The sequence below is a fragment of the Neolamprologus brichardi genome, chromosome 20 (assembly GCF_056152115.1).
Source record: "Neolamprologus brichardi isolate AB-2024 chromosome 20, ASM5615211v1, whole genome shotgun sequence".
Lineage (NCBI taxonomy): Eukaryota > Metazoa > Chordata > Actinopteri > Cichliformes > Cichlidae > Neolamprologus > Neolamprologus brichardi.
The window spans coordinates 29,490,162-29,634,340 of NC_142123.1; the positions used below are offsets into that span (position 1 = coordinate 29,490,162).

Sequence of the window (144,179 nt, forward strand, 5' to 3'; positions counted from 1 at the left end):
CGGGAATGTGGTGGCCTATTGTTCATCCCATAGTGTGAGCTCACAAGGGAGGCCTGTGCGGTTGGAAGTCGAGATTTGTGAAGATAGAGCGAGGGCAGGCCTACGCCATCTCCGGAGCACAATGGCTGTCACAATGGCAGCGCATGTACTGTATGTGCTCTGTCAGGGACCTCTGTGGGCCTCAGTTAGCTTACCATAAAGGCCTATGTCTGCATTCATGAAAGGCTTCTGTTTTATCCAAATAATTATTTTTCTGTCTCATCAACTGTATCCCCCTGGCACTTTGCTTTTCACACTGCTTAACCGCCACATACATAGTGCTCCACAATGCTTACACAGTTCACATTTAAAGATTATGATTTTTTTTCTCTTGTGTTTTTATGTGGATCACGGCACAAAAAATAAGACGGTTCATTTTTATTCCTCTGTTGCACAGGTGACCCCTACTAAAACGTCCAAAAAGGAAACGGCTACTCCCGATGCCGCTAAAGATAAGGTGAACAGAGGTTCATTTTAACCTATCACTCTCTGCTGCTTTTATCAAACCATATCTCTGATTGTCTAATACAGAAGCTATACAATGAGCTGTCACACCCTCATCTGTTTTGTTTCTGTTGCTTGAACTAAGGATGCTCTTGAATTTAAAAAGTAACATTTATTTTTAAAAGGTGGTTTATTTTTGCAGAATTTGTGCATAAAGCTTTTTTTTTTTTTTGCATCCTTTGTTTGCTTCAGTTTAACCTTTTTTTTTTTTTTACAAATGCTTTCTTTTCTGTTGCAAAATAGTCCCAGAAGGAGACCCAACCAGCGGCAACCACTACTGTGAGCATATAACCCATAAGTTTTGATTCCCATAACCATAATCTTGCACTTCACATTAAATGTATATATTTACTACACACGGTGGGTTTATTTAATTTCCAGATATGATGTCTTATTTGCTCATTTTACATAGCAATGCATTTTTATTGGGTGAAACTGAAAGGAAATACAGTTGCTGATATCATATCTGACAAAACTGCTACATCAAAAATGTCTTTCCAGTTTAAGAGGGCTGTGTAAACCATTGCTTTAACAGCCCCTCTCTTACTTCAATAGGTTGCACAAATATCTGAACCGCCTGCAGCACCCAAAGGAATGTCTGTCCCACCACCCCCACCTCCAGAGCCGCCGAAAATGGAAATCAAAGGAGAGCCAACTGCCAAACCTGTAAAGGCCTCGGTGAAAGAAGAACCTAAAGCTGCTGGAAAGGCTCCTGTGTCCTCGAAAGGAAAATCAGCCAAAGATACTCTGAGCAAATTTTTCCGCCAGAAGGTAAACAAACAGCTTTAACTGCAGATTACAAGATCCAATCACTATTTTAAGGAATAGCTATTCATGTAGACACTCACTGCATGTTCAATGAGAACACAGTGTGAAACATACCGTATGTCAGTTTGAGGTATTGCTAGGAGTCAAGACCTCCAAAAGCAATGGCGCTTCAGCAAGTGGAGCCAAAGCCCCGGGCAAGACTGCAGCAGTGGTACAGTAAATGATCATATTCTCAAACTGACCATGGCTCATCAGTTACTAACCGAACAAGAGCTCATTTGTCCAGAGGCACCAGAAATTTGCAATTTACTGTTTCCTAATCGGAGCTATAGTTTTGTGAAGTAACATTAGTCCTGTGCTGAAACCTTTTCTCTTGGGAGAATCAGGTTTTCTTATTTGTTGAGAATAAGATAAGAAGAATGACGTCGTCCTTACGTTTTTGCATAATACATAAAGACAAAAATAAAAGATCGTAGCTTTAGCATAAGGAGCAGAAGCAGGGACAAAGGGCTAACAAGGCTCATTAGCACCCACCACCACCACAAATGCTCACCCACAACACTGCATCTCCTTTCTTTTAACCGCACTGACCGTTAAGTCACATTTGCATCACTGTGAGCTCAACGAGAAGCCATTACATTTAGCTGCTGCCCAGAGAAGGTGTTATAGGGCATAACTACAAGTTTCTGTAGAGCCAAAATAAACAACACGTGTATTTCAAAATAAAAAAGGCTTTAATTTACAAGATCAAATCGTTATGTTGTTACATTTTTGAGCATCCGTGTTTTGTTTTGTTTTTTTCTTGCTGGATTTTGTCCCATATTTAAACACAGATCAACCAATTCAACCCAACACCTTTCATTTACATACTGAAGATGTACAAGCTGCCAAGACAGCAATAAACAAAAAATAAATAAATAAAAAGTTAAAATGAACAGACAAACAACATGAAGAGGGTAGAATTTCCAACATACATGCGCTAACAGTAAGTGGAGGAAAAAGTTAATTGCTATCTGAAATAATTAAAAAGACAAAATGTCATGAAAAAGAATCACATTTACAACAATCAAACTATACATAAGTGAGTAAAATAGATTACAACACACACAAAAAACAACAACAACAAACTTTTACTTAGTAAAATAAACTAAAACAAGTAATATCCCTGATGAATATTTTAAGATTCTCCCAGATTCGATCAATCTATAAACTGGTTTTGTCCTGCACTTTGGACCTTCTGCAGTAAGTGACTCATGCCAGAGGGGCTGTGGGGCTGTGCCATGGGCGTAACTATGTGCTGAACATTGGGGGGGTCAAGATCTCTGTCTAAATAAATAAATAAATCTGGGTAAATTCCCAGATGATTAAACATGCAACTATTTTGCTGGGAATAACGGAAATGAGTAAAGAGAATCAACAGCCTTAACAGAGTTATTTTGGCTGGGTCTGATTATTGGGAGGCGGAGGGGGGGGGGGGGGGGGGGGTCATAACCTCCCTAACCCCCCTGGAAATTACACCCCTGGGTTGTGCTGACATTACAGTGTGGAGCTCTTTCTGACTCTTCTAATGCATTTGAACTTCCTTAACCGGTTGATACAAGTCACCATTCATTGTCATGTTAACATAGTGAGTCCATAAATACAACTTTTCATCTGTTTTGAGGTTCTGAACTCCTTTTGCATTTCGCTGTCCTGCAGACAATCATTCATGTGCAACAGTCAGCTTGTAGGAGTAGAGGTACAGCCAGGTGTAAACTTACATGTGAACTCGAGCCTGCTTAATCTTCCCAGCTGTATTCAGGGAATGTTACATTAATGTATTGAGATGTGAACATGAATCTACCGCACACAAGCCTTGCTGGAGACGACTGGATAATTGCAAACCATCTTGCCTGAGTTACATAACAAACATGCTTTATGGTTAATTACAGGGTTTGAAATGTTCATCGCAATTTGCATTTGTGCAGAATAAAATAACAGTTTTGCTCTACAGGAGACACCAGTGGAGGTGCCAGCGCCTGTTGTAGAAGTGCAGGTAAATGAAAGGCAACTTCTCACTCTTGGGGCTTTGTACTCTTTTAGGGAGTGGAATGGTCTTTTGAGCCTCTGATTACACCACGTACCCTCTTCCAAAGCTGTTTTTGTATGTAAAGATTCATTTCTATTTGCTTAGATTCAAAATGAGGTTGAACCTCAGGAGGCAGCAGCAGTGGGGGAAGAGCCTGTTGTAGAAGTGCAGGTAAATGAGCAAGAAGTGCTCAGGAATATTAATTCCTGATTTTCTTCACTCTGCAGGCACCTCTGCAATAATGTTGCCACACTTATATGGTACCATAACATTTCCCACATTTACTCTTTGTAATTCATCCATTTTTTAAATAATTGTATCGCATCACATCCCAAACTGTGCAGATTAAACAACCCCCATCATGGCACAAAATGAGTAAGATATAAGATTTAATGACTATCACTGTTTACGCTCTTCCAATTCAGGATATAACAAATAACTCTCCCTTTTCTGTAGATAAAGGAAGAGGTACCACAACCAGTGGTAGAAACTGAGGTAAATTAGTGGTGTTTAATGTTCTGGGAAAGCTTTTTTTCTTTTCTTATGTTTCTTTTAATAGTTAGGGGAGATGAGTGGCTATAGAATAACCATAAGAGCCACATTGATAATCACGCTATGTGTGAGGCCAAAGTACCAAGATGGCTGACTGAGCTTGAGCAGAAAGACTACAAGACGAGGAAGCAGCCTTGCAGCCTTGCACTGTTCAACCGTGACACAATCAACCTAGATATCTGGGGTTATGTGACTCTTCTTTTCTTACTTTTGTAAAGAATTAAAGTTTTCCCAAAATGTTTAACTAGTTGTTTCTTTAAAAGTGGACATCCTTGAAATGTAAAGTGAATATTGATGGGCTTTACCTTTTTCCTCTTTCTTCCTCTTTACAGATTTTGGCTTTTGCGCTTGACAATGTGGACTTCCTCACTAGTTCTTATCTTGATCTGATTATATGCTGTCTCTCTACTCTGATCACAGATATCTTTTTACTGCTTCACCTCCTCTTTCATGTCACAGATGGAAGCGCCTACTCTCACTCTGTCACCTAAATTGATGAGCATCCCTTTGATTTTTTTCCCTTTTTTTTTTTTAGTAAATATTCATGATACATATTTTTCTTTTTCCTGCTTTGGTTAAAGACGGTGGATTCCTCAAAAGCTGGCACCCAGGAGGCTGCTGCAAAACCAGAGCCGCCACCACCTGCTCAGGAAGAAAAGAAAAGCGCCTCAAAATCCCCGTTCCTTTCTTTCTTCAAGCCCCAAGTAAGAACCTATTCCCATAAACATTTATAAGATCTCTGAAAAAAACAACTCTGAAATACATTAGGTATGAATTGTGGTGAAATTACAGAATGGTAAGTAACAGGTTAATGTGAATTTGAGGTACTATTAGATCACATGACCACAAAAGTCCAGGCAGCCTCCACAAGTGGAGTTCGGCTCCTCAGGAAAACTACTGGACTGGTAAATACATGGAATACGTTGCCTCTTGCAAACAGATGCATTATTAACCAGAGTAATTTCATCAATTACGTCTGGTATTAAAACATGCTCTAAACAACTTCTTTGCTAGAAGCCTTTTTCTCCATTTGCTGTTATCTTTGAGCATATGTCATCATCCCTCGTGATGTTGCGCATGATGTCGTGTCCTAACAGCAGATGTACATTTTAATCCCACTTAATGTGCCACCTCAAAGTCCATCTGCACTTAACGAGTGAAGTGTATGAGCCACCGGTGTGTGAATCTCCAGCCCGTCAAGGACTGAAATAATTGAATGCTTCATTATGTGCCGCGACACTTTTAGGCTGCTGAGCCCAAGAAGGTGACCCCAACCCCACCTGCAGCGGCGGAGGCAGCTCAAGCAGTTAAAGCCAAGGAGGAACCTAAAGTGGCAGCCAAGTCTTCAGAGCAAGCTGCAGATAACAAACCAGCTTCCGTGCCTTCCCAAGCTGGCGATGATGCAGCCTGTGTGCCCAAAAAACTGGAAAAGAGGAACTCCATTCAGCTATTCTTTAAAAATCTGGTAAGAAGAACATTACTTTCCCCAGATATTAACATTAGAAACATGCACAACATCCTTATAAAATATTATCACTGCATAGTGCAAAGTATTTTTGTATTATCCCCACTAGATGGCAGCAGACACTTAAGGTGTAGGCTCCACATTACTGAAAACAAAGCGGACTGATATAACACATCTGGAAATGCAGTTTAGTTATAGGACAGTTACCGTTACTTAAATGTAACAAATTTAGTCAGAGTCCAGTTTAATACATTTGATGCCTGTGAAAGAAATTAATAAAGTTTTTGTTTAACTAAAAAACAATTAAAGCTTATAAAAGACAAAAATTAAATAAAAATAGATATTGAACAAGTTGCATTTTCCTCTGACACTGCAACAAAATGTGCCATCTTCTCCCTGCAAACTGTAGACTCAGAAACGTCCTTCTACAGACGCCGGAGTCCAGACAGAGCCACTGACCGCTGCTCAAGGAGCTGAGAAAGCCAAATGAGACCAGAAGCAACCCTTACGTTTTCCTGTACAGTCTCCTTCTCACTTGTACTCAGTCCTTCTTTTTCTCTCTTATCACCTTCTTGAATCCCCTGAGTTACTTTGATTACTTTGTTTTTTAATTGTTACTGCTTAAAAGTCACCATAGCAAAGGTAAGGTTTTGGAAGAATAAAGGAAAGTGGACAGAACAGTTAGCAGGGAGTTGAACTTGTGGAGATTTAAAATGGTCAGAGGTTGTTTGGACATATTTTTTGTCACATAAATGTGATGTGATAAAACGTTTTCTACAGACGTTCAAAATGACTTTTCTCTGTTTTGCAATCTAACATACTGGGCTTATGCAATATATAGTGCCATGCTTTGCCTTGAACAACTATTTTGTGTTAAATCGATAAAACTCAATGTCATATAGGTTCTATTTTTACACTTCACACCAGAGAATTCACGCAGTTAAGGTAATGCAGTGGTTAACATGAAGGACGTAGGTATGAGTCATAGAAATGCTCTTAATGGAGCTGGTCTAAGGAGTATTAAAGTTTATATAGCAGAGTGTGCTTACCAATTTTTGAACTCTATGCAAGTTATATGTGGACTAAAACAAAAAGGTACATGCCAGAACAGCTATCTTTTAGCTTATATGGGACATCACAATCTCTACTGATCTTTGGGGAGCTGATTGTAAATACTCAACAAATGCTTAAAAATGCATGCGAGGTATTGAAACGGTGTCTTTGTGCAAATGTGTCCTTGTGGTACGCTCTGCGTTACTCATAAATCACAACCGAGAAGCTTTTTATTTTGATTTTAGCACTTTGTCTCGCGTCAACTAACAAAAGTTTTCCGGCGTAAGTAAACTGTGTCAGGCGTATGTGCAATTAATGTGACGCTGTAGTTTGTCGTTATGTAGTGTGCATGTGAAACTCGAGCTATCCTGAAGACAATAAATGCAAATAAATATACCACATGCCTGTTTTGCTTCAGAGTTTTCATTTTTAATGTAAGCTATAAAAGCATGAGGAGCGTTATCGAGAATAATTGGATGTTCCAGCAATTTAAAAAAACAAAGAAGAAGATGACCAGGCAAGTCTGGCCAAAAAATAAATAAATAAAAGATGCCTCTATTGCGTGAGCAGTGTCATAGCAACCATTTTTATGCATATAAGAGTGCAGCAAAGGTGTAGCGTATCACTCTACTCCCAATCTGGGTGTTAAGCCAAATACTGTAAGTCTGACTCATGTTCGTAAAGATGTCTGACAAATCAAAGGAAAAACCTGATCCATTGACCCCTTTGGTGAGAGGATGTGTTGGTTGCATGGCAACATTTTTATATAGGGCAGAGACGGTGCAAATCATTATAAGATTATGGGGAGCCATCTCAACCCTTTATTATGATGAAATGCTTCTGCTGGGAGTGGCCTCTTCCAAGATGGCACCTCGAGCCACAAGTATGTACAAGAATTCAAATCGCATTCTGTGGCCTTCGCTGTCAACAGATCGGTTTCCATTTGAATGAGTGGTCTAACATGCTAGACAGCTGGCTAACGCGCCGCCATGGTCAAAAAAACAAGTTAGGGAGTGTGTTTTGGAAATGGTTTCCCTTTTTTGTTTGTTTTTCCTTTAATTTGTCACACACTTGTATATATTTGTAATGCCAACAAATAAATGTTTGTTAACTGGAGAAAAAGCAAATTAACCAGAGTAGAGGTCATATTTTTATTTTCGACAGACAGATGGCTGTTGGACATTACTGCTGAGTTTTAGTGTCTGTGAGGCGTACCTTGGAGATAGAAATTGTAAAATAAGATCTAAGGAATTTGATATTTCAGGTAAAGGAAGACCTCAAATCATCTTCTCCTTTTATGATGTAATTTCTATGATTGATGGCGCAGTGTGCAGTCTCTGGAAGGATGTGTTTTAGATAGAAGTGTCTGAGAACCACTATTCACCCACCATTAAGTGATGAGTCGCAGCCCCCGAAGGCATAACTCACACTGCTCCTTTGTTATCAATGAGGCACACTATTCTTGTATTACTGTCTATAATAGGTGTGATCATTTTAAATTGTGCATCAAAGTAATTGCCACGGCACTGAGGGAGAAAAAGTGAGGTACTGCTGCTTGCACAGCTTAAGACACGTGCTCCATTGTCTCTCCTTTCCCTGGAGGAATGTCTCAATTAAGATACACTGTGACGACTTTGCCAGCAGTTTTGTTTATGTGTGAAGAGCTCGTTTTCATTAGCAAACAGAGTATAGTGTTGATGAATCTGGGAGGGAGGAGTTCTGACTGAGTTTTAATGAGACGGAAGTGAAGAAGAAAGCAAAACTACTCGCACATCTCGCTTAGATTACTAAAACTAATTGGAAGAGTGACTAAAAAGATGCCCTTACACAACACTTTAACTGGAAATCATAAGCAACTTTGTGGCCTTGCTCACAGTTCCAGATGTTTTAAACTTCCTTGTGCAGTTATTTAGAAATTTGCTCAGCCTTTTCTGTATTTAGCGACTTGGCAAATAACAGTGAAGATGATGATAACAGCTGCATGCCCCTACATGCAGCGTTCTGGGAGTGAGAGTTAAAGGAACTCTTTTTGCATACAGTTGGGAAAGTGATTGCGCGTCACAAGGACTAGTCGCTCCCTTTTTTTTTTTCTTTGTTTTTTTGCACAATCACATACGATAATGACCTAAAAAGGCTTATTAATAAAGAGATAGTTCCCAAGTATGGATTTAACAATGCATGGACTGTACACAGTGCAGCAGATTTTCTCAGCCACCATGTTGCTGCAGTTCATCCTAGGACAATGCATGTGACTGTGTGAGTGCACTGAGCTCAGAGGGGGTGAAACAGGGGAATAGTGGGAGGAGAGGCCTGATAGGAGGCCTCCTGTCAGCACTAATGTGCATCATGGCAGTGCTTGCTAGTAATATGGAATATCAGAGGTTAAAACTATTCTGGGTACTAATGAAAAGAAAAAAGGAAACCGTCATAACCGGTTTTGATCCCTTCACAAACTGATGGAATTTTTTTTTTACTTATAAGGAAAAAGCAAGCTAAATATCTCAATGTGTTTCCCCCTGCAGTGCTAACGGGGACAACACATGCATGTGCGTGTCTGTTAGGGAAGTTTTGTAACGCGGATGCTAGCAACTGTGTCTTTACATTTTTTGTTTGTTTGTTTTAGTCTTTTGAGGGGAAAATTAGATTATACTGCTGTAGGGATGCAAATGAGTGACGTAATCATGATCTGCCTTCAACTGAAAGATAAGTGTTCATCTTAAGAACAAGTTTACAGGCATACATTTAGACAAAAACACTTTAGCTTCTGTTTTTACACTTGGATACATCAAACTTTGTTCTAAGTTGGTAGAATGTGAGCACATTGTTACAGCTTTGGGATCATTTTGAGAGTAGAGATAATAAAAGATGCTCTTTGCATGTTATTATGTGTGCTTAACTTGCTAGAAAGTTGGGAATGCGCGCAAATACCACAGCTGTTGTGTGTCCAGGCTGCTAAGCTGGTTTTGCTTAGTTTTGTAAACAGAACAAATCAGTTTCAGTTTTAGGTGTGGTGCTCATAACGTATAATTTTATAGACGAGATGAAGCATTGCAGTCTGAATGACAAGAGACTGACGTGACTGACATCATTATAACAAATAACAAGAGAGTGTTACGTTTGCAAATACATACGTCACTATTACCATAATTTAAAAAGATTAAATTCTTTGCTTTTTTTATCATTTGCATATATTTAATCAACAAATAATGTATATCCTTTGTGTCTTTTTTATGTGTAACTGTCATTTATGCACTTCACTGAGAGGTCATAGTGAAACAAAGAAAGGTCAGGAAAAAAAAAAGTCGTCAAAAGAGGTCACGCAGACAGCGGGGCACTAGCAGCAGGACAAAGAGACACTTCCTTCACCCAGTTTCTACAGTTTCTACACAGAAAAGACGGGTACTGTTTTCAGTATGAACTGTGAGAATTTCTGTTTGGCCACTGATACTTCTATGATCAACAGAACACAACAGCTGGTAGAACTGAATAAACGTTCGGGGTGATAAAGAAGCTTACGTATTATCAGTGTCTTTCAGAAGCGACACCAGGATTATGAAAGAACTCAGGCTGTGAATCTGAAGGAGAACAATGCGGTCAGCTGCTCCTGACACGTCAAGACAAAAAACAAGCCATCACAGCCGTCCCCAAGTCGCTGATCCAATTCCTGTTAGGATGTCTGCCCGCAGAATACATAATAATTCTCTAAAGTACTGCGCTTTTTTCTTACAGATACCCCTTCTTTAATTAGATTTAACTGCTTTTAGCTAAATGTTTTAATAAAGAAACTATCTGAGATAATGACTTCAAAAAAAATCTATTAGCATAATGTCAAACAATAGCACAGAGTTAATTAAATCAGTTAAAAGTAAACAATGCTCGGCCACTTGTTGCTGTCATTGCCACTACAGATGATGAATGCTATTTAAATTATCATAGTAAATCAATGATAAAAGTTCCAGCCAGCTAAAGATATATTTGTAGGATTAGACACAAACAACCACTGCCTTAAGATAAAAGGCATTTCCCGTAATGGGCTACAACATCTTTTGGCAATTTCATCATCCTGAGGAATGATACTGCTGCTTCAGACTGATAGCTTTTCACAGAGGCTTTGTGGTTGCTGAACAATAGGAAATGACCGGGAGGCCTCGATGTGTCACATGTGGTGCCTTTGATTAACATACTAGCCTTGTTTGCATCAGGATCTCGGGGGAAGGCACGAGTACCTATAACTGAATCGTAGCACTGTGAGGGGAGAAAGTGTTTTTAGTTTAGGGTAAGCTACATATGTGAGTCTTACTAAAGAAAAAAATATGTTTGTTTTTTTTTTAATCAGTGAGCTGAGTTATTTATTAAGACAAAATAGAAATAAAAATAAGTTCATTGATATCCTTGGAATGAGTGCAATTATCAAATCCACTGTTCAAACCAAACATTTTTATTAAGCATGTTTGCTAGGCTGGAAAACCACATGTTTATTTCATTATGAGAACAATATTCCCATATGGAAAAGATATATATAAATCTTATCAAGTTTTTATCTGTCTTGTATGAAACTTGTATGAAAAGCATACAAGAGTGAAAACACATATAAGATCCCTTGAAAAATTATATAATGAAACTTGTATGTTTTGTATACTTACTAAAAAAATATATGAAAGTAATGAGAAAGTGGCCACTTTCATGAGTAAATCATATATGTTTTTACTATTTCTTTTCCATATGGGTTGGTTCAACCTGTTTGGTGACAGCAAGTGCTTGACAACAGCTTGTAATATAGGCAAAAGAGCAGGCTGCTTACAGCCAGTCCTTGGCTCATGTAAGAGCCATAGCTTAAGCAAATCGAGCACTGCAGTCTTTGTTCACTGTTTTTCAACTGGGAGTGGTTACTGATAAAGTTTTGTTTTCTTCCAGACATTGCTGCCATTGGGGGTGGGGGGGTCGTTGAGTGGGTCTGCATAATGAGTGTACACTGAAGTCAGCTGAATATCTTCATTGACTGATTAAGAGCTCATCAGTGTCTCTGCTTTTAAGAGTGGAGGAGGGGTTGATTTTACATAGGAGGGTGTGGAGGCTACTGTAGGTGAAGGTCTTTATCTCACAAGCACCAGTCTATTAATCTTAGGTGATTACACAATCCAACAGTAAATGTGTGCTGATTCTCTATTATTATTAACAGCAATATAGTATGTAACTAAAGGTTAAGGGTTTTCCTTCCATTTTTCTGTAAGATCAAATGTGTTTACATGCACCATCTCATGACTTTGTCAAAGGTATCTTTTGGGTGGCAACAACTCATATGGGATATAAAAGTGGGCTGTGCGCCTTGGTACGTTTTTGTGTCACCATATAGGAAGAACTTGAAATTTCTCATGACTCAACCAACCTGCTTCTGCAAAAAGAAAAAAAAAAGCCTCATGTAACTGTGAAAAGTTTGAGGCACCCCTCCCCCAGCTCCACATGGTAGCTGGTGCATGACGTGCTGACTGGCTGCACTTTTAGGTAACTTAAAATGCAGCGTACACATCAAAGAGTGTTATATGGCGTCTATTCAGCGCACTCACTCTTACTCCGTGGAAGTTTAAAGCATCGTTAGACACATGATTGAACCGCTCGAAAAGCAAAGCGTGACAATAGACTTCACTGTAAGCGAATACGACTCTAATATTGGCCGTTTGAAGCACAAATGAAGCAGCTTACACGTTTAATAGTGAAAACACTGGGAATAAAAATAAAAAATAAAAACCTCACATGTGATAACTTGTAAGAAGCTCATTGTGGGCTAGAACAGTCAAATAAAATATGCCCTCATGCTTTATTGGCGTGTATGAGATAAGATGATTATGTGCACTAATCCCTCTCTGTTATACGTGACCACGTGATTGCCCTTTTTTGTGGTGGTGGTGGAGGGGGGGCTGCCGTGCACGCGCCCCATCTTCCCCTTGAGAAAAAGTTGAGCGCGCGCGCCCCGGATTTCAACAGCTGCAGCAGGGAGGACTCGCCAAGCCGAACAAATATGATTCACATTCAAACAATTGAATAGGTGAGCTGTCCACCAGCGACAACGCGTTGTGTGAAATGAAGAAGCAAACTCGAGCAAACACCCGAATTCCCTGAATTCAGTCGCTCGTAGTATCAGTATCAATATTAATCCGGAAATTCTGAGTTGGTAGGTATTGTTTGGTGAGTTTCTACAGTTTGCTCGAAGTCGAGGCAACAGAAAGTGTTGTTTGCTAACGTTGCTGTCGTTAAGAATGACCGAGGCTATGGGAGTAAAACTAGTTAGCGTTTTGTTATGCCACTCTCTCATTCTGGGTGAACTTTTGAAAGTGGCGTTGGAAAACAAACCGTAGGGGACAGCGTAAGTAGACACACACATTAAAAAAAAAAAAAGTCGATAATGTTCTTTTTGTACCACAGTGTTGTCATGAAATAACGTCGTCGCCACTCGAGACGGGTTTGTGTCTGGATGTATTGATTTAAAATTCAGTCTTCCTCAGTCACAGACGCGGACAGGGCTGATAATTGATCTGAGTGTTTCCAAAATGAGTAACGAAGCCCTCGTGCTCGGCTTATGATGCACATATAGAAACGTAATAGCCAGTCTGTTAAATGCACCGACTTTATTGACGTTAGCTGGAAGTTCTCAACTGTTAACTGCGAGCATCGCCTCCGGGGTAAAATTACGTTCAAATCGGAGCTTTGCTTTCTTGAATAAGAAGGTGGCTAACGTTAACGCTTGCCTCCCGAAGCATGTGTGTACTTCAGAAAACCACACAGGATCATTAAGAGTTTACTGTGCTCACCTGGTCTAAAGCAAAAGTACCACACAGCAAACTAATTCCAGATAAATTGGTTATGAATAGCCTTGATGTATAATATATATATGTGTGTGCATGTATTATATAAAACTGAAAATAAAACCATTTATCATTGGTTTGAATGACTTGAAACCTACAGTTGGGACTTCCCCTTTATCCACTCATTTGTGGGTTTTTTGTTTTGTAGCCATATACTGAAAACTTGATTTAAAGGTAACAGTTAAAAATGTGTGAAAAGGGGAGGGGGGGGGGGGGGGGGGTCTTTGATGCTACAGTAGACAGCTATAGGTATTGCTGGTGCCACAGCCTTGATTAGCATTTTGCATGGGCCTTGAGCATTTTGTCCTTGCTGAACCAGTTACTCCACTTCTCCACCAATCAAAGAGCTAAGCAGTTCGAGCCTTCCCCAATATAAGCAGTTCAGTATACAAGCTGAAACCACTACACAGAGAAACCACAGTGTCTTTTGTCACTGATGCCTGAAGAAAAGGATATGCTGGGATTTGTGAGTAAAGATTTTAGAGTTTTCAAAAATAGTTTAACAACTTGAAATTCTTAGACTTTTGCTGGGATGTTGCTTTTTATGTTGTTGACTATAAGTTAATCTATGCCTGTAGATTGTATTTTAACACTACATGTTTAGTATGATTAGTTAAAGTAGTTGTCGTGTTTAGTTAGAAACAAAAGAGAAGCAAAGGTTTGTTACATTTAGGGGAAAAAATGAAAAAAACAATGACCTTACTTAATCATCTTGCTTTCTAGAAGTATATATTTTAAGTTAATGTTAGTCATATTAAGCTTAGACACAGAGGCGTAAATTCTAAATTAATTTAAATAATGTTTGCGAGCACAAAAAAAGACTGTTTTGTCATTGGCCTGCACATAGAGGAAATGACTTGTCTGTGTAGTTGATTGCTAAAAAAGATACATTTCCTGTTTCAGTGTAAGGAAAGGCAATTCTCTCTGCTGTTTTTTCAAACAGATTTTATGATAACGTAGGTGTTTCAGTTACCTGATCCTGTTTTGATTTTTGAGCAAAGCCTAAAAAAAACACTTTTCCCATTCTTTCCAGGCTCCTAATAATCTGGACTGCTTGTAAAACATTAGGAGAAAATGCCGACTCATTCATTGCTGCCGTTTGTAAATCGCCCAGATGGACTTGCCCAAGATATTCTTATTAGTAAAGATGCAAGCATCCCAGGGTTGGGCTCTAGCATGACGCCACACACTACTTACCCAGAAAAGACTGAGTTGCAAAATGAAGAAAGTGCACCGCTGTACTGTATGTTCTGCGAGGAGACTTTCGCTCATCAGGATGAGCTTGGCCCCCACGTGTTAACACAGCACCCCACCACATTCTCCGAGCCTACTGTGCTTCGGGTTGAAGCAGAATTCAGGATCCCAGGAGAGAGACCCCGGGCCAAACAAAGCAGCCTTCCTGCCGAAAAAGACGAGGTTCACAGCTGTATCCTGTGTGGTCACGTATCCCAAGATGGCAGCGAGCTTGAGGCCCACATGAGAAAGCACAAGGACTACTTTACTTATTGTTGCAATTTTTGTGGGCGTCGGTTTAGAGAGCACTGGTTCCTCAAGAACCACATGAAAAAGCATGTAAAAGCAGGAGCAAAGAACAAGACCCAGCAAGACCCAGAAAGCTCAATCACAATTAATGGTATCATCCAAGAGCCTCCATCAGAGCCTGTAGGCACCGCATACAAAATGTGCATGGTTTGTGGGTTTTTCTTCCCTGACCATGATAGTTTGGTTGAACACAGTAAAATGCATAATCGAGAGGCACAGCCTGGAAAAGATAAAAGCAAGGATAAGATGGGTGATACTAATGAACCCACTGCCAACCAGGATTCATTTCTTCAGTTCCTAAACCTTCAGCCTCGCCCCGCAGGAAAGGATGTGGAACCTGTGAGATCATCAAAATGGATTCCCCAGCTAGATCCTGTCAACACATATCAGGCCTGGCAGCTTGCTACAAAAGGCAAGATCGCAGTTGGGCCTAATAATACAAAAGATGTTGGCCAGGAAAACAGCACGGACAATGACGAATCTGGCTCTGACAAGGAGGAGTTGAATAATATTTGGACTGAGGGCCAAGGAGACAAGGCCGTGAAAGAAGTTGGAAGAGAGCTCCGGTCTCAGCAACAGGCCCCTGTTAAAAGCCCAGACCCACAGCGAAGGTCTCCAGTTCAGAAAGATAAGGACAAACAAAGGCCAACGACTTGTGAGGAATGTCAAAGAAATTTCAGGACCTACCACCAGCTGGTGCTCCACTCCAGGGTCCACAAGCGTGAGAGAGGAGGTGAAGAAAGTCCAACCTCATCTGTTGATGGCAAGCTTTCAAGAGCAGGCTCACTGGAAAATACAGAGGAAGGGTCTGAGGAGGGCATAGAGGAAAACTTGGGTTCAGGTAAGTCTGTTTTTCTGTATACACTCAGATTATCTTATCTGTGGTGTAGTAATTGTTTGTTACCAAGGGCTCCCTCTGCTGAGGGGACGGATAATAACACATGCCTTTTGCGGCCATTGTTCTGTCCTTTGTGTGTTGTGTTAATATTTAGATTTTTGTTTGTTTTCAAAGGTGAAGATGGATTTGACCGATCCAATGGCAGATCAAAAGACTGCAGTTACTGTGGCAAAACCTTCAGATCCAGCTACTACCTCACCGTTCATTTGAGGACTCACACAGGTAAATTCACGACAAATGATTATAAATTATCCTAAAAATAAACTGACCTTAAAGTCTGACTTATGTTATGTTTATGCAAAACTATTTGTTCCAGGTGAGAAACCATTTAAGTGTGCTTACTGCGAGTACGCTGCGGCCCAGAAAACTTCACTGAAATATCACCTGGATCGACGCCACAAGGATAAGCCCTACGTGGAGATCCCCAGCAGACCTGTGCCTTTAGTGCCCTCACCCAGTGATGGAAAAAATGAAAACAATGCTGAAAATCCTGCGCCCAAGAAATCCTGGGTGCCTCCAGCCATGCCGTGCATCGATGGAACACCAGAAAGCGGACTGGATAGTGTTGATGGCAAGCTTGGCAAGCCACTTGTCCAAGTAAATGCTGTGCCTGCCTGCTCTCCGGAAGATGACGCGCTCGCCAAGTGCTCTGCGCCTGTTAACCTGAAGAAAAAAAGGGAGGAGGTGCAAGAAGAGAACTGTGAGGCCCCATTAAATCTGTCCATAAAAGTCTCTGTCTCCACACCTGTCAGTGTTGAACCAAGAAATGGTATTGTTCCAATTGCCTGCCCATTTTGTGCTTATAAAACCATCTACCCAGAAGTTCTGATTATGCATAAAAAGCTCTCTCACAAAGACAAGTCAAACAGCACCAAAAAGAATGGGTTCGGAGGCAATTTAAGTGAAAGTCGTCATACGGGTTGCCCGCCTGCCCTCAATGGGAAAGATGTTTCCTCAGTTCTGATCACTGAGAGGATCTTCCCTCGCCGAACCAAATCTCCACCTCCCCAACCTGCAAAACCTCAAGAAAAAGCACCTGTTAACCTACCGCACGTTCCTAAGCCATCCCCTGTCCATGCACCCATAAAAGATGTCCAGGAGACCCAGCGTTACAGGCAGGGCACCGACTCACATCCCAGTCAGGAATCCTCCAGGTATACGGAGCTAATGAGAAAAAACAGCACAACCAACAAATATATCATGGACAGAGTGGGCATCGGCGATCGGAGCTACCCAGTACGAAGCGGTGTCCTTTGGCACACAGATGCCGCCAGGCTCTGCCTATCCAGCCGATTTGGAAGCCTCCCCCAGATGGACTTTGGCGAGCCGTCCAGCAAGCGATTAAAGTTTTCTGTGCCTACAAACAGGGATGCTGAAGCTGGCGAGAAGGCTGCTTTTAGAGGGCTACCAGCAGATGGATCTAACAGGATGTTTACTAAAAGAACTGTGAAACCCACACAGCAAGGGTCATGTCCACCCACAGCCTCTGAGGTTTCTGTTTTGGGTCCGGCAAAGAATGCACCTGTGACTATTGGAGGCAGTTTGGAGTCTGAGTGGAACATGATGAACCTTCTCCGCTCCTATCCACCCCATGACCTGGCATCTCTCTATCACACCAACCCAGCAAACCCCAGTCATGTAGGACTAGCCAACCCAGGAGCAGGTAAGCATTAGACTTGCAGTTTCAGTAGAGTGACATATAAATTTCTTTGGATATTTGGCTATTTTGTATCTGCATATTCTGATACTTTGAAGAGTTAATGTTTTTTTTTTTTTGTTTGTTTGTTTTCTCAGGGGGCAGAAGTGTGCTGTTCCAACATCTGCCCAGTCTACCCAGCCTGCAAAGAAGAGATGTTTCAGGTCCATTCCCCAGTCAACGCTGTGGGGCCACTGACAAAAGTGCCTAAAGTAAAAAGAAATAAAGAAAAGGTTGAAAACTTTCATTTAAAAAAAACCTGACGAGAATTTTTGAAAATGATATTGAACTTCATATAGTTGAATCAAATCCTTTTTTTGTCCTTCTAGATGTAAACAGTGCTGCTGCCTTATTTTGGAGAATTTCTAGAAACGTTGTTTAATGTACATATTTAGAAAGAGAGGTAGTTTATGCTCACAGTGTGCTTATCCTCTCTTAATTTAATGTTTCTTTTTCAACAGAAAAACATTTGTGTTATATGGACATTTCAGGGCTACAGTTTCAGCAGAAGTTCCTTTTTTGAATGCAAAGATGCAGATAACCGTTGAGGTTTTTTTTGTATATAGTCCACTGGTGTGCACTGTAATATTTCTTTTTGAGACTGTTGATAAATCTGTACATGACCCACACTAATATTCCAGAGTCTGTCTTAGCTGTAAAAGTTGTGTGTGTGGGGTGGCGTAAAAACCTCTCTACATAAACTGTGTTATGCTAAAACCTAAGAAAAACCTGTGTGGGGAAAAAAAAAATGCTGCTCTGTGTAATTGCTGCACTGCACTGGATGGTGGGGAGTTTCTGTCGGATAACTTGATGGCTTCGGCCCAGTTGTTTACAAACAGGCCACAGCAGCGAGCTCTGCTGTGTGTTTCAAGTTCTACCTCAAGTTGTGCTCTGAAGGCTTATTTTTGTAAAGCCTTTGAAGCTATCATGTTAGCTGAGCCTATATACCTACTTCGACCAGAGACTGGTGTTTTGAGTTGTAGTAATAGTAGTAGTACATGGACAAGTGACACTGGACTACTACTGCTGCAACTGTTTGTTTTTTTTTTGACCTATACCACAATTTGGGCTGTACATTAATTTTGATGAACTCGCTATCTACAAGTATTGTTATTTTCCTTCTTGAAAAGCAAAAAGGTGCTTAAGTGGTGCCTCACATCCGTCAGCTGTAAAATGTACCAGATTGTGTGTAATTTTCTGGGTTTGTGTGAAATAGTCATTCAGTGTTATTTGGTTACTGTACATTTAGCCGCTCGTATGTTCGGGAGTTTGCTTTTGCTATGCAAAGTCTTGAAAGTGTTTCTTTTGTCAAGGGGCAGCAGTCACTGCCAGCTGGATGTCAAGGAGCGTTTAAGGTGTCGTGATTGTGCAGTTTTAGGGGAGACAAAAAATGCAAAAGCAGCGATGTTGATTGGTCCAATTAACTTAATGCTAAAGAGGGAAGAAAGACTCAGGTTAATTCAATTTTACATGCTGGGTAGTGTTTGGTATAATTTTGAAAAGCCTTTTTTAAATTATTTCTTTCTTTTTTTTTTTTGTTCGGCGTTCACATTATTGGTGTGTTTATATATTGTTAAGTATTGTTTTGAAATTTTTGATGGCACGTTTCAACAATAAAGTGAGAGGCGAAGAACAAAAGTATATGTGTGTTGTATTTAAGCTGAACCATAATGAACCTAGGATCACCTTTCTTAACCTCCTGAGACCCGTTTTTCTAATCTCTCCTAGCTATTTAGGATTAGTTGGACCTGATTAGACTTGTCCCCATAGAGGACAATGGTTTTATATTACAGCATAACATGGCATGGTCGCAATTGATTAAAAAATATAAAAACACAGAATATAAGGTGCAAAGCAAAATGTAATGTTGCCATATGAGGACACAAAGTTAAGAAATAAAGTCATACTTGGTTACAGTGTAGCACATTGTTAACGGACTCAAGGCACCAGTTATACAGCTATGTTCATAACATTTGGGGGATGTAGGGTAAGGACCTCCAGCTATATTATAAAATATATATATGCTTTATATATGCATATATTTAGCAATATACCGAAACCAAGAGATGCAGTGGTTCACGGTCATAACAATAATCTGCTTTCTTTAACTTGCACCTGGGGTTCTAGCTTCCTTTAATGACATCTTTAATACCTGATTACACAGACACAGAGAAAGATAAATTCGGTAATATCTGTTCTAATTAAATTATCAGTGGACTGTAATATTCCAATAACTCGATTACCATTTCAGGCTATTAGTCCTCCAGAATCTCCAAATATAGGCAACAAGTATTGGTTTTCTTATGTTATATTACAACATAAGAAAACAATTTTTTGTTGGAGTATTTGTGATTAGTAAACTGTGTTTAGTTTTTGCATTTGACAGCAGATTATGTGGGCTATACTCGATTTTTCAATCAATTACTCCAATCGACCACTAGAGAGCAGTATTTACAAAGTCAAGATTATAGTCTCGTCAGATTCAGGTTTCACAGCCTTAAAACGTCCAGACCTTTGTAGTGCATTTATAAAACTTCACACCTTGACCACACTGAGAATAGAATTAATAAAATCATACTGTCAGCTACATACTGCTATAAGCCCTAATACTGAATAGTTCTTAAAATAGGCGATATTGTATTAAATTTAAATGTTTACATAAATAAAAAATAAACAAAAACACATGCACTCCTCTGTTTAAACCTGTAGTGAGAAGAATGCCACGCTTGGGGATACACCTGTAATTGATAATGTCACACAGGTGTTGCACATTAGTTATCAAAGACAACACATCTGCCATGACATCATTGATTGTAATTGAATGACTCAAACAGCAGTGCACCCAGATTATATTCCCCGAACATCAAGTCCTTAAGAAAAGAAAACTGCTTCAGAGAAGTTGGTTAATGGCTCCTACATCTGCAGAGACATCAGCGCACTATTGTTTCACATCTATAAAAGACTGACAAAACCTATCACTGCTTTTCTTTCTGTAAACAACAAATTGCAAAGGACAATCTTCAGCACATTGAACACTTTAAACTTTGATTTTTTTTTTGTCCCCCTCCTCCCCTTTTGAGTAGACCACATCTGTTTGCTGTCTGTTCCCCTGGGCCAGCACTGTGTAATCTATTGCATTAGCTCACATTAGTGCATATCGCCCATGGGCCTTGGTAATCACAAACGCAAAATGAGCATTTCACTTAGCATCACCCTCATATTCCCTCACACTGTGGCAAACTTAGTGCAAACGCTTGGCAGAGAACGCAAGTCGACAACAGCTTATGACATCCATCCCGTTACACTCGATCCCCGTGTCCAGAATGCTGCGAGGGCTTTCATGTCAAAAGCTCCTTTAATAGGCAAAGATACATGTTGAATTTTCCTTCTGTTTACTTCCTCCTCTGTATTGTTTCTTTGTGATTTGGAGCCCTCGAGAGACGTCATTTCTGAGCGTTCCTGCCAGAAATTTTGTCTTTATCATAACATATGTGTTCGTGTTTTGCAGGCCTTCATGATACTGCACCCTTTGTATGGTCTACATTAAAGATGCAATGATGCAGTGTCACGAAAGAAGGTCGAAAGGCCTAAAATAATGTTGCTTTAATAAAACAATTTAGAGTAACAGAGATCAAGGACACAATGCTTCACTCAGGTTAGTTACAGAAAACAGATTTCAGTGAAGTTATTAGAACACAGGCTTTTATTTAATCCACAAACGCTGCGATTTTTCCAGTTATGCACCGACCCAAGAAAATACCCAGGTTTCAGGCAAATTCACCCGGGATTGCTCTGGTTCATAATTCTTTGGCATAAAACACCTGATGTCTTCACGGCTTCTTATCAAGTTTTTTTCATCACATTAGCTTTTGTGTGATAAGGATTCCCACAGCAGCCATTTTATTGCACAAGTCAACACACAAATGGCATTTTATGCTTGCATTGCTCCTCATTCATCTGTTCAGAGTGTTTGGTTTTACAAGAGGTGATGTTTAAGACTTGGATACGTTCATCTGTGACTGACGATGTGCCAAGCAATTTAAACCCTTTTCTCTCCAGTTTTCTCTCTAGACTATCAAATTTCCTACCTCCCTCCATTCTCGCAAAGTAAACTTCATGTTTTTATCCCCCTTAAGTGCTCTCTCCTCTTATTTTCACTCCTTTCATCACTCATAATTGTTGCCTCCAGATTGTCAACTTGCATGAATTAGCAATTGGGCCAACAAAGCAGATATGGTCAAATGTTGAGTATCCTGTCAGAATTTGAGGCTGAAAGTCTGCTCTCGCTGTGATCGCTCATCATCGTCACCCCATTCCTCTGAGGAAGAGGAGCAATGTAATGGTTCCCACAAAAACAGCCCCTGGCCTAAGGAAAGGGATTTGGGTGTCTAGAGACAACAGGGGCCATATGGAGCGGGCTGAGATAGCAAGGCACATGTACAGAATAATGGATGATGTGTCATGTTTCATGTTGCAGGGAAGCCATCAAGAGAGTTGGGTTTGGGAAATCAAAAGGCTCACGTACAGGAAAAGCGACTGTTGGACCATTTAGCATTTTTGTTTATTTTCTGAACGTGTAGGCTTGAAAAATGCGGTGTTCTATTTCCAATGCCTGTGGTCTGCTGATGTTATTTATAGCTAAAATAATAATTGTGATTTTTTTAAGGGGGGTATATGTAGCCTTGTATGCAATATTAAAGCAGATGACCTTACTAGTATAATGAGCCAACCACCTGTTTACTAAAACTAAGAAATATACTCTCTGAAGCAGCGATTCAATTAAGACTAGATTTGTAAAACAGATGAAACCAAATTTGTACACATTGTATTTATCCTGCTTAGTGGGTGGCAATGTCAGACAGGCACTTAATGCTGACAGGAATATTTAATCAAATCATGGTCTCCTGAGGATAAATCACATATACTTTAGTGATCCCTTTACTTTTCATCTAGCGCCATCAGGAGGCTGATGAGCAGTATTTTGGTTTGGTCTGGACAAAATACCTGCAAATTTGACAAGACCACCAATCTGGGAGCACAGCCTGTATATAAATGATGGATGCAATTACTGTGGCATCACCTTTTGGTTGTTTTAAAGTTTAAACATTATTATGTGTCATGTTGTTATTTTAAAGCCAGGCAAACAGGAGACACAAGTGATCGTATTTGGGGCCCCAAAAGCCTCTAATATGATTTCAGGTAGCTAATGCTAACTTAGCGCTGCTCCAATAAGGTACATCGGGTGTTCTTGACGAGCTGTTAGTATAATCTATCACACAGCAAACCATGTTATTTGTCAAAAACATGACACAGAGATCATAGCACAACAGGGTCAAGCTATCATTTTTATTGGTGGAAGTGAAGCTAGCAGACAGCAGTTTGCATCCTCAACCACCTGTTAGTCAAAGTAGCCACGCCCCTAACGTTAACGCTGTAAATTGTATAATTTACTGGCAGGTGCATAACCTCAGTGAGTTACTAGAAATATAATTTATTTTATAAGTTACTATAAACAGTGTTTACAGTAACTTTTATTTCATTTCATTTTTGCAAGAATAGAAATCTTGATGTGATTTTATTCAAGGTAAAGTTACTGTAGGTGAAATTACAGTAAGATTAATGTTACTGTAAATGAAACTGCAACTTTATTTACTATAATTACTGTAAAGTTACAGTAAAATGGCCTGCATTTGTATAGCGCTTTTCTAATCCCTAAGGACCCCAAAGCACTTCACACTACATTCAGTCATTCACCCATTCACACACACATTCACACACTGGCGATGGCAAGCTACATTGTAGCCACAGCTGCCCTGGGGCGCACTGACAGAGGCGAGGCTGCCGGACACTGGCGCCACCGGGCCCTCTGACCACCACCAGTAGGCAATCAGCAACTTATAGGCATCCATTACTGGCTATTTACTGTATTTTCATTTATGTTGTTATAGTTTTATGATTGATTTTTTGTAGTTAGCAATAGAAGTGTTTATTTTCTATTTGCATCTCTACCTGTAGGAAAAGACGCTGAAGTTAAGCACTATAAGCCAGCGGTCCCCAACCTTTTTTGCGCTACGGGTCCGTGAATGGTTTGGTATTGGCCCACGAGAGTTGAGGCTCGGGTGTGAAATTTATGGTTTATGGTTTTTATCATTATTTTTTTTATCGTTTTTATCATTAACTCAGTTTCCCTGGGTGTTTTCCTGTGTGTTGTGAATAAATCTTTTTTTTTTTGGTACCGGTACTGGTTTTATTTTGTTGTATTTATCCACGACGCCATAAAGACCGGTCCGTGAAAATATTGTCGGACATAAACCGGTCCGTGGTGCAAAAAAGGTTAGGGAACGCTGCTATAAGCCATATTTCAAATAAATGAATAAAAACAGTTGTTGAACATTTGAATGCAAGGGCCTACAGAGATTAACCTGCTATTTTGAGCCTTCAGGGAACATTCAAAGTTTTTGACCTTTCTGGGAACACATCAAGTGATTTAGTCAAACTTAAGATATTCATTATATATATGTATATATATTCTTTCTTTTGCTTGCCATATGAACTGTTTCCTTCCATGCAAGCAAAACCTGTAAATGTAATTGGTCAACAAAGCCAAGACTACAGCCAGGCTGCTAACAGAAACCAGAAATCTTGCAGTATCAAAAATCTCGCCCCTTCCCCTGAATTCTGTCTCTCCTTTCATAGGTATCTATTTATAGAGATTCATAGCCTTATTATCAGATATTCTTTATGTTTGGTGCTAATGAGTGAAATTAATTAACACGAATAGGAATCCAAGATGTTGAACACTTCTGCTAAAATTAAAAATATTACCATTGTTCCTGGGATTAAATATAGTTTCACAGATCCAGCTGTGTTGTTTTAGTTTCATTTCATTGGAAATAACTCTAATAGTGAGGACAAAGTGAATACACAAAAGAGGAAAAGAAAAGAAATCCTCCACTGTTGTGTAGATAAAAACTCCTTTGTCCAAGCTCCACCGCTACGGGGGCACTGTATACTTAGACCCTCCCTCCCCTCTTATCTGCTCTACCTGCATGTGGAATAAGCAGAGCACCTCATCTCTGTTTTTCTCCCAGTGTCAGAACTACACTTAAGTGCTGTTTCCGATACCCATGAGTAAGCCCCATAAAAGCTGCCCCATCGCCACAGCGTTATTGTTTCTTGCGGATGATTGATTGATGGATGAGGGCTGACACTTCAATGAAGCCATTTCCACTGGCATCTCTATCCGATGATGTGCAGCGTATATTTTCCATCCACGCCTCATTGCTCGCCTGTGTCATTCCTGGAACTTCATTTACACCATGTTCCCTGAAGGACCTTTTTTAGCCCCATCTCCCTTTTTCTCTCTCTGGCTCCTCTTTTTATCTCTTTCTTTTTCTATGCCATAAAATAATGCTATTTCTTGTACACTCTGGAGGGGCTTGGAATCATTTGCAGGGAATGATAAAACCAAAGGCATGAAGGGGTTATTTACAGGAAGTGTAACACTGACAGGGTCCCACTGTTCTGCTTTTTTCACTGTCAGATGCCAAGTCCATGCTGAGGCAGGGCAGGGATATGATATACATTTCAGGCGCACTCGACCTACACTGTCTGCACACACGATCATTTACTGTTATCTCCACAAGCAAAATAGGCACTTCCAGCTTTGCACGTTATAACAGGATGATGTCCAAAGCTACCCAAAATACATGTTAAAGTATAGTTTGATGGCAACGTGATTGAGGTGCCTTCTCTGAGACAATTGCCTGTTTTTGCTCATATGGGGAGCAGATGGTAAGCAGGCATCAGAGCGGCAGGCTTTCTGGGATGACAGCCATGAGATTCCCCCTCAGGTGCCATTGGAGCCCCTTTAGAAGGGGAGAGTGATTGGTAGGACATGGCACCCCTAAGCAAGTGTTTTTTTTCTTTCCTCCCTCGAGTTTCCTGATTTTACAGTTCTCATCAACAAGCCACAGTGCCGGAAATAGATGTACAATGTCACCTATGACATTATCTAATTTAGGAGCCTACATCACATATGGAGAACTTTATATTTAGCACCAACAACAATGTGTTTCCAAGACTTCACCATTATTTCTTAGATGCAAAATGCCAGTTTTAATACTGGATTTCTGTCTGCCCATGTTGTACAATATGTAGTGGGGCTCTATTTAACACCTCTTACCCTTTTCACATTAACGATATTGTCCCTGAGTGGGGTTTAGTAGTTGTGAGAAAATAGGAGATTTCTGTTTATTACATTTTGACAACACAGTAGCCTTAACCAGGTGACAATAATACAAACAAAAACCTTAATTGCTGACCCCTAACTCTTAGGGATGCACCGATACCGATACTGGTATCGGGTATCGGGGCCGATACTGTAAAACGTGTGTGTACTCATACTCGTAAAAGTTAACCGATACCATAAACCGATACTAACTTATTTCATTAGTCAGAGGGTGGCTTGCCATTTCTGTTATAGTTTTTTAGATTGACCACTAGGGGGACATCCCGCGCTAAACAGGCACAGGGTTAGGCGAGCGAGACTGGCGGCTCCAGAAAAAAAAAGAGAAACTGGAGGCTGCTGTAGCTAGGCTAAACAAAATGTCAGCAGTGTGGACCAGAACAGCCAACTTTAACTCAGGTTTTGGAAAAGCGAAGAAAAATGTCAAGAGAAAATCCACGGGCAGTTAAAATAACAGAGGCTCTGACTCATTTTATCGCTCTGGATGACCAGCCAATGCCGGTCGTGGAAAACATAGGATTGCACCGTCTTCTCAGCATACTCGAGCTGCGATATGAAATATAATAAATAAACAGAAGTGTTTATGTGTTTTAAGCTCGGGACAGTGCCAATAGTTCAGTGATATTTTGTTAAATTACAATGTGGAGACTCCGCAATAATTTAACAGAAGTGCTTATTTTTCACTTTCACTTCATTTTTATTAAGATTTTATTTTTTATTGGCAGAGAATAAAATAAAACCTGTCTTCCAATTCATTGCATTTGTGTGTGTGTGTGTGTGTGTGGTAGAAGTATCGGTTTTTGTACTCTGTATCGGCAAGTACTCAGATCCAAGTATCGGTATCGTATCGGTTTGAAAAAAATTGGTATCGTTGCATCCCTACTAACTCTCATGGCTCTGTTATGCTGTGAGGTGCATGATTTGGGTCTAGGATCACCGCCAATCGATACAAAGTTGCTCCCACCAATCGCTTTCATACTGTGACGAAACATTTCTGATGGGAGCAGTCTCTTCATAGTGTACGAGGTGACGCTAAGCAGCTTAATGTCAACAGATCTCACTCTAATTGAAGACCTATGTGAAATTTATACAGACATCTTCACCACCATCCCTGAAAACAGCAGATGAGGAAATCTCATTTGGAAAAAAAAAAAATAGTATCCCATCTCTATAGATGAGTTGTAAGAGACTTGTGGAATCTTTGGCAAGATGAATTCAAGCTGTTCTGGCGGCACGTCACCAGCACACAGCTTTAATTTGTCACTCAGCACTATAATGTTCAGCAAAATTCTGAGTTATAATTCAAACTTATTTCATTTCTAACCAGATCTTTGAACATCTATATATGAATGACACACCTTCATGTAGCTAAAAGATAATTGGATACAACGTATAAAATTGTATGACTTCAGTTGCATATAGGCAAAACTGCTATATGATAGGATCATACAAAGCTGTGCTGTTTGAGATTATATGGCTGTTAGCCATGCATGTTAGATTAATGGGTAATTCTAAATAGGCCATGCATGTGAGGTAGATAAAAAGCTTGGAGTGTATAGAATAAAGTGCTATGTGGTTAAAATGTGACTTTTAGTTTCAAGTGAGCGGCCTGTACGACTACAAAGGCGCTGTATAAATGCGAGTCTAGAACACAGATAACCATATTAAGCTTCATAAACTTAGCATTGTTATGTGTGCAGGATTTTATTTCCCACAAATGCTGAAATGATCCTTATTTCAGCTTCACTGTGGATATATGTGCCCCAAAAGTACACAAAGCTTCATGTTCCTCGTGATAGTTTTTCTAGCCATCCCGTTAGTACAAATACTAACGTATAAAAATCTGTTGAAAAACATAATAATGAATGCCTCATAAGATGAGTTGCTGTTATAGTGATACATACTCTATACTACAGAACAGCATGTTGTGATACATGATTGGTTACATACTGCGTGATATTAGATGCTATTATGTGACAAACAGTTTAGAACTGCCTGGAGGCTATATTAAGATGTTAATGTGTTATTTCTTGTCACCGTTTTGTTCAAAAAACATCTTTTGAAGTGTCTTCCTTTCAGCACCTTGAGATCAAAACCTTCCCTGTTGTAGACTACAGGGGGGGAGGGGGGGGGGGGGGGACAATAACGGACACAATGCACAGTTGAACACATGATGCATTCACTGTAGCTGTTTCTGTCTGTGTGCGTCTGTGTGTGTACTTGACCTTGGCGGCTACAGGACATTTTGGTTCATCAGGAAAGATGATTGTTTCCTTTAAAAGATATTAGGGGGACTGTGTCTAAAGGAAACTGACATGCCTCCCTGCATCCCTGATGGTTTCCACTCCGTTTCTTTTATAGTCACTCAGTAGGTAAGGGAATAGTGTCCCACCTCAGTATTTATACATTAAGCAAGGTCTCCTTGTCCAGAAACAAGAGATGAGCAGTGATTGGGCCCGGAGAATAATTTCTTCTGTGTCTACACTGGGGATCAACCTTAATCAATAATCACCTTGGAGGGAAGTGATGCTCTAGTTTAAGGTGAATTGACCTCAGTGGTGATGAGTCTGTAGACAGTGGTCATCCGTTACCACAATACTGGACCCTAATATCTGCAAATGGGGAGGGTGGGAGTCCTGGAGCAGGGCAGGTCTTTATTGTCTGTGCAGGAATTAGTGTGGGATCATGAACATTTGGTGTCCCACCCATCCAGAACTGTCACCACTCCGGTAAACCCATCTCAGAGCTGTCGCTTTCACCACATGTCATGGTAAGAAAGAAGAGGGCAAATGGTTTTGCTTTCAAAAAGATAAAAGCAGAAGGAGTCTGGACAATGTGGCCTTTATTTAAATCCTTTTAAGACATTATATGTTTGAGGTACATGTACTTAAAAAAAAGAAAAACATGTAAACTAATGAACATCTCCGTGTGGGAAAGGAAGAGCGAGGAAGTTACGTATCCATTCCAAAAAGCAATAGCCCTCATCCTCTAATGCAATGTGACATTGAATACTACACACAGAGAAACAAGTAACCCCAAATTGGGTTATTCCTCCTACCTGCCAGTAATCCAGTTGATAAGCACTATACATGTAGATTTCTGGGGAGCAGAGAAATCAGATTACCCTGAGCTGAACTGGGATTTTCAGTCTAAATTGGCTGTTCTTCCTCGGGTCTCTCATTCTAACAGGATGAATGAGGGGAAATAAATGATTTGACTTTGCACCAGATAAATTATCTGTGCAGGAGCACACAGCAAAGTAAAGAAAAGGATGCTCGGGTTATTGAGCTTACAAAAATGAACCATGTTCGTACATTTAAAACAATAACACAAGTTTAAAAATACAAAATAGTTGCATGACTTCTTGATATTTAGGGATGTAAAGTTATAAAGAAGCGACAGTTTTGCAAAACAAACGCAGGCAAAGCATTTCAACTTGTAACTGCTTAGTTTTCCATAGGGCACCAGTTGTACATCACCTGAAATTAACTTTTACCTGGGCCTTTATTGGACATGGAAGACTTATTGGTGTCATGGATGACCAGAGGGGTGTTTCTGTGTTTCATAAAGGTGTCTCAGTAAAGCAGGGGGTTATTGTGCAAAATCCCATCTTGAACAGATATAAGGAACCAAAACTAATAAAGACAAATCCTGATAACGTGACAGATAATATGAATTAGTTGCAGCTTACATAGACTGTATGTAAAAGATGGCCACTATGACTTTTTTTTGTGAAGTCTCATTTTGAAGTGATTTTAGCCTCTTTATGACCACTTCTGTCTTTTTGAGTAACTATAATGTGATAATAGGATGGCTGGCTGTGCTATTGCTAAGCTAGCTTGCTAAACTAGCTAAACAAACTTGGTAAGCTAGCTGAAGCCTAACTGACACTAGAATTCCACTCTCCAAAACTCAAAACCCAAAAATTCTTGGATGGTTTCTTTCTACATTTAATGCCACAGCATACTATACTATCTGTTATAACTGTATAAGCATGTACCAAAATGCAGCAACACCACAAGCACACCTGAGAGGTCTAGTTCAGTGACGTGCACACCATGCATCGAGCTAGCTACCACGCCCTGTACAGTTGGTATGTAGAAAGGTAGTTATAGAGACCTTTATTTGTTGTTGTTTCTTTGGTACTCATTCATTGGACAAGTAAAGTCTTTGGGCACTCACTGGCTTTTGGAGCCACCCTTGAGAAGCAGCAGTTCTTGCATGTTGCTATTTGAATTGTACTAGCAGACTTCTTCGAAGACTGTGACCCAGTTTTTTTGGTGAGAATTTTTTTTATTGCTACAGATAGTTACCAGGTGTCTGCGCCTGTGGATTTACCTTCACCCTATCTTAGCATCCCAAGATAAATCCAAATATAGTCACCGCTAGCTCCAAAACAAACCCCAAAAACAAGACAGCAAAATAGAAAACTCAAGGTTGCAAAACAATAGCCCTCAAAAATCACAGTGGCTTTGTTCATCTTTGATGTAAAGTCAGTTCAGACCTATTTGAACCTTCATAGCACTGATTGAAAATGAATTCTCCCATGAAAAGAGGATGCATTTTTCCTTTAGCACTTATTTCTTGCTTTTGGTTACGGTGCAGTTAATATTCCGAAAGCACAGTTTAAGCAAGAACATTAGAATTCAAGCATTTATGTGGCCCTTGCATCCGTGCATGTGTGACTTGCATGCAACGCCCCGGCATGATTTATGTCCCGAGCAGCTTTTTCTTGCATTGCAAATAGGTAGAGGCTCAGCGTCTCTTCTGCTGTTTTTGTATTTTCTAACATGACACATGAATCCCCGGTGGCCCTGAGAATCAGACAACCCAGGTGCAACACTAATATCCTCCCAGTATCCAAACATTTCCTTTAAAAGTAACTGGCACATTGGGGCCCATAAATTAGAAGTGAATGCTGCTCAAGATGTCTGGCTTCCAATAAGACCATACCCAGAGCAATAAACTTTGACATTGCTGCTTGAAAAATGCCTGCCCTTTTTCATTGTCAAGTGTTACAAATTGATGAAATGAGTTCATCGATGTTCCCTGGTCATTATCTCTCCAGTGGCACTTTGTTTTACAGACAGTGGGAAAAGGGACAGTGCAGATTAGAGGCCCAGGCACAGTTTATCAAACAAAATCTAATATCATCCATAAGAGAGGAATCTGGAAATCAATACTTCATTACTAAATTGTTAGTGGGGATGAAGAGTAATTGTGTGAGTTCAGAGATGTGTCTCGGCGGCCGGGGCATAGGAAGTTCAATGTCACCCGGGAAGTGATAAGTAAAGGCACTGATGGGAAGAAACATTTCTGTAATGGGGGGTGCTGTAGGAGGGCAGTGGCCTGAGCACAGAACAGACAATAGACACTGGTTTGCCATTGATTGGCTCAGCTATAAAGATGGAATAGTTTAAAGAGCTGTAGAGAGATAGAGGGGGGAGACAAAGTGAGACAGGAAAAAAGAGTTAAATTGAGCACCACCTCCTGAATTTACCCTTGTCTTGTCACCAGTTTTTGTGCATTGCGTAAAGTCTTCAGCTGTGGTCACTCCAATCAATCGTCCGCTACATTTGCATCCTGACAGAGATAAGTGCAATGATAAAACAGTTCCTCTGCAAAAATGGAAGACCGCTTGATGACACGGCCATTACTGCTGGCTGAAGGTTCGGCGTTGAAATGGCTTTGTGTTAATGAACGCTAATAAATATCTATGACGAATAATCAAAGCCGTCGCAGCGGATTCTGTAATGTTTACAGTATTGTACATTCATCTGTTAGGTGTGATCTTAGCAGGGCCCTGTAGCTCCTCTTTTGTTCGCCATGTGTAAGGTCACATCAGTGGAATGAGCACATCACCTCTGTGCAGCCTGGCATGGCCTCATCCCTCTAAAAGCTTGTGTCTGGAGTCCCTCTGACCTGTTCCCCTGCCTCACCATGCTCAGCCATGCAAATCGGAGTGCCTTCAATTTCAACATTCATAAGCCAAAACCTGCAGCTTGCGTTTGAAGCCAGAGGGAGCTTAGAGGAAGCACAGCGCTTGCTGACATACAATAGGGGACTTTTATGTTTTGGCAAAAGGACAAAAAGCGAGGCAATGGTAGAGAAAGTCTTTGTTCTGTGCTAAACCAAACTGTTTACCTGTGTGTGTTTACTTCATTTAGAGACACTTGGGGGTAATCTGAAAATGTCACTCAGTCTGTTCACCACTTCGTTCAGACATGGTCCTGAGAGGATGATTTTTGTCTAGCACCACAATGAGGTTGACATTTTTGTTTTGAGTGAAATATCTTGACATCTATTGGATACACTGACATTAAATTTGCTCCATATATATCAGGTCTATCCATCCATTTTCTTCCATCTATAAAATTCAGGGTTGCAGGAAGGGGTTGGAGCCTATCCCAGTTGTCACAGGACCAGAGGCAGGATACACAACGACAGGTTGCCAGTCTGTCGCACATTGAGACAGACATGCATTCATGCTCATACCTAAAGTCAATTTAAATATCAGCAAATAATCCAAGGTGGGTTCTTTAAAATAGGTGGGTTCCCTATCAGAGAATCTGCAAAGAACCATGCACACTCCACACAGAAATGCCCCAGGCTAGATCAGTACAGTGTTGCCAACTCCTCAGTAAGGAAAATCGCTATTGGTTGTCCTAAAAGTCGCTAAATGACCGCCTAATTTGCATAATTGGTCATGCTAATGTAATTGTAACCTACCTTGTTGGAGAGAGAAATAACATCGTGGAAGAGCCATAAATTGAGTAAAAAATGTCCTAAATGCCTTTAGAGTTTATTTAGAACTACAAATTAAATTTCTTTTAGCAATTATTGATTTTTTTTAATGTCACAATTCCAACCCTGCTCCTTTACCCGGGCTTGGACCGGCAAAAGTGACCCGAAATAGGCACTCTGGTGGAGTTACTTTGTGTGTGTGTGTTTATAAGTAGTTTTAAACCTTGTGATCCACAAAACAGCTTAAGAGTAAAAGAAGAACTGACTGCGTTACAGTCAGTGCGGGAGCAGCGGCTTCGCTCATGCGCGATTCATTTGCAGTTTGGATGCTTAAACATCTTCTGCCCTGATAGCAGCTGGGGGAGGACTATCCTCCGCCCGTGAGCGCTTTGGAACGGGCGAGGTGCCCACAGCAGCACCCGCTGCTTGTTGAGAGTAAAAGCGATACGCGCTTTCACGTCAAAAAGTCGTCATAAATAAGTCTCCAATAACACCAGAAAAAGTCGCCAGAATTGTCGCTAGTGGCTTTTTAGAAAAAAAGTCGCTAAGGGGGTCTGAAAACTCGCTAAATATAGCGACAAAGTCGCTAAGTTGGCAACACTGGATCAGTAGCCGGGTGCTAACAACATACTATTGTGTTACCCCAAATATCTGGTACCAAGTATATTTATTCTAGTTACCCCAATTATTGGCTGAAATATTGGCGAGCAAATTTGACGAGTCAAACTTGTCCACTTCTTTGTTTCCTGGCAAAAATATCAGCAAAAATAATGACATTCTCTAATAAGCTAATGCTAATATGCTAATAGGGTTAGCTTACACTATTAGCTAGCTTGCACATTGTCACCTTGTATGCTTCCTATTTTAGAAGCCCCAGGGAGCTGTTGGCATAGCTTTAAGAGAGTTTAGTTTATCAAAAATGTGGACCAGGAAACCAAAATAATGACCTCAGAGACATCTTTATAACACAGAGGAGAGCGCTTCAGAATCAGGTGACAGCTCACGTTTGTCACAACTTCTTCAAAAGATATTTAAAAAATCTGATCCATTCTTGATGAGGAGACACTGATTATAGCAGCTTTAGGTCTACAGACTCCTAAAACCTTGATTGAAAATGTAAATAATTATAATAAAGATAGGCTAATAACAATTAATATTGGAACAAAAAGTTTATTGTTACACGTCTCATGTGGCGTAGATATCTACCACTGCAGATTCTACAGATGGAGTAGCTTTTCTAATTAACAAAAAACACCGCCTCGCTTACACATCAAAAACTAGTGGTGGGAGTGATATAACAAGCTGTTAGAATCCAGATACTCTCATTTCGTGAGCACATGTTTGACTGTTCAGCAAGTATACTGTTCCATTTTTAAAAAGAGGCTTCCCCCGTTGTTGACAGAGATAATCATTTTTTTATCGTGGTGCTTTGACGTCGGTGAAGTGAGGCTGACAGTCCAGTAACAGGGGCCGTTTGCTAATGATTTTTGAGCAGCCCCCAACTGAGTCCTAAATGTCTGCAATATCCATAAACAACTCTATACTGTCCAATTAGGCAGACAGAGATGTACTGGGCTGTCAGACAGATTTGCATGGCTAAGCACCTGAGATCCAGAGGATGATGAGGGGGATGGTTCACCGGCCAGGGAAAGAATGTGCACAATGGATGACTTTCATTACAGCATTACCGCTTTACATACACACTCATCCAATTACTGCTTGGATTAATTGATCATCGTACTTTTCTTTCCCCAGCACCCGAGTCGGAGCTGGTGTGTTTTTCTCCCTTCTGTACCGACTACACAACCTGCTGCTTTTCTTCCTTTTGCTCTATAGCCCCTGTCCCAGGTTTATAGCCAGGGCTCTTCATAAAAAGTCTGAGGGGACATTTTGAGCAGGGTGGGAGGGTTGAGGGGGGGGATTGTTAGAGGAAACCGTCACTGGCCACCACTGTGAGGATGGCCATTTGCAGGATCGCATACATTGGGAATAATTAGAATTTATGTGTGCTCGTCAATCCCGCCTCATCCTCTTCCCTGCTGTAGACCCATCAGTGGTCAGAAGGGTTCACCGGAGCATGACTCATCCCTGAGTGCGTTTGATCAGAATGAATTATGCCTTTTAGATTCATTATGGCACTTTATTTCTCCTCTCTGTCCTCCTCCCTTGTCCGTTCAGCACAGGGAATGAAATGTACAAGACAGGGTACATATTTTATTGTATGCATGCTGTCATGCACGCACGGTTAAGGATAAGAAGTAGACAGTGGTGGTTTAAGCTAGCTACCCAGTGCTGCACATTTTGCAGAACACTTTTTCCAAAGAGGCAGTGCAGAAAAAGAAAAACCACAGTATGGACATACTGGAATGTTTATAATATCAGCTCCCAAGCTTGGAACCTTAATGCATGAGAAACATTTGTCAGAGCAAAAAGATTTTCAAAGTGGCATCGCAAAACCACTTTAATATGACAAAAAATCTAATTGAACTCACGCTGTTTAGTGTACAGGACTATGACAAGTGCTAATGGGATCATTTAAGATCATTTAAAATACAAACGAGTCTTTTCTTTCTCTTCATTAATTACTGCTAATTATACGAACAGCTAGCCTTGTCGGGGCAGTGCATTTGGCTGTCTCCGAGTTGTGAACATCAGGTCTGAACAAGAGGATGTCCCATTTCCCTCCTGGATGGCTGGCTGATAATGTGTGGTGATAGTAAGATGAATAAACAACAGCGTGCTAGGATCAGGCTGCATTCATAAGCGAGTCTCGTGTTGCTTTACTGGCCTAACTGTGTTTATCTGAATGATGTTTTTGCTCTTCTTTTGCCTTTTTCTTTTCTTTTTTGTAAAGAATTGTCTAACCTTGTTTATCAAAATATGGAGCATGAAGTGCTCCCTTTTTCTTGACTGTGTTCTAAGGAATATTGATAGCACTAAGGAAGAGCACCTGGCTGGTATTCAGTGCAGAAGAAAAGCACTTGTTTCCTAATATGAACATTTTTAGTCCTTGTTTTGAAATGCGCTGCGTGAGATAAGGGTTTGTTTTTAAACACACGTTCCGCGAATTACAGCAAAGAAGTGAGAATTATTGGAGATATTTGAGTGAGCTAAATATTTTAAGCTGCTTACGGTAATTTATTTTGAAAATCCTTTCTTTCAGTTATGTGCAAATCACAACTGTCCGTTCTCTGAATACGGTTGATGCAGCGATGCGTTGGAGATTTCAGCAGAATAAGTCTGCAATGTCGTTTAGAGTGAGCAGATTGCATCAACTCATTTTTGCATTTTTAATTGTTTTTTTCTTCTTCTTTTTCCCCCTGCCATGGTCCCATTCCCCTGCAGGGAAAGAGTCCTGTCGAACAGAAAGGTTAGTAATCTTTGTTGCAAGCAAGCTGCTGGATTTCAGATCTGTTAGTGGGTTTTTTTATCCCTGTTAATAGTGTAGTTTCCTATCCTAATTTATGTATGCACATAAGCTTTACATAACCAGATGTTGTTATTTAAAAAAAAAAAAATTGAAACAGTGATATCTGAAATAATTATTGCTACTGAGTGGTCAATCTTTTTTAAATGTTGTTTTCAGCCTCTGTTCAGAGCTTCATCAGTAATCAAGGGTTAATTTCACACCTCAGTGGATTGCCTGCCTTAATCTCTATTCAGTGTAATTAAATCTGTCCAATAAAGTGAGCTCTTTTCCTCTTTGTTCTCTCACATCTCCGCTCTCTTTTTTTTTTATTGTTTTACACCCATCACATCTCATCATCTGAACTACAGGCCATCCAGCCTCGCTTGACAGGCAGAATCTATCCCTAAAATTAAAACATTCCTGACCGAGATTGTAAGGAGGAAAGCGAGGGAGGCAGGAAAAATGAGCGAAAGGGAGGGAGAGAACAGGGGAGTTTGCAGAGCTTGGGAGAGGAAAAGAAAAGGAAGGGAAAGGGAAGGGAAGCTGACACATCCAGTGTCTATTTTACTTTCTTTTTTCTCATTTCAGCAGAATGGAATGTGAAGATTTGACCCTGTCAATCAGGCCTCTTGACAAGTTTAATCACGATGTGCCCTCTGCAAAATCACGGCTAAATAGGAATGCAAATAATAGAGCGCTGGGGCCTCTTATAAATGGTAATCAAGAGGACTAATCAACTGACAGGTCCACAGATCTGGCTTGCTCAAAGAGTCACTCAGATTTCTTTTCCTTTTTTTTCCATTTTAAGTGCTTGCACACTTTTAAACGACATTAATAAAGGGAGGAGGGAAAGGGAGAATTAACACCTCCATCTGTCCTATTCTTGTTTTCTTTGCACGCGTATGCACGTAACACCTTATTTATGACACCTTATCTACTTTTTTTCGTTCAAACTTTTTCCCCCGGTGGAGTAAAAGACAAAAGGTTACATTTAAGCCATGTAAAGGGTATTTTTCTTTTCAAGACAGACCAGCCACACATTTCTGAACAATGTAAATGAGCCTTGCCAATCCACTCCTCTGTGATCTGCCACAAAAGTCAAGGGCTCCATGAAGACTTTGAAATGTTGATTCAGTTGAGTATGGTGACTTCCCTTAGCACCTTTAAAAATACAACTGATCTAAGTTTTATGTGCGCTTGAAAGTTGTGAAGGTTGACTCTCTCTCCCCAATTGTCAAAGATGTCAAAGCTAAATATGAAATTCCGTCTTGCCCTGACTGCATCAAAAGTCAGGACTTTTTCCTTTTTTTAAGTCCATATATATGAAAGAGATGGTACAAATCTCACTGCTTTGCTATTTCTACTGGACAAAATAGATCACATGTGAAATCCTCCAAACAAATCACTTATAATGTAATCACTTATTTGCATGGCACACGTTAAGATAAAATCCAGTGATATTGTATGTGAAACCCTGCAGATTCTTTATGTTTCTGTATCTGTAAATCATTTATTTAGAGGGAAAAAAACATTCCAAAGGGGGTAAATTGGATTTGCAGCAGCGTAATTATACATGATTTTAGATGGTTTGGTTTGTCACTGGGATTAAAAAGGGTTATATGGCACGTCAGCTGGATCTAACATTTTAAAGACTTACACTTCTCTACTCGCTAATGATGGTTTACAGGCCAATTCTCTGGGGGCAGTCTGAGTGCTTCCAAGATATCACATCTTCACAGGCAATCCACATAACTTAGTCTGGCAATGCCAAAGGGAGGTTTAAAGACGAGCCAAAAGAATGAGTAAGAGACATGTCAGAAAACAACATCACGTATAAATCTCTGCAAACAAAACATTACAATATTAAATCCTCTTTTACCTTCCTTCTCTTCCACTGGCTCATTTCTCTAAATTATGAAATTTAAGCGTTAATGAGAATTTTTCAGGCTGTAAATCCCATGTGTTTGATTTCCCATGTTGCATTCATCCACCGAGGCGCGGCCATATGTGCACCAGAAAGTCGTTTAACACAGATTTCTTTTTTTTTTAAATGCTTATATTTGCTTCGTGTTGGATTAAGTCCAGGTAAATTCAGTCACCTTCCTCACCTACAAAAGAAGATCAGCATCCAAACAATGGAACAGGCAAGACCAGACATCATTAGGCTTCTTAACACCTCACAAGACACAGACAGATTGACATCCAGCCAATTTGGCCATGAGCTGCGATAGCTACTAGTAGTCTGCAACCTCACCATGGACTAATGATGGTCCAAGCCTGTCTTGGCCCTTCACAGGCCCTTTTGATCAGGTAGTAGAAATCCAGTGTTATGTGAAGTTCACTATACATTCTGCAGTATTTACCTGCTTGAATCCTGCCGTGAGTCTGGCAGTTGATCAACATAAGAGTTATTTCCACTGATGTACATCATCTTTACGGTACAGCGCTGGTCACCTGTCATCATCCACACTGGAGAATGTGCTAAAATTAGCAGAGTGAGAAACAGAGTGATAAACATCCAAACAAGGTGATGGCATATTGCTGATGTGCAATATGCAAACCTTTCCTGCAAAAATAAAAAAATAAAAAAATGATGTGATGGTGCTATCATTAGCAGCCGACTTATCTATACGACCCGTTTTGATTAAAAACAAATGGCACGGATCAATTTGCACAGAACCAACCATCAACTCAGGACTGCAGGCAGCTGCATGGATGGTATGAAGGCAAATATAAGCAGGAATGATGCACAGTATTTATAGCATCCAGATAACACTAGGTTGGAAATTGACAGGTCCACCTAATGATGCTCCTCAAAGTGGCATGGATGCAGACGAGTGGACCTCTTCAAATGGGAGGCCAATCCCTGCTGACACAGGGGATAATAGCCCAGCATTGAGCCCATTGTCTGGGCACCACACACCATGGCATTTGGAACTGAGCAGCCCCTGTTCCTGTGGACAAATGATCCGCACTCTGCCAGGGGATGTCAGCCATCACATCTCTCAGTCAGTCTGTTCGCATGAGAGATGATGGCAGAGGGCACTTTTTCTTAACCCTATTAATTTATGAATAATTAGCGTCATTACAGCAGCAAATGGGGAATCTATCTATCTATCTATCTATCTATCTATCTATCTATCTATCTATATTTCTCTTTGGACATTGGCTGCTTTTACACTACTTTTCAGTTTTTGTTTGTTAAGCCACTTTACACTGACCTTTGAATTATTCAAGAAAAAAAAGGCACATAACTCAAGAGTTGATCAACCAGTGTTGTGTCTACATACCAGACAACTTAGCAAAGAACTCCATTTAAATTGTATTGTTAGGCACTCTGTTAGAAGAAACCTGTCACAAAAACATGTAATTTGTTCCCATTTATTTAGCCGAATCTATGAAAAATGTCAAAGAAAAGACAGTTGACATAAAACAGCATTTTTTGGACCAACAAGGTGATTGCCAAAGAGCTGTTAGTTGAAAACTTGCCATATCTTGGCACAGTGTGCTTGTGTCCTTAAAAAAATTGAGGAAACAGGACAAGTGGAGGACAAAAGAAGAAATGACAGTCCTAAAAACTAACTACACCCGAGGAACAGTATCTGAAAGTCACGTCCTTAAGAAATGGGAAAAAAGAAGACCTGGCACAGGACCTGAGAGATGCATCTGGTCCTTCATTTGATCTACTGTTCTCTAAAGCCTCATCAGAAATTGCCTCACTGGAAGTGTGGCTGTCAAGAAGCCAATCATAGGGAAACAGGATGAAAAGGTATGTCTAGTCACACAAGTACTGGACTGAAATTCCAGCAGTAGGTCATATGGAGTGATGGATTGAAATTTTTCATTCAAATTGTCATCAACATGTATGGATGAGACATACAGCGACTGTAAAAAACAGTGGAGATTCCAACACCACTGCCTAAATTTCAATATGACGAAGATCCCAATTACAGTGCCATAAAAACACACATGGATGGAAAAACACACAGTCATAGATTCTATCAGTCATAGATTGGACTCCCCAGAGTTCGGACCTCAACTTTATTGATGCGGTGAGGGATCATCTTGACAGAGAACGGAAGAAAAGGCAGCCAACATCCAAAGAATAGCTTTAAAATGTCCTTCAACAAGTCTGGAGAACTATTCCTGAAGAAATGACAAGAAAAGCTCGCCTAAGAGAGTTCAGGCTGTGTTGAAGCACATTTTGTAAATTGTAAAATCCACATTAGAGCTGAAAGAGATGATAAAAGCAGGGTATGCTTTAGGGTGGGCCTACCTTGTGATTCTTAAGTCACAACCAAATGGCTTTTCAGTCAGATTCACTTTGTCAGTTCCAGTTTCAAAGAACCAAGATGCCACCAGCAAAAACACCCAGTTTAAGATTTTAGGTGACATCCTTTTTTCTATACAGTCTATGCTACCAACCAATCTGGGAACAGATCCCCTTATATTTCAAGTGTAGCCAGCAGATATCTGCTCCACAACCTGGTAATTGCCAATGACCACTAATAAAACAAAAAACAGGTGACTGCAATCCTCTCGAGGTCATGTTTTTCTGTTTTTCCAGAAAATACATTAAAAATACAATTTCATTTTTGATTTATAGGGGATTTTGTTTGTTGTAAAATACCATGCTGTGAGTATCAGGTGTGTTACAGCACCACGACTCACCTTACGGCATTCGCCATTTTGATTTCACACATCAAACAAGAAGCAGCAGGGAGTGACGAACAGCAGCCACAACAGTCACCCAGCTGCTTCTTGTACACACATGCAAGTTTCTCGTTTTATTTAACTAACATCTGCTGCAGTTAAAGCTGGGAACAGGTGCCACTGACGCAGTACGTCACGTTGAACAAAAAGGGTTTCCCTATAACAAAAACAACGGTATGAGTACGATATTGTTTCATGCTAAATTTGCAAAAAGTATGATAAAAAACTTGGGCTTTTTGTGTAGAAGCAGGTTTATTTTTATTAGCCATTATTAGACTATTAGTAGCCAATAGCCATTTATCTCCATTCACTAGTATTCATTGAGGACAAATTTGACAACTCCTGTTGATTTCCAGCCAATTTCAGGACAATGGTGCTAATAAAAAGTACAATGTAGACAGGCGCCAGTGAAACCAAAACCTGCTCAAGCAGTCTACAAGAAGAAATCAAAAAACGTAGGTATCAAAAATCCTTGTCATTACATACAGATTCCCCATATTTATAATTGACCACCCAACCAAACAACTCCATTGCTTACCTGTTTCACCTTGGATTGCTTTTATAACTGCAAGCAAACAAGACAAATGCTTAACCTTTGACTTTTAAGGACATTAAATAAGTACATAATCAAATGTCTGCTATCTAGCTGGAGTAGCTTGGAGCTGTAAAAACAAGATAATATGATAATAACTAGTATTTTACATAGCTTATATATTCTGTGTTATTAGAAATATATATATTGTTGTCAATAAGGAAGTTGGATATATATTAACTGACAACTAATAGAAAAGCAGTGGGATTAAATGAGTGTGCACTTTTCCCATGTTTAATGTATACTTTAGTTTTTTCTCTTTTATTCCTAAACAACTTTCTATATATTGATTATAAATAAACAATTCTGTGTATTTGTGAATTATAATTATGAAATACATTGAAAAATACAGAATAAAATATCTATCTATCTATCTATCTATCTATCTATCTATCTATCTATCTATCTATCTATCTATGTCTGAATTTGTGTTATAATTGCAAGTAAACAAAAGAAACACTCAACAGTCATTATAAACCCACCCACAGCTGCCACTGGGACCTCCATTAAGCCCAGTGTTCCTGAGATGCTCTGGTCTTATCTGATTCATCAACAAGACGTTGGCTGGCATGATTTATCTATGCCACTTACTTGTTTTCATTTTGCCCGAGGGCTGCTGCCAGCATCAGGGGCTTCTTTTTACAATGTGACAGCTCCATCTCAAGAGAAAAGACTCCCCATGCAAAAACAGTGCATCAAAACAAATAAGGCCCGAGCCACTTAAGAGAAGTGGCTGCGTTCGGGCCCCATTTTCGCTGCATGTCAACCAAATGATGCAACGGCACGCACAAATCTGCATTACTTCTGTGCTTGTGCCTTTTGTCTGGAAATTACACGTAGGAGCCTAAACACAGAGTTTGAATAGTGTTTCATGTTGCCACTTGAATCTGAAAAAATTTTACCCCAAAATGATTTAAATTGATTTCATTATTGATTATCTGTGTTTTTCCCACTGTGGGGCTCGATTTACCCACACCCTGTGAATTCTGTACCTCCTAGTTTACATCTCCCTTCCCTTTGCTACTCCCCAAATCTACAGGCAACGGGACGCTCTTGTACATTAAATAAGAACTGTCACCCTGGGCAACTTGCAGCAATGAAGCATTTATTCTGCCTCACATTTCCTGGCACTTGGAATTATTTCCTTCATGCCTGATAACCAAATTACAATATGGCAGGTCTCCCTGGAGCCACAGGATTGTTAGTGCCAGCTCACAACATACTTTCAACTGATGTGGCATTTCATGTACAGCTGCCAATCAAAGCCAGCAGAAGGCTGAGATGTAAATGAGGGCGGGCCCGACGGTGTTCAATTACTGCTCTGAGCTCTGCATAATCCCCCTTCCCACTGACTGACTGACTGACAGCTCCACATTCCTCCTCATCCCCAGCTTTCTCCCCTAATTTCACCACCTTGGTTTTTTCTCACACTGGGACACGGAACCAGACGTTGGAGGGAATTTCTGTCGTTTCCATTTCCATTTAGAATAGCGCCTAAAAATGTATTATCTGACATCTGTAAGGAAAAGGCGCCCGTATTCCGAAAGTAAATTATCGCTAACAACAATTTCCCTAAAATTTGTGACCCAGAGCTCCAAGCTAAGCAAAGTCTCCTATATGTTATGTCAGTGTCTTCCCCTCTATTGAATATAATTTTCCTTTTCCCATTACAAAACAATGGGAATTTCAACAGCCGAGTGGGCCGAGATACTCTCAGCTGCCTACTCAGCATCAACCTTTGGTAAATACTCAGATTAAAAAGATCCATGAATAGCGGCGGTATCTTTTGCTCTTTCTGTCATAAAGACGCCTTTAGATTCCTCTTAATCCTCGTGTTAAAGGTACGCCAGCCGAATGGCTTAAGCAATGTTCTGCTTGAGACTGAGAAATGATGCCATTAGACCTGCAGGATTCAAAATGCTATGTTTTGTGCAGGAGCGCTTTAATATCGCAATGTATCATCGGACATAATTCCATATAGCTCGCCTGGCTTCATTTAATTTTAAAATATCAAATTGTTTTCCTCCACAGTCACCTGATTTCGCCTGCCATCGTCTTCGTCATTTTCCCCTCTCGTCTGTCTAAAACTGGCACTTTTGTTGCATTCCGAGAGGTTGATAAATCAATCCATCAAAAAATTCTTTGCGGTGAAACTCAATCAAGAAAGGTCATGTCGGCGGGAAAAGAACAGATTAAATTAGCATTGAATTAGACATGGAAAGTGAGCTCTGTCAAAACCATCACTGTGCTCAGCACAATTAGAATATGTTAATTATGCATTTCATTAAGGGGCCTCAGCGCTCTTTGAATGTGAGATGAAATGTCACTGGTGTAGGCAGCCGAAAAATGGAAGATTGCCAGGCACAACTTTCTTTGTGCAATGTGTGACACCTTCATTAACATCAGGGATTGCTAGTCTGATTAGACTTTTTGTATTAGTTTAAGCCTTTAGGCTTTCAAATGCTATGCTGCGTTTTTTTTCTCTCTCCATTTTGATGTGGCAGCTAAGACCCTTCTCTATTTCCACGCAGATATTGTCTGTGGTTCAATTCTTTGTTGAAATTCTCCAACATAATGCCGCGACATTGGACGTAACATCTCATTGTCTTTGTGTGGATGACGCCATTTACCGCGTCTTTGTTTTCACGTAATCTCGGGTCACTTTCAGCAATGCGAGACTTGAAGAGCCAAATTCCCACACAGCGAGCTCGTAATTAGGACATTCAGGGAAGCCTTTGAATTAAAGCACTCACGATGTTGACATTAAATTGCGTAGCTGCAGTCCCAATATAAATACCGTGTACGGTTTTAGTTTATATCATCCTGTATGGTCACGCTTTAGTCTTTTGATTAACATAGGTACATGGACGCGGTATTATTTTTTAATAAATAGAAAGAAGAGGTGGGCACTTACAGCCCGATACCAATATGGCTCTTCATCATAGCAAAGAAACTCCAGGACAGACTTATTTCTCCGCACTAGTGATTAACTTCTGAGTGAACTCGGGAATATCCCACACACGGTGTAATGGTTGACAGGTCATCATATTGTATTCTGTGGCAATCACGCGGAGAACAGATGATAGGTAAGTGAGAGTTGGATCGTAGCAGCAGCTTACATTACAGATCAGCCAAGTTTTAAAACTTCATTAAAACAAAATGAAAGCACTTCCCGGCACACTTAAATTAAATCGAAATGCTTTGGGAAGAGATGATGAAAGCCAGAAGTGGGAGCTGTCTGACAATTTCAGCGCTCACATACTTTCATCACATAAGATGATTCTTGTGTGTTGGAAGTGAATCGTAGGAATGATTGTCTCTGGAAGACCCTATCTCGCAGATGTAATATAGATGTCTTGAATGAGTGACTACCTGCTGGTCTATCTTTGTACCCATAACTGAGAATATACAATACCTGTAGAATACAGCTCCCACCTGACTAACTACACCACAAGATTACCTTCCTTTGCCCACAACTGGAGGGTTAAGGAGGGGTGGAGGGGATTCATTTCTTTACGTCTTTATGGGTTGCTGCATAAGAGTCATTAATATAAAATCAATCACCGGTTTGATATTGTAGTTTAATATCAAGATTTCATTTTCCATCAAGGACTTTAACAAGTAGAGCATCTTCTTCAGAGTCCTTTATCTTTGCCTGAAAGGATGTATTACACTGCAAGGCTGTTCATATTTCCTGTGGCTACTTTTCACTTTATCCACCTCGCACGGTCAGCATTACGTTCCAGATGAGAGATGGTTCGGAGAAATCCACAAGGATGAGGGTCCTGTAAACGATGAAGTCCGATCATTCACTGTCTCGGCTCCGTTTCAGGTTTTGGTTTATGGGGATCCTGCGGTTGCACTGAAGGCTCTGACATGAGCGGGACTGACTGCTCAGGTGGGAGAAATTTAGTTTGTTCACAACTTTGCCACAGGTGTGTCATTTGCCTTTCTTGTCTCGCTGTCAACCGTTCGTCACGTTAAAACCTCGGCAGCTCTGACGGTCGCGCTCCTAAGAGAAGTGGAGTAATTAAAATGGATCAATCACTTGTTTTAGCTCGCCGAGCTATTTTTCACGAGTTTGATCCGATATAGGCAGCAATAACAAAACGAACAATGAAAGCGTCATGTTGGAAAATAATCTACTTACGGGTCCAGCACTGGAGGGAAGCACTCAATCAAACGTGAAAAATGGAGGACTGTGTCCAAGGCCTAAATGTATTCCATGGCCGGAGAATGAACTTGCTGCCCATGTGACACATGATTTACACAGGAAAAGGCCTGTGACTCTCTACAATGATAGATCTATGCCTAAGTCTGCCTGGGCTTACTCTATGACATATAATCCTTCTCTTTTAAGTTGTAAGATAGAGATAGATAACAAAATGCTGTATTGATTTCCCTGTCTGCACAGCGGCTGGGTTTTTAAGACTGCACATGTGCATGTCTGAATCTGGACTACAGTGACAGCTGTCTCTCTGCACCTCATTGTATCCCTGCTTCTTACATTTGCATTGTTAGATTTAAGTTAATCTCAGTGCATATTTGATATGTTGCAGGCTGTTTGAGACATATATCTTGCAGTGTTTTCAACTGATCATCACAGTGCATGCTATTCACGCTTGGTAAGGCGTCTTCTTCATTGACTCAGAAGCTGTTATGATATTAGTTAGCAGTGGGATTAGTTTGCATACTTCAAAAATGCAGAGAAAGGAGGATATTCTTAAAACGGCTGACTCGCTTAAATAAATGTAAAGTAAGATTATTTAAATACTTTATTTGATGCAATACTGCTGTGTGTCCACAACCAAATCTAAGGTGGTTTTTATGCCAGTGAAAGCAACAAAGTGTGTTGCACGTTCACAGTTTTTCTTGCAAAAATATTCACTTCACTTGTAAACGCCATGAAGTGTCACACAATGTGTGACCTGCCAGCCAATGTTCCATCATATACGTGATATTTTTGACAATCTGATTTTCTTACATTAGACTGTAAAAAAAAATGATTACAGCAATGACCCGTGTGAGAATGTTGGTTAGGTCAACAAAAAAAGTAATAAGCCCAGAAGCTAGGAAATAATAAACCCACATTGCATTTCAGAGCTACCTAGAAATACACTGCACTGTTCGTAATTTGCAGAGTACTGATTTTTTATATAGCGATGTGAAATTTACTCTGAAAGCATAGTTTTGCAACCTACTAATGCCCTGACCTTGATTATTGAGCATGCATCACGACAAGCTACCAATTATTCCTTACTTTGAGGATGCGAATTACAACGAGAGTACTGTGATAGGAACTCTAATTTGATTAACTGACACTACTTGGAAAAGCTGGCTTCTTGCAAAATGAATGAATTGACAATGTGCATAAATCAATTAGAATATCATATACCTGCAGGTAAAAGGAAAAAACAGAAAACCAGTCAGATAAGCTTGTTCAAAAAGTGACCAGTTGCTGACAGGTTACATAAAACAAACAGTAATAATGATCAAGTCAAATAAATAATAACTGGGTGTTTGAACCAAAGCAATAGCATGCTACTACTTCCTTAGCTTTTCTTAATAAATAGCCGAAATTAATACTGACTAAAGCTAGTCAGGTTTACATTCAGATACATTCACTGGTGGGCTGACATACAATTTTCTGAAAGACCCCTAACGTCTAAACCTGTCCCAAACAAAACAACCCCACTATTTGCAAGAAATGTTACATTATGACTGAAAGAAATCTGGATTTTGTATTATGTGAACCGTAAAAGTGTCAGTTATATCAGACAGGCAGCAGTTATCTAAACCAGCGGTCCCCAACCTCTTTTCCGCCACAGACCGGTTTATGTCCAACAATATTTTCACGGACCAGCCTATAAGGTGTCGCGGATAAATACAACAAAATAAAACCAGTTCTTCTCGTTGAGCCTTTAACTACAAACTCTGACCTGGTTCATTGCTTGTCTGTAACCGTGCTGTGGGACGGACAGCACGGTGGCACGGTGGTTAGCACTGTTGCCGCACAGCAAGAAGGTCCTGAGTTCAATTCCAACATCAGGCCGGGGTCTTTCTGCGTGGAGTTTGCATGTTCTCCCCGTGTTTGCGTGGGTTCCCTCCGGGTACTCCGGCTTCCTCCCACCGTCCAAAGACATGCAGCTTGTGGGGATAGGTTAATTGGATAATCCAAATTGTCACTAGGTGTAAATGTGCGAATGAATGTGAGTGCGAATGGTTGTCTGTCCCTGTGTGTTAGCCCTGCGACAGACTGGCGACCTGTCCAGGGTGTACCCCGCCTCTCGCCCTATGACAGCTGGGATAGGCTCCAGCGCCCCCCACGACCCTGAAAAGGATAAGCGGAAGCGAATGGATGGATGGATAAAACCAGTACTGATACCAAAAAAAAGATTTATTCATAATGCGTGGGAAAAGACCCAGGGAAACCGAGCTAACAATAAAAAATAACTATAAAAACCTTGAAAATCATACATTTCACACCCCAGTCTCAATTCTCATGGCCCAGTACCAAATGACTCTGGTCCATGGCCCGGGGGTTGGGGACCACTGATCTTAACAATAATTATCCACAAACAAGTCAGTTTGACCAATAAAACAAGTCAAACTGACTTGTTTTATTGGTGTCAGAATAGTAAGACTTAAGTTATATCAACAGATTATACTACATTATAATGTTTTAGACGAGCACAAATGTCATAAAATGTAGCTACTATCATGGTCATATATACACTCACCACCGCTTAATTAGGTGCACCTGTGTTGGACCGCGCTTTGCCTTCAGAGCTGCCTTATTTCTTCAGGTCATAGATTCAACAAGGTGTCCATATTGACTAGGAGTGTCACACAGTTGCTGCAAATTGGTTGGCTGCACATCCATGATATGACTCTCCTGTTCCAGCACATCCCAAAGGTGTTCGACTGGATTAAAATCTACTGGCTGTGGTTTATTTGACTACACTGATCTCGTTGTCGTGTTAAAAAAACAGCTTGAGATGATTTGAGATTTATGGCACGGCACATTATCCTGCCGGAAGAACCCATAAGTCTCTGTGCAGAAGTCTCTTTATTTTCCTCCTCTGACCAGCACTAACAAGGTATTTTTATCCAAAGAACTGCCGGTCACTAGGCAATTTCTCTCTTTCGGATCATTTTCTGGAAACTTCACAAATACTTATTACGAAAAAACTCGTCGTTGACTGTTTATTTGTTTATTGTTTTATTCATTTATTGTGTTATTTGTTTACAGGATCATTTAATTTCATGGCCGTAATCTCCATTGTTTTAAAAAACTAAAACCAGAGAAGCATTAACATGTGCTTTACATCTGACTCAGTATCTCCAAAGAAACTCACTAAAAACATTTCATTTTGAAGAAATCTGCCATACATTATCAAACCGCAGCGTGTCGGGTTGATGGGAGATTTACTGCTACAACAATGTGTTTTCTCAGTCTGAAACCGTGCCCTAATCTGGGCCAGGAAAAGTGAGTTGCAGCAGCACGTCACGTCACATTAACACAAGCTGATTGTCACATCACATTTAATTGGAGTTATATGACAGAAAATAAACCAAAACACGTCTAACCATATTCTTATGCATGCTCTCTCATGCTCTTATGGGTCATTAGACAACATTCAGTAGTTTTTGGATAGGTGGTGAAGGGTGTTTTATTTATTATTTTCAAACTTTGCTTGAGGCCCATGGACCCAGGCTGTGTTTACAGGCTGAGAGAAATAGCTTAAATCTGCTGGCGTCAATGCTGATTCATGTCAAATTGAGTGGCAGGTGACCCGAGAGCCGGCAGCCAGACAGTGAGACGGATTACAAGTGAGCAAAACGCCAACAACCTCTGGCCTGCTGTGGGGCAACAGATGACAGCAGAGGAGGGCAAGAGGTGGAGAGCTCTGTGTGCAAACCCCCCCCACCCAGCTCTCCATCTATCCATCAACCCATCCCCCTCTTGGGCACTATCCATTCAAGCTTACTGATAGACAAGGGGAAATGAGAGCATTGACTTGTTAAAATAATACAGCTATGTCAGATGTTGAAGTAACTTGTTACAGATTCGTTGTTTTACTTTTTAAGTGTCACTTCTACCAAGACTATAGTGCATCTGGCTAGAGTTAGACTCCGTAATGTTACAGCACACGTACAAATCACCAGATTTTAAAATTGCTTGTCAATCAAGAAGGTCATTGTAGTTACATTATGCGGTCGTAGCAGCAGAAATTACATTGTAGCCAAATACACGTGAGGAATAAGTGTTTGTGGCTTCAGGACTAACAAGGCTGCAAGTCAGGAAGCGGTCCATTAATAGAAAGGTGTGAACACTATATGCTCCTAGTGAAAAATGTGGACAAGAAGAGAGAGGGAATGAAAATGCTCCTGCTCGCCTACAAATGTGCAGTGGCAAAACGTAAGCATGCGTGTGCCCTTGTTGACGGCTGGTTGCAGCAGAGCCAACAAACCCCGAATTCTCCTGACAGCGTCTGAGGGGCCCGAATCCAATCCCCTCCAATTCCGGTTGTTAGTTTACAGCGAGGACGACCTTGCACGGTGCTGACAGTCAAATTCTTTCCAGGCTGTTTCCTTGGATTTTTACAAATGTTATATCTCGCTGTGTCACGACGTTACAAAAAACTGCATTAAATCGTTTGCAGCTGAAAGTCGATAAACTGAAACGATTAAAAGCATCAATATTCTATAATGTCGGATTAAAAAAATCAGCTTTCGAAAAAATTTATATTAGTAAAAATAAGTAATAGTAATTTCGCACCCAAAATGTCCCCATCTGGACCAATCAGCAACAAATGTGTCACTTTGTTTTGAAATGTAATTTCCCCTCGGACCAATCAGTGTAATTCTGATTGCCGAAAAGCAGCGGCGATATGAATCATTTTCCACATTTTGTCAAAGTGAGATCAGTCATGTCTGATGTTTTGTGTCTGACACATAAATGAGCAAACAGATGTTGCGTTGTTTCTATTGGGCTCATATGTGCAATTCGGAAAATCTAAAAACACAGCTGTTAGTTTCATCATTTTCAAGACATAACATATTTAAAAGAGCATCTTCACCCTGGCCCCAAGTTACTGTCAGGCCAGCAGAGCATTTTAGTGTCCATCAGCTCATTGTGCTTTCTGTTTTGGTTTTCTCCGACCGTTTCCATCAAATTTATTTAAAGCTGCAAGCAGTTGCTGTAGCTCATATCAGCAACAAACTGGGGAACCTTGGCATCTAAAGATCCTGATAACTTATTCCCACAAGCTTATAACCTTGAACAAATGCAGCTGTCGTCTCCTGGATGTGCAAATAGGCAACTGCTTGTTCACAAATGCGCCTTAATCAACTTTATAGGGAAATGATAACAAGGTGTGATCCTAAAGTCCTGCACTTCCAACTATAAAATAATAAAAATAAATGAACTACCTGGCCCCTCCAAAGTTATGTCTTTGTGGATGTTTGGACCACGTCCAGCCTAGCTTCTGTTTTTAGAGCTCTCCTTGGAAACGCAGCTCTGACCTCTCGCATGTGCTCGGCTGCAGTTTCGCTACACGCCTCAAATATGAGCAGAGAGCAAACATCGACTTCTGTGTGAAATGGGTTCGACTTTCAGGTTGAGAATCATCCCTGGTGGATGAACTCCGGCTATCATCCAGAGCCCAAACAGGAGTTTTGGGCTTTAGGCGGAGCATCGGGTCAAGAGTATAACCAGGAGAACGGCTGTGCACTGTGAATTCATCTCCCACAGTCAGACTGTCAGTGCAGAGTGTTGCTCTCATTCAGTAAAAAATCAGTAGAAACAACTTCATCTGTAAGGCACTGTGACCTCATCACAGCGGAAGATGTTGTTCAGCTATCGGCTGAACGTCTTTTCTCAAAGTTTAGTCTTGTTAAAAGTGAACTCAACACATTTGTTTGGATTTTCAGCAAGATGACATCTGTGTACAAGAACGGTTTTATTATATCCTTTTATTTCTTAGAAGATAATTAAATCAACAAAACAACAAATGGAGAGAAGAAAAATGTAAATTATGCCAAAACTCAAACTTGCCACCCACAGTCAGTCTTTTTAACCAATAAGTTAAATAATCTGTATGCTACTTCACTCACACCATTGGTAATGCTGATATTAGATGGTAGTAAGTTCACCAGGCAATAAATGAGACATAATTAACTAATAGATAAGAATAAGTATCATAGATATGTTGTTAATAATTATAACAGGAGGTCCAATAATACTGCTGGCCACTACATGGCTGTCGGTGCAGCACCATTTATTAACCAAATAAGCTGTCAATCAATTTCTGTGGTTCTGTTTTGGTTTTAGATCAATTTTGACTGAAGTAAAATTGTCATTTCAACCATGTTTGATTTGATGGCCACACCAACATAACCTTTTCTTATTGTCCACCATGCTCACCTGATTTAAATCCTTGCTGAAAGGCCACCGTAAAATAGTAGACGTGAACTGCACGCATCAGGGATGCACAAGTCCACAAGACCTCCAAGTAGCAATCTAAAAATAGCAGCTAAAGTGGGGCAGAGCTGCCCAAAGAGCCTTCAAGTGAACACCAGCCAAATTTATCTCAGGTATGTTTTTCATTTTTATGATTGCACCAAGTTTAAGACTTTTTGCATCCTCCCTAAGCAGACAAATCAGTGAAGTCTCGACTTTCCTCACACAACCACAACAGCTAGCGCAACAAACTAGCTAATTTTCTACCAAAGGAGCTGCTTTATTTTCTGAATACTTTTACCATATCATTACAAATATGTCACGTATTGATGGGTAAGTTACAGTAAAAGTCAAAGTCTGCCTGGTTGACAGCAGGCTCTGGGCTGTTTACAGGTGTGAGTCGTCATATAAGCTGCTGTTTTTTCACTGTAGCTAACATCAAGCTGGAAATTACTGCAACAATACATCTGTGGGTGCTTAGTGCTACAGGAAGCTGTAGTCATTTGTAATCTTTCTCCTTCTGGCACTGACTGTTTAGTTCAGTTTATCTTTGAAATCCCCTTGTCACACACACTAGCACTCTCTGGTATCAGAGCCTTACAAAAAAAAAGAAAAGGTTTCTGTTGGCTGGAATGTGACAAAAAGTGACTGAATTTCTGCTTGCTCCCAGCGAAATCTTCATATCTCCTGCTAGAATATGTTTTGTTCTTAACCTGAGTGTCTGTTATCTGCATTAAAGCTCAGGATGTACTTCGGAAGCTCAGTTTCACATCTCTGGACCCGGTAACCATTTATCTTCATTAACTTGTAGTTTCATGCATTTTTATTTGACAACATTAAGATTTGATCTGAATAAGCTTAAAACTTTGCTTTACAGTTTAAGCACTGCACTTAATGCACATGAATTTAAGAAATGGGTTGGGCAGTTTTAAGTTTTAAGACCACAGCTGATGCAACACAATAGAGATAAACTGTACCAAGCAGTTCATTACTGTTGTTATATAAATGGCTGCCTATATTGCCTACAATTCCTAAGCAGACACGAGGACCTGCTATAAATATCTGATAAGCTGACTTCTTCTGTATCTACACTCAGAGATTTTTTTTACAAATGTTCTAGCTTAAAGTCCAATTTTAAGCTGATTTAAGTGACAGAATCAATGGGCACAACTCGACCTCTCTCTCAGGTCACACCAAAGACTGTAAATAGAAGATAGAAGCTGCCACCAACTTACTATGTTGATTTAAGAAAATTGAAGCCTCGTGTTTTTAACATTGTAGCCACAGTCATTGTTTTTTATGGATCCAGATGGGACTATATTTAGACAAGATATAGTTCAGTTATCAGCTAATGCTAGCAAGCTTGGTTAGTAAGGTGCAAAGGTATGGTTCAATAACCTCAGTTAGTTAATGGAACACCTACCAGTGGGCTTGTCAGCACCCGCCTGTCACTTAAAGTGCCCATTCCCCTGGTAATGAATACACTGATCCTTAGTGCAATTTAAATGGGTGAATAAGAAAGAAATTCACTCCCTGTACAACCTCAAAAATCAAAAAGTTACATTTGTTTCTGCTGCAAAAGTGGGAGCGTAAAGGGACTGACAAGTCTATGTGGACTTGAGCTATGACATTTGTACAGTGAACACTGTTCAGTTTGTGTATAGTCTCAGTTGCTAGTTTCATATTGTGTTGATTACTATATGACAGCAGTCCCCAACCCCTGGGCCATGGACCGGTACTGGTCCATGAGTCGTTTGATACTGGGCCACGATAGTTGAGACTCAGGTGTGAAATTTAAGGTTTTCAGGGTTTTCAATCGGCTTTTATCTTTTTCCTTTTTTTTTAGCGTTAACTCGGTTTCCCTGGGTCTTCTCCCGTGTGTTATGAATAAATCTTTTTATTGGTACCAGTACTGGTTTTATTTTGTTGTATTTATCTGCGATACCTTAAAGGCCGGTCCGTGAAAATATTGTTGGACATACCCATATGGAAAAGAAATTGTAAAAACTTATATGATTTACTCATGAAAGTGGCCACTTTCTCATTACTTTCATATATTGTTTTAGTAAGTATCCAAAACATACAAGTTTCATTATATAATTTTTCAAGGGATCTTATATCTGTTTTTACTCTTGTATGCTTTTCATACAAGTTTCACACAAGACAGATACAAACTTTATAAGATTTATATATATCTTTTCCATATGGGTAAGCTGGCCCGTTGCGCAAAAAAGGTTGGGGACCGCTGCAATATGGTATTTATTTTGTAAACTGAGGTCCTTGTTAGAGTGAAAAAGGCCCTGCTTTAGGGCGGGGCTAAAGGAGACAAATGAGCATGTAGTCTTTTCAAAACACCAAGATGGCAACATTCAAAATAAATGGTTGTATCCATCATTTATGTACAGTCTATGCAGTGTTCAAATGAGGAACCTTAGAAGTCCATTCACAAATGTCTTTGCATGGTGTAAATCATTAATGAGGTTACACTGAAGTGTAACACAAAACACAAACATTTGGGATTCATAGTCTTAAAGTGGGCATCAGACCTGTTTCTGTATCATTATTAACAGAAAGAAACACATTTTTCATCATCAACATCTGGATTTTTATATTGCTTTTAGTTACACTTTTATGTGGGTGCAGAAAAAGGCACCTGCTGTTAAAATCCCAGACTAGACAATTTTTTCCTCCAAAAATTTTGCTGCATTGGCATTAATTTTATTATCAATTTCCTGGTTTTACTGGTCCTGTTTTTTGGGGTTTTTTGTAGCTGCATTCCCTGTAACCATTTTTTTTTTTTTAAATTTTACACAACTGAATAATCCACTGAGTCAAATTTGGACATTCCCTTTTCATTTGTCACAATCAATATGACATGTTTCCAGATATAATTTCTATTTACAGCTGAACCACAGATTACTCAAAGCACAATCCTGTTAGATGAGTTGCACACGTTCCTACCGCCATATTAAAGCCTCCTAATAAGCCTAGGTGTCACCCCTGTCTCTGGTGTCTGGCCACTTTCTTCCTTTTCTCTGCGAGTCCAGAGATGCTTGGGAGGCACAAGCAGCCAGTCGGCAAGAATTAGAGCAGCGTCCGTGATTGTGCTGACGTCTGCAAGGGGCTAGGCTGGAGATTAAGCCCAATAAAAATGTGTGATTTGTTGCTTTCATATTTGGAAGATGTCAGCTTCAATTTGAGCTAGCACGCTGCCTTGAGGCAGGCTGGGTGAAAAATATGAAGGATGCGCTGATGAACTGCTGGCAATCAAGTGTTAGTTCTCTCATCCACTATATGATGGCAGTGCAAACCTCCACACGTTGTTACACAGCGGCTTGGCAAAATACTGATGGCATCATTTTGTTTATTATAATACATTTCAGTTTAAAATGAAGGGAATTTAATGTATTTAATAATCTTTTGTTCAGTCATCCATTTACACTTTTGCCAAAGGCTTCTCATGCTCCCACAACTACCCCAATTTGGCAACTTTAAGCCGCCCTGTTCAGCGTTCGCAAGCAACATGCAAACATTTGCTGGTTCGTTTTTGCCATTTTTGTTGTCCACATTTATATTATTATGACTATCCCTGGTGTTATAAAATTCTGTTAAATGTTTACTTCTTATAAATTCTAATTGTGTTTTTAGGTAAAGTACATTTATATTGGAATACAAATGTAAAAACATGCTAAAGTACAGCCCTAAATATCCTGAATGAAGCCCGTCTCACTGACAATGACTCAAACATAACAACGTTAGTCACCCATCCTTTTCGGAGCACTGGCAGTAGTGGTGTCTAAAAGACAGAGGGGGGGGGAAAAAGGGGGAGAAATAATTAAAAAGCCAAATGTGCAAAGATTTAAGATCGCTTGAGCATTATCAGGAGCGTGGCTGGACCGACTGTTTAAGATTCTGAAAGTTTCAGAATATCTCATGCATTATAACTGAAGCACCACCCTGAGTTCCCTGAGTTTAATCCTTTTTGCAAGTGCTTCATCAACCTTCAGCTTTTTTGACAAGACAGAAGTTTCAGCATGTATGATTAATAAGATACAAATGTGCAACTGATATTTGATAAATGACTTTGGTTTCATATTCATGATGTACAATGAATATGCAGCACCAGGGGCTTAGGCCTACTTGATTGATCAAATGTATTCCATTCATCACTTATTTTTGCTTAATTAGCATATTTGAAGCAACACCATTAACAGTGGAGGACTATGGGCTATTTGGAAGATATGATGTATGTAAGGCAGCAGACATACGTGCATAACTCTTTGTCTTGCAGTGCTCATATTCTCAGGAGGTAGAATTCATTAGAAGGCAGATTTTAGAGCTTATTATTAACCACAAAAAGGAGGAAATAAAGATGGAAGGCAGGGGTGTAGCATTAGGATACGTTGTTTTTATCCCTAAACTACTTTTATATTTAGAGTATGTTCTTCGCCATATTTAAAACTAATATCATGTCACCGTGTCTTCGATAGTACATTGTAGGGCAATAAAATGTTCTGATATGTAATATGTGATGGGAATAGAGCAATGCGACGCTCTTTGTTGGAGATTTCTCCGAGGGACGCAATAACCTGAGGACTTTGGGGAGAATAAATGGGAATAAAGGGAGTTAGGATGTGGGTCATTATAGCTATAAGTTCTAAAGCCCTTCATTAAACACATGAGCTCGTCATTACGCTGCTGCTGCTGCTGCTGTGTGATGAACATTTTGAACCCTCCTCCCTCCCCGCCACCTCCGGTTTACAGGCCAGATGATGCAAGTGAATCCATGCTTGTCTGGCACGGGGCGAAGCAAAGTCAAGCACAGTGTAAATGTTTTGTGTGTATCCAAGCAGGCAAATTCTGATGCACATTTGCCCTATTACAGCACATCAGCATCAGAGAGACGCACGCCAGTGCAAGCAAGGAGCGCACACTTATCATTATTTGATAGCATGTTTAATGACAGATTGACAAAGGATTCGCAGATGCGAGCTGGCGTCGATTTTGCTAAGGTCGCTTTTCGCTGCATCTGCGACGCAAGTATACTTATGTGCATAATTTGATTTTTCAGCCAAGCCATTAGGACTATTTTAGAAAGTATCTTCAAGGAGGGAATAATGGAAGCACTTTTGGTATTTTGAGTCCGACATTGAGACATTTGCAAAGCCTTAAAACATTTCAAAACAATTTCACAGCTGAACTTTTGCAAAAAATCAATGTTATTAATAGTGAAAATAACATAATAAATTGGCTTCATTCCATTTAGGGCGAGGTGTGACCGCAACCACTGTTCACTACATGTTTTTTTAATTCTATTTCTTTTTTCATTAAGAGCAACATGAACGGAGTCATGCTTCATCACTGGGCCATCTACCCAGCGCTAATGTGGAACTGCAACAAATAAAAGCTTATATTGTGTTTATATTAGGTCCACGTATGAGCGCGTTAGCGTCACTGATACGTATGACAACCAGGTTTTTTGTTTTTTTTCTCACCGTGCATGTGTCTGTGGGTGTGTCTGTGTTCAGTAATTAGCCATGACATGTTGCATGTAGAATGCAATTAACAGCGTTAATGTATGCAAACCCTCAAAATGAATATAAAGCACCCAAAGAATAATGGGGTTATTTCACCTAATTATGATGATTATGGTACCTAAAGAATGTAGGTATTTAATAAATCACGCATTAGAAAGAATAATGTGTATTTGATAACAGCGGATATGTATTTTGATTTGCACCTTTAAATGATTTCACGATAAGAATCTTATTAACCTTAAAAAAAATGCACATCCATACGAGCTTTTTGTGTACCAACAATAAATCCCACATTGACTTTGACTTATTAGGGCAAATTATAGCCAGAGACAACTAATTTCCTTCTGTGGCTGCACTGATGACAGCATTTTTCTTTAGTTAGCCTTGGGTAAGTCTCTACTAGGTTGTGCTGATTCTTCAAAATGCACTTGTAGACTAAATATGCTCTGAATAACTGCTGTGGATAGAATTACGGCAAATCAACGTGCATTTGAGATAAAAATGGAAAAAGTATGTGCTGCAAAATGCACAGCCTCGCTTTAATGAACAAAAAAAAAAAAAACCCCAATAGTATTCTCATTGTTTCTCTGCAGAGCATTCTGCTGCAGCTTAAGGACAATGCTTGCTTCAAAAAAAAAAGAAAAAAAAAAGAAGTTGCTCCTTTAAAACATAATGGCCCCACAGACAAATCAGAGATCCATCGGCGAAGAAAGGCACTAAATAATTTATAGCTTTAATCTGCTCACTGAGGTGTGTGGTCTTTGACAGTAATTATAAATGCAGGGAGAAATTATAGCTGAATACTTTAACTGCATTAGGAGTCATCTGATGAACAACGTGATTGCCTGCTCATTTCCAACAATAGGGGGCAAGTTGGTGTCACAGCATTCAAATCACCACAGTGCCCATGTGCTTTTTCCCATTTACCATCAAATGTCAGTTGCCTGTTATAAAATAGAGATTTGATGGGTGGAGGTAATTGAGGACTTGATTGCTTGAAAAAAAAAGATGAATTGCATAAAATGTTTATGAATTTAGGAGGCAATTATTTTTAATAGCCTTGAAATAATAGAGCTGGAGGAAATATGTTTAATTGTTATGATACCATCTTGCGGCAGCATTCACAGGAAAGCAATAAAGTCTGACAACAAGATCTTTGAAGTGTATCTAAGAGTCATAAGGTAACAAATGAGTGTGGCGGGCTCTATAGTGTCGTGATGTTGTTCTTTGTCGTGTATAGGTTCTGTGTGGCCTGCCAAGATTTCAGTGAATGTTTCACAGTATTTTACAGGTCCACACATTCAGCTGATACAGTATGAATAACCCCATAGGCTTTATTGTAAATGAATTAGACTATTATTGTGAATCATATCAGCTGATTATTGTGTGTAAAAGTAGGGAAATGATCAAATTAAGGGAGCCAAAAAATACAAGGCAATCAAATGTTAACTCTTTATTTGAATAAGTAAAAAAAGGTGCAGGTATCACAGGTATCATCTGCCTTTTTGTTATCCTTGTTGCATGAAACACGTTTTTTTTTTTTCCTTCTAAAATATATTTACATGTGAAAGAGCCTCATTTTGAAACCGTCTAATTTATTTTTGAGTCATGTACAGGATCCGAGTCTAAACTGGTGATTAAATTTTTATTAAAGTGCTTTTCCCCCCCTCGTCTATCGTTGCAACACGAAACATCTTTACATAGCAATACACTGTACAGGTCTGCATGAGTGTGGTCGCGTTATCGGGCTACCTGCTTCAACAACTGCACGTCTGTGCGGCTGCACTGTATCACAGAGGTTGTAAAGTACAGTTAGTCATTATTTTGTCTTTGAAATACAATTGAAACTTGACATATCATACAAATAAATAGTAGTCATAGCCAGGGCTATTGCATGCAAACATCAGCAATAATGTTTCTTCAAGCAGTAATACATTTCATTACTGGTGATGCATTTGAGCAGGGTGCAAAAGTATCTCTTAGTGTTTCCTTACACAAATTCTAACCAGTGTGTCTTTGCTGTAATCCATTAATTTTTTTTTAAGTCGTTACAATGCACACTACACAATGATAATTGAAAAATGGTTGAAATATCTGACCCGTGTATTGAAATAAAAAGGCAAGAAAAGGGAAATAAAAGGTGATGGTAATATGAAAAACTACTCCTTGTCCATTTCCACATATTGTGAATGGTTGTCAGGGGATTTGCTGTGAGTTTTACTCAAATGGAGTTTGACTGCATGATTACTTGCAAATGTCCGACAGCAGAGCTTGCATTTGAATTTTGAGTCAATGTCCTCCTCCGCGACTAGAGCCTCTGTGGCTCTGACGCTGAGGGCCTTCGACAGTTCTGGCTCCTCTACCTTCGTCTGATGCTCTACCGGCATTTTGCACATGTCTTTGATTTGGAACCCGAGATGGGATTCCAGATGGGAAATGAATGCGGTGGGTGACCTAAACTGGGAAGCGCAGTCATTGCAGTAGAAGACTGGGTGGCCCGTGTCCATGTTCTTCAGGAATTTGGTCCCTCCCGTTTTCCGCAGCTGGTACTTTACATTTGCTAACCAATGGCTTATGGTAGTCATGGACAGGCCAGTGAATTTAGAGATGTGCATCCGCTCCTGAGGGCCGAGGTCCGAGAGCAAATACTTTCCTTCAGAGGTCTGGAAGAGGCTGGAGGCAAACTGAGCTTGCAGGATGAGAAGATGGCGCGGATTCCAGTTTGACTGTCTACCTTTACGCTTGTGGACGGAGTACACCTCCGCTGAGACATCTTCGAAGCGCCTGACATCCGATTCCAGTTTCATAGATGGAATCCTTGATGGTATCGATGGTTTTGGAGTGGTGGCTTTCGGAAGCACTTTAACCATATCAGCGATATCAGACAGAGCATATTTCTGTGGCATCGGTGCGGAGGGCTGCACTAGCAGGGAGCTCGCCTTGTTGTGTTTAGATTTCGTCAGATCTATTGGCTGGTCATCGTTAACAAAGAGAAAGGTGTTGTTGGGCTTATTTCTTACAGGATTTCTGAGCATTAAAGCCGACTTCTCGCTGCTACGATTAATGTCCGCAAACATAGACTGTGTGTGAGCCGATAGTTTATCTACTCTTGAGTTATTGGGCTTATTTGCTTTCCCCAGATGATTGTTCAGAACTGACTGCAGTGCACTAAGAGGGTTTATGCCAAGTATATCCGGAGTGTCACTGAGAGGCTCTGAAGTAGTGCTGCGTCCATTGCTGGCAGTGGGGCTCGGTGTCTTGCCTCTGTCGGAGAAATCTGGGCTCAACTTTCCTTTGATCGCTTCGCTCCCTTCATTCACACAGTCTGTATCAAGCTTTGAAGAGGAAGAGGAATCGTCCTGACAATCGCTGTCATCATTCTCCACCAGATCAAACTTAATATTCTGACTTTCTTTACCATCGCTAATGCCAACCTTTTCTTTTTTGATGTCCACAGTTTGATGCTGTCCCTGGGGAGCCTCAACTCCCACAGCACTGTGGTATAACTTGCCCTTTGGGGCAATCGGCCTCAGCTTGTGGTTGAACGTCTGCTTTAGCTGAGTAGGTGGAGATGCTGAGAGAGGGGAGCTTTTGATGATGCCAGAGAGCTGATAGGCAGCATGAATGCTTGGGTAGGCACTCCAGCTCGGTGTCCCTGTTTGAGCTTTATTTATGGCAGAGGCCACTGTGTTGGCTAAAGATTTAAGAATGTCCCCTCCTCCACCTGAGTCCTGTTCAAGATCCTCCTCACGTAGATAAGGGTACTTAAAAGTCCCATTGCCGGCCTTTTGATCCTCACTCTCTTGCTTGTCATCTTTAGTATCACTTTCTTCCATTTTGTCTGAAGTACCTTCCCCCTGGCTATCCTTCTCACCGTTCCCTGGGGACTGATTTTTTGGAGACGCTTTTTCTCCTTCAGTGTCACTGACAGCAGGCTCAGCCAAACCCTGGATCTTCTCTATGGCCAAGGGGTCAAGGGCTAACTGTTTGCCCTTTTTAGAAGCTGAGTTTGTAACTTTGATGAAGTGTCCAGTAACCATCATATGTGTGGTCAGTTGCTGAAGGGTGTCGTGGGAGCTTCCACACTCCATGCATTTCAGAATCTGAGATTTGCACGTCTCAAACTGCCAGGTGTAACTCGCTCCATTCTGATATCCATATCGATTGTTGTTGGCGTTTGCAATGCTGGCAGCTCGTTGTGCCTCAGTGTAGCCAGACACACCAGTCGTGGAGTCGGGGGAGCAGGGCCTCGTTTCGAAAGCCCGTTTCTTTGCTGGTGGCAGTAATTTGGGTGTGATTACTGGGATCGGCTCTTTTAAAGGCACTTTTTGGTAATGCTTAGTTTTAATCATATGGACGCTCAAATCCTGGAGCGAGTCAAAAGAATGGCCACAAAACATGCACTTCAAAACTTTCTGCGCGTCCTCCTTCCCTTCCATGTCTTGCAAATTTCGTTTCCTAGATTTGGAGGACGAGGCAGAGGAATTACTCTGTTTGCTGTGGTTGTTGTCTTGGTAGTGCCCGCTCTTGTTCATGTGAACTGTCAGCTCAACCAGAGTGTCATAAGCGGCGCTGCAGTCCTTGCAGCGAAATCGGCTGGCTCCCGTGAACACCGAGCCACAGGGTTTGGTGGTTTGCCTGTAGAGGTGCACAGAGCTAAAGAGGTTGGGTTTGGTTGCAGGCTTTGGGGAGAGTGTCTGCTGCAAGGTCTTAGAGAGCGCGTCCTGGTGCCAGTCAAACTCACTCTTGGTGCTTCCATTAGTGCTGTCACAGTTGGCTTTGCTGGTGTTTTTGCCAATTTTCAAGTCCATTCCTATCCCCGTCCAATAAGAATCCGCGAGAAAGTTTGCATAGGCCGCCCTCATTTTCTCTAAGCTGCTGCCCGTCTCTTCTTTATGCTTGGAGGTGCTGCTTTCTTCGTCTCGCTGGCTCTCAGGTGGCGATGAGGTTTTGAAGTCTGAGAGCCTGTCACTGCTGTCGCTAAGGCGCGATTCCAACTCGGCCTCTTGATTGGAAAGGACACTAATGGGAGAGTTCTGGTTGCTGTAAGTGTTAGTGCTCTTGTTGTCGAGCTCTCTGTCCTCAGACACTTTGGGGCTGGTCTTCTCCGAGCATTCCTCTTCAGTCTGAGTGTCGTTATCTCCGTCTTCTTCAGCGATGGAATCCTGAAGAGCGGCATCTTCATCGGGCACGTACACTAAAAAAGCAAAAGAGATATAACATTAAAAACACACCGTGAAACAACAGTTTCGTTAATTTATAATTTCTAAACAATCTATACAGTGAAAGCAAAAGTCATTCCAGAAAGCATAATGGCGATTGCCTTGTGCCTTGGGAGGCGGCTGAGTATAGGTGGACATAATGTTTCTGCTAACAGACTGCTGCTGGTGTAACAGCACCATTTGATTCACGACAGGCCATTGACTTAGTGCTGTGTCCAAGCTTTCCCTGGCCTCAAGTTTACAACAATCATTGGCCACTGAGTGACAAAAGGAAATTGATTCTTCTGGGGCTTGTTGAGTGTTATTGCAAATGACCTATTCCACGGTGATTATAGATGCCTCAAAACTGCAGTGAAAATGTAAGCCTGCTGTTCTGGATAACATCTTAGACTCCCTGAAGCCACTTGTGAGGAATGGCTTAACATAAACTGAGATATTATAACATCCCTCAGTGATTTAGAAATAAATTAAAAGCCATAGCTGAGAAAAATGAGACTATTCGGAATATTCTTTCAGCATCCTGTAATTTGACATCAGGCGACTGATTTTGTTGATAGCAAAAATAAAAGTATATTGTAAATACGGACACTGGTCCCGATGCAAATGTTGATCACGCTGGTGGAAAAAGTGATTCAATTATCAGTGCTAAAACCAGACAATTATACAAAAATTTCAAAAGATTACTGGCAATCTGTCAAGTCATTATATTTTCCCTGACAGTCTCATAAACAGCAATTACTTCTTTCATTATTCACCTGTTCATTCTCTCAACTCATAGAGCACAAACATTATTGCTTCAATTAACAGATAATTAAACAACAGTATTTCTAATTGACACATTTCCCATCATCCAATTAGTGGAAACTCTGACTCAGCACAGAGCCGTGGCTGCAGGGTCTGCGTGGCATATGAAGACGGCTACAGAAGATTATTACAACCTTTCTGACAATAACTGTTTCCGATTATTTTAAATCCAACTACCCGGCAACCCACGCCGACAATATCGCAAACAAAGTTTGCATATCTGTTGAAGACATCCTGCAGTAAATGCAGTTTGTCAGAGTTGTCACACATCTGAGATATTTTCCGCCTCGTAGTCGTGCTGGAAAATGTGCATTTTGGGAGAGACGCGGCAGATGTGCTCCGAGTTAAATATGAATAGGACATAACAGCCCTGTCCAGGCACTTATGCATTTCATGTGGTTAATATTTCTGTTCTGAATAAAGGGGCACTCCATGAGGGGATGACTGAAGCCGAGCACTCAGAAGTCCCACACTGGGCAGCCCATAGAATGTCTTCGTCTTCTCTGCCTTCTGAAAGTACGACTTTTTTATTATCAATATTTCACAAGTGCCTCAAGAGAAACCCGGGAGATGAACTGCTTGCTAGCTAATGGATGGAGATGGAGATGGGATTCGGACTTTCAAAACAAACATCGAGCACAGGGCCTGGAGAACAAGAGCCTGTACACACACGCACACACACAGACTCAAGAGCCCCTATGTGCTGTGACCTTGATCTACCGCAAGAGAAATGTTTTGATTGGCCAGCCGAGGTCTGTGATGGCCTCCGAAACACCCTTGATGCTAAGGGAGAGAGTTGTCAAGAGCACAGAGGTATGTTTTATTTATAGTCTTATATATAGTATTCACAGTGAAGGAGAACACCAATGGCTTTGACAAGCAGCCAGTTGATGTCATCTCTCTTCAAAGTCATCACTAAAGCTGAAAGTATAGTAAGAATGTTCACCAAACTGGGGAGAACAGTATTTTCCAGTCTGGTGGTGGTTAAAGGAAAATTGTTCACTCCTTGATCAGACCATAATTTACAGTGCAGGCCATTTTCTGCACATTTCCTGTGCCTAGAAATTTACTGCCCTCTTAGTAAAATAATTGTGCATTTGACAAAGAAGGGATAAACACTGGGTTCCTGGAAATACGACAAAGCTGTACCGACTTTAATGTGAATATTTGTCCTCATCTTAGTATTTGAGGATGAAATTGACAGAGATTAACAGCTGCCCTTCCTGCTGTTGTATGCCTTTCTATCAGATGCCCCGAGTAGCAGACATCCTGAGGCACCAATTAACCTTCTAGAGGGGATCATTCCAAGATACCCACATGTCTAACTCCGCTTCTCACACCATTTGTAACTGTGCTTTGCCAGCTCTTGATCTACCACAGAACTGCTGCCATGCCAAGCTGCATTACTCTTTAATCCAAGAGCACAGTCAAGGACAATGCGAAAACAACCAAACACCTACAAGAGTGATCATTGTATTGTGACATGTTTGTCAAGTGATACGCTTCATAAAGCAGCACTGTTCAAAGCATACGCACTAAGTTGTGTATCATCTTGTAAAACAATAGTGAACAGCTATTTCTAGTTCTTGGGCACACTTGTTGTTTTTTCATAAATCAGAAAGAATAAGAAATGCTGGCTTTGAAAATGTTGTCTCGGAGTCCGAACGAGGCGACTCGTAGCCCAGCTAGCCTTAGAAAACAAGAGGCTGGCATGCCTTGCTTGAGATTTAGCATGTCATAAACTGCTGTAAAGCCTCCAATCTGTGTCACTACAAATTTATATCTTCAGACAGAGATATGCAAAGGTCAAAAAACCTGAGGTGTCCATCATAAATCAGATGGTTGAAGTGTTTATAACCTTTATCCGTTAGAACAGACTCTTGGCATAGCGAGGCTGGGATTTACAGAAGCGGCAGCCTGTTTCTGAGCCAAAAGCTTTTTCCCCCATACATCCAGAGAAAAACAGCTAACTGCACAGAAAATAATAGATTATATTTACTGCTACCTTCATGGTGGCATGCTGTCCAACAGGGCCGGTGTTAAAAGCGTACATGAGATTATATTTACAACTCAACTTTCAGCATTAGTATCTTCATCGAGCAAAATCCCCTCTCCCAGAGGAAGTGAGTCTATTCAAAATGCGTCAGTCATTGTAGAAATGTATGTGACAGCTGTAAAAGGGCATTCTGTTTCCGATATTAACATGCCAGGAGAAACTTTTGTAATGGTGAGAACATCAACATTTATCCCTCGGAAGGTCAACATTTCCTTCATTAATCTGACAAGCCACAGAGAGTTAGCAGCCCGAGGAGCTTAGCTAATGGACAGCTGCAATACCCATCGCAGGACTTTGTGAGTATCCGAGGTAACACTATCTTCAGAGAAGATTGGGTAATTCATAGGTGCCAGTGACAGGTCTGCACGTCTGCGCCACTTTCCCCAGTGCTCCCCGGTTGTCTCAAGCTACAGTTTTTGCTGCTCGCAAATCAATATCTCTTTTTACTTCTCATTGATTGCATAGCGGTGGGACCAACCTAAGCAGGACTGTTATGACATTTCTAGATTTCCCCCTGTCCTTGGAACAATCAATTACACGCGCATGGCAATCAAAACCTCTTTGCAAAATGAACCTGCTCCATGACATTTTCATCTCCCGGATTTATGCCACGTGAAGAGGAAAAAAAAAAAGGGGAAGAGAGAGAAGGAGATAGAGAGAGGCCTGCTGGATCGGCAGAGCACACAGTAACAACGCAGGTCAGGACTGAAGCTTCTCTCCGGGTCGTCTGTAAATGTAGTACTATGTATCTGTTTCCACTTTGTGCTTTCACTCACATCTAAGCAATGTACCCAGTTAACTGTGGCTTTACGTTGCGCAGCACTTAGTCACCGTCTGCTCATCTGTTGTTATAAATAGGTGGGAAATGTCACTCAGAAAGTACTTGCCGTACAAAACGTAATTGCAAACAAAGTTGTGAAGTTTTTTCCTCTTTGTCAATGCTGAAAACAGCACGATGTGTTTATAAAAGTCACCACGATGCGATTTCTTCAGTGAGCTATCATTAGAATGAGACGCGCACATGCCACAAGGTTTAATATTTGACAGTGATATCTGACAAACTCGGTGAGAAGTGCGCGTCAAGATCAAACCGATACGTTGTCAGACATCCCGATGATAGTCCTGATGACACATCTGAAGTTAATTCTGAACTGAATCACATGAGAAACGGCGAAGACCTAATTCTGAGCCCCGAAGCCATCTGTAAAGATCTGTAAACACCTCTCTCTTCATTGTTCCCTGTCAGGAAACAGTCTCCCCGAGCCCAAGGACACTGCAGAGTAAAGAGAGAACAATCACACGCAGCCTGCTCCCTTTGACAAAATTTGTCTGGAGGTTAATTGATATCACAGAATGAAACAGCTTTTGAGTTGCTTTTAAATCAGAATGTGTCATTAGATCCTGTCTGACCTATTATTTAGTTTGAGCACTTTTGTGTTAAATGATTCCAACGATGCAGTTAACAGACTTGGAAACTGTGCAGACAGAATGAGTCTTTATCGTGTTGTATTTAGCTGCAAACGGTTATTAAGAATACTGCAAAAAAGTATAAAAGACTAGATAATGTGAAGTGGCTTTAAAAGCAGCCACGAGTTCCTGCAAAGTAGTTTTGCTGGGTCTTTCTCAGGCTTTGTCTAGAAATCCATGAGACAGAAACACTGTTGTTAATTTTTGTATGCATGAAGGAGATGTAACTTAAAGCGCATTACGTACTTGACTAAACACAAGCTATTCATGCAGATAAATGCCTTGCTTTCATCCACCCTCAACTTTAATATTTAATAGTCTAATATAATCAAATAAAAACTGGAAGCTCAAAAAAGACACGGACAACTTGAGGACAGATTGTGAACACAACAAATGGCACAATGTGCTCAGATGGACCCGGAGCCAGATTAATATGATAGGATCGCAAATATGACACCATATCCTGCCATCTGGCTGTTCATTTGGGCAAAAATGATCACAATAATTATGGCAATTAATCAAAAATGTTTTCACAACCAACATTCTGTTAACTAAAAACACAGAGAACTTTGGAATGCACAATCGCTAATAAACACACACACACTCGCGCGCACGCACAAGTCGCACAGCTTTCGAGCATGTTTAGTTTGAGTTATGGGACATTTTTATGTAATGACACAAATGTGGGAGTTAGTAAAAGTCTGTTCCTGCATGTTGCATGGATGCTAATCATGGTATTTACTGAGCCACATCAGATTGCGATGTCTAACTCCAGGAGCCCCTTCTCAACATGAAGTCACTGCTCCTTTTGATGCCTACTAGAAGCTTCTGCTCTGAGATGCATCAGTCGGCCGGCTGCCTAATTGGAAGTGAGCGGTGGGAGAGCATTGCAATCTGCACTCCAGCACCCAAGTCATCGCTTTGAACGTGCCACAGCCGCCACATTATATGACGCTGCCTGGTGTTGCGTCTCACCAAAGGGTCCCCTGTCAGCACCAGAGGAGACAATTATACATATAATGTTTCCTTCCTGTCTCGTAGGATTTTTTAAACACTGGCGGCACAAAGCCAGGTGCTGTATGCGCATATGATAACAACTGGAATTTTGAATGTGTCAGGCAGCCTGAATTTTGGAAGTAGTTTTCAGCCTCTTCAATATTACCAGTTCTAATGCACTGCTAATAAGCATTGATCCGAATCTGTTTAACACAGCTTTCCACTGGTCTCTGGTTCAGTATCAGCTGCTCATACTGTGTATCTAAATGCATTTAACAATAATCCAAAAACATATAAATCTTTCTATTTTTCACATATGTCGTATTTTGTAGCACAGCATCGATACATTTTCTTAAGTAAATTATGTGAACGCTTCTTCCTCCACTAAAACTACTGAATTTCATTAAAACGAGGGGGCAGATTTTTAAAAATCCATAACATTTACTTGGCTAGCTGTAATTAAGAAGAGCCGGGAAAAAAAAGCGAGTTAATGCTTTAAATTACTGGCTGCTGAATAAACCGTAATGAGGTATTTTGTGTAGCTAGCAGCACAACCAGAATCCGCAGTCTCTTGCTAACAGGTATATATAAAAAATTCAAGAACATGTATAAGCTTACAACTGAAGAGGCTTAAAAGCCTCTGCGTATATTTGCCAGATTATGGATGATCTTTTCTGCCCTAACTGATAAAGTTCCAGTTGGTGGAGCAGAAGCGGGTCTGCTTCAGCTCCAGTGTGTTTTCCGCTAGCGGGAGGGGAGCAGCCTCGCGCCGCTCTGTCACTTGGTTTCTGAAGAGCCCGTGACACGGCTCTCCAGGAGCGACATGATGAGGTCTGATGGTTCCTTTCTGCAGAATAGCAGTTTACCCCTCATTCACCCTTATCAGAGAGTGAACCCATCATCTTACAGTACGCCACTCAAACCGCTTCGCATATTGGAGCTGACCAGTCGAGCAAACAGGGCGGTACTAATAAAAGACCATCTTGCTTCGGTTCAAATTTCCCTGATTGAATGTCAGTCAGGAATGTTTGCGTGGCAGCGGGGAGGAAAGTGGGCCATCGTTTAAAGGACCACTGCCTTGAACACATAAGGCCTTTGTTCGAGTTTTATGAGATACTGAGTGAAAGGTATGATGGCCTGCAGTCACCTAACGTGCTGTTTGTTTTTCATGCTCACTAGCCTGACTAAATAAAGAGGGTTTCAATTCCAATTCAATCATTTTCTGATGTTTTAGAAGCATTTTGTTATTTTGCATCTGAGTGGCGACATCCAGGATGCAATTATCCTTATTATTGAATTGAACTTTTATTTCCTTGTGATCTGGGACGTGTTATTTCATAATGTAATACTAGAGCATCAAAAACCAGTGGCAAGTCTTTTTGGACGCTGTTCCATTTCGTTTTCCCTCGAGAGCAGTAGATGCATATACAGCGCATACAGTCATAAACTTTGCATGAACCCAAAACACCGGCCCTCCCAAACAGCAACAGCCCTCCATCAAGGTCAGGCCTTGATGAATCTGATAGTGCAGCTGGAAGAGACTGTGTGTATTCTATTAAAACAATCTGCATTTCACTAACTCCTCCCGCCCGCTCTGTCCCTGTATAGATCTTTCATTAGATCCTGGATGGGCTCCAGCCAAAGCTTTCCTTGTACAAGCAGTTTTATGCCGTTTTCAGCAAAGGGAGGCATTTTTTTTACATTCCAAGTTCATTAATAGTAGATTGCCACTTTTTCCCTTCATTAAATACAATGAGGCTACAGAGTGAATTCGCAGCTGAAGCATGGTACTGTCAGTTTCTAGTGGGACCAAAGGCTGCTTCGTGGCAAGCATAAAGGGAGAGAAGCAAGGCAGCCAAACCTGGAGCTCCGTGGGACAAGACAAGCAGCAGTAAGAGAGGCAGAAATGCTTCAAAACAGCCCGCTCCCTCCTATTCAGATTCATTTTAATGGCAAATTTGTTGTCAAGTGTCCTCCACCAAATGATTAGGGCCCGCTGTTTTCTGAAAAGTGCAAACTTCTGGATTTGCCTGGTGCGCATTGTCACTTTGACAGCCCATTCGGAGAACAATGGCTGCCCAAATAGTGAAATGTGTTGGCACCCAATAGTTGAAAGTTTCCCCTCAAAACAGGCTTTCTGCTGTTTGTGGGTATTCTGCTGTGTTGATATCTAGATGTTGATTAGAATGAAAAAAGAAGCCAGTGAATTGGGCTCCCCAGAGCAGGCACATCAACCATTGTAAGAGATTGACAGTCACTCCATTGAGCCAATTATTTCTGTTCATAAGACCTGTTTCTATAAAAACTGGTTAAAGACTACAGTCATTGTGAGAGTGTCTGAATTAAGCTACTGGTAGAATTTACAGAAAACCAACAGCATTTTAATAGCTGGACTAGGGGTGCTTTTACTGCACGGAATAATTACAGACATAATATTGTTTCCATTAACTGTTCGACTTTTCCGAATGAAAGCATAAATGGCAAATGCATCCACGATGAAGGAAACATAATAAAGCCGGGCGCAGCGCCATATACGTGCGCGCAATACGTCCATTGATAAAACACTCCAAACATATCAAAGCTGTTCAAATATTGCCACTGGAAAAGTCGGTGCAACAAAAATATTTTCTCTGCGCTATATCCTCATTTAGCCTACGAGTCAGCGGCGTGACATTTCTAAGGTGTTCGGCTATAATGGAGGAGGAGTAGGTGCCGACTGCAGAGCCTTTTTATTCATTGCATGGGAGAAAGTGGTTAATTTATTGAAAAGAAGGTAGGCGGACGAAGCAGCGGCACGGAACTGATACCCTGCGTGGCTGTAGGTTGTGCACCGAGGGGGGAGGAGAAAGGAGTGGGAAAAGGGGGGAGAGAAAAAAAAGGAGGTTGAGGGAGGCGGAGACCAGAGCGACAGAGGAACGGTTAATGGAAATGAGTGACAGGCTTTCAGAATGATTTACAACGGGTGGCGCTGCGGCAGAGCCAGCGCTTGATGGATGATCCTGAAAGACGGAGACGAACCATAAATCATGTCTTTGAATCATTGACAGAGATAAAGGAGGGGGAGAAAAAGCAATGGCATTGACGTTCATTCTTCCAATAATGTACATTGACGAGTTACACTACGGAGCCTTAATTAAAAAGTGAACACGGGTCTTCTCCCTCTCTCAGCTCCCCCTCACCCAGCCTCCCCCCCCGGCTATGCTCCTCTACCCCTCTTTTCTCTATTGCGATATCAATGGTAATTAAAGATGCAGCATCCCCGGCCCCCGTCCCATAGCCACTTCCTCCAGCTTCCCACAGCAGCCAGATTAGATAAGTGCTCTGCTAAAAGATAATGTCACCCCTCAACAAATATCAATATGTGTCTGGCCCATTTGTTTCTACATCTGTAAACACACACTGAGATGAGGGGGATGCGGGGGGAGAAAGAGGGTTCTTATCCGGCGCCCCCACCAAACAGCCAAAAATGGACAAAAGCTAACCACCAGTAATTGCGTACACTGCTACTGTGTCGGTTTTAGCGTATAAAAGTCTTATTACCCAAAAACACCGACTCCATCTTCCCAGCATCCCACTCTTAAACATTGTGTAGCTCTGTCTTGAGTGCAGATGGCACTTTGATAAGCAGGAGGAGCCCTGTAAGAGCAGAGAGCCTGAATGAGTGGCATTCCACATCAGCTGAGCTCCCTTAAAGTGCACACAATAGAGCAATGAGGTGAAAGTAATCCTAAACATCTGTCTTATGTGTTCTACACGCACTGGCTGTTTGTTCAAGTTCTAGGAAAGACATTAGCGAGGGGGGCAGAGAGAGAGAGCGAGAGACGGAGAGAGAGGAGGATATATCAATTCATGCACTAGTTCTCCAAAGGGATTAAGCCGGGCCCCTGTTGTCTGTCCTCTCGCTGCTCTTGCAAACAAAATGGAGAAGACTGCCCCACTAATGCAAATACCCTCTTTCGTGACATACTGTAGCGAGCATGTGCCCGCTACAAATTAACGCTTACAACTACACCATAACGCCGCGATCGTCGTTAATTATTCAGGCTTATTATAACCCCGTTTACGTTAGCGCATTGTAAAGCTGCTAATAATCACGAGTGTTTCTGAGGCAGTGTGAGAAGAGACGGCGCGGCTGGCCTAGTCCGCCGTCCCGAGATCAGGGGGCAGCCGGTCAGCCCAGTGCATATAGGGATATTCAGCAGCAAACACTGAAAGACACACAAAGCTGTCACTCTCTCCCCTCTCTATCCCCGTCCTGCTGTGAGAAGACATTTTGGCAAGCCAAAATGGAAATGAATACACAATGGTCATCTAACAGTGAAAAGCTGTGGCAATAATATTGGTCCGGCAGAAAAGGGTGCCCTGCCCAGTGCGCTCGAGTGCGCGTGTTCACGTATGTGCGCGCATTTATGAATGATTCATGCGGCGGCTCAACACAAAAGCTCGCGCTCCGGCTTCGCACGATTTGAGAATCATTTTCATTTGAAGGCTTGAGATTGTTCATATCATGTTTGATCGCATCCCTGCATCAAAACACAGTTTGATGGACAAGAGAAATAATTACTTGTCATTCATGTGTCGGGGGTTTCTCTTCTCTCCTCTTTTGTTGCTGTTAAACATGTTCCTCTGTTAAACACTTTTCCCTCCACCAAACTCCAAAACAGTCTGACTCAACTTTCAAGTTGCGCTCCAAAATGGAAATGAAACAATTTCATTACATTTACAAAAGAAAGAAAATAAATCTCCACTTTTCTGAAAACTGACTGTTCGGCTGAATGAATCAAATGGATTGAGCATAATGAACTTCTTGGAGTCTGTGTCATTAATGGCCGATAGCTCTCTCTGATCTTAAACGGTCTTAAAAGATGATCCATACAGTAATGAAGCCAGCTCTGCTGCTGGCCTGCTGCCTAAAATGGGACATAATCAAAGTCGCAGGGGATAAGCTGGGGCTACTGTTACCACATAAAATCCCTCCTCGTCCCCATTGTATGTTTTTTTAAAGACTGAGATCTGTTTGTCATTACACTGTAAATTCTGAATAGTAAATATTCAAATTCATTGCATGTGTTTCAAGGCCGGCAGCTGGGACTAGAGAGCAGCGGGAAGGCTTATAACCTACTGGGTCTTTTGGAAAAGCAGCATGCACTGTCCAAGGCCCAGCCTCCTCCTGACTCTTCTGCCTGGACCACCCTGCTCGCTGCGTTATACTACATGACAGGACGATGCTGCTCAGTCCTTGGACCCATCGCATTGTTTTTCTTGGACCATAGTGAAAGCAAATAGCAGCTAAAGGGCCCCGGCGCTCGCAGTAAAAACCAAAAACCCATGCAGTCATTCATCAAAGCCCAGACAACTCGCTGCTCCCCCACCAACTACCAACCCCCCCAAGGCACGACCATCTCCCCCCACTCTGGGTTTTAACTAGGACTCCAAATAATTCCAGAAATGACAAATGATACTTATATCTCTGGCCTGTGCCGAATCAATAAGCATGCAGAACAACTATCCATCTTGAGAGGTATCGACATACGCGGCTCGACATCGGCTGAGAAGCGCTTGGTGGCTTTATCCGGGATTGGAATGGGAGGGACGGAGGAAAGCGGCACGCTCATTTTTAAATTACAATAAACCACCCACCACTGTTAACAATCAAAAATCTATTAGAGGAAGCGCAGCGTGCGGAGATCTCTTCGAAAATCACCAAGAAGGAGGATACGTCCTAACGGTGACCGTTTGTGAAAATATGCACGACCTTGTGAACTGGGACAAGGGTTATTCTGACAGGCACACCTGCACATGTTTACATGGCGCTTGTGTGCTGGGTATGAGCTGATGGGTGGCGATACGGCCCCTTTCTGGTCCCCCGGCTGGATCGGAGCAGCTGACAGATAGCACTTCAGAGCAGCTTTAGCTGCAGCTCCCCTTGAGGGGCTGTGATTGATGACTCGCACTGCCACCTAGATCCATTTTCTCCTCCAATCTGACTCCTCACAGGTAAAGTGGAGGCCTGCTTCTCTCTCACTCAGTCTCCCTCTCCTTCTCTCTCGAGATGAGTGGGCTCATTTTCGCAAAAGGAGTTTACCAACAGAGCGATTAGAAAACATCTACTTTGAAGAAATTAAAAACAGAATTGTACAGAGGAAATAATTTGGGCTTAAATGCCTCGCAAAGTCATTTTGATCCTGCACATTAGAGATCAGAAAAGTTAAGGGGGGGGAAAAAAGAAAAACTATGAGATGTTTGCAGGCATAATGTCATTAGCAGGGGAAATGTTAAGACCCAGGACCCCTGCAGGTCTGAAGGCATTTAAGAACAGTTAGCTTAGCCATCTGGTAGACAATTACACAGGAACAAACACACCGCCTCAGCAAATAAAGCTTGGCTCATCAATCACAAGAATGGCCAGAACTTGGCCTGTTATTCCCTCTGATTTAATAACCCGGTGAACTGCAGTGCTATCCAGCACCAGTCTTCAAGTCAACTGAACAACATTTCAACATGAACCAACAGCAGCAGGTCGGGAAAAAGCTTCAATTGGAAGTGCGAGCAGCCTCGCAGAGGTGGCAAACTATTAATTTCATTTTAAATTTGCAATTAAAAATGTAGAAATATTTCAGAGCTTGCAATGTAAGGAAACTAAAAAAAAAAATGAAATTATGTCTCCTTTCTAATTTGCACCGGGCTCCGAATATAAACGGGAGTGAAAAAGAAGTGCAAGGTTAAAAGTAAAAACATTTAAAACTGTCGCTGTTTCCAGTTTGAAGTAGTTTACTTAATTAACATTTGCCCCATGCTTTTAATTGCAATCACGCTCCCCCATGGGACCTGCATGTGGATTGTGTGGTAATTGCAGTTGTTGATATGAGATGGTGACACAATGTCAAGTCTATTTCTGAAAATTACCGAACAAAAAGGAGGACGATCGGGAACGCACCGCCACTAAATAAACCCCTAAATTCACTAACGAGGGGATTTGATCAACTTGAGACACAACGGTGAGGAACTACTGACCCAGGAGAAGGATTCAAAAACAGACGAGCGCTGTGCTGGTCTGTGCTCCACTGTGGTGAATGAAAGAGATCCCCGAGCATAAAAAGGCTAAGAATGCGCCTGAATTTCACCTGGATGCGGGTCAGTCTTTGTCAGTTTCACCAGGGTGTTTTCTGAGCCAAGAACATATTCATCTGTGTTTCTGGGTTGTGGCCTAGACGGCCTGTGTGGGAGAAAAGAAGTAGGCCACCGCTGCGGTCTCCGATTCTCCTCAGTACACGCGTCACCTGCCAGCTCATGTGGCCCAGCTGAGATGTGAACAGGTCTGGCAAGAACCAAATGTTTTCATTTACCTCAGGGGCATCTACACTCTTCTTTAGCAGGCGGTGGCAGGCTAACATGTCAAGATATTGGCCCGGGACTCAGGGCCTCTGGGAGGGGTCATGCACTCAGAGCTTGGGTTCAGAAAACATCAAAATATTACCCTCCGCAAGGCGGAAGGCAGTCCAGACCTCTGCATCGAATAAAGCTGCAGCTTTAAAGGTAAAGATTACAAAATAGCATCGATATCAGAGGTGTTTTTCAATGGAGTTTATCTTCGCCTACACAAAGACAGACCAAAGGCAGCTTTGAACCGTTTTGTTTTATAGCAGATACCAACACCTCGAAACCTGAAAATGTACTTCATTACACCTCTACACTCAGATTTGATATGTGTTCACGTTGTTTGATGGATCCACATTCTACTGGGCAGCAGGGGGTGGCGGTGCTTCTCAGGCTAACCTCAACACGTCTATTTCTAGCTGAGGACTTGCTGACAGCACATTTAACTTTGTGATCTGCACATGAGAGACAGCTAACAGTTGCTGACAGCTGAAACACACCAAGAACCATTTCCCTATACAATACCTTATTGACACTTTTCATGCGATGAGGACTTCAACTAACTTTCAGAACAAAAAAAAAAACCCAAGAATGGTGGGTGCAAAAATATCATAAAGGAGAGGTTGATTTCTGGGCAGCTTATGGAAACCAGTAGCTCCTTTGGGGAGGGATGAGGGCAGCGGCTGTCTATAGAAGCCTGATTTATGATCTGCTCAGTTTTGCATGTGTGTTCACAGGTTTCTGGGAGTTACACTCAATTAGAGCAGCAGGGGTTGGGAGTATGTTTTTCAGAGGATAAGTTAAAGCTTGACACGTTTATTTCTGCCAGTGCAGCTGAAGAGCTGGTGACAGCCTTATCAAAAGTCGTTTTCTTTGATCACCCAGCTCAAAATGTGGGAAATAGTAACCGTCCCTGACAAGTGAAGAGAAAAATCCAAAGGAACACAAAATGTTTATAAAGCACAATCTTAAATACCAGTCAACAGAACCTGAAGGAGGAAGAAAATAACCGTATGGTGAAGATGAAAATGTCATCACTTAGCAGGACAACAAGAAGCTGACAAATGCAGTGCTAATCAAATTTGTAAATTCAAATTAGCTTAAATATAATTCGTGCAAAGTGGGAGCACGAAGCTGCATCAAACCAAAGACTGAAGAGTGACTTAATGGATTCAGCAGGACAAAATCCCCAATTACAAGTTAAATGCCATGTCCCTTCACAATTTATATAAAACCAGTAAATCTTATTTTTGAGACATTTAATGACTGAGCCAGCCAGTGAAACAGGGGAACAAAGTAGCTGTGCAAAGGAGTTACTCATATCCCTGTTGAAAAACTCCTCCGTTTAATGATTCACCGCTAAGGAGAGTCCACACACTTCCAGAAGAATTCAAATCCCTTTTCCCACAGCCTCTTTCAGTCCGTATGATAAATGACACCCGTCATTCCGCCGTTGCCAAACAGCACAGAGGGGAATTGTACTGATATATGATTCACAAGAACAGGAAATAAACTCTGCCTTTCTCTGTAGCTCTCCCTCTTGCCAAGTAGGACGGACCTGGACAGTGTCAAGGATCTCATGGTGGAGGCAGTGGGAAGGCTGACGGCGCTGAAACCCAAAAAGGGAATAGACAGTGGGTTTCCAAAATGAACTCTCCCCTCTCTCAAAAACGCTGGAGCTTCTGATGACTGAAGAAAGGCACAAGAGCCACGGCATTAAAATCACAGCGGCATCTATGGGAACCAGCTTCCATATATGTGTACATATATAGAAATTAAACAGAGGGCACATTAAAGTCTGCAATTACCAAAGAGGGGAAAAATATAGAACGAGCAACCTCCTTCTGCCCCCAATTACAATACAGCAAGTGAGGCTAATTACCGCGCCTTGATTATTTCAGATTTCTGAGTGAGCGAGGATGACAACGGCTTAGAGAGATGGGGCGCAAGTTCAGATAAGGCTGCTGTACATGTATATATAAATATAAGATACATCATATAGATAGATTGCTTTAAAACTAAAAACATCAGGCTAATTAAATACTTTCCACTGCCTGTTCCGGTAATAGCGAATGAAGCTGTTACACCAAGTTGGTGTTCTTCTGTCAGAGACAGAAGGAGAGGCACATCCTGCTGCTGTGCGGCTGCTCGCCTTCAGGCTAGTCCCTTCAGGCCAGCGCTCAGCAGTAGGCCTCCCACTTGGGCTCAGAGCGCAGGGATGTGCCCAGGGCCAGGACCAGCAGCACTCAATCACCCAGACAGCGACATCCTTTCGCCATCACCATCAGAGAGGCCCCATTGGGGTGGGTTGAAGGGGGGGGGGCTGGGGTTGGGGGAGATATTTATGGGCAGAGCGTTCACACATACACACCCATGCAGCTGCGATTCCGCTGATATACTGTCGGCTGGACTGCGGGACGGAGCCATATAGTTCATCTCCTCCTCATTTTTAGCCCCTAACCAGACCCCTGTAAGTGGTCCTCTGAGCTTTACAGGTTGGGCCTGATGCACGAAGCAGACAACGGCCACTACACTCCATGTAAATCAAGCCCTCCAATGTGCAACCGGAGTTAGAAGCCAGTTATCGGATCTCATTATAAGGCATTGCTTTGTTTTGAAAACGTGAACCAAATGACCGAAATAAGTTGCAGCGTGGAGGCAAAGCTATGCCCAAGCTGCGGGATTTTGGAACTATTTGTTACTGAAGACACTTTTGAGTGAAGCCCTATATGATGAGCAGCATATGTTTACCTAGGAGGTGCATTTTAATGCCTCTTTAGCTTTGATTTCAGAGCAGAATAATTACAGAGGAAGCGATGTAAAACCCTGTGGCAGATTAGGGAAGTGAGTTGGAAATGGGTTCAAATTGTCGTTCCGAAGTAAAGAGGCTACTTTGCACCACAAGGGGTTCCTTTCCTCAGGCAGGCCAGGGGATTAAAAGAAGCCATAAAAGGTCTCTGTAATGGCATCAGTAATGTCTTGCTGCCATTAAAAACGGTGAGAAAAACATCTGCTTTGCATTTTTCACTCCCCTGCTACTCATTTGTCTTTCAAACTATCTGAGAGAGTGCCTCGGTTTCACCGTGCTCATATTTCTTCAGAATAAGGTTATTTTACTGACTTCATCCGACGAGTGTTTGCCTTAAATCAGGGCTCTATTTTCAAATGCCAAAACAACGGCAAACTGGCAGAGGTCACATGTTGTGAAGGATTGTGTTTTCTATACCATAAATTTGCAATCTGGCATCCACAGATTGTGTCAATTTGATCGCAAACAGCAATATTTTTTAGCGCTGTAATGTTTGCTTTGACTTCAACTTCAACCAAAAGACACATTTCAACACCGTCTTTATTCACACCCACATAATAGATCACATAATAGGAGCCAGATTATAGTAAACACCTTGATTGCTTTACGGCTAGCCCCTAACCATTAGCGATGCACTGTATCCTCCTTCACTGGGCTTCTGGGAAGCCTGGGCCCTGCAGTAATCTTTTCTCTGCTAACCCTTTAATAAACCATAGCCTGCTTCATTAGCTTCCCCTCACAGAGTGATTGATCGGTGCCAGTCACAGAAACCCCATCCCTGCTCTGCCTACCTCTCCCCAACCAACTAAATAAGGCACTTTTTTTCAGTCAGCTACCACCCATCACACTATTAAAGGAGAGTATTCAGCGTGAGCCAAAGAGGGAGTGGCATCAGCCGTGGATGGCAATGCAACAGTGTTCCTTTTGTTCAAAGGCTGGGTCAAAATCAATTTATGGGATGCACTATACTGGGCTCAGTATATTAGATTCTTATGGGTTCAGGTTCTGTCTCCACACGTGAAACGAAAAAAGGAAGAAGGAAGAAAAAGAGATTCGGTGAATTTTCAACAATGAGCTGTTCACATTACACTGACAAAGTACATTAAGAATGCAGCCTGATGGTGGGGGGAAAAATTAAATGGGATTAAAGGTGCAGTTTATAGACAGAATGACTCATTATTTTGTCTATTGCTTAACAAGTCTCACATTATTTAATTACATTCAGTGTGATTCTATTTCACTCACTTCAAGAAGTCATTTTTAGGATAAATATAGAGACGGAACACTGAAAATCCCATCTATCAGACAAGTTTGAACAAAATTTGATCACGTTCCTTAAATTGCACATTAGATCACATATTATATCACTTGAGAAGGAAATCAGTAAAGTGAGCCCTTAATGGCAACATAAGAAACTGCACTTGAATACTAATTCAAAGCAAATTGTCCATCTGATAAAACGCACCACACACCACATGCTTATCCAGATAGCCACTAAGCAAGATCCATTTGCAAGAAGACAAACAATGCAACATTTATTGAGTTAGGATACAACTAAAGTAAATGTAAAACCCAACCAGAGGGAAGAAAAAAACATGTAAGTGTATGATAAGAGCGGATAATAGAGCATTACTGTTATAATGACATATCATTTCCCTGCCCCCCCATTAGGAGCTGGACTCTATTTTTTTTTTGCTTTAGTAATACAGACAATGTATGTGCTTTGTGATCCCTCGCCGCTCTACAGTGGAGGGATAGAGAGATACCGAGGTGCTAGATGCTGCTCAGCTGCAGTGATAAAGTCAGTAATATCACTATCTCGCCCTCCTCTCTCAAGAATTGCTATAAACCTATTTCGAAAATTGCACCCATATATTCAGCGAAGACAGTGAGCTCATCCCGGTGACAGTGCAAACTTTTAGGCTGAATTATGCCCGTGTCATTCAGAGGGGTTTATCAACGAGGGTCAATAACTCAAGAGACCCAAATCTGAGATAGGCCAGCCCAGTGCCTCTTCCCTTAAACTACAGGCAGCTGGTGTGCTGCCACGGAACAGCCTGCTGCTATTGCTCAGGACACAAGATGGTGCCCAGTCGCACTACTACAGCACTGGAAGCTCTACAACTCCAGCACAAACAGACACGGGAACACAATGTGAAATAGGGGGAGTCATTACAGCTGAGACAAAAAAAAAAACTGTGACAGACTAAGGCTGCACGACGGTGAATCTATTTGTTAAACTGCTTTGGTTAAGTGATCAATTATTCAAAATTCAAATAGCATTAGAGTAACAGCTGAAAATCACAGCAGGGGGATTTTTTTTTAAATGTTTTGCTTAACGAATGTATTAATATAATTATAGTTTATTTCTGATCATCAAATAATCAACTAATTGCAAAAAAAAAAAAGATTTTTTTCCAACTAATTCCAAGTAGAGTTAATAAGGTCTGTAATTTATTTAAATAAACAACAAACATATTGACTTTTTACATCCAATTTTCACATCTATATATAACTATTCACTAAGCGTAGCCTGCACTCAGATAATGTTTAACTGGATTAACCAATTAAAGTACTTTGGTGAGGTTTTGGAAGATGTGACACATACTTACATATATATGAGTTAATGAGCTGCTATTGTAGCTGGCAGCAGCAAAATAAAACAAAAGCACTCGTGTGCAGACAATCAACGATCACACCAGGCTCACATAAAGTGTATGGATGTGTAATGTCACTTGACAGTTGACACGTAAAAAAAAAATTAACTAACTCTGTTGCCTTTAGGCAAGAGAAAAAGAAATCAAGATCTTGGTAAATAAAATTTAAAAATTTTAACAGGTTCTGAGGCCTTTTTAAGGGAAATGAATAAATTGTTTCATAACCTGCAGACACCCTAATTCATAATGCACCGAATGTGTAAGGAAAATAAATCCAGGACTTGTTTTCTCGTTACAAACAGTCCGTGCAGTATGTGGCTTTCTTTTTATTTTCACAAGAAATGCAGATGTCGGTCATGAGACATGAGAAGCGTTTAACTTTGCTCTTTCTTAAATGACCTTAACAACCACAATGACTCAACGCTGACAAACACCGAAGATGCAGACAAACGTCTCTGCTTTTCCAAAGGAAATCTCGTGGCACATTTGCTCCAAACCTCGGCTTTATCACGACTATACTAAAACAGAAATACACGACGCCGTTTTGCACCATCCTAGGCTCAAAACACATTTCACCCTGACACTTATCTGCAATTAGCCATGTTAGATGTTTGTCATGTGCAAACACTTAGCAGAATTTGACATTCATTTGATTCTAATGGGCTTTTCAGTAGGGGTTTCTGCCTGTAGGATGTTGCAGTGCAAAAGCCTGAATGTTTGCAAAAAAAAAAACATTTGTCACTTGAGGACAGAGTAAATTGGTAACATTTATTGTTAAAACAGACACTTTATATTTTCCTCAGTAGGATTGCAGTGTTCTTTTAAATTGGGAGCTTTTCAGTAGGACTTTTTAGCCCTGCTTTGTCTGCAGTCTGAAGGGTGATATCACCTGCAGCTGTTTACAATTAGCTGAATTGTGTCCCTTTGCAGCGCTTAAGTTTTACTCACCCTCTTTAAAAGCTGTATTTTCCAGATGGCCTAACATTAAGTTCCTTTATATATATATATATATATGTGTGTGTGTGTAATCCTGGAGCAACTTGACCTGCACAGCCTAGAGTAAGAATTTTATTAATATAAAGAAATGTGGAAAAAGTTAACCCATTTAAAACAGTTTAATTGACCGCTCAAACACTCTAACAAAAGCGCAGCCTCCGCAGCCACACAAAGTGTATTAACTTTCTGAAAAGGCATTATATAAAATGCACAGGTGACACCACGTCCACCAAAATATAACCTGCACTCGTGGTGAAAGAGGCACCGGCTGCAATACACAAACTACTTTGCTGCACCAGTCAGCATTAAAAGTGTGCTTGGGTCAGAGTGATACATGCCCACACTCTCTCTGCGTAGAGTTGAAGCTGCACCATAAAAGAAACCGAGGTCTATCAGACACCCACAGCCACAAGCTATTTTGCATCTTGCAGACCTCAGATGACAGACCGTTGCATGAGTTTCCACACACTTGCTGTAGAGAGGGATAATTCTGTTATCATATGTGGCCCAGATTTGAAGCCAAACAATACGGATGAAGTTCTGAGCGCTCTAAATTCACTAGTGAAAACCATCAAGTGCCATCTTTGAGATTGAGCTGTCGCGGTGACGACACGAGACAAAACGAGAAGTCTTCAGATTCAATTTTGTAATAATAATTCTTTTTTTTTTTTTTTAAATGTCTGAAAACAGCTTTTCGTGATTAATAATTTATTACGGTCGACTTCCTGTGTTTGGTACAAATCTCAGGTTTGTTATTAGGAGCTAGAATCTCACCTCGTATTTCAAGCAAAACACAGTGCTGTTTTTCTAATACCTGTTAATGTGCTTTGCTGTTAAATACAGGGCAACACAAACACAGCATTCTGGGTGTAAGTATAAACTCCATGAATGGTGTGTGGGATGCTCGCGAACTGTATATACACACTGCTGCATACGCCTGTAGGGCAGGAGTGCATTCCAGTGTGTGGAGCGCTCTTTATCCAGCCAGAGGTGGAGATGATCCTCTCTCACAGTGGGACCTTTCCTTTGTGTACATGTGTGTTTAGGGTTGTCTCGGCAACTGAAAGCCCGCTCCTTCATTGGGCAAGGCCTCCCCACCCTGAGCACTGTCGTGCATAGCGGAGGGCAGGATCCTGCTAGTGGAGCTAATAGTCTACCTGAGGTTTAGTTAAGTAGGCGCATGTGTGTGTTGAGTATATATGGCATCATCAAAGTATGCCAATAATTACAGAGTTGGGTTATTACTGTACGCGACTGTTATTTTCATTAACATTCATTTCCTGTCTCCGGTAAGAGTAAATACCCACCCACCAGCTTAATCACAGGTTTATTTCAAACCAGTGCAGTTATCTCCATGATATCATCAAGCACTCATAACTTAGGAGTGAATGAAATGTTCATTTTATGAGAAACAGACCTATGGAAAAGACAGGTAAATACAGCTTACAGTGAAATTGGAGTAATTGAGCCTAACTACGAGCTAGATTTATAACAAAATGGATTATCGTACTGATGCACACTAAAGTTTTAAGGAATCGTATTACAATAACATTAACAACCCTGGGACTTCCTCTTTTTTTTTTGATATGGCATGATACTAATAACATGGAACTGGCCATGTCCAAATGGGAGCATGTTTGCAGGTCTTTGCAGATTTACGTCACATTAAAATGCAGGCAACCTTGGCAGGAAATAAGAGATGGGAAAAAAGCCAGCCTTTCATCATTTTCCCCAAATCAGAGGAGGAAATGAATATGGATGCCCTCAGGCGTGAGGGGAAGGAAATTCAGGGGCTGATGAGGTCCCTAAAGGATGCGTCTGGACAGTACCGGAACTTTTCAGCTGGGTCGCTGCCAGGGTGTGAGGGCTGCCACGAAGCATGTAAGAAACACATGCAAACACAACTGTAACACATGCAAAAACCCAGGAACGACTCAAAGAAAGAAAGCAAAAAGGTTGCGCGCTCAGAGGCTGATGAGTTAAAGGCCCTTGCAACATCTCTCTCTTAGCGAGCTAAATTTCAATGAGCAGAAATCCGACTGATACAAAGAGTGTTTTTTTAAAGACACAAAGATGTCAATAAGCTCCAGCTAAAACAGTCCCGTGTGGCACCTCAGGTTAATTCTCATATTTCAGCGGGACAATCTGAAAGTAGCTGTGCAAACACTACAAAGTCACCCTCAGTCACAAGTCTCAGAATGAAGAGATACATTTTGTTATCACACTCTGTAAATAGTCATAAAGCACCAACGAGTGCTATTCGCCTCGCTGTGCCACGTGAGGATGTGGCAGGCGAGGCTTTAGAAAAATAGAAGTGTTTAGACACACTGAGGCAGCAGCCGAAGATCAGTCTTAGCCTCAGTGAGGCTGGAGAGTCAGGACGCCCCCTGGAAGTTGGGTAAAACTGATCCGCCACATCAACAGCTAATTCACTGAGGGAGACGGGAATTCCTGGTTAGGGATTAGAACAGATTTCAAGGCGGAAAAGTACACGCAGCATGTAAAAGGACTGAGCTAAACTACATTTCATAAGATGAAATTACAAAATAAGATATGGATGAAGTGTACTGCAACAACTCTTCATAATGATGAGGTTACTTATGGGATGTTTAATGCCATTTAAGCATGCAAGGTCATTTGCGCCATCTTCCTGTTGCTAAAAGCTAGAAGTACTTACTTAACTACTTTCCAGTTTTCTTTTATTGTTATATTAATTTTGAGTCGCTGTTTGTTTAGGTTTAGGAAATATTCATGCCGTGGGATAAAATGGGCCTTATCTGCACTCCGTGTGGTCACAATGGCAGTTAGGCAAGAACGAGATCACGGTGCGCTGATGTGAGAGCCAAACGTACATGAAAGAAGACGAATGATTAACAAACTTTGAAAGGACTTGCGTAGGTTTTTGGCTCACATGGACAGATGGTGTCACATCCAGGAGGCGAGGGAATATGTGGACGGAGTTTGCAGAAAGCAAGGGAGTACGAGAGGCGAGGCTATGCAGAAAGGAGGTGCAGAAGGCTCAAAACAACTTCTTCAAAGAAGTTTCGAAGCAGATGTCTCTTTTCACTGCTTTCGCCTCCACTACACCACCATCTACACACACACGCTGATTAGACAGCAACAAGGGCAGGGTGATGTTGACCCCACTCAAACCGCAAGCCAGTGCTGTACCAAAGATTATAGATTACTTGAAGATCTCGCACATATGGAAAATATCGGCTGGCTTTCTTCGGTGACTGTTGCGGGCATGTCGAAATTAAAGTGGGAGGAAAAGTTGTGTAAAATTAAAAAATGCTTGAAACGTATATTTCTGTCACTTCAATAGACCGAGGAAGACCGCATCAGGTCTGAAAACCCCAAACCTATGAAAACAAGGAGAGGTCACAATATTACTGCTTTTCTGAAAAGTTTGGAGAATTTCCCAAGATTTTAACCACGTAAGCATCAGCCGGACGGACCACCTTAAACACTTAACCTGCGTATTTGGGTTTTTTTTTAATCAATGTTGAAAATTAATCAGTCCCGTCTCAATATTTCCCAGAGAGTGCATCATTTTCATGTTTGAGAAGACTACAGAAAAGTCTCACGGGAGCTTACTGTGTATTTTCAGTATTTAAACAACAGTCGATGACATTCTTAAATAGATATAAACCTAAAAATGTCATTTTTTAATGTGGATCTCCACACATGTAACGCTGAGCCTTCGTTTAACATCTCAATCTGTGCAGTTACAACGTTAACTAATGTTAGCTCTTTAGCTATAGTGCAGATGGGGAGCTGTCAAAAGGATCACTTAGATGACAACTGATATCTTCAGCTTTAATTAGTTAATTAATCAGACATGGCTTACTTAGTGTGCCATTAGTACCATGAGCAACTGCAACTACAAAGCGGTCACCTTTAAATACTTTTGGACAGAATCAGGGTAATATAACTATTTTAAGTCAGCGTGGTTTGTACAATACGGAAGATTTTTTGTAGTAAATAAATATTCACTAGTAGGTGACCAAATCAAAGGCATGTCTTATTTATTTTTTTTATATTTCTTTGATATCAAAATAATATTATATTAATGTTAGTATTTCATGTATTGGATTGCTTTTCACTCTCATCCAGGTCAGGTTTCAACACAATCAAACTCTCTATAATACTGATGATGGAGCAGGTTTCCAGATTCACTGACCAGCTGCTGTACCGCTGTGTCCTGTGCAGGTCACTCTGTATTAAAGTCAGGCCCTTTGGCTAAAGCAATGATCTGTGTGTGACCTCTGTTACATTTTAGGGATGAGTGAGTGGGCCCCAGGCGACAGTTACCAGGGATACAGTACGCAGCACAGAGAGGACATGTCAGTCACCAACACAGGGAGCTGCAAGGACAGGTAGGTATTCACATTGAATAGGAGCTGGGTATAACAAGAAGTAGTTTTGACACAAGGACAAGTGACCACACAGACGGAGCAAAGCCGTGCAAATGGATATATTCGACAAGATTCATACAAACGCCAGTTTAATAAGCAGGTTTAAAATTGACAGCTGGGTAGTCTTAGGTGTCAAGAATAAAAGTTTGGAGCTCTGGAAGCAATCCAACAAACGCTTCGAGCTCTTTTAGACTTTCTACGAGCACAAGGAGTACAAAGAGACAGGCGTGAAGACACACAGTGAGAGGCGACTACACCGGACAAAATGTCTTTAAGGTTCCCAATAGACTCTGTTTCACCACACCGAATAGCTTTGCTGACTGCCACAGCACTGACCTCCCACTGACACGGAGAAAATGACCACTTTCTACAACTTTAAAATGGCCTGGGGGGGTGGGGGCATGAGAGTACTGAAAATACAACAGACAATTGCTGACTCAATGTTTGTCAGGATATGGGAGGGAGGAAAACGTGTCCTTGACACCTTAAGCGGTTTTGGATTGAACACAACTTATTTTGACAGTTAGTTCTATATCATTGACCTTTTTTTTGCAGCCAGACGCACTTCATGACAAAAATAAACTATTAAATATAAAAAAAAACAAACTAAAAGAACGAGAAGAATAACCTCGCACGTGATGTCCACTTGTGACGACGACCAGGTGCGGCCAGGTTTCCTGCGCTGTGCACGTGTTACCATTATCAACCTAATGATAAACAGCGGTAACACAGCACCATTATTTTCTACACTCCCCGAGGTGCAATGCAGGCCTATTAGATCCTTAAGCTGATCTGTCTACACACACGCACACGCACGACCTCACACGCTAAAAGCCATAAAATACGACTGTAACATATCATACTATTATAGTTTGCTTTTAGAGGCCTCCCTGTCACTCTGTTAATCTAAAGAATGCTGTTCTGGTTTACAAGTAACAGCTGAAAATCCGGCAGAGAAACACGGTGCCGTCCTGATGGACAGGAAGACTTATGGCTGGCCTGGCTAGCAACCTCTTGAATGTCTGGGCTGAGATATATGATGAACAGGCAAACGTGGGAGGACATGGAGTCCCTGGAATTCTTGCAGAGGGGGCGAGCGTGATGAATCTGCATCTGCTCCTAACAGTACGGCGAATGTGGACATACTGTAGTTATCATCAGTGAGGTCATAAGTGGTGAGGTTATGCGTTTGGTGGAAATGCGTAACCTTGAAAACATGAAAAAGAAGGAAATGCACGTCACCGGCGGCCGTGGGTTTTATTGAAGCTAAACCCATATGCCCGCAGAGTTTCTAGGAGGCAGTCGCCAGCTGGACGTAGTATACTGAAAGCCAGACTTGTGCTGTTGCTCAATCAGTTGCGGGCTTAGCATCATGAAATCTGGGTGACGATGACATCACCCCGCACTCGCATGAACCGTTTGTGTGACGTGTCAGTGCAGTTCCTCTTTGTTTGCTCTCAGTCAAGACACAGTTGGACCATAATTAGACATGCTGCTTCCTGTACAAAGACTTCCCTGTGTAATATTAATCATGTGAGGATAAAGTTGTAAATCCATCCTCTGCGGAAATTCCCCCTCTTTCATCTACTCTCAAAATGGAGAAAAGGCTTCTTTTCTCTTATGGGAACAGAACGTCGGTTTAATCAGATGTCAGCAATTTGAGAAGCTGCGCAGGCCTCGAAATCTGAAAATGATAAGGATTTTAATGTAGCTTTTTTTTTTATTCATCCAAGTCTGTCAAAGAAAGCAAACAAACAAAACCTTAGAAGGGTACTTAGAGAGCACAGGCCGATACCAAAGCCAGTGACTAGTCTTCCAGTTTAAAAGAAAGTGATGTGGATCCAACCCAAGAAGTAATAGGCTGTTTCTTCTCCCATAATCCACCTCTTCCCCAGGTTTCATCAAATTCGGGCGGGTAGTTTTTGCGTCAGCTGACAGAAAGACAAACAGACAGCGCTAAAAATCAAATCACACCAACTTGAGAATCTGCCTCAATCTGAATCTGCCCCGGTGACCTGATCCTCACTGTTTTATGATACTGTAGAAAAATATTATGAGTAGATTTTATGTGGTATTTAGTGAAATTAGTTCATCTTCATGGAATATCACAGCATATAAAATGCCGCAGAATAATATTTTTGGTTCCCTAGCATTCATTTTCTTCTCTAAATTATACCATTCGTCATGCACTCATTACAAAGACAGTCAATTTTGAACCAATTCCAATTGCCTTTAATTTCTAACAGAAATAATACAAGATGCACATTTTTCATCTGCCTGACATCCATTGACTTTATTATTGTATGAAAATGCCAGACTGTGGCTGAATAAACACAAAGAAAAGTCAACATTATTCACATTTATAGATGAAGTATATTGGTTGGTGTTGCACTCTCGGCAAAATCTATCAAAATCAAAGTCAAATGAAGTAAAAACTATTTTTAATCCTCGTGCGAAATTCTAATACTTGTTTATGTAGCGCTTGAAAACTTGTTTATTTCAGGCACGCACACACAAATGCTTGAGATTAACTTAAAGGCAGACTGCAGGTAGCAATAAGAAATCATTGCTGGTAAGTGCACACAGACCAAGCCATAGGCTACAACACTGACATGTTGTGTGCTTCTCCTTAATCAAGTTGTAAGTACAACAGAATTATTCAACATTCATCATGGATACCTAAGCTGTCACTGCTGTTTAATGAGTATCAATTAAGCTGTTTCAACAGACTAGCTCAGCACATACTGTAGACACAAACAGGCAGGCACAGCCCTAAGGAGAAGGTTCTTAACACGATGCCGTGCAAGTCTCAGGCACTGTTTAGGTACAGCAGTATAGCTAAAACAAAGAAAATGTTTGGTATTTTTACCAAGCAATGTCTCTTGGTTTTATGGCAAACAGGTAAAAAGTATCTGCTTCCAAGGTTTTTTTTTAAACACTTGTGTTTTTCTGATTTTTTTCCACTTTTGGAGTCTCCCGTGATGATGATGGTGATGCTTTCAAGAAGGAAGTTCTTTCTTAGCGCTCTGTAAAGATGTACAGGATGCTTAGGTTGTGGCTAATATTACTCAGTCGACAAAAATAGACAAATTTTATGTATGTGGAGAAAAATGAAGCGCTTTACTGATTGGTTTTTATTTGACAATATTTTTGGGGACCGTTTTAATAACGCAAAATAGAAATATCACCATAATAATTAAAAAAAAAAACACGAAATATTAGTTACACAGTAAAGTGGAAACTTTACTGTCGTTCTTTATTCACGACCACGTTTAGGTTTCAGCCAATCTGCACCTCAAAGTGTCACGGGGCCGAATGGTAATGTGTTTAATAGAGTGCATGATCCACTGGACCCCCCGCCACGAAGAAAAAACAAACTCTTTATTCCTGTCACTTTACATTCAGTTTGACATTAAAACGCGTCTACTGCTAACAAAAATTGTCAAATGAGCCATTCAGCATTTGAAAGCTGTGCTAATTAGCAAGCTGAAGTTTCTACTCCCCTAAATCAGTGTTTCTAGTGCGAGAAGAGTTTGTTAGATAACGTCACTGAAAGCACTAAGAACACAGAATCATGAGAGTGCTGTCTGGTTTCTAATTCAGTGGGACTAATATGAGTTATTATTTCACCACTTTACATTATGTGTTTAATTTATAATTTAAGCTTTCTGCATCTGTAACAAGTAAAACGTAAGATGACCATTAAAATCATTTGATTAAATCTCGTTAAACCGTCTGATAGTCTAACCAGTGTGTGGTTACTCAAATATAAAACAGTTTGACTACAGCAGATTTTTTTGGGATGTTTTGATCGTTTATAAAATCCACAAAAATCCACAAAAATTCAAATTATATTATTCCATCTTAACTGTGGCCAGGTCTTTTATTGCTTTTTGGGCATTCGGTCCCTGCGGTCATGCCACTGAAACACATCGGTTATAAATTAGACAATTTAAGGTGTTTAAATGCAGTTAATTATAGAATGAAGATTACAAAATACCTCCAAATGACATTTCAGCTTGTTTTCCACAACCGAGTCTATATAATGTGTATTAAAACGAAAAAGATCAGAAACACAGGAATCATTTTGCATTCCAATACGATGGAATACAAAATAGGCTAATTAACTGATTCATTTGAAAGTTTACCAAAGACATTTAAAACAAGGCAAGAAAATTTCTCATTACAAACCTAATTGGCAATAATAAGAAGTGTGAGTTAATTCTATTTTTCTTTGTCTGCCTAACAGTAACCGAATAGTACAAAATGCGAAAGCCTCTGCATGACCCCCGAAGAGAGACGGACGATCACAGGCCACCAAGGTCAACAGAGCCGGCAGAACATTGACTTGATTCATCAAATTAGCTCCTATGTAATTGTGCTGCATGACGACTCATAAAACACGTAGGCTATAAAGCTGTCAGGAAGCCATCAGCCTCGTGGTAAATGAAGTTACACGAGGTGCAAGGTTCACAACTTCATGCAGTGCTAGAGTAAAGTGTCCAGCAGCAATTCCTCTGGTCATAACCTCAAAGGCTGTGGCACAGGTGTGGATTTCAGTCGGGGGGGTGGCACAAAAGATGCATCCTCTATTTAGAAGAAATGCATTTGCACAGACTTTTACTTTGAAAAAATACATGTAATGCTACTGAGAGTCCACAAAGAGGATCACAAAACAAAGATACATATGTGCCACATGTTTTCATCGTGCAGAGATTTTTAACATGAGCAGATATGAAATATGAACAGGTGCCACATGCACGTTAAAACTATTTGATCCCCCCAACAAAATACACCAAAAAGGACAGAAGAGTGAATCAGGCCTGTATTTGGAGTGTCTTAGGATTCAGGATTATTTAAACAATGACAAATAATTGCAATTTATTTGGTATAGTTGTTAAAATATGTATTTTGTTTATATAAATAAAGGAAAAATCCCTTTACATGAATGCAGAAAATGGAAAATTTTGTACATAAAGATTTGCTGGAATGCATAATACGGACTGTTTGAAATTTCCTGTGGCAGGACCACCAGGACCTTGACTAATGTGTCCCATCCAGAGTTCAAATGAAACCCATGCCCACTGAGCCTGGCTGTATGCCAGCATTTTGAGTTTTGCTTGTAATGTGTATCTCAGTAAAGGTGAAGGTAAACCCAGCCACTCAAAGTAATTAAATAAAAATGAAAACAAACAAACAAAAAACCCAACTAACATAAATATGTAGATTTTCTTGTGACATTTTCTTCTTTTTTGAGTTAATGAGGTAATTACCACTTAGAAGTGTACATCACTGTACTTATTTGGTGCGTGTTTGTGGGTGGTATGCTCTATACTGTGGATGAATACTGCAGGGTCCAGAGCGGGCCTCTTGATAAGGTTCTGGGTTTGCAGAGCAGATTATGGACATTAACGATGTTCTGTCATTCCGAGCTCTTTGTTTTTCTCCCCACGGGATATTTAGTGTCTCGCTTACGATTTGATTATCTTTGAGTCAGAACAGCTAACTTGTAAAAGCACGGGTGAAGTTGCTGAGTTGATGACCAGCACGTGTACATTTTGACATTCGTTTCGACGTGAAAAGAAAGCTCCTAACGCAAGAGCAAAAAGTAATGAATATTAATTCCACTAATTAACTTGATGAGATAATTAGACACATTACCTGTCCGGGCCTTAAGTGTTGGAATAACAATGCTGCGCGTTTATTTTGTGTTTAAGAGACGGAGAGAGAGAAATAGTCACTGAAATAGTTTCAGTTAATGAGCATTTGATTTTAGCTGGAATCAAACAGCTGAATATTTTTTTTTATTTTAAAAAATATTTCATTTTTAATAAATACAGCTGGCTGCCTGTTTTTTAAGCTCCGCCAACTTATTTTGGTTTACAGTCTCAGATTTCCTTTACCCTTTGCCTGCCTTTGTTTACGTTTAGCTAAATAAATACATATACTGGCAAACACTATATAAAAAAAACAAGCAGCTATAAGCAGCAGCGATGCTTGTGAACACGTCGCATATCAGGGAAACAATCACATCTCTATCTACTGCTATCGAAAAGACTAATTAATAAAGACTTGATAAACAATTTTCCAAACCTCCAGAACACCTGAACGCATATTTAGTGGTCTGACCTCTCAGAGGCTCGTGGAGCATGCACTGTGAAGGCAGCTTACCTTTGTAATTGTTACAGATCACACCATTAGCACAATATTGTCATAGCTCCTGCTCCTGCAGTCAGTAGCAGCCGAGGGTTAATTTGCATAATAAATCTTAATTGAAGCTCATTAAGGATTTGATAAGAAGCAAATCAGGTACACCGCGGATAACTTAAGATTAATGCTTTCGCTTTTTTTTTGCGCTTGCATATTGAAGTGAAATGTCATATTCATTCATTACTGGGCATTTACATCACTGCAAGATATATGATATAAGTTAAAGTAAACTTTTAACGCAGGAACCGGTGAAAAACATCTAAATGGGGATCTTTCTCTACTTGAAACGATCAGCCACGTTGCTGCTGAGCTAAAGCAGCGCAGGAACCCCAGATGGTCCCCACCCCTGAAACCTGAGCAGATGTGATTTTTAAATCTGGAGAGGACCTCTTTTTAAGAAACATAATATGTTAAGAGCTTTGAAAAGCCTCTCAGGTTAGGTTAACCTGATCCGGCTGTGATTGTATATAAAAACCTCCTAACCATATGGCCAACACGTATGGTCTCTGACTGACTACACATGTAGGTCAACAACTACAAGATGGATTTCTTCACTTACATCTTCTCGACTCTGCTTGGACACAGACGATGTCCTGACAAAGCGGCATAAACTATGGTAGGAATGTATATCATTACAATAATACGAAGCATATGAGCTGCACTCCGCTTTACCATAAACCATATAAGACACACCATACCTCCTCTGTGTAATCAATACCAGGTCCTCAGTGCTACTGTATTAACTGTAAACTCGCCTTGCATTCTTATCCTCTAAATCCACATAAATGAACAACCAAAGCTATAAAGTCTCCTCCCTATTTTCCTCTGTAAATCATTACATCTTTAGGGACCTGGACAAAATACCATAACATAATTTCTTTTGTACTTGGAATGTCTAGCAGAAATAATGAGTTTTAGCCTCCTTGCAATAAACTCTCCCAATATTCCAGTTATTGTCAGACTTAATGAGGAAAAAAAAAAAAACATAACAAGAAATAGTCTCTTTTCTGCAGTGATGATCACATGGAAACATTATCCACATGAATCACCCCAACGGCATATCAAATTGTGTCATTTGCCTGGAAACTAGTGCAGGTCTCTGAGGGAAGGCAAGGTGAATGAGCAGTTGCTGTAGAGAGGTGCAACACTGCACAGGCACTTGCCTTGAGACCAATCATAACAGGCTGTTTTTTCCACACAGGAGAGCGCAGCGCGGAGGAGAGAGATCACTGTGCTGGAGGGCACAGGAGTCTTGGTTCTTATCACCTAGACAGTGCACCACACTGTCTGCCTCTCACGCAAACAAAAGCCTTCCCAAACTATTAGCCATCTACACCTGTCAACTAACTAGCACGCAGGAGAAAATGCAACGAGATCACGCTGGAACCACCTGACTTGATCCTAACCCCCCTCCCTTTTTTTCCCCCCACCGTGGCGAGAATATACAGCAAGAAAACTAGCTGATGAGGAGAAAGTTATTAAAGGATATCTCTATGGGGAGCGGCTGCAAGTTAGAGAATTGCAAGCTTTGCAACAAAGTGTGCACATAGAGTCGGGTTTGCTCGTAAGAAAACAAAATTTCAAGGCTGGATTTGATCAAAACAAAATATTTGCCCTGCTGAAATAAATTCACAGAGATATGGTGCATAAAAACACACTGATTTAATGAGTGCTAATGATAATATCTTTTGGTAACTATTCAAACAAGAGTTTTGCACTCCGAATGAGCACTGTTACAAAATGACTACTACATATTTTTTATTATAAGGGGAGGTTTTTCATCTTATTCTGCAACAACTTTCATTATCTTCTGTATCAAAAGGGCAAAAAAGGCACATGGAGGCTTTTTTTTTTTTTTAGCAGTAACAATCACATGATTTCCAAGGCCAAGAAGATGGTTTGCCTCATTGTTGCCATGCACTGTGTCTTTTCTCTGGAAAACCATGTAAGAGGTTCGGGCAGTCACCATATGTTGGGCCATGCATGGATTCCTAACTTTTAGCCTGATGATGCAACCGTATCAAGTATGGGGAGAAGCTCAGTATGTCAAAAAGCATTGTTTGCAAAAAGTCAAATCTGTACTCTAGAGTCATAGTCACAGGATAAATATTAAAAAGCAGACATGCACGAGATCAGTTAAATTATCGAAAAAACTTCAATCTAGCAAGACCATCGTTCCTTTTAAATCTTAATTAGTCAAATAAATGTAAGAAAAATCACAGAAAAAGAGGCTTTAGACAAAAGCAAGTGAATACAGAAGAACGAGAGCAGTAATGGGGTTTAAAAAAAATACAATAAGACACTCTTGTACTTGCTGCCATTTTCCTCGCAGTTTTTGTCATACAAAATGGACTTCCTTTTTCTACCTAAACTGGATAAACAACATCTGCCTTGATCGTAGGATGTTTTCTGAACAAACCACTTAGGAGGAATTTCTGCTAGCCAATTCCCACAAGCTGCTGTCAGTCACTAGCTGGCACTGCAACACTTAATGCCTTTGTCTGTTCTCCAATTTATCTTGTTAACAGCAAATTGGGCTAACAGTTTGAGGCAGAGAGCTATTGTAAAAAACAGAAAGAGGAATACTCCCACGGCCGCAAAATAACATATGGCTCCCTTCACTCAAAAATGCATCCCGTGCACTTATAGGGCTTTACGTTTACACCATACATAAAGCCGATGCACAAATTTCATCCTGGAATCTGCAGCCTGATAGCCTCGGCCTTAGTGATGTTTTCTCAGTAATAAAGTAAAGGTTTAGTGCATCCTATCCCGGACTGGTGAGTAATTGGCGTTTTAAATTACCACACAAACCCTGTATGTAAAGGAAGTAAATCAGATACAACTGTGGTCTCACATTTACAAATACGCCTATTAATAATACAATCCCCAGTAGAGAATGCAAGAGCCCTGAGTGCGGCGTGTCCTTTGAATAAATGCTCGAGCTGGAAATTGCGATTTTTTTTCTTTACCCCCTCACAACACCTTGCAAAGCACTATTTCCTACCAAGGGGGGGATACTGCGTCTTTAAGAGCCCTACAAAAAAATGAAACCTATTCCTTTGCATCTTCCATGCTCTTATTTCAATACTCCTCTCTCCTTGTTCCCCCTCCACACATCATTAAACATATTATTATAACATGACTGTCAGCCTGCGCCTCTCTTCGCTCCATTCTTGCTCTGCCAGGTAATCAATTTGTCGTCACTCTCTGTAACCCCAGTAAAGTCATCAAGTGAAATGAGTTACAGCTGCAAAGAGCCTTCAAGAATACAGGAGGAAAAAAAAAAAAAAAAAAAAGAAATGCGAGAAAAATGACAACACAGCCCAGGAATATTCCACCGCTTGATAGCACATCCCAGGTCTTGAAGATGAAATATTAATGCACAATTTGTTTATCTGCAGGCCCACATCTCTCCAGTGCCGAGCTGTTAATTTTCTATCGGCACAGACAACGGATCAGTCAGTCATGAACTCTTCACAGCCATTACCGGGAGACATTTTGATTAAGTATTCCTAATGTAGTGGATAGGAAAGAATGAAAACACTCTGCCTGCCAACTTTTGATTGACCATTAAGCCACTGATGAATGTGCCTGTCAAAGAGGAGACAATTACCTCAACAATGAAGAAACTCTTCTGGAAGGCTTATTTCTCTATAGGGCTGACACATTTACCAGAGTACAGGCGAGGCAGCTGAGAGCGTGTAAAGGGATCACTTAGGCATCTACTCAAAAGTTCTCTGAATAAAACTGGGGGCATTGTTTTTAAGAAAAGAGGGCTTTTGGCGACTGAAATGTGGGAAAAATATTTAGTGTGCGACTGTATGGCACCGAGTGTCTGTGTGTGTGTGTGTGTGTAAACTGAGAGTGTGCCGGGCAGATAAGGGTCTCAGTATCTTAAGCGGGTATAAAGAGACGCTATTATTGGCAGCGAACAATCACCATCTGGTTGCTACATCCGCAACCATAATAAAGACTGATAACTTCTCAGCACACCACAACCAAGTAATTGCATCCTCAAACGCTGAAATACCCTTGATCAATCTAGTTTTAATGCACCGGCTCGATCGTAATGAGGCAGCCTTTTTGGGAACATTATAATTTACATTAAATAGCACAATTGCTAACGCTGCTTAAAAAGTGGTCAAAGGTCATTTGTGACCTTTTTGTGTAGTTTAGATTTTTTTTTTTTTAAATATCATAAGCAAAAATTAAGTTAAGTGGTATTTTTTGAGGGGGGTCCTTTGGGATAGAAACGCTGAGATTCAGCTTGCCTACAGTGCTGTGTTAAAAAAGAGAAGCTGTAAACACAAACATTTACAAAACCGTTTCACAACTAACATGCTGGCCTCCAGCACACACCGCACGGGCCTCCATATAGCGCCGTTTGTGTGCTTTAACAAACAGCAGAATGTACATAAGCATTTGACTAGATTACCCCGCTTCACAAAAAGTAAAAATGTGTGTGTTGTGGAAGTGTGCACATCCTGTTTTGCCTGCCAGCAGCAAGGATGGAGTGTATATGGGTGCCTCTGTGTGTGTGTAAGAGAGAGAGAGAGTGTGTGAGTGAGTGTAACCCATTCTCCATTTGTCCATAAGATTATGAAGAGTTCATACAGAGTTCATCTGCTACGGATCCAGCAGCTCCACATCTTTCAGCCCCTCTCCACACTTCATGCGGGTCAAATCAAATGCAGTGAGAGAGGGTTAAAAAAAAAAAGTATGGGCAAAGAAAGTTTCTGATCAATGAATGAATAAATGCCCCTTGACATGGTATGAGTATTTTTTTTCTTTTTCTGGAGGGGTGGGGGGCACCTAGAAGGCTTTATTGTCCTTCCTTTCCCCCCCTTTCCAGTGTTTTCCATTATTAATCTAATTAATCATCCCAGAAGTGCTCTTAAAGCTGCAAGTCTTCCTCTACTGTTTTATAACATTTGACTTTTTACAGTAATTGATACCAAAAACTGGTGTCTGAGGTCCCTGATGAATCCCCCTCACTGGGCTTCTAGAAGGTCCCGAGTGAAATGAGAATTAGTTTCATTTCCGTATTATTAAATTCACTTTATCTGCGTTCACGTTCTTCTCTACAGGACATAGTAACCCATAGCCACATGTACATTTATAGAAAACCTGCTCTGATGGGCTCCTCGGGACAATCTCTTACTAAACGGAAGGATCTGATTCGTATCTCTTCGGGGGTCCCACATGATAAAAGTTTGAAAGGGAAACCCTGTGTTGTAGACACGCTATATTCGCAGAATCGTAAAACAAATATCGACAAATCTCACACTCATATTAAAAACAGGTTCTTTTTTGACAAAAAAAAAAAAATCTCTTACCCGCAGCCCGTTTGGGTGCCTGCTGTTTCCTCCGTGGCATTTTTTTCTGGAGTCGCAGTTCACTACTGTGCCCAGGTGAAAACTGAATGCGGTCTACGATAGTCCATGCATAGACAGAGAGTGTGTGTGAGTCTTTATTGTGGCTCTCCGACTACTTCAGTCTCTCTCACTCTATAAAGAAAAATCCAGTTAGGAATCGTTTTGAGAGAGAGCGGTGGAGGGGGGAAACAGATGTTAAATCGGGATCGTTCTTTCACCTTCTTCTTCCTCCTACGGGCTGCGAATCTTCTTCTTTCACGATCCGTTTGTGTCCATCAGTGCCACATATGTTGATCGACGCGTGTCAGTCAGTCCCGCAGGCTTGTTTTCGGTGGCTAAAATGTGTTAGGAATGCGCGTAAAAAGCGTTTGGTAATGGTACAGTATATTACGCACGGTGCAGGCGAGGGGAGAGGCGATGCCAGCAGACATCGATCCATAGAACAAACTGAACATTAAAAACTCCTCCCTCCTCGCCTGGACTTGATGATGGCAGCGAGACATTTGTTACACTAGATAACCATGAGTTTATTAAAGGAACAGAGGCCAGAGAAAAGAGACGGGAGCACAGGCTGTGTGCTGCTGGGCTGCTGCTTTCTATCACTCTGTGCTCGGCGCCTTTTCATGCAGCTTTTCTTGTTTTTAGAGCCTTTCCTGCAGCTTCCGCTTTGCTCGCTGGATGAAAGACAAGTTTGTAAGATCTCCAGCAGATATGAATGAACTGCCGCAGACACACGGTTATTGTGTGGGTTTGATCGAGTAACTCGCTGAATGTTGGAATAAACCTACTTATCCGAACAGGCTGCTTCCTAAAAACAGTCCACTCTTTGCAGGAGTATCAAAATGCACAAAATTGTTTTGTTTTTGTTTCGGTTAACATTTTCCAAGCTGAATGCAGTTCTGGAGGCCTGATGTAAAAATGCTTTATGTGCGTTGTAAATGCTTCATAAAGTCCCTATGAACGCGTAATTGGTCTGAGATTATGTATGGCCATGTCGATGGCACTGTGGATACTCAAATTACAAAAGGGTCCTGAATCGATAATTACAAAACACACAGTAAAAGCTGACATTTCAGGACACTGTTTACATAAAGATCACATTAGACTTAGTTCCTTCCTCTTAGCTCTCTAGTCCCTCCTGTATCTCTGATTAATCTTCTCATTATGGCTACAAATAAGAGGCATCAATCCAAGTGAAAACATGACCAACTATTTAATTGAGAATTACAACCTACGAATATTTTCACTATAAATTAATCTGCCCATTATTTACTTGATAAAGTGTATGATGAAAGTAAAAGCAGCAAAGCTACAGTGACACAGACTTTTTGTTTGTGTGAAGTCTGCAAACTGTGAGGGAAAAGAGTAAAGAAAAAAATGCTCACACTGATGTAATCACATTGCTTATTTTTCCTGACCAACACTCCAAAATACTACAAACTTTACTGTCTGAATAAAACAAAGAAAATCATCACCACTGCTAACATGACATTTTATTCTACTTCTAATTTGATCCCATTCTCTAAAAGTGACAAAGTGGTAGGAAAAAAAATATTAGTAGCTCTGCTCTACTTCCAGGAAGGGGGTTTGTATGTTGCCAGATTTTTCTGAAACAATCTCAGAAGGCATTTTTAACTCTATTCGCTTTAAACCGAACATTTCTTTGCCTTAATCCTCTATTACTAAGGAGCATAATAGTAAAGACTCTCTTTCTCTTTAAAAGCAACTCGTGACCTAATCAAATATGAAGTTGAGTTGATGGATGACTTCATTTCAGAGAGACAACACCCCTCTGAGATCCAGGCTCTCCCCGCATTACAAATGGCTTCCTGATAATATTCCATCACCCTATTTTGTGTCTGTCACTCATTTTGCCAATGATACCAGAGACCTCCCGTGAACTCCACCTGAACCCGTGCGATCAATCACGTCTCAGATCAAGCCTGAGCCGTACCTGTCTGACAGCTCTTAACACCCTGTGTGTACACAAAGCATGCATGTGCGGTGACAGCCGTTACACCAGCGCCCACCACAAACTCGCCTTATCTCTCCCAGAATGGCCTCGCTCCGCTGCCGCCTGCACCTACCGAATCCTGTATCTCCACACCTTCATTCACCGAGCTGTAAAAACAAAGAAGTTTCTGATCAGCGCTTGTGTTTACAGCTTTTTACACAGCGTCCATGCGTGTGGATCTGGTGCTGGAGCATGACTGGGGGGTTAAAAAAAAAGTTTCTGATCAGCGCTTGTGTTTACAACTTTTTACCTACCGTTCATGCGTCAGTAGCGCACACATGCAGATGGTCGAATCTGCCATCCTTTAAGTCTTGATGAGCTTTTTTCTTCTTCTCGTGTTTGCAGTTTTTATGCCTGGATACCCGAGGATTTTCCGGGATACAACTTCAACAGATTTCACTTAAGTGTGATCCGCCACTGTAACCGCATCTGACAAACATATATCTTGTTAGTGCTTTTTCACAGCCACCTGTGGCTCTCATTACAGTGAAGTTAATATAGAGCACGCATGCTGAGAAACTAGACATCAAAAAAAGAGAAAAAAAAAAACTTGACTAGTTTTCGACGACAGGCTTATAAACCGTAAGTGGAATTAAAATCATATATCAAATTTACTGCTGAAAAAAACAAATCTACAAAACTAATTGAAATTCTTCCCAGTTACACAAGCAGATGTTTCCCAAGCTGGAAATCGGATCTTAATTCAGTAAATCTTTCGCCTCATATCTCATCACGAAGCGAGGCTGCGTCTCCGACAAAGAACAAAAAACAGAGTTTTTGCATTCTTGAAATTTTTGTTCGAGCTTTGACACCCATGTAAATCCCGACCAGTCAGCTCTGAAACCAAAAATGTGCCCACATTCCTTGGAAGTCACCCATAGCACTGTTTTTTGGACTGTCAACAAAATCAGTCTTTTATTTATTGTCAACAAAGAGGCTCAACAAAGTGTCTTTTGACTGCAGCCAAAGTTCTGACCTCTCATAGTTTTTACTTTGAGAGGGTTTGAAGCATCTTCGCAGTCTATTTTGGACCATTCAGAGCTTGTCAAACACCGCTTTTGGAGTGAAGTTTGAGGTTAACCTTGAACGGTGTGCCTCACATACAGTCGGTGTTGTAAACTGAAATAAAACTGCATAACAGACAGCTGTTAGGAGTTTCACATGTTTGATATCTGTGTCTGAAAAACCAGTTCTCATTTTTTCCAAAAAGAACATTATACGATAACCGTGACTCCCGATATGGATCTAAACAGCTAAAATAAATAAAAGTCAGTAATACTTCACAAGATACTAATTTAAGCAAAATATATAGCTTGAAGTGGATTTTCAGTTTCTCCAAGCCAACTGGAACAGTTTCAGCGTGTTGTTTTGGTCTCGCCTCATCATATGCATCTCAATAAACACACTGTACAAAGGAAGCAAATAGCAGAGACAAAGTAACTGCTTGGACAGCACAGTAAAGCCCTGAAAGCTAAAAAGGCACATATTTCCCACAGGAGATGATATAGGCCAGACAAGGGCTTAAAGGATAGCGAATACACAACGTTAATGCTACATCGTTTATCCTGAGCGCCTAAAGACGCAACTGTTTCCTAAATCTCATAATATACATATGTTGATTGTGTTTTTACAGCTTGCTTTGCTGACCCAAAGTGACCCTATTTGTTATGTTTAATATGCCCAGAAAATGAATGGATGTCTTTCAAATTCCCTGATTTGTTTCTTCGTGAAACTAATGGCCTTTAAAGAAAACGAATCGCAACTCTTTGGTTTGAGCCAGTGCAGCGAGATAGAGGACAATACTGCAATTAAGACATTTTATTTCTTTTTTTTCCCCATCTTTGACATTTGTGTCCGTCTTCTCCCACTCTCTAGCATTTCAGATTTATCTAATTGGCTGCATATGAGCTCACACAGTTCACCAGCACTTAAAAGTGCGGTTTAAAAAATCTGAGTGTGAAATGTGTCAAGATTTTCCAGTGTTTTTATACAGGAATTATAGCATTTCTTCCTGTTTGATCATCATAGACATTATAAACTCTCCAAGAAGATTTATGGACACTTTTTCCCAGGTCAGAACAGGAAATGTGGAAAACAATTTCGACACAGTTCCTCTAAAGCTTTGCCATGCAAACACAATCCAGGGGGAATCTTTCAAATTATTTCATAATTGTTAAGACAACGCAACAGACTCAGAAAATATCTGACAGACAGCGATGCACGAGAACAGAGCGAGTTCAAAGTGAACCCAAACAAGCACCGTCGTCGAGACTTCACAGATCCGCTCACGTTACGAGATTGACAAGCTACCGCCTGCGAACGTGGAACATTTAAAAACACCCGAGCTTTTCGTGGAGCCGCACTGGTCAATTATCCATTCGAGTGAAATCTGGGCTCAACCTAAGAATGTTTCCAATATCACGAGACTGAGTGCGTTCAGATTTTGTGGCTGAACTATTTAGTTACAGTCTTTCCACAATAGGGAATCTAATTATAATGTTCTAGTCATGATAAAAGGAGGATGGTCTGAAAATCCAAACCTGTCTTTAATCAAAAGATGAAATTTCATGTACAATGGACAGCCTCTGATTGAAGTCTGGTTTCACTGTTTTCAAAGCAGCGCAACAACATATGCATACAGTCAAAAGCAGCTGCTTGATTTTAAGATGTAATTCTTGTAATGCTTGTGAAAACTTACCAAAGCCTTAAAAAAACAAAGAGCTATTACATTTTCTGTGGAAGTAACTGAAGTTTCCAGTTGCGTGATTGACAAGTGGTTAAAAATAAAATGTCTGAGAGCAGGACTACATTTCAGCAATTTAATGATGCACGCTTAATATGAACTTATGTCAAGACTGAGGGATAAAAAAAAAAACCACACACACACACACATGAAACAGGAGTAATCTGTGATCATATAAACAGATACAAACATCATCTAACATTTTTCAAATGACGCCGCGCTTGTGAATTTTTGATGGTGACATTAAGACGTCTCGATGAATAGCGCGGGTTATAAATAATGTTTGCAATGAAAGAGTTAAGCTAAACACAGAGAGAAGGAAAAGGCTACCCGTGGTTATATACACACGCGACAGTATGTGGGCCCGTCCTGTGTGAGAAGAAAAGCGTTTTGTTAAAAGTAGGTGAACAAGCTGATGTGTGTGTTGTTGTTGAAAGCGCATTTAAAGGAGCTTTGCGGGACTCGGCGTGTTTGTCCTCGGGGCTCGGCGTAACAGATGACAGAGATCGTTGGAGCTTTTTTTCACATTAGTCAGAACTTACTCCTTTTCACAATTTTACAGCACTCCGTAGAGACTCAGACACCATTCTGATATTGTTGAACTAAGGTTGGTACTTGACAAGTGGGTACTTGTTGTTCTTTTCTTTGACAGGTGTTAATGCCTCACACTCCTTCTCCTGTTATTTTGGCGACTACTTTTGATTCTGTATTGTCTAAAGCTTTTTGCACATTGGAAATTGTATGTGCAGAAGAATATACTGCCATTGCTGTGCATTTATTTAGCTGATATTAACCTCTGGCTCTCTTTCACAGTGTGTTTTTTTTGTCCCGACTTCCTCCCCTCCTTAAACAGTGATGGCAGATCTATGCCCCTCTCTGAGCTTGGCTCTGCTGGAGGTTTTTTCCTCACCACTGTCACCAAGCAGGGTCCTGGTGGTTTTGAAACCTTGTTCCAACTATTCTGGGGCAAGAGACACCCTGGACAGAGACAGCCAGCCGACCACTGATGCTCACATTCACACCTGAATGTGTATTTATGCTTATATCCTTACTCTCATTCCCCTTAATGTATCTGTAACATGCAACTTCTTTCGGTGCTTTGCTACTGGAAACTGAATTTCCCGGAGGAACCCACCCGAGGGATTAATAAAGTTCCATCTAATCTAATCTAATCTAATCTAATCTAATCTAATCTACCTACAGGCAGTTACTAGTCACTAGTTAGCCTAACAAGCAAGTCTTTGGACTGTAGGGGAAAGCCAGCGTACCAGGAGAGAACCTACAAAGGCACAGAGAGAACATGTAAGCTCTACGCAGAAAGGCCAAAGCTGGCCGGTGGATTCAAACCCAGGAGTTTGTTGCTGCTGGCCACAATGCTAACACTGCATCACCATGCCACCTCATCTTGTTTATGTAGTGCTGATTTACAGGATAGACTCTAACAAAGATTTTACAAGCTGTCAGATTTCATTTTGGAACATGATTACAAAAACATCTGAGAACTGTAAGCGCCATAATGTAAACAGAGCAGTGGACACAAAAACAGGGACATGTCATAAAGTCTTGTCAAAACAGAGAAAACTAAAGGATTTAGAGACATTTTGTTCTGGCCAGAGAAATACTGAAAAACAAATGTCGTGGGTTATGACACAGTGTCAAAGATCAGACTCCTTAAAGCTTTTTTTTTTAGATATAGGTAAAGTGGATCTGATGTGTAAACGAGTCGTGTTTGGTGATAAACAGACGGAAAAATAAAATCTGGCTCTGCAGTTTGCATTTGCTCTACAGATCATTTTCCAGCTCTTCATTTCACTTTAACTTAATTTTAAAAGCAAGCAGATGTTTTGTTTTTTGCAAAAATAAAATACACCCATATGACAGACCCAGCCCTTTACAACAGGCAGACCAAGCTAGCAACTAGTTGTAAAATCAACACATTCTCATCCCATGGTTCTGTCAAATGCTGCTGGTGTCACTAATTAAGCACAAGGAGTCTTTTGGTGTCAGTTCTCCAGTCGTGGCAATGCTCTGGACCACAAGTTGCTCTTTTTAAGAGCAGCAAAGACTGCATTGTGAGGCTGGGTAGGTGGCAATCACCATAATTTACAAACTCTTTGGGAGTTTTTGTGTTTGATAAGTTTTCCAGGATGTACCCCGCCTCTCACACGATGGAAGGTTAAAGGAAATAACCTACAACCATATAGTTATGAGTCCAGATTTCCTGGGGGAATTTAGGGCCTCTTTATGATGGGGCTTCACTATAATACACAACAGGAAACCTTTAAATAAATACAGTACCTTGGATAGTCTCTTAGATGTTGTCATAATTAATTATTATCCATGCCACGCCCAGAAGATATTTCTTTATAATGTTTCTAATTTTAAAAAATGCTTTATGATAAAGGACTCATTCTTTATAAAAATAGAGTCTGTTAAAAACAATAGCAAAACATTCAGATAGACCTCTTAAAAAGTAAAATTATTAAGGTTAGGTAAGGTTAAAGTTGACCTGTTATCTCAGGTGGAATGGCACCATGACCTAAATCTAACCCTAACAAACGAATGACTCGTCATTAAAGGTTTTCATATGTGTAGGAAAATGAGTCTGAATCTGGGGCCGTCAGTCACCCTGCAGAGTAAGTACAGCACGCGGGCCGAGAAGGGAGGGGAGCATTGTACACCGTCTTTTTAACCCAATAAAAGCCATACAAACAATCTTTCTTACACTGCTGCTTGACCCATTTCTTCTCGTGTAATATATCGTTAAAGCAGCCTTGTGAAATAGCTTAATTATTCATGCTTGATTTCAAAATGAAGAGCTTTGAGAACATGGCTCCACAGGAGGATTGACACACGCAACAGTGCTCTTACAAGCGCACACACTGAGGCACACTGGGGCCCGGCTTACTCGAACAAAAAAAAAGAAAAAGAAGAAGAACACCCTTGACTGACTTCATCCAGTGTGTTGTGCACAGAGCATTAAAGCAAGAGTGAAGATAAATGCCCTGTCAGTGCCTTTAATGATTTATTTCAAACATTTCACTCGATCCAATAAGGTTACAATCTATGGCAGGTAATTGTTTATAGAGAAAGAGAGGGCATTTTGTTTGTTTTATTGAGCATTGAGCAGAGTGAACATACTAACCTCAGAAATGGATGCACTGTCAGAAATATTAATTTGCCGCTTTCGACTGCATTCTGCGCTTGTAACTCTTATCACACATATTAACATAGAGTGCCAACTTCAGCATTCCTGCTTTTTTGAATTGAGCCACGCGCTGTAGTTCATTAAATATCCTTTTCCAGGGTGTGAGGCCCATCTGTCCGTAAAGACTAGAGTGGATGCGGGTGTCCGATCAGCCACACACTATTTTTGCCTCCCAGCATGCATGTGCTGCAGTTAGGTAAGGCATCAGAACAGCCTGTCACTTGTCCCTTGGTATTGCTTTAGTCTGCGTCGACAGTGTGTCCACTCTGGGTTTGTCAGTGTCTATTCAGACCTGACCTGTCTTGTTCAGCTCATGGCAGAGGACGCTGATGGACATTTCCAGTTCTCCTTCTCGGTGTCCATCACTCGGTGCGGGATGCATCCCTGACGCATCTTAGTTTGAGCTCCTGAAATTTGTTGACAGTTGCAGAGGGTGGTCTGCAGTTCTGCCACCCTCAATTATGGGAGATGTGATCTGATTCTGACTTGAGGGATGTAGGTTGCCTGCTGTGCATAAATGCTCAATTGTGGTCGATCGATATCTTGCTAATAGGTTTTGAAAATTGAAAACAATGCAAATAGAAAAGATGCGCAAACCCTGCTGAGGGATTTTGAAATACAAACCCAAAAGGCTAAGCGAAGGTGGGGTAAGTGACATCCATTTATTTATTTATTTGCGGCCCTTGTGGATTCGATTCATTCATCCTCTTTTATGTTTGTTGCTTTGCTGCCAGTCAATCTTGTGTTTGTTCTCTTAATTTCCTTCGAGTCGCTGATGAAAAAGAAGGAGTATTTAATTAGCGCTCCCTCTGTTCTGTTGAAACAGTAAGTGTATTTTTATAGGACCAGGAATAGAGCTCAAGTCTGTTTCTAATGGAGATGGAGGCAATCAGATAACCAACACTGCCACCCATGCTCTCTTTTCCTCTTCTTGAAGAGGACAACTTCAGCTTTTAATAAACATGTAATAAGAAGGAAAACAGCTGGTAGCTGCATCACAGATGGTGCCGTTCTTGGCATCTCCAAGGAAGGGACCACACATACAGATGGCTCATTATTCCAGCATTTGGTTATGCATATTGCACAAAATTTTATTCCAATGCTTAACAACCAGTATAAGCAATACAGGTGTTACTATTTTTCACGAGGCTCTCCCTGCAAAGTAAGCAGTTGGGATCGTGTTTTGGTCATATCTTTGCGGATCACTCGCACAAGCCCCAGAAACGACTTCTCCCTATCAATATTTCAGTGCTGTCTCTGTTTGCGCGAAGCGCCGCGTTAATCTGCACTCAGGTGTGATTCATGGCTAAACCAGCTGTCAGTCTTGCCTCGACTGCAGCTCCGTTTTCAAAGCGCACCTTTGTGTCATTAAGGTAACAGCCCACAAATACCTCAGCAGGTCGCTGATTAAGACAGAGGGAGGGATATTGATCACAAAGCAACGGTGAAACAATTCAGCGCAGCCAGCCGAGAGCGAGGCCGAGCAACCTTGACCTCTGCGAAGTCCCTCGGACCGGGCGTTGTTTAAAATCTAAACTTGTAAACTCATATCGCAGTCTGCCTATCTGCATATTTCTGAACTGCAGTGTCCTCTGTGTATTATTTATTTTTACTCAAACAGAAAATGTCACTGGTAAAAAATAATTTGAATGAAAACAAGGCAAAGGATTCAGTCCCATGAGAGAAATGTGTTCTTCGTTGAGTCTTTTTTTAGGCTGACTGTTTTAAATTACAGATGCTCTCTAATTGGCTACGGTCAAATAAAACCCGCCTAATGAGGCATTGCATTCATTTGCTTATTTCCTTTCAAGTCATTTCCCTTTGTATCTCAGAGCAAAAGTCTGCTCTTGTGCTCACTGTCGTTTCAAGCAGGGTATTCTTAGTCAAAAGACTATCATGCCTCAAATGAATATGTAAATGCACTTTTTTTTCCCCTGCCGCAGAATAGTCGAGACCCTGAATTTACTCATTAAGTATAAACAGTAACAATAATAAACTCCAACTTTCGCTGTTATCCCACCTTTATCTGTTATTTTAATGACCACCACCAGGTTTGGAAGTAAAGGCAGCAGAAAACCCACGAGTGCATCTCCATTATGTGATGAACTTAGCTTGGACTTCTCTTTTAATGCGATGATTAAGTGTGCTAATCACAAGTGAGAGCGAGACGTAGACACTTTTATCCGTCTGTCCGCCTGCGTGTGTGTCCTGAAACATCCGAGAGATTTTCTTTCAGACCTCCTCACACTTGACACTCCATGTATGCTGGAGCTGTCCTCTCCAATTTATAACAGAAGTCAATGTGACCTTTATCCTGGCAATGACTATAATGTACTTTAGCACATGTCAGTCTCGGGTCAGGATTATCCCCTGTGTCATATGTTTTGTCTTGCATGTTTTACAGTCACCAGGGACGCACCGCTGTGCTGCTGCGCTGCAGCCTATTCAACTTTAAAGTGAACTTAGACAGGTGATAGCTTCAAAAAACATGTAACATATTATTACCATAGAGACAGTATTCAGAGGCCCAGTGCAGCATACTATTATGGGCCTATTCCTTCAGCGTTATTATACGTTCAGAGATATTTATAGCCTGCAAAATGCAATTAGACATTATAATTACACAGTAATGACTATTTTGAACCCCCAGTTTAATAATAATAGCTTTGCTTTCTACTCTATTCTAGTCTGCAGGAAACAAAAGAAGCCAAACGACTTAAAGTGCTTAAAAGCATTGGTAGGCTGCACGAAATAACTGTCACATGTTTTTGGCTCTAATTTCCCCCCTCATACTCATCTTATTGCTCATCAGCTAAGTTGTCAGGTCTGCTACATCCCTTTGATGGCATCACTGACAATTAGCAAGACGATGCCACACAAAACCATCTGGACAGGCACATCTCTCGTTGCTGAGGGAGACAGTTTCTGGTGTGACAAAAATAAATCTCAAGGTCAGTTGCTGTCACTTTTTAAAAGTATCAGATTCCTTCAGAGGTAGATTTATGGGATTGGATTTATTTTGAGAAGGTTTACTGGCTAATGACAAGGTGTCTGAGACTGTTAAGTGGAGAGGAGGAATTAAATCAGTAGAGTACACAAGCCAGTACCCCGCTTAATTTTAGCTATTGCTTTTTTCATCACCTTTCACTGTCATTGCCTGAATTTATTGACAGATTGATGTGTTCAAAAATATGGTAAATATATAGACGGACAGCTGCCTGACCACCATTCAAAAAATAATAGACCTGCTATGACATTTTTCCAGTACACTCTGAAAAAAAATTTATCAAGAGGGGTGGGAAATTGATTTTCCCCTTCCCCATACGCAGCAAATGTTCCACATAAATATATGATGCTTTGACAAACCTCCTCACATTAAACGTGAAGGATCCTGGCAATGAAAGTCAGACTAAATATAACTCTGTTAGGGCCCAGCCACAGCAGCATACTTTTGCATCATTATAATCTGTATAAACATTTACACAAAGGAAGGAGTGAAACCAACTGACCAGGAAACGCCATCCTCACTTTAAGGTAGAAAGAGTTACAGATTTCAAAATAAAGGAATCCAGCTTTAAACAGGTGTGGCTGAATCTACTTTGGCTTGAAATGCTCAAATAAAGACTGTCTAGGGATAAAGTGCCAAACATAGTGTGTGTGGTCATAAAACAAGACGGTGTAATTGTATAAACTGCGTGCCTGGTTAGCAACAAAGCTAACGAGCTGTTAACTGACAGATAAGTTGGGTTTGCTAGCTCTGATCTTTCCCCCCTTTTGGTAGCTCTTCAATAAATGCAGTACTTACAGTTCCATCATTCATGTTTGACCACCTTTAATCTTTTTTTTAACAATACAAAAGGAATCATGTCTAGTATTTTGTCTGATATGTGAATACAAAATATCCTGGAGAGTTTGCTAAATTTCAAAAACAATTTTATAATATTTAGCCTAATCCATTATATCAAACGAGTTCTCGTTATGTTACTAAATTTGTTTTCTTCACTCTAGTTCAATGTAAAAATAATATAAATAATTTACAGTTTAAATTAAAAACTGGTAGTGGGTTAGCTGTTAGCCCAGCAACACAAAATCTTTGCCTACAATTTCTTAAGGTTCTCATAGAATGAAGAAACAGCCACAACAGACAAACTTCAAACATTAGCTAAAAGTAACATTTGCCCAAAACTCCGCCCCCAACACACGTGTCAGGTCAGGAATTTAGTGACATTTCTCCAGGTTGTCCTGTACAACCAGAAAGGTTTTTCTTTTGAAAAGTAAGTAATTTAAAAATAACTTTTGAAAAAATGTAAAGAAATAAAAAGAGATAAATCATTGAATTTGCAGTTATTTTGTTTGATGGATTGACTCTTCCTGTGCAGCCCTCAATCATATGCCGGTTTCATAAATTGGCACTCAGTCAGAGCTTTGAGAAGCCCTGCCAGAGGAAAAGATGAATTCATGGCTACCATTACGTCAACCATGGATTTGTCAGTTCTGTTTTAAAGCTTTGAGTTTTGAAACATCACTATTTAGGTGTTTTGAAACTGGGCCTTACGAGCAAAAAGCAGAATCTGCTGAGAATTTGAACACAACGCACACAAAGAGTAACAACGAGAAAGCAGACCCGCTCTGGACCATAGGCTACCTGTCATTCTTTATTATATCACCTATCATTCTATAATTAACTTTAAAAAGCATAAAAATGTAAAACGTGTCAAAATACACTTGAAACTAATAATTGAGACGTCATAAATCTAGTATGATCACTTCCTATACTTTGAAACAACCTGATTTATTTTGTGACCTTATGAGTCGCCCCCTGCTGGCCATTAGAAAGAAAGGAGGCTTAAAGCGATTATGCATAAAACTGAAAAGCCCACCTTTTGTATATATTCTATGTAGCCAGATCTGAAGTCACTAGCTTAAAAATGTGTCTTAAATTTTTGTTCAGAGTTAATCGATTCTACGAAGGACACAAGTTTTAACACCGCCCGTAATCATTCGATCTTCATTTTTAACTGCGCTCTTTTTGCCTGTCGGTTTGGATCATGGATTCAGGGGCAAATGGATCATTAAACAGAAACTAGAACATACTGTCATTGTTTTGAAGAGCACATTCGGTGCAAGCCCAGCTCTTGCTACAGTATCTCATCTGCAGCTCTTCCATTGTGTGGTCCCATGATGCTTCTCTGCTTGTGTTTCCATACATCATGTTTGTGCGGGCTGTACTAAAGCAGATCCCCTACAGAATAGGATCCAGAGTGTCATCCAGGCAGAGTTATCCCTCACCACTGGCTGACCGTGGCATTATTCCGATGGGGACTGTTTGACTAATAAGCATTTTCGTTTCACAAGTGCTGGCTCTAGTCAATGCTGCTGCTACGAATATACATACGGTATAGAGGACACCTTGAATTGGAAAAAAAAAGAAAGAAAGGTGGCCAACACTATTAAAAGCACCCACTGGTCCGGAAAACACACTGTGATTTCATTACAAAAATCATATAATGGTCGTAAACACAATAAAAAAGTTGCAATTTTACTCGGGGAATTTGCAGCGTATGTAGAACAGATACAGCGCTTTCTTTCTGTGACAAGTTACACTTGAACGCACAAGATGTTTCCCTTTGTTTGATTTCAGCATAACGCAGTGGCTATAGTGGTAAACCGATATCTTCCTGAGCAAACAGAAGGCGGTGCATTAAAGATAAAATAGGGTGGCACTTGATTTTGAATGCATTGTGTGAAAAAGAAAAGGACACTCTGTCCACACATTAATGGGTCAGCTTCGAGCGGATGCTGTGATTCCTCTCTCTTTAACTGGGGCATCGTATGTTAGGAATGCTCGTTTACAGAGTGCATCTTTATGATGCGCTGCAGATGTTTCATAAATGTAGGTGAGTAAAAATAGTACATTTGCTGAGGGATATCCCCAAGTTATGTATTTGAGAGCACGAGTGGCCCCGCATATCTGAGGTTTATATTGTTAAAAGATGTGACACATATTAACAGTCTCTCACCAATGGCTAAGAATCTCACAAACGCCTGTAATAAAATTCACGCGCAGCTTGCTGTTGGCTCGTCCTTTACGGCCCTTTACTCTAAAACCGAGAAAGAAAGTAGAACAAGAAGACCTCATTGACCTTCTTTGTGCTGGCAGACACTTCATATTTCAACAACCAACCACTAAAAAGTATTTTAGCTCCACGACGCTACCTGAGTGTTTTCCTCCCACACAGAGTTAAAAATGCACACCACTAAATGACCTCTTTCTTTTCGCTCAGTTGGTGGAACTGAGCGGTTGCAGATTTACTTGCAAATGTGTTTTTCTATCTATATAAATATGCATGTCTTTGCTGTAAATAATATTTGTTGCAGCCACCAAAACAAATTCGCAGCACTCTGAAAATTCAACTCTAATGAGCGACTCCGCTCTGCACTCTGGGTTTCCTGGGCTGTATATTTGCTCCCGTTGGGTCCGGGTCCGAGCATGTTACTTAGCAAATTGCTGCAATCACCTCAGCAGACCACCCAGACAACCTCTTCCTCTGTGTTCGACTTCCCCGAAGAAAAGCCTCCGAGCGCAGGGATCGAGTCCGCAGAGGTTTCCATCAGATGGTGTATAGCATCCCGCAGTCTCTCACGGTTGGGCTTTGGTAGAAGTTCAGCACACATGAGACACCATCATTTGAAAAACATCTGTCACTCTGACAAATAATAAGTGCACAGGGCCTCCAGGGAAAAGGGAAGTGCAAGCTCCATATTTTATTTCTTTTTGTATAGCACTGCGACTGACTGCTGTTTTTGTGTGCGGTGAACTGTACTTTATATCTAATGCAATGCATGCTCACACTGACAATTGACATTTTAAGGGCATTACCCTTGACAAGGCGACCTGGACAAATGAAAGAAAAAGGCAGAATGATTTATCGGAGGGGGGGGGCTGCTGAAATATTTTGACTTACGTTTTTTCCGTGCTGTTCGACATGAATAGTGAAGACATATACCGCACCCCTGCTCCTGGCTGTGTGAGCTGTCTGCAGAATAGCCTGATGACCTGAGATCAGGTAGGGCTATATCTCCCCAGGGTGCTTGCAAAGCCAAGACAGCACTGCACCGCTCTCCTTTTCTAATTCTGCCAGTTCCTCCTGGCTTAATTGAGAATTTGAACAAACAAATTAATCATTGCAGCCCATAAAAATGACAGGATTCATGCAGTAGCATTCTTCATTCTCTCTAATTTGTTGTGCGTTGTCGTTCCCCCCGCCCCTGTTCCTGTGCCTTTTCTCGAGCCCCCACAGCATTTTTTGTGCTGAATCTGCTAGTTTACCCCCTTATGAAAATTACAAATACTTGTCAAGGTTAACGAGTTAATATTCTCATTCAATATTTATTTTATGGGCGAAAGAGAGCGTCTCCCTTCAGCGCGTCCTCTTCCAGAGCGAGGATGGGTTTGTTAATCAAAATGACAAGGACAGTGTCCTTTTGATAATCCCCTGAATCATCGGGAATAAAAAATGAACTTTATTAATCAGCGGCCTCTGATTAATTGTTATGAAGTGTTGCTCATCCATTTCCCCTGCATTTCCGTAATTTTCACAGAAGCCTAACAATCTCCCCAATGATTTGAAGCCTTTTGAGCTGGCGATGCATTCAGCAGCACAGCAATAAATAGCTGGGCAGCACACTCTTCTTCCTGGATGAGCTTCTTTTACAAAAACACAATGCTTATTTCCCCTCTTTGCTTACACCATTACTTTTTTTTAATATAACTTCTTCTTCTTTTTTCTTCTAGCTTCTGAGTTTGCATTTTTAAAACGGCATTTTACAAAAACGTCAATACTGACACTAACATCAGTTTAGTAGCAGCCATCAGTCTTCCTTTATGTTTATATCCCACATCAATACTGCACTTTCTGCCCACTTAATCCTTGAATGTGAGACACAAATGTGATATCCATTCCTCTCCAGATGGATCCAAGAGTACAGTTCCAGCAAGCTAATAGTGTAAAGCAAGACTTAGGACAAAATCAAATATAAATAAGCAGCTAGTAAACGAAATCATGTTACACATTATCTACAAATTAACAACTCAGACTCAGCAGACCTCCCCACAGCAGAACACGATACCCAAGTTTTCTTTCATCTTAAGAAAGTAGGACAATTAATACTGCATACATTGGTGATGTCTATGATTAATATATAACCCTGAATGTCATTTTCACAGTGAATGGTGCAAGGTTGGGATTCTGATGTAATTTACATGAGTGAGCGAGACGCGGGGTGCTCATTTTCTCTGAAGTGATGTCCATGAAACAGAATGTACAAAGGATGGGAAAAGTTTCCTATCAGAAGGGCGTCTCTCTTTTATTTTCCTTCTCCTCTGGCATGCCACAAAAGGTGGGGAAGGGTGGGCGTGCAGCGACAAAGAGAGCGATATTTCATCTCACGCCCATTAATCAGCATCCGTCTTTGACTGTATTTACCTAGAAGTTATTATTTTCACATTTAACTCTATATTTGAAAGTCCCGTGCACGGAAATGATACATTTAACAAGCGCACGCTATGAATTTCAGCCTCTTCAAGAGATTTAAGGGGGTTGGGTGGCTCACATGCAATTAATTGTGGAGGTGTTTTATCCATCAGAATGAATAATTTAAAGGGAGTGTTAATAGGTATCCCAGACTTGGCCAAAGGAGCGGAGACAAAGTGTTGTTGAAAGACGTTTCATTACTTTCCCTCTGATGCTGCTCTTCATTTGTTCTCCCGTGTCTTTTTTGGGTCAGTCTAGTCGCGATCAATGACGCCGACAAAGAAATATTAATAAATAATTATTTGCATTATAATAATAAAAAAAGGGGAGAGTTACATCAACTGCGCACGACCGCCGGATTTGATTCATTTTGAATTTTGACACCGAGCCATAATCATTGTAGCATAAAGCCAGAAGTTAAACTTTGCCCATAAATAAAAGCAAGTCTGGTTCTTCGCACATGGGAACAAAATCTGAGCAAGACCTTTCCCCCAGCTGAGTTACCTTTGAGAAATCTGCTTTATACAACATAAATTGTTCTGAGGGAGGAACATTAAAGCCACAATCCATCTTTTCTTCCCCCCCGTATAAATGTTAAGTATATTCTCATAAATAAATGCTTTGATTTATAGATTAAAAATAACCTCATCATACATGTTTCCCTGCTCTTTTACCCAGAAATACTGATGTCAACTAACCTTTAACAAGAGTAAAAATTAAACAGTCGTACATATTGATAATAGATTGGCTTTTTGGATGCCAAAAAGTACACTACAGTTGAAGACTTAAGAATGCACTTACTAACAAATCACATTCACTGATAAAGATTATCTTGTGGGAAATTTCCATAGACTCTTAACACATAAAACCCACATTTCCCCTTGAAGGAAGCATTAAGTTGATGATGTTGGAGACTTGAACTCAGCACAGCTTTGACTGATTCCTCCTGTGTGTGCGTGTGTGTGCGCATGCACGTGCATCTCCTCTTGTGGGAAACAATGGGAACTTCACAGACTCCCACATGCGCAGAGGGATGACTTCAGAAAGAAGTCATCTCTGTCACATGCAATAAAAGCAAGTCCACATGCGCATAGTTCCCCATCCTTCACGCTTTGTTTACACCCAACCCACCACATAAATTAGCTACAGCGACTACTCTCCTTTCAACACCTGTCCAACACGGGGACATTTGGGTGGAAAAAAACAAGAAAAAAGATGAGCGCTAAGGATGCGTTGCTAGCCAGCTTTCCCAAAATGCAAACAGTAAATTCCGACGAGATCTTGTAAAATTAATTTTCTGACGCTATCCTTTTCCCCTCGGTAAAATGAGTCTGTTAATTTTTCACAAAAGGATTCACAAATACATGAGTCCTTTTGTACAATTTCCTCAGATGGAGATCTATGGCGTTGTGAACAAAAGACACTCCTTCAATGACAAGTGCCAAGTACATCAGCCAGGCCTTCTTTTCAAGTAATTCCAACCCCGGCTATTCAGGGTTTGCCCTGTGGCGAGACCGAGCACTTCGTTCTCCAGAAATAGCCATAGCTCATCTTTCACAAGGACTCAGGTCGTCTTATCACGGGGAGAGAGGTTCATTTGAATTTCTGTCTCTTCAATATGCCTGGCAATCATGATGCCCGCTTAATATTGAAGTTTGGGGAGTGCTCGGTGTTGTTCTCCCCCAGGCTCAGTGGCAGCCACAAAGAACTTGTAAGTTGCCATCAAATATCTTATCACATGACTTTTATCTGCCAGCAATGGCAGACAGTCTCACCTCAGCAGATTTCCACCTTGTAGAAATCACGAGCTCCCAAATGTGTTTTCTCTCTTCTATCCTGATAGCATTCAATATGGTCTGGCTTTATGAACAAATATAATTCTGAATGGTTATTCTCAAGCAAGCACTGGGGGCTAAAAGCAAAATGATTTTATACCGCCAGCAAAAGACAAAGACTTGGTTTATTTTGCTGGATTTATATTTATTTGTTGTCCACCACCACCTCTTCCGAAATCCAAATTTCCTTTTGTTCCCTCTTAGCAGCGGAACGGCAAAATTGGCTTACCACATCTAATTAACACCCAAACACACCTTGACAACTTTTGCATGACACTCACTCAGCTAAAATCCTTTTAGAATAACAAAAAAAAAAAAAATCCTCACTTCAACTGAAAAGAGAGGCGTTTTTCTTGATAAATTTAAGATAAAAGACGTGGCAGTCATTTTCTCCCATGACATATTTGTTCTTTAACAACAAATCAATGGCTGTGAAAGCTTGGCACCTGAATACAGAACAATGGGGAGATGAAGCGAAGATTGTCTTCATTAGGCACATTAATATTCATAGAAAGTAGAAAATCTGACACCACGGAGGACTTGGTAACCTTTTCTCATATTAGATTTTTTTTTTTCAACTTCTTAACACAATTAAAGTCCAGCAATGACTTAATTAATGCGGCTTTCTGTCAGGCGCTTTAAAGAACTGTCAATTTGGCCTGGGTCTGCCTGTCAGCGGGGAAGAAAGACAGTCATCCCACTCTTACAGGAGACAGTCGGAATCACAGTGCCGGATAAAGTCACATTCTTAGACACCTTGCCAAATTGATTCTTTTAAGGGTTTTCTTGCAGATTACCATTTCTTCCCTCCTGTCTCTTTTTCCGCACGAGTGTCAAATCTGAGAGAAAATCTAAATTCAGTTTTAGGTTTTGGCTATTACCGTCTTCTCCTATTGTGCTCATTGTTGCTGATACCCTGTTAAATTATGATTTGAATAAAATATTTTCTTGGGCATGATGGTGTCCTCAGAGCTCCGAATCAATTACTGAGATACTGGCAACAATACGGTGCGGTCAGAGCGGGCTGCCCTCGCAGTAGCCGAAGTTATTGAATCAACAACTTCAGCTCGGTTATTAGTTTGCAGGAAGTTACCGCGCATTTTTCATCTCGTTACACATTTTTACAACATGCCCTTTTGACAAACGCTATAAGTAATAAGTCATTTCGATTGCGCCGTGAGTTTCTCGGCGAATCATCTCTGCAGAGGAGGCTGAGGCTGCGAGGGACGAGGCAGGTGCATTTCCTTCAGAGCCGCAACTGTCTTCAAGTGGAAGCCACAGGCTGTCCAAACAACATGACACTGCGAACGGCGACTGATAATGACTAATTCTCCTCTTCCCTGGGTTTTGATCAAAAATAGCTCCTTCTCCTCTCTCTCTCTCTCTCTCTCCCTCGCCAGCGAGCAAAATTGAGGTAATGGCCCTTACTTTAGACTCTGGCACAGCTGCAGGATTTGTTATCACTTTGACTGAGATCAGTCTCACTTTTTAACAAGTCAGCTGAGACTTTCATGAAATAATGACTCATATGCACATGTAGCGCCAGTACAGCCAAATCTAGAAATGAACAGTGTTGGCTTTTTGGGAATTCTCCTTCCTGGATGTAATTTTGAATGCTGTGAATTTGCTACTGAAAGAGAAATGCAGTCAAAATCAGATTATAACATTCGTTTTTTTGCGTTTTTTTTATCTATCCGCTCGGTGTGACCGGGGGAATTCATACACTGCCATTCTCTGTATTAATGAACCAATACCTGTGATCATTCTGCAGGAGGTGTAACTGGCTTGGCAGGTGTGCTGCCACAGGGAAACAGATTAAAATAGTCAGGGTTCCTTTCAAGACTTGTACAGAAAACAATGGAGGCTTCACAAGGTAATCATGCCATTATATGAGACAGAGGGACTAATTGGAATTATACTAGAACAGGCAGGGAGCTCATTAAAACCTTGAGCACTACCTCATGATAAACAGTCACTTTAAGGGCTGGCACTAATATGATGAGGCAAAGTCTTTATTTCTCACTTTCCAATGAACACATCTGATGTTTAAGCTCCTTATACTCACTCAGCAGGTATCATGTGGAATGTAAGACTCCTTAATTGCCACTGGAAATTAGTAGCACAGTTACATAGGGCGCTTTGTTGTCGTGCAGAAACACTGATGATTGTGTGCCGTCTCTCAAGATCTGCATCATTTTGAATTCTAGCATATCGTACTTCACGTTAAGATCTCATATACTGTCGTCCGCTTTTGCACGTGCATCCAGTTGGCGTTGCAAATTCAGCCGTGTGTTAATACATTAATTGCTCAACTTTGCTCATTACAGCCATATAAAGCCTCGCCAATACAATTCCATAATAGCACAGTGAGCTTGTTATGGACTCTGACAACCCGTGATTAAAATCAGACTCATTTTGCTTGATGAGAAATTGGCTTTACCCAAAATAACTTTATATCCCTGTGCTTTCCAACCACAGTTCATTAGCTCCATCTTGCTCAGGCAGGATTCTTTGTACCATTTTGACTGTATTCAAATCTCTTTAATGCCATCTCATGTTTAAAGACTGGCCATAAATCCCATATCAGTTCTTAATGACCACTGCTGGCCAGCCGGTAATATGTCATTGTTCGCAGGCGATCACCCAGCGGGGAATAGACCATGCCAGTCTTTGTAATTGCACACCCAGAAAGATTTATACTGCCATTATGCACACCCATAAGAAATAATTCAAACATATCATTGAAAAAAACAGCCTGCACATTGCTGATCCCCAAATCTCCACTCAGCATCCAGAGAGTATAATATTCTGCCGCCTCTCTGCTAACGTAGCTTTACTGTCTTCTAGTAAAGATGTCTTCAACGCTCATATTCCATATGTCTATTTATTAGCGGCACAGTTTCTCCTTCTTCTGGAGGTTACTAGGGAAGAACGTGCAAGCGCTGTATAGGAAATGCAAGGTGTCATATAACTGCCACACCACTACAGTGGCTAAGTGGCTGGACTATTCCTCGCGCCGTATGCATCCTAAACAAACTCCTCCATGCACGCTGCTGCCCGCAATCCTTGGTTGGCTCTGAGATGCGGTGATTGAAGATGCAGTTAGCCGAACTCCCCAAGTGTGCCGCCACAGCTTTGTTGTGCTGCCTGTCCTGGTTTCTCCTGAGAGGGGAGGCAGGTGTGGGCTGACGCAGGTTTGATCACCTTGGTGAATGTGGACCTAAGTGGCTTCACCAAGTCTGCAGGGAGGACAACAGCAGCTAGGTGCAGAAGGACGAGTGTTTGACTTGGGCTAATGAATTGCCTGGTTGAACAGAATTACATCATGCTTGTTTTCTTTAAAAGGATTTGACAGGTACTCAAATATGCTGGCTGACGTTATAATTTAAGCTGCGACACGCTGCATGAGGGAACAGAAAGAAAACGTTACTGTAGATTGATCAAATGTTACGGTCCTGGATATGCAGGATGTTTATTCATGAACAGCTGATATAAGTGATGCACAGTACTTGATAATGTTTATGTTTTCAGGGAAAAGAAAAACTGCAGCTACTAACCCCAGAACAGCAGTGCACTTTGCTTGTTCTCTTTGTCCTTGGTTTGAGGGCCAGAGAAGTAGGGGAAGTTGAAGTGCCCTGCTGAAGTCAGCCATCAAAAGCAGGCCAGTCATACAGACTCCTGTTTCAGAGTCTACTGAGACTGCTCCCAGGGACTCTTTGTTCCTTTTCAACCAGACTGCTGCTGTCTCCGCGCTCAGGGGGCTCACTCACCAGTGACAGCCGCAGTCAGATCATACCCCCACAATCAAATACAGTTTTATTAGATCTGTCTTGCAGAGCGGCACTCCACTGCAAAAACATGTTTTGTTCTCTTTAACCTATTCCACCGGGGACACAAACCAACAGTGACACTGTCATTTGTGAGCAATGCAGTATGACTCCCTTGTGGTACAAATGTCAGATTATACCGTGCAGTACTAGTTATCCTCCCTAAATATAGCCTCTCTGGTATCATAGCCTGTCGCAAGAAATTCATGGCTTCACACACATGGCCTTTAGTGGAGCCCCAGACACTGTCACAAACCTTAAGAAGTCGCCAGGATGAGACTAATTGTAAATTCATATCTGTCTGCAAACTCTCCTTGTAATTCTGAGAAGAGAGGCACCTGCCCCCAGCTTGATCCTGGCTCGTAATGTGTGATGTGCACTTTTCAGTCCCCGTAGATATTAAATTGATTTGCACATGGAGTTGTCATCTCTTATTAAGCTGGCATTTAAGCAGTGTACAAGATTTAAAAAGGCATATGTGTCTGGAGGTATGACTAGCCACGTGATGGTCACTCACACAGTTAGACTAGAGGTTTAAACGGGCAGGGTTAAAGCTTCCTTAATCCCGTTTTCTTGATCACTTCTTTTACTTTCAGTGATTCCTTCATGTATGTTAAAACAATATTTTTATGTATGTTGCAACATTTTTGCTTAATTAACACAAAAAGATCCTGATTTTCCTTTAGTACTCTGAGCTGACTTCGGACTTCATGACTTCTGGTGGGTAGTTCTAAAACAGACACTGAATTTGCCATACAAATATTTACTGTGATGTGTGTTTGAGTTCCTCCACTGACCTCTTATCATTTTACTAATAGAGACTCGGATCTCTCTGACATCAAGAGGCTGTAAAAGTAACTCAGTGCACAAATGTAAACACAGACAAACCAGGATTATGTCACAGAAGAAACGTCAGGATGATTAGATGACAACCACAACATTGCATCGTTGCACTTCAGGGACACTACTAGCATATTAGTCAAAATTTGTGGTGAAATACACATTTTTTTAATGACGAGCACACTTTATTTTGTTTTGGTCTAAACAGCATGTCTCTATATAGGATGCATGAAAGCATTCAAAATGAGCTTTGGTAAATTTTTAAGTTTAAATCTACCGGGGGCAGAACAGTGGGTCCTGGGTTCAAATCCAAACTAGGGCCTCTGTGTGGAGTTTGCACGTTCCTCCCATGTCTGCATGCAAACTGATATCACGTCAAAGCGTGTAACAGACACGCTGGTCCACTGTGTCCATTTCACGCTTTGCCTCTCCAAAGTGTGAAATGGACATGCATATAGAAGTTACATTACCAGCAGGGGGAGATAATATATTTAAAGCCAAGAAGTCGCTAGTGACCAAGGAAGGGATGAAGTACATTCCTGGGTCCTTCTTAAGCTAGGTTGCTAACATGCATTTACATGTAAATGTGTAAATAATGTCTTTTTAAACATTTTCCTGTCATTATTTTCATGTTGGCTTGAAATAAAGTATTTAGCTTTGCTGGTACTGCAGCTTACTGCAACTTCTTTGTTTTGCTTTGCCGCTCCTAAGCACAAAATGGACACAGTGGTCCATTACACGCTTTGTAGTGATATTGGATATTCTCTATTCGAATGGAGTTCTCTTTGGGTACTCTGGCTTCCTGCCACAGCCCAAACACATGCATGTGGTTTGGTTAATTGGTGGGTCCAAATTGGCCATAGGTGTGAGTGTGAATGTGTCTATGTGTTAGCCCTGTGACAGACTGCCGACCTGTCCAGGGTGTGCCTTCCCCCTTGCTGTATGACAGCTAAGCTAGACCTCCCCCCGCAACAAGCCTGAACTAATTTAGATAAGCGTAAGAAAATGGATGGATGGCTATATAGTGATTAGCTTTTATGATTAGCTTTTATGCTTGCTAGCAACGTGGAGTTGTAATGCCACCATGAAACATATAGTCTGTAATGCTTAAAGCTATAACGTTTAAGGATCATTCAGGTGATGAATGAACACTGTTTTGAAATTATTTTTCCTTCTTTTTTATTGTTAGAATCTACAGATTTGGAGAATCGTTTCACCCTCAGTAAATTCAGGTGCTAGCTCCTATTGACCTTAGAACTGAAGAAGCTTCTCGGATGAGAGGTGAAACGTCTTCAAGCAACTTAAAGAAGTCCAGACGCTTTCTTTGCAAGCTCCTTTGACTAGCTCCTATGTAGAATTGTTTGAATAAGGATTGGCGTAAGGAGAGCTGACAGATTTTGAAATCCATATCTCTAAATAAATATTACATTAAGCAGAGTTTATCTTGTACTCTTACTTTTTATTTGGTTTTATGTATTGTGCGCTAATCTCAATTTAGGTATAGCACAGCCTTTTGATTCTTGTGAGTTTTAATTAACAGTCTCGTTCATTTTTTACACTACAACTGTCACCATTTTTTGCATAAAACAACCATGGTTACACATGTTTTACAGTGCAATGTTAGGATTAGGGTACCTGCAGAAAAAAAATGTAACTCTGCACAATACTGTAAAAGTCATAAACTATTACCATTACTGCAAACTCTGAGGTCAACTGTAGAGAAATTATTTAGAAATTAGATTCACTCATTGCTTCACTAAAATTCTGCCAATTGCAAAAGTCCAGATAAAGCTAGTTTCTTCTTCCTTTAAAGGTACAGTATGTAAAACCTCAACTCTGGATGTCATAATACTGCAATCAACATATGTGCATAATCGTAGCTATGTTGGCCACTGGAGTACTTAACATGTTTAAGTCAGTCAAGAGAGATCAAAAGCATTTTTTTTTTGCGGGGGGTGGTTCATGTTTAGACTGCGCCACATAACGGCTGCGGCCGTTGCTTTTTGTTTCCCCCATAACAGCTGCAGCTGGCCAGCATGTTTCTACTACTGTTTGTGTTGAGTTCAACATTTTTGACCTCGCTATATTTCACCAAATCGTTGAGGATGAGTTCTTGAGCTTTATGCTGGTAAGCTAAGCAATTTCCTTTTTGACACTGTTTTGACCAAGATTAGTGAAACTTTCACTGAAGCGAACGACAGGTTCAGATGATACTGGACTCAGACACTTAGTGAATAAACTCCCATAACACGTGAGAATATAATCAAACAGCTTATCATATGGAAAGTATCATTTTTAAGTCTTATAACCAGCTGTTGTTGTTTAGCTAGCTCATTGTACGATGGCCAACGTTTTGCCAAATACATAAAATCAGGTGAAACAACAACGTCCACCTCGGCCACCGTATTCACAATGTTGGAACAACATGGCGGCTTCCACAGACCTTCCTATGTAGTTATGAGAATGCATCAATTTGTTGAATTTGAAGAGAAAATGCACACTAATCAACATATATTTATGAGTACAAGATTCCTTTTTCTATTAAATTGCCTTTAAAGAAAGCTGAACATGAACATGAAGTGTAACCAAATAAAACCAACGGTAATAGTTAAAAAGGATTAAAAGCTCCCAGTATATTAGTTCATGTTTATTTATTGCCAACTGCTTCTTTACAAAAGAAGTTGTTGTGAACTGGTGTTTTACATACATATAACAGGCCTTGTTTTAAAGATTGTAAATGCTAAAATATATATATTTTTGTTGTTTTGCTAACCTCAAGTCATTTTGATTTCTGTGATTTAATTGATGTTTATTAAATAATTAATTTTCTTTTTTATTGAAAGATATTTAAGACTTGAAACCAAGTTTTCAGAGGTTTTAAATCCTCCCTACTGGGACATTAAAACCTGACACTCTATCTTGTTGTTTTTTGGGTTGGTTTTTTTTTTCTTCTTTTTTTTTGAAAAGTAAAATAAGCTGATCATGATCAGAGGGTAAGGTGAATCAAAAGCACTAGTCACAATAACGTGATCATTATTCTCTTGAAGGGATGCTTGTTTTTCTCTTTTCTCTCCAACAAAGCTTCGTATAATTCACGGGCTTTTCATGTTGCAAACATGGGAGAGAATTACACACAAACAGCAGGTGAAGCCACAAAAACAAGGCGAACAAAAGCACCATGAAACAATGCTGACAATCCAGAAGTCCTTCCTGACCGGGCTCACTCACATGCGTGACTCATGTCCAGCATGTCATGTCAAGGCCTGGCATATAATACGCTGGCAGAAAGTCTCACTTACATGAGTGCTACGAACAAAAGCAACTTTTACGATTCCGATTATTTAATCTCACATTTCAGAAAGAGAAACTACGTATTGGAATCCCTGTTTTTTGGAGGGTTTTTTTTGCAATAATATGATCTTTTAGCAACAGGAAATCATTTAAACTAGCATGTATATTTTTTTCTCTTCAGACATTCAGCCCTATAAATAATCAAGGCCTTCTCCGATCCTTGCAAGTAATTATCTGTGTTCTCTGACAGCCACAGGCAGCAGCAAACTGACAGGCCTCCATGAGGGAGATGTTGTGTAAATTTTATGAGTGACAAAGGAGATTAGTAGAGTGACTTTGTACATGTAACTTTGACCTCCTTGGAGCTGTGCATGCAGGAAGGTGAAAGAGAAGGCAGGAGAGGAGACGCCCAGGGATCCGCTTCTGTGCGCTTCGCCAAAAATCCACATTTGAGATGAACTGCTAATTGATTTGTTGACGAATGAAATGTATTTTCTGAGCAAGATATCACATAAAAAACACTTTTGACGACGCGTCAGTTAGATTTCTTCTGTATCTAGCGAATCTGAAAAGATGTGTATCATTTCCCAAGTTTCCCAAGCGTATTTACATCAGTCTGTTGTCATATTTTGGCAGACGGGGTTTGGATATTGTGTTGAATTTGGGGGAAAGCAATAGTTTTCCACAGATATAGTGATTCTGGAGAGGCACTCATCAGTTAAATAGCAACCTGCCTCAACAATTTCTGTCTCCGAAACTCCCCCCTTATCATACACCTATTGTGTGCTGCTGGAGACAGACAAACCCTAAGCATTCTTTGCTCTGATTTTCCATTGATGGTCTTTCATATAGTGAGTCTGCTCAGAGAGGCTTTGTTCCCTATAATTACAGGGAATGTGATTTCAGCACGAATGTCTGTCTTGCCTCGAGCTCTGTGATTGTCAAGGAGATTTGATGGAGGTATCAAGCACGTGTGAGTGAAGGGGAACACGGTCGCGCCATCACACCCTTGTGTTTACCCCGAGTGTCAGAGGGCTGATGTCACCCTGGGAGAGAACAGAAGAGGCGGGCCTTGGTGAATTCCTCCACGTCTGTCTTTCTGTCTCTCCGGACATGTTACGGGGAAGAGATGATAACAGGGATGTGCGTGGAGTTCGGCGGCCACGCAGCGCTGCAAATCTCCCTGGCCATCTTGCACGGCTCACGCTGTTCAAACAGGTTCCACGCCGGCTTGTGTCTTGTCTTGTCAAGTGGCTGACATTCTGATTTAATCAACATCCACGCCTGCCAGATGAATTAGATCACTATCAAAAATGCACAGGGAGCGCCATGTCCCTCACTTGTCAGAACCAAACTCATCTGCTAATTTATTTATTACATTCTCCATGAGAGGAGCATTATAACACTGTGTGGGCTTAAGGTTGTCTGTCCTTGGTGCTTTGTTAAACTTGGATGAGCCCCAGGGACTTTATAATTCTATCTACGACTCGCATCTACTGAAAACACATAACGGTGGTCTGAAGAAGAAAAAACAAACACGGCATTCCTTCCGCCTATCCTCCGAACATCCGACAGCAATCTGCTCTCAGTGCAAAATGACTCCACTACTATGTTTTAATTTCCACCCTATCTACTTGTTAATAAATCTAAAATGCAGGCACTCCAAATAGAGACCCAGACATTCTTTGTTTTTACGTGATGAACGACTTGGAAATGTTTAGACATCGATGTTGATTGTGCTTCTCATGGAACACCGCGCCTTGTTTTTTAGCTTGCTGCAATGATTAAAATAAATGGGGAGGATGAGTGCACGCAGGCAAAGCAATTGATAGCAGCATGATAATATAGAAACAGCTGAAAGGGACTGATGTGGTGTTCACTTGATGGTATCAAGGAGAAACTGCTCATTCTCAGAATGGAGATCATTTCTGGAACTATGTACTTTGTGAGAAAATGCTTTCTCTTATATATCACTGAACTCGGGCTTTTTCATTAAATGCGCTATTTTGTTCAATATTTGAAAAGAGCCTGTGCCGGGCCCTGAATGGATTGAATTGATGTTCATTGGACAACTGTATATCAAAGTGATGGCCAAGTCTAAGAAATGACAAAAATCCATTTCATTTCAAGTTTAACAGAATTACTGGGCTTGATGCCGCCTGTGAACAACTACCAGAGAAAGGAGAGAAGTGTGCAGGGGATGGTTCAGTGTGTTGCTAATGAAAGTGTATGTTGCATGACTTATCAGTGGGAGGACGGCTGTGGTTTAGCTGAGCTGAAGAGATTCAGATTGAGATGTCCACTCACGGCTCACTGGTTTGATATTTCCATCATCGACAGCAAAGGACCCTCTGACAGTTGGGCTGCACAAAGCCAGCTGTTTTCATGGTTTGAAGCGTCCTGAACGTGCACCCAAGTTGAAGGATTGGTAGGAGATTATTAAACAAAGTGACACCCAGAACACAGGCATCCACAGTTGGAAAATCACTGGGTGTCTCTCTCTCTCTCTCTCTGTGTCTTTCTCTCCTTTTCCCTCTGCCGTTTGCTTTCTGGCTCTCTAATTTTGGAGCTGCAGCAAAGTGCTCCAGCATGTTTGTGTCAAAAGTTCCAAATTGAAAAGTGTGATAAGGTAGGAGCAACATTAAAAATAGATAAACACACATCTCTGGACTAATCTGAGGGGAAAAAAACAATGAACAAGGTGGGATGAGGATCATATCCCTGCTTATCAAGTGATTCGAGAAAAACAGGGGAGATTGGATCTGTCGTCGGTCCAATAGACTGATGTCCTGAAATGACTCTGCTATGACTAAATTATTCAGAAACATTAACTCCATAGGTCTGCTTTCTATTTAAACAGACAATGCATCAGGTTAGGAGAACATACATTATATACACAATATACATTAGTACCTGAGTTGACAATGATATTTATTCATAATAATGAACGCTATGATAATGCTGAACAGTTTCTTTGATTTTAACAGTATTTGTTTACCAATTATTCACGTAAAATACAAGATATGGGGTCATTTAAGTTGTGGTGAAGCATCGGGGATAGCTGATAAATGTATTCAGTTTAGAACTTTTATAGTTCTGTGCATTGAATTTCACAACTTTACCTCCCACTTGCCTCTTAATGTAATTTAAGTAATGTATCATGAGTTCACATCGGCACAGGTTAGGTGCCTTCAGGTGTTACACTTGAATAGAAATATTTTATTCATTATCATTACCTTGATGCCTTTTGTGTCTTTGTTGTTCTCTGGATGTTGTTCATTCAAACTTTGGTTACAGAATGAACGGGGAAATGGTGTGAAGATGCTGTAATGATCGTTGCAGCTATAAGGCAGCACAAAGTTGTTCCTTCTTCTACTTTATTTGCACTCCAAGTAGCCTTGATGTTGCGGGGGTACAAATATTTTAGTATAATTTTATGTAGAGAGGCTTAATGCTAATTGTTATCAGTTACTGTTCCTCCAGGAATTCTTGATAAACACTTTTATTCTTAATGGGCAGCACAGTTTTCACAAATGGTACAATAGTGGTAACTGGAGACCAATTTAAACATAACAAACAAGAAAAAAAAAGTCAAATAACATGTGCGTGCTAACCTCCAAAATAAGACAATATGAATGTTAAAGATGCACCAACAGCGTAATTGTGGGCAGATGTGAATGTTTGAAACTACAATTTGATCAATAGTTGGTGCTGACACTGATTTTATATGTTTTTGTTTTGTTTGTCATTTTTATTTAGCCCATCACTGAAGCTGCCATTAAAGGCAGCCAATGCTTTTGTGTGGGATAATTCTTCCTTTGTTTGTGAAGCCCTTCACTATAGAGCAGCACAGTGGTGCAATGGTGATCACTGTCACCTCGTAGCAAGAAGGCCTCTGGTTTGAATTCACCAGTCAGCTGTGGCCTTTCTGTATGTGGTCCCATAGAGTTACTCCAGCTTCCTTCCATCGTCCAAAGACAAGCTGGTTTTGTGCTTCTAAATTAGCCGTAGATGTAAATGTAAGAATGGATGGTTGTCTGTCTTTCTGTGTCATCCCTCTGATAGACTGGTGACTTGTCCAAGGTTTATCCCGCCTTTCACCCTATGATAGCTGGGACAGGCTCCAGCCTCCTCGCTCCCTAAATTAGACTAGTGGAATAAAATAGATGTGACCAGCATTTAGAAGATGAAATGAAGGCCAAATATCTGAATCTGTATACTGACAGAGAATTAAGAATTATTTAATTACGAATTAAGAAAGTACTTTTTGGCTATTTGATATTGCTTTGTTATTCATCGGTAATCAAACATGCAATACTGTTTCTGTTTATGAAAAATTGCTTCAATCTCTTAAATATCAGGGTGGTGGAGGAGAGTTATGACAAAATATTTCTTTCACTTTACTTATAAAACTGCTTTTGTAAAAATATAAAGAAAAAGAAAGTGAAAGAAACAAAGAAATAACAGTTCTTGCCGTGCGCGAATTATTTCTGTAACATTTCTTCTTTCAGACTAGCAAAAATTTAAATCTGATGCACACAATTTCCTTATTTTAACATAAAACAATAGCAACTTGAAATTTTACAAAAAAAGAAGTTTAAATTAAGGTTATCATTGAAAGACATTTCACTGTAATATTGGTTTATTAAAATTCATACAATTAAATACAGGCTATTTTCTTAAAATGACACTCGGAGCGAGAAGTTCCCAGCAGCATGTAAACATAGATCAGACATTCCAGTTTATTCCTGTCTAATTTTTATTTTTATGTTTATATAGGCCATGAAACAGAGCTTGATTTACAGGGTGGGAAAAAACATGAATCAACTGATTTTTTCTGTTATCAAAAATCCATCTGTAAACACTTTTGACTCTAATGAAACTAAATGAATCAAGGATTACAAACCTGGTTTTATCCAATATTCAATATTCTGAAAAAGTAAATGAATTAGCCCAAATTTAAAGAGATGTCTCATTTGAATCTAAAAAATTCTAATCTTTACATACTTAATCAACCGGATAACTTTCATGGCGATGAGTAAAATACAACCGATCATAACATGATTTTTATTATTTATTTATTTTTAAACTTAAACAAAGCAAAGTAATAAAAGTTTAATTTGTTTGCTTTACATCAGCGGTCTCCAACCTTTTTTGCGCTACGGACCAGTTTATGCCCGACAATATTTTCATGGACCGGCCTTTAAGGTGTCGCGGATAAATACAACAAAATAAAACTAGTACCGGTACCGAAAAAAAGAAGATTTATTCATAACACACGTAAAAAGACCCAGGAAAACCAAGTAAACGATAAAAACGATAACAAAATAACGCTGAAAACCGATAAAAACCCTGAAAACTATACATTTCACACCTGAACCTCAACTCTCGCGGCCCGGTACCAAACGACTCATGAGGCCCGGGGGTTGGGGACCGCTGCTTTACATGACAACTAAAAGTCGCAATCATTTGTTTTATACATTAACACAATCACCAGATAGAGGAACTATACAATGGTAATCGCTGCAGTTAACTACGCCTCCAAAATATGAGGCCATTTGTGTCTATTGAATAATATCTGGTGTACAGCAGGTGCCGCTTCATTGTTTTTCCATCCGGGCCAAGTTCAGGTCATTCCTGAATGTGATCTGAAAAATGCTCCGTCCTCAGTGATGCCTCATACATGCACTGAAAACAACAAAAAAAAAAGCTATTTGGCTTCTGTGGATCAGCATTCTTCTCAGGCATGTGTACGGGAGTGAAAATACAATATCGTTTTGGAAGATGCTTGCATTCATCTTAGAATGAGTCTCTCAACCTAAGCCTCACTTTTAGCCACCTCACAGAAAAGAAAGAAAAAAATCTTGAGGTTTAGGAAGAAATGAAACCCCCAGCGCTGCTCACTCATCTAAGAAACATTAAATGTACGGTTTGTTTACCCGCATGTGCACTTATGAATCCCAAGGGTGCCGCAACCTGTGTATAACTCACCCTTAGGGCCTTGGAGTATTTTTCACTATGAAATGAAATTTTATAGCATGCGAGATTAGCCGACACTAATGCAAGGTCAAAAATAATAGAATCAATAGGCAGGCTTGGCGATGTTAACATTTACAGAAAATAATGGGCTGAAAAGCGCTGTTGAAAACAGAATGAAATGACTCTCTGCAGAATTCTTATTGATGGCTTTTCATTATTTCTAATAATTTGACTTTCTTTTGTGTGCTGTTGCCGGGGGTATGGCCCTTGCTTTGGCACTATGGTTTATCTCTGTGTGTGTAGGTGTTTGCGTGTGTGCACTTGCACTCGTGTAAGTGCAGGGGCGTGCATTTGTGCTTTCATGTGTGCACGCACATGTTTTATGGTCAATAAACAGCTATTTTCTGCCAAAGTCTTTCAGCTGCTGGTCAGATCTCTGCTCATAATGTTCCAATAGCAGTTTGGATGATGAATCTCTGCAGATCAGCCAACTTTGTAGATTTGGGCCTCGTCTCACATTCAGAAATGGACGATGTTTATTGCTTCTGACAACACTCGCTCCTTCAGAGAATGGGCCAACATCAAATGAAGTGTCCAAGATAAACCCAAACGAGTATTCTCTGTGACCTCGTGTTTTATAGTCTATTGGAGTAGTTGCACTATCTGCAGCTAATTCAAGTGTGATTACAGGGGGGGTCTGAGATCCCTCTCCAATATAACCCCGCTCGCTGCTATTGTCTTTCCCTCCGACTAATGAAAATAATGGTTATGAATGTTTTTGGTGCACTTTGATTGTCACATCAACTGTTTTTATTGCTGTCATTATGGTTTAACATCGCACTGTTAATTCTGTTAATTAAAAAGCTGATTGCTTTTGCCAGTCTGTGATCTCCATTTGGTGAGTCCATATGGTAGAGATTGCTTGTTGTAAATTTCAATGAAGCCTTATCACAGCGTTGCTATGTATAATCAAGCAGTACAAGTGCTTGAATTGCCTAGAAACCCCCATCATCCTCCCTTGCAACTCTTGTCCACAACTTCACTCAAACTACCATTTTCCTTAAATAGCTTTTGTTTAAAATCACTAGAGAGATTAAAGGGCCATTGTTTGTAAGCTAAGCACACAGTACAGTAGATAATATGGGATTGAGATGATAGCATTCCCATGTAAATTTAGGGGTGGCGTTTCCAGTGTAAGAAATGCAATTAACTAAAAGCAATAAGCACATGTAGGAAGCAATCCGGCGTACTTACGCATCAAGAAGCACTTAATATACATTCAAGTCAAATATATATACGCTCTCTATGCACATGTGCTGCACACATAACAGTTGTTCAGAGCTCAGCAGTGATGACCTACTTCAGCTGGATTTTTATTTGTTGTTTGCTTTAGTGAAAAGTCCCTCAGTCCACTCCTCTGTCTGAAAACACACTGGTTAAATCCCTAAAGGATGGATTAGATTTGCTTTTAGGTATCAGCGTCTAAATGTTATGTTCAATATCAAAGCGCAGGCAACCAAACAAATCAACCAAGCCAGAAGATCAGTGTACGCTTCTTTGAGAATTTGCTATAAAATTAAAACAAAAACTGTGTTGACATTAACACAAGTACTTGGTATGTGGTTTGTTTTTACCAGACCAGATATAGTTTTGGGACACGCTGTCAGTGGGATCAAAGCCTTGTTTCCTGTATCTGTCCTAAGTGCAAGTTTGTGCACACAGATAAGAGAGCTCAGCTGCACTGGGCACCGCTACAACAAAGTCTGGAATTAAAATGCCACAAACGTATCGTCTAATGTATTTGGAAGCTGGATGACAGCAAAATTATTTACTTTAGAAGCAGCCGTGACCACGTTCCCCGCGACCACGCGACACAGAACGTAACCTCGGAGTCCGTGTTGCTACGCCGCCCGACAATCTGACTACATGTATTCCAAACAGAGAAGTTTTCATGATTGATAACAACATAAAACACAGCATTCTGGGTGAGCCACATAAGTCTTGTCATCGCAGGTCTTTGAATTCTTGACAAAGCTTTTTCCAGATGATGTTCTCATGTGCGTGGAATGTCCGTGTTTACAGAAGAGACAGGGAGAGGGCGCACACATGGACGCGTCTGCCCTCATCAAGCCCGCTCGGGAGTGGACGTCTATCAGTTCAGAAGTCAGCGACTTGCACGAGTCACCCATTCTTCATTTAATTCCCTCTGACAGGCCCGGGCTCTGTCTCTTCTCTGCAGTATTTACAGCGGTGGAATCTGTTTATGTCACACAGATGTAAATGTTTATACTTGATGAACACTGGCTGAGTTTTCACAGTCCGAAAAGATGTGCACGGTTTTGAATGTGTGGAAATAGTTTAGCTTAATTTACTGTCATCATTAGGAATGTGAGATCTGTCTCAGACACCAGTTATTGCTTTTAAGCATGGTGCCAGGTTTACATGTTTAATCGTGGTCTGTTTGTAGTGCCAAATCCAGCAGCGTCCTTGTTAGGCTCTCGTTTGCAAATGCCAGCTGATGTGGAATAAATTGGGTGGCTTATGGTTTGTTTTTTTGTTTTATTTTTTTATTTCACACGTGGATAACTTTCTCAGCAAGTTCTTCCTCCCGCTACACAAAAAAGAAATTTAAAAAATCTCTTTTGTGGAATTTTGGAGACAACAAAGTAAATGATGGGCGGTATTTAATGGATAAAATTATACATAATGGAGTAGGATGATCATAATGGTGAACTGTACATATTGTTGTTTTTTTGGTGAGGGAGCATAGAGGCAATAGCAGCTTTAGGCAGAGCACTGCAGTCTTAATTTGTTAAAGTCATTGTCCTGAGCTCTTTTCAGAAGGCGAGCTATTTATCATTTAGGCGGCCGTTATTTTTAATGAGTCTGTTATCATTCATTTTAGGGCATCCCACCTTTCCTTGACACGGATAGTATTTCTTTTTATATAGGACATAGGATTTATGTCTCCCTCTCCTATCAGCCTCTCTTCCTCTCTTGCCTGGCTGAGCTGTCGGCTGGATGGCAGTTTGGGAAGGTGCACATACCAGGGCCACAAGGCTCATAGAGCTCAAAGTATATCTTGCTTATACAACAGAAAATATGGACATTATGTGGCTCTATCCTTGCCTGTTATGTTTTTACAGAAGGTGTCATCTGGTGCTTCAGGAGAGAACATGAAACACTTTTCCATTTTGGAATATATTTGGAGGCTGGATTAAAAAATAAAAGTATAATGTGGGAACTGAAACCTTAGAAAGTCAGAAATCAACAACTCTAGACTGCTGAGAGGTCCAACAATGGCGTGTTAAATTATAATAAATATACTTACATAAGCTGTACATACAAATCTATTTAAGATCAAATGCTACCTTTTAAGGCTTGACAAATGAACGAATGATTGTAATTATTTAAATCTACAAAATATGAACAACCAGCACATGTAACACTGAACCTAAGGAGGCATTCAGGCTTTTTTCCCATGTACTGCTGAGATGATAAGATACATTCAAGGAAGTCAAGCTGAAGTAAAACATCAATAAATTTCAAGGCTTATCGGATGTCAAAACACTGCGCTGCAGTTTATAATACTCGAAGACTGGATTTTATAACTCTGGAAAGTTACTCTGCTGGTAATGTTTTTCTTTTTTTCTGTCAGTCATCTAGCCAAACTGTGGGCTTGCACATATGTGATAAACCAATGGTGTGCTCCAGCAGATGATATTACACTGCACTAGAACCCTGCTGCATCACAGTTTGTTTTTTCTGTGCAGAAATAATATTAGTGTGAATATGATGTGCAAACTATCTGGAGAAATATTCGCTTTCCTGGAGCAATCCAATTTGTCGATTACCAATACATATATTTAGCCATACAGTCATGTTAAATGCATGCAAAAGGCGCACATTTGCATGTGGAAAATTACCACACAAATATGAGGCATCATAAAATAATAAATCTCTGAAGTAACATTTATTCTCAACATTTTCTGCTGCTGTTATTTTCCTTGCTAACAGATCGTGCAGGTATGTTTTGAACTGAAGTGCATAAGTGCCTTAAACTTGAATTCTTTCTAATGGCATGCAAGGGACAAAAAAAAGTCTGATAGCACCAAAGACAACAGGAAAACTGCCCTCAGTTCTTTTGATCTACGACCTCACTAAACACTTTCTCGAGAAGTTTATGGTGTCAATTGTGAGTTTTAAAGTTTTACCGAATAGGAGATGACACTTGTTTTGCAGGTTATTGCCCCCATTACAGATAAAAAAGAAAATAAAAGTACACTTTGATGTGGACCTTTCTTGCAATTGACAAGTCTCTATGGCATATGCGTGCAATGTTCCTCGGTTTATCAGTCAGATCGACCGCTCGCTTGTCTCGTCTGGTTTAAGTGAGATGGTGAAGGCCAAAATGCTGAGGTTGAGGCTCCGCAACAAGACTTCACAAGGCTAAGGTCTAATCGAAATGATAAGATCAAAAAAACCCTGATGAGGGTGCCTCCAAATGGCAGATCTTAGGAATGGAAAATGACTGGAGAACTGATGTGCCAAAAACTACAATTCCTCAAATGGCCACTTAGGCTGGACTTCAAAAAGTTAGCTTGAGCTGCCAAAACGTTCAGCATGGCACTCTTGTTTTGTAAAAATATGCAGAGAAGGAGGAAGTTCTCCTCACTGTTATTTTCATATCAGCCAATGAGAAATCAATTGTCAGTTTGCCAATGAGTTTCTTGGAATTATAACCATGGTGTTTTTTAATGATAGCAGACTCGACGACCCAAAACATATTGTTGAAATTTCACCCTTTTTTCTCAAGACCGCTATCTTAAGGTGTTTGCTGCATATACAAATTATGGAGCAATTTAAAATTATGCTCCTCAACTTCTAGTATCACATCATCTACTGTACATAACGTCATTAAAGGATGGCTAAAACTCACAACGGATAAGGTTGTAAATAAATTTGGATGCCACTGAACTACGGGCAGCGCTGCATTAAAAACAGATATGATTGCACCATGGAAAACTCAGACATGGGCTCAGGAACACTTCCAGAAATCACCATCCCATTCACATATGCAAGTTAAAGTGTTATCATGCAACAAAGCACACATCTGTGAACACGATGGATTGGTGCAAAGTGGAAAATTGGGATCAGACAAATCAAAATTTGAAATTTATACAGAAATATGTACATGGACACAAGGTATATATACAGGTTTTAGGCTAATGCTTTCAATTTAAAATCACAGCAAACTGATGTACCCTATTACAAACCCTGCTTAGCGAGTGCTAGCATTAGCTTATGACTCCCCACTTTTCCTTAACAGTATTCTGATTATGAGACGTAAGATGTTTACTAATAAAGACAATTTATAACACCTACCACTAAGTGCCTATTTCTTAAGTACTGTTTTAATTATTACACTACCCATTATACTCTTGAAATACTTGCTTCCTGAGTGCTTGACTCAGTTCCTAAATAAATGTGTCACTGCAGTAGTACTGCACTCCCCACGGTGGATGTACGTACATATACAGTATATATCTTGGTCATGTTAGCAGCAGACACGTGTTTGTATTTGTACATTACTAAGTGTTGGGCTTTGATGTCTGTTCCCTGAAGTGTTGATCTAGGCCATATGTAGAGCTGGCAACAAACTGTAATAGCAGGTGAAAGAATGTGCACTTGGCATCGTTCTCACACTCTCGGAGGCACACACAGGACATTGGCTCAAATTTTCTTGCTATAACAGAAATGACCCGACAGGTTTAGCGCAGCAAGATGTTTTCTGCTCTGCTACACTTTTGGGTGGTGGTATCAGGATGTCCGTTCGGTGCCAACGCTCAGTTCCTCCTATGTTGTTACAATACGTGTCTATTTGTAGGACCTCGACAGAATCCATCTTTGCATTTCTGCTCATGAAAGTGTCTCAATCTACCAGACGATGCTTACAGTGAAGGCCCGAGATGTGAAGTGGGATAAAGTAACAGACTGTTCCAGGAGATAGGCAAAGCGCCCTTCGTCGAAAGTTACCGCCAGGCAGCCGGGGGTAATACATCACAGCTTTTGTGAGGACAATGCTACGAAGCCAAATCCAAGTACAGATGCATCATAGTTGCACAGTGAGCATTTTGTTACAAATAATGTTGTCATCAATTTTCATCTTTTGTTTAAACATATTAGTCTTTTGGACAAGATAGGTCATATTTCAGCAGGTTGATAAATTTTCTCCCCTCTCCTCTTCACAGAATGTGCACTTAATTAATTACACAACCTTTAATTGGACAGATTATTCCTAATGGTGGTACAGTGCTAAATGTACAAACTCTGAGAGGGCTCACAAGTAATTATTTTAATGCCACTTTCTCGCCTAGCTGTAATCAGTATATTTCAAATAATTAGTATTTTTCACAGGATAAGGTACAGATGCTCTAAAATAGACAAATTACATTTACATTTGTGTGTTGGATTTCTGTGCAGCTGATGCCTCATCTACTGCATCATTTCCACGTGCCGAGGCTTTACTGTGTTAAGGGGCGTATGATCACCCCTTGATATTTTACGATATCTGGCAGTATTACCTCCTGTTTAATTACCTCGGTAATGTGCATTGATGTACATGATGGATTTTTACGGAAGCCCACTTCTTAACTATCGGATGCGGCGATATGAATGATCGTCACTGCTGCGGTAGTCTTAAGAGATAAATTAATAATTGTGATAGAGGAAGCGGAATACAATTAGCAAATGCATCTGCGGTCAACTAACGAAGATAAAAACGTGCATGCTCGCGTGTTTTTTTTGCCACGTAAACTGCAGATATCAACACGTCATTTCACGTTGTTTAAATAAACACACTTGGGCTTTTTGACCTCAGCAATTCAGCCGAAAGAAGCTCCGCATATTCATTTAACTGAAGATCACACGATATGAGTAGACAAACAATCTTAATTTAGCTATAAGTCTACTAGTATACACAGCGACTGTGGAACAATTTAGGGAGGAAAGAGGAGAATGATGGTGCTGTAAAAACTTCACAGCTTGACTCTGAGATAAGGAAAGAGTGGTTAAACTAATGGCTGAGGCCTGCTTTGAGGGTGCCCAGGCCTCAAAGTCATATAATTCAAAGCATGTATGTCTGCCTTGTGCTCATTACCATGACTGATCATACTGTCTTCCAGTATCCTGCCCGCCTGGCACCCAGGACCTGCAGGTGGTACTTTATCTAATGTCCATGTCAATTTTTCACAGAAATTTTTTGCAGCTAAGCAGTCCGAAATCACAGCTTGGCAAGGAACAAAGAGCAAAAACATTTACTCAAATGAATAGTTGAACAACTGCATACAGCTTCTGTTTTTCTAAGGTGAAGACAAACTGCAAAAACGATGCAGTTGTACAGAGCTCTATCAGTTTATTCTTTTATTGCGAGGAAAAGACTATTTTTTCGGTTATAGTGGACAGTTTAATACTGTGAAATGTATTCCATGTATTTATATATATATATATATATATATATATATATATATATATATATATATATATATATACATATATATTGGGGGGTGTTTTTGCAGCGAGTGGCCCAGTACCACAGCACTTGTCCATTCTGACAAACCCTGATTTCATTTATCTAAGTGCTAAAATGTCCAAAATTCATGCGTCACTGGCCATCATTTTTCCCTTTTCAGCGTCGAAGCATCTTTTTTTGTTTTTCCCTCCTTCTCCCCCCTCTGTCTCTTGTCCTTCTCTTTTATTGCTTTGTACAGCAAAGCACCATTACTGATCCCTTCCAAAGCACAAACTAAAAATCTATCCTGTTGTCATTTGCTGCACCGTGCCATCTATCATCGGGGGTGCTTGGCAGCGTCTCCATACGAGAGAGGAGGTGCTGGAACAGGAGGCAGAGTCAAGGACTTTCACGCGCAACAAAAAACTTGTCACAATTATTTATGGCTCTTGCTGGGACACATAATAGGACACATCAAACTGCTGTTTTTTTGTGTGATGAGCGCCCTCACATCGCTGGCTCCCTTGTCGAAGTGGGTCACAGGCATCTCTTGCCTTACACATACAATTTCCAAGACAATGGCGGAGCACTTGGGGAAGTGACAGTGACAAATACTGGAGCCCCCACAGAAAGCTGGGCAGGCTGTTACATGAGTGATTGCGCCAATAATCATGCGGAGTCGTCACGTGTCTGTGGAGCAGGAGGGAGATGGGCAGCAGGGGTGGCAGGGGGTGGGAAGAGGCAGAGTGAGTGAGAGAGAGAAAGAGAGAGAGAGAGGGAGTCTATGAGTGTGTGAATAAGACAGGGAGGAGCTGAGGGGGGGGCAGCAGGCCTGTGTAGAGAAGTGGCTAACAGGTCCTGGCAAATCATTTTTTATTTCCTTATCATCCATCTCCCACTTCCTCCCCTCAGATGAGTTGCTGCTAAATGACTGTCACTTTGGACGGTGCTGTGATATGTTCTGCTGTAGCGCCCGTAATTGGGAAGGGGTCACCAGTGCCTGTTTCTCTGTGTGACCTTTCTTAAACTCAGCCGCCCAGGGAATTGGGCAGAGCCTCAGATTAAATTACTTCTCCAGCGCCTCGGCCCTTCACCTTAAGTGCTGGCACTTGGCTCCAGTTCATGGGAAAGAAGCCCCTTGTTCTCGCTTCAGCGCTTCAGGCACCGAGCACAGACTTGCCCAGTTTGCCAGCAGGAGCTAACAGGAGAGACACCATCGGACTATAAGGCTTAAATACTGGTATACGATGTCTTACAGATACACTTCCAGATACCGCACTGCACTCAAATTGGATCACATTTCAAGAATTCCTTGTGAGATGTCCCTTTCTTCCTTCTTTTTTTAAAGCCAGATGATATAGGATGTCGCACAATATGCAGGCTAAAGTAATTACTTTGTTTCTTCTATTAGTTTCTGCTTTTGGTAAACAACAACGAAGAGTTAAATGTGAAATCATCATCTCGCTGTCAACAATATACCCCCACCGCCTCTCTCCCGTCACCACTTAAAAAATGGCACATTGACCTGACACAGCAATGTGAGGAGAGAGGCAGCTATTCACTGCTCTGTTAGATATGATATAATGAGACGCCACCGCGCTGAAAGACTGACAGAAGAAAAAACACCACCCAATTGTTCTCCAAACATTGTGGGGACGTCTAAATAAAAATGTCACATTTTGGCTCGCTATCATGCAAATTAATGGCATATCTGGCTGTAAAATAGACATTATGTGAAATCAAATCATCTCAGAAGACATAAAAAAGCTCTGATCAAGTGTTCGTCCTCCCCTTTGAGAGCCTTCAACAGCTCGACTACCTCCTCAATTACTTTGGGTGTCAACAGACAGCTATCTGCAACGAGGGCATGTTTTCCCACATAATGACAACTGATAGCTGGTGTCAGACAGGTTATGCTTTTCAATTTGTGTCTGGCAATAATAACAATTACAGCTCATGCAAGTCCTCATTACCTTACAGTATGAATTCATTTTGCTGTGCATATTTCCCAAAACGCTTATGTCCACACCCGTCAGCTGAGACGGGCAACGGGAAGGACAACACAGGATGGAAAACAAAATGGTAAACTTTGTTATGGTTGACCATTAACTTTAAGCAGGATTAGTCCTGCCAGACCTGCCTCTGATTCATTTTGGCTACTCAAATTGTCCTGCATTTACAGGGTGGGGTCCTGTTCTAGCTACCAATCCAGGAAGATTAATGGTTTAAGGAAAATATGGCGAAATTAAGGCTGCCGGCTGTTCGGTGACACAGATTTTCCCGTTTGTGGAGAAGATCTTATTGCTGTTGAACTAATTATAACATGAGTCTTTATTTCAGCATCTCTGCAGCATGCCAACAACTGCAGTTGTATTCATGCTGAGATGAACAGCAAAATTTTCAGGCTCTTGGCAGTGCAATTTGCACTAAAACAGGTGGTGTGGTGAGGATTTTAGGATCGAAGCACAATCTACCCCAAACAGACAAATATGTGAATGCGATCTAATAACATTTGTAACTCAGTGCTACGCTGTGTGTTTTAGAGTAAAAGGGGCATAAGCAGGATTACGTGGAGAGAGTTTCAGAATAAAAGTCCCATTCATTTGTGGCACAGACTCAGATTCATTGAAAAGAAGAAGTACGGCTCAGTTAAGCAATATCATAGATCCAAAACAAATAGTGTGAATTCGGCTTGTTAACAACAACATTTAGTTTTCTTGGAGGGAAAGGGTTTAAGTATTCCACTGAAAAACATTTCCGAATTAGTATTTTCCTTTTTTTTTTCTCAAAGAGACGTATACCAAACCAAAACTCATGTAATTTTCGATTTCTTTAATTTTGACATATGAATTTTATCTCCTTTGACTCTTGTGGCCTTCAGTCACCCCTAAAAGGAATGCACCAAACTCTCCCGTAATACATCAAATTATAATGTAGCTTTAAAAGTAGGTCATTACAGCAACAGTACATCCGTAAACAGTAAAAGATGGCTGCGTTGAGGGTCAGTGCTTCTGTCACTGAGCTGCGGTAGCTCATTTTCCCAGCCTGGCATCAGCCCTATAAGTCACTGCCCTCAGTCTGGAGACTGCCTTTGCATATACAACAAAGACAGACATTTCTGGACACAATTCAGTGCTCCATGGTACAAGGCCCACCCACTCTGAAGTGCTTGTTTTCCCTTGATGACATGTGCAACGGTATTGTCCATCTGGCAAGAATTTCCCCAAAAAGAAGGAAGAAAAGAAAAGCAGAAGAAACATTAACTTGTTAATGAAGTTTGTATCTTTCAGTCTGTACTTTTAACCTATCTAGCAACTAATCTGAAAACTTTCCCTTACATATAATTTTTTTTAAAAGCCAATTAAGAGTATACAGCCTTTACAAGTAGCTCTGAGACTGTAGGGACTGCCGCGCCTTGAGATAAATAAGCGACCATGTTCACATCTTCATTTACTGTTGTAGCATGCTAACATTTTCTAATTAGATCTAAAGCTTCGGGTGTTGGGAACATCATAAACCAAAGGGATGACATTTGACCTGATGATTACACCAGATGTAAAGTTAAGGGATTGCTATATTTATTACAATTCATCATGAGCAGGACACAGAAAGGGATCTGCATCCCAGATGAAACACAGTTAAGATATTTAAGTCTTGAACAGTGTGGTAAACCAGTTAACCAACAGCCAAGTGACATTTCCATACGCAGAGCCATTAAGCGTGGCTAAAGAAAGTCACTGTGGGGTGAAGATTACCCAGAAAAAACAGCCTTTATGTGCTTGCTTGTGGTTCTCTACTCATTCCCGAAGAAGACAAATGAGACTTTGCTGAGCTCACTGCTTGCACAAACCTGGCATGACACTATTCACTCTTCTACGTCACCCCACATGGCTGTAATTTGAGTTTGGTCTATCAGCTTTTAGGATCAGCTTCAGACCAGATCAGGATTAAGAACACAGAGCCAAAGTGTAATCACTATAACAAATCTGTCATACACAGAATTTGTTCAAAACATACTAATGAATAGGTACTGGTATTCATAATGCTTTTGGATATTACTCTTCTTTAATTAAAATTGACAGCAAATATTTTTCCACCAAAGTGGTGCCAGTGCCTGATCTAACCACTAATGCTGGTGCCTGTATAATGGGTTTTCTTCCCATAGAAGTAACCCCAGCTTCTCCTTCATAACACATAACCAGCTACACTCTAGGACCAACCTGCAACCGCAGGGGCTAAAAAAATGAAATCAACGCAGCGGTGCCATAAACTGCAATTCCTCTGTTGGCCACATGAGGCTTGCTTCACAGCAAGTCGATCACCAGTTTCCATGTTTTTAAACAATAATTTTTACAGATTGGACCTGTATGAATCATTTCCACCCTTCACGATAACTGTCCAACTCTTCCACATGAATATTGATGAGGCTTAAAGTTAAGGGCAAGGCTGTTTTGATTGACAGTTGTGCCCACATAGGCAGCTGGCTGCTAAGTGTCACCTCTGCAAATTCCATTCACTGGACATCTTGACCTTGTTTATGCTGTTTGTGCTTTATCAATTTATGTTATAAAGCATAAAATGGTTGCATCTTTCAGTTAATAGGAGAGAGGAAAAAGAATTTTGATTACTATGACAGTCTCCTGTCTTTTGGAGGGGGTTTGCAACAACTAGTTATTACTGGCAGCCCATCGAAGGCCTGAAGACCAGTGTGCAACCCTGTGGCAAGCACTGGTAGCTGACTGGTTGGTGAGCAGATGTTGGAGGTTACTGGCAGTCAAACAAAGACCATTCACCTTCAAAGTAAAACCTTGTCCTTCTGAAACATGTTGGCTGCAGTGTTAAGGCATGGAAACGTCTACTTTGAAGGCCAACATTCCCTGATTCTGCTGCCCCTTTAGCGAAAGCCAAGAGCCTTCAGCAAACACTTGCCAACAACTTGGGGAATATACCTTCCTAGCAAGTACTTGTTGCCAACCGGTCTCCAGGCCTGAATGACAGAGGCTTTTCAGGCAGATGGTACACCAGACAAAGGCTCGAGTTTGTTGAGAGCAGCGGTTTACAGGTAGTTTTTGTGTGGTGTGACTGGAGGTAAATGCCAGCGTGTTCAACAAGTCTTCCAAAAGATAGCCTCTTGAAAATGTTCATGTTCAAATAATGTTTTGGGGAAGTTAATCTGAAATGATTAGGAATTATTTGAAGTCAGTATTAAGTGATTTAAGTGGTCAGTGTGGAGTGTTCCAGGGATTTAACATATTCCTCCAACGTCTTTCTTAATTCCAGTTGACATCTTCCCGCGGAGGGATTGCATTGCACTGGCATCCGTGTGTGTCTGCTCCTTTTTAAGCACCATCCATGTGTGGCCAGAACCCCACTTGACAATGACGCAGAGTGATGCCCCCTCAAAAGCAGAGAAAGAGGAAATCTGAGATGAATCACGTCCCATGGAGAGAAAATGTGTTAAATAGTACTTGGACACTGCAGCATGATAATTTTCTATCACAGCAGCCTATAAGTATCTGACAAGCCCTATGCTGACTCGGCAGTCTGTTACAAAATGGCAGGCGTGCCCTTTTATCTCGGTACATGTTTCACGGCAATTGGACAATCAGCCACTGCAGTGAAAATCCATAGTATTGATCGGCCTGTATCTTCTCTATAATTCTCCACCAGGAAATCCCTGATGACAAATTATATCTGCACCAGTTTTTGATTGGTGCTTTGATGTAAGCGATCTCCAAGGGCAGACTGAGGAACTGGTTGAAGCTTTATTAACTGAGTCTAAGCTGGCTCTTCCTCGTCTCACACCTGCCCAAAGCCAGACCTTCTGTCAGTCATATCGCAGGCAGACAGTCAAAACCGCTTCAGTGAGTCGGAATACACAGCTGCACATACAGGCCACCTAGCATCATCGCAGAGAGACACGCAGGCCTACCGGTGGGAGGGATAGCTGGCTGTGAAGGTGACTGTCTGCCTCCTGTGTCTAGACTTGAAGAGCACACACACACACACACATATGCCAATACAAGCGTGGCACAATAAATCTTGCATCAGATATCGCACAACTTTTTCCTGTTTATTTCTAGATCAGAGGAAAGTCATTCCTGTATTTCATTACAATTTACAACATGTATACTGCATTTTTATAAGTCTATCCCGAGATAGTCACTGCCTTTTATTATGCCTTTGTAAATTGTGCTGCAGTGTTAAGTTTCAATTTACTGTCAGTGTAAGCGGTCATTTCATTCAAGCAGCTCCTATTCTGTTTCCCTTGCATCTGCCATAATGGCACTGCTACAGTGGAGCTAACCGTCTCCTCCAATCTGCTGTTTATGAACGCAACGCAAAGAGGTAGAAAAGGCAGCACAAGACAAATTAAATGCGATAGTGTATTCTATTGATTCTAAACAAACACAGGCCTTTTCTCACTCTCTGCTTTTAGCGCTTGATGTGTACAACGAGCCTTATCATTATGCACACTGTACTACTCCCCCTTTTTTCCTCAGTTGATCACCCTGACCACAATGCATTGCTCGACACCGTGGAGTGCACACATCAAGAGGCCTCTTCTAATCCTGGCGGGGTACTTAGCAGGCATCAAAATTGGCGAAGAACTTTTCCGAAATCCACTGTCATAAATCCGATGATTTTTGAAAGGAGAAGAGGAGAGAGAAAGCCCTTTATTGGAGAGTCGGGTGTGTGTGCTGGGGGGGGGGGTGGTGGATAATGTTGGACATAATCCAGCCTCTGACAGAGGAGGAGGGGGAGCCAGCATCGTTTACAGAGAGGCATATGCTCCCTCCCTTCACACAGTCATGAACTACAGCAAAGCAACCTTTTACCAGCCAGTCAGAGAAG

The 144,179-nt window shown here is 40.8% G+C and overlaps 3 protein-coding genes across 8 annotated transcripts in view; 2 read left to right on the forward strand and 1 right to left on the reverse strand.

Annotated features, from left to right (window-relative positions):
- Nucleotides 1-6,845, forward strand: part of bcas1 (brain enriched myelin associated protein 1) — a 15,497-nt gene extending 8,652 nt beyond the window's left edge. Inside the window, exons 6-16 of one of the 2 annotated variants that reach the window (XM_087834146.1) lie at nucleotides 437-496; nucleotides 787-822; nucleotides 1,099-1,314; nucleotides 1,436-1,522; nucleotides 3,305-3,346; nucleotides 3,485-3,550; nucleotides 3,836-3,874; nucleotides 4,513-4,635; nucleotides 4,756-4,836; nucleotides 5,178-5,396; nucleotides 5,806-6,845. In XM_087834146.1, coding sequence (XP_087690272.1) covers nucleotides 437-496; nucleotides 787-822; nucleotides 1,099-1,314; nucleotides 1,436-1,522; nucleotides 3,305-3,346; nucleotides 3,485-3,550; nucleotides 3,836-3,874; nucleotides 4,513-4,635; nucleotides 4,756-4,836; nucleotides 5,178-5,396; nucleotides 5,806-5,886 — 1,050 coding nt within the window. In that variant the 3' untranslated portion in view covers nucleotides 5,887-6,845. The remainder of the gene's footprint in view (nucleotides 1-436; nucleotides 497-786; nucleotides 823-1,098; nucleotides 1,315-1,435; nucleotides 1,523-3,304; nucleotides 3,347-3,484; nucleotides 3,551-3,835; nucleotides 3,875-4,512; nucleotides 4,636-4,755; nucleotides 4,837-5,177; nucleotides 5,397-5,805) is intronic. The other variant, XM_035909153.2, reaches the window with a different exon arrangement.
- A 5,564-nt stretch (nucleotides 6,846-12,409) lies between these two features.
- On the forward strand, nucleotides 12,410-19,069 carry znf217 (zinc finger protein 217). 4 transcript variants are annotated; one of them, XM_006794015.2, is made up of 5 exons: nucleotides 12,410-12,492; nucleotides 14,343-15,692; nucleotides 15,864-15,971; nucleotides 16,066-17,412; nucleotides 17,544-19,069. In XM_006794015.2, the coding sequence occupies exons 2-5, from the start codon at nucleotides 14,384-14,386 to the stop codon at nucleotides 17,654-17,656; spliced, it is 2,877 nt and encodes a 958-aa protein (XP_006794078.2). In that variant the 5' UTR covers nucleotides 12,410-12,492; nucleotides 14,343-14,383; the 3' UTR covers nucleotides 17,657-19,069. The 4 variants fall into 4 exon arrangements, with proteins under 4 accessions (XP_006794078.2, XP_006794077.2, XP_006794079.2 ...); XM_006794014.2 differs by having other exon boundaries at nucleotides 12,417-12,618; XM_006794016.3 differs by lacking the exon at nucleotides 12,410-12,492 and adding an exon at nucleotides 12,638-12,810.
- Nucleotides 19,070-58,605: 39,536 nt separating this feature from the next.
- On the reverse strand, nucleotides 58,606-98,115 carry tshz2 (teashirt zinc finger homeobox 2). Of its 2 annotated transcripts, XM_087834004.1 has the most exons (3): nucleotides 97,762-98,115; nucleotides 97,505-97,675; nucleotides 58,606-62,350 (listed from the first exon to the last, which is right to left on the reverse strand). In XM_087834004.1, exons 2-3 carry the CDS (start codon nucleotides 97,542-97,544, stop codon nucleotides 59,313-59,315), a joined length of 3,078 nt encoding a protein of 1,025 aa, XP_087690130.1. In that variant the 5' UTR covers nucleotides 97,545-97,675; nucleotides 97,762-98,115; the 3' UTR covers nucleotides 58,606-59,312. The 2 variants fall into 2 exon arrangements, with proteins under 2 accessions (XP_087690130.1, XP_006794076.2); XM_006794013.3 differs by having other exon boundaries at nucleotides 97,505-98,115.
- Nucleotides 98,116-144,179: the final 46,064 nt, after the last annotated feature.

Coding starts and splice junctions, on each gene's coding strand:
- tshz2 (XM_087834004.1), bottom strand. CDS start 97,544: ATGCCACGGAGGAAACAGCAGGCACCCAAACGGGCTGCGG. Junction 62,351..97,504: donor GGCACCCAAACGGGCTGCGG/GTAAGAGATTTT, acceptor TTGCTTTTTTAG/TGTACGTGCCCGATGAAGAT.
- znf217 (XM_006794015.2), top strand. CDS start 14,384: ATGCCGACTCATTCATTGCTGCCGTTTGTAAATCGCCCAGATGGACTT. Junction 15,693..15,863: donor AGAGGAAAACTTGGGTTCAG/GTAAGTCTGTTT, acceptor TTGTTTTCAAAG/GTGAAGATGGATTTGACCGA. Junction 15,972..16,065: donor TCATTTGAGGACTCACACAG/GTAAATTCACGA, acceptor TATTTGTTCCAG/GTGAGAAACCATTTAAGTGT.